The sequence below is a fragment of the Rhinolophus ferrumequinum genome, chromosome 11, assembly GCF_004115265.2.
Source record: "Rhinolophus ferrumequinum isolate MPI-CBG mRhiFer1 chromosome 11, mRhiFer1_v1.p, whole genome shotgun sequence".
Classification (NCBI taxonomy): Eukaryota; Metazoa; Chordata; class Mammalia; order Chiroptera; family Rhinolophidae; genus Rhinolophus; species Rhinolophus ferrumequinum.
Window position 1 is genome coordinate 166,765 of NC_046294.1, and position 135,980 is coordinate 302,744.

The 135,980-nt window shown below is 57.1% G+C and overlaps 8 protein-coding genes across 33 annotated transcripts in view; 4 read left to right on the top strand and 4 right to left on the bottom strand.

Annotated features, from left to right (window-relative positions):
- Positions 1–9,834, top strand: part of B4GALNT4 (beta-1,4-N-acetyl-galactosaminyltransferase 4) — an 11,463-nt gene extending 1,629 nt beyond the window's left edge. For 2 of the 4 annotated variants that reach the window (XM_033121867.1, XM_033121869.1), the window contains exons 2-20: positions 1,317–1,420; positions 1,667–1,762; positions 1,839–1,934; positions 2,021–2,111; positions 2,185–2,285; positions 2,480–2,547; positions 2,757–2,835; positions 3,973–4,039; positions 4,179–4,313; positions 4,383–4,492; positions 4,595–4,695; positions 4,769–4,863; positions 4,940–5,882; positions 7,565–7,854; positions 7,996–8,149; positions 8,259–8,331; positions 8,445–8,598; positions 8,957–9,083; positions 9,457–9,834. In XM_033121867.1, the coding sequence (XP_032977758.1) occupies positions 1,317–1,420; positions 1,667–1,762; positions 1,839–1,934; positions 2,021–2,111; positions 2,185–2,285; positions 2,480–2,547; positions 2,757–2,835; positions 3,973–4,039; positions 4,179–4,313; positions 4,383–4,492; positions 4,595–4,695; positions 4,769–4,863; positions 4,940–5,882; positions 7,565–7,854; positions 7,996–8,149; positions 8,259–8,331; positions 8,445–8,598; positions 8,957–9,083; positions 9,457–9,592 (3,020 nt within the window). In that variant the 3' untranslated portion in view covers positions 9,593–9,834. Of the gene's footprint in view, positions 1–1,316; positions 1,421–1,666; positions 1,763–1,838; positions 1,935–2,020; positions 2,112–2,184; positions 2,286–2,479; positions 2,548–2,756; positions 2,836–3,972; positions 4,040–4,178; positions 4,314–4,382; positions 4,493–4,594; positions 4,696–4,768; positions 4,864–4,939; positions 5,883–7,564; positions 7,855–7,995; positions 8,150–8,258; positions 8,332–8,444; positions 8,599–8,956; positions 9,084–9,456 lie in introns of those variants that run through there. The other 2 variants (XM_033121868.1, XR_004424496.1) reach the window with 2 other exon arrangements.
- Positions 9,835–18,105: 8,271 nt separating this feature from the next.
- Positions 18,106–27,622, top strand: PKP3 (plakophilin 3). Of its 2 annotated transcripts, XM_033118831.1 has the most exons (14): positions 18,106–18,241; positions 19,720–19,915; positions 21,929–22,008; positions 22,142–22,752; positions 22,848–22,971; positions 24,079–24,283; positions 24,630–24,804; positions 25,244–25,361; positions 25,431–25,601; positions 25,673–25,858; positions 26,328–26,481; positions 26,671–26,863; positions 26,945–27,032; positions 27,244–27,620. In XM_033118831.1, exons 1-14 carry the CDS (start codon positions 18,161–18,163, stop codon positions 27,277–27,279), a joined length of 2,418 nt encoding a protein of 805 aa, XP_032974722.1. In that variant the 5' UTR covers positions 18,106–18,160; the 3' UTR covers positions 27,280–27,620. The 2 variants fall into 2 exon arrangements, with proteins under 2 accessions (XP_032974722.1, XP_032974723.1); XM_033118832.1 differs by lacking the exon at positions 18,106–18,241 and having other exon boundaries at positions 19,539–19,915; positions 27,244–27,622.
- An 802-nt stretch (positions 27,623–28,424) lies between these two features.
- On the bottom strand, positions 28,425–35,652 carry SIGIRR (single Ig and TIR domain containing). 8 transcript variants are annotated; one of them, XM_033121314.1, is made up of 10 exons: positions 35,430–35,652; positions 32,239–32,397; positions 31,339–31,537; positions 30,752–30,885; positions 30,492–30,632; positions 29,962–30,105; positions 29,658–29,760; positions 29,441–29,591; positions 29,032–29,197; positions 28,425–28,730 (listed from the first exon to the last, which is right to left on the bottom strand). In XM_033121314.1, exons 2-10 carry the CDS (start codon positions 32,243–32,245, stop codon positions 28,567–28,569), a joined length of 1,209 nt encoding a protein of 402 aa, XP_032977205.1. In that variant the 5' UTR covers positions 32,246–32,397; positions 35,430–35,652; the 3' UTR covers positions 28,425–28,566. The 8 variants fall into 8 exon arrangements, with proteins under 8 accessions (XP_032977205.1, XP_032977206.1, XP_032977199.1 ...); XM_033121315.1 differs by having other exon boundaries at positions 29,032–29,221; positions 30,752–30,849; positions 35,430–35,648; XM_033121308.1 differs by having other exon boundaries at positions 29,032–29,221; positions 35,430–35,623.
- A 327-nt stretch (positions 35,653–35,979) lies between these two features.
- ANO9 (anoctamin 9) lies at positions 35,980–58,409 on the bottom strand. Of its 5 annotated transcripts, none has more exons than XM_033118820.1 (24): positions 58,281–58,406; positions 50,307–50,381; positions 50,081–50,200; positions 49,775–49,911; positions 48,609–48,655; positions 48,423–48,481; positions 48,269–48,342; positions 47,484–47,618; positions 47,250–47,346; positions 47,018–47,078; positions 46,838–46,920; positions 45,872–45,976; positions 45,691–45,789; positions 45,502–45,538; positions 45,130–45,241; positions 39,227–39,284; positions 39,043–39,140; positions 38,763–38,893; positions 38,500–38,652; positions 37,549–37,696; positions 36,981–37,082; positions 36,815–36,908; positions 36,563–36,711; positions 35,980–36,490 (listed from the first exon to the last, which is right to left on the bottom strand). In XM_033118820.1, exons 1-24 carry the CDS (start codon positions 58,317–58,319, stop codon positions 36,463–36,465), a joined length of 2,241 nt encoding a protein of 746 aa, XP_032974711.1. In that variant the 5' UTR covers positions 58,320–58,406; the 3' UTR covers positions 35,980–36,462. The 5 variants fall into 5 exon arrangements, 4 of the variants coding, with proteins under 4 accessions (XP_032974711.1, XP_032974708.1, XP_032974709.1 ...); XM_033118817.1 differs by having other exon boundaries at positions 45,625–45,789; positions 58,281–58,405; XM_033118818.1 differs by having other exon boundaries at positions 36,563–36,693; positions 45,625–45,789; positions 58,281–58,402.
- Positions 58,410–61,937: 3,528 nt separating this feature from the next.
- On the top strand, positions 61,938–97,193 carry PTDSS2 (phosphatidylserine synthase 2). Its single transcript, XM_033119179.1, has 12 exons — positions 61,938–62,957; positions 70,444–70,545; positions 82,493–82,575; positions 86,463–86,530; positions 93,795–93,929; positions 94,323–94,373; positions 94,804–94,917; positions 95,094–95,212; positions 95,609–95,723; positions 95,795–95,940; positions 96,026–96,211; positions 96,340–97,193. Exons 1-12 carry the CDS (start codon positions 62,800–62,802, stop codon positions 96,497–96,499), a joined length of 1,437 nt encoding a protein of 478 aa, XP_032975070.1. The 5' UTR covers positions 61,938–62,799; the 3' UTR covers positions 96,500–97,193.
- Positions 97,194–98,611: 1,418 nt separating this feature from the next.
- Positions 98,612–107,473, bottom strand: RNH1 (ribonuclease/angiogenin inhibitor 1). 5 transcript variants are annotated; one of them, XM_033119176.1, is made up of 11 exons: positions 107,086–107,225; positions 104,878–105,013; positions 103,664–103,769; positions 102,263–102,433; positions 101,952–102,122; positions 101,264–101,434; positions 101,012–101,182; positions 100,621–100,791; positions 100,194–100,364; positions 98,970–99,140; positions 98,612–98,871 (listed from the first exon to the last, which is right to left on the bottom strand). In XM_033119176.1, the coding sequence occupies exons 3-11, from the start codon at positions 103,747–103,749 to the stop codon at positions 98,784–98,786; spliced, it is 1,371 nt and encodes a 456-aa protein (XP_032975067.1). In that variant the 5' UTR covers positions 103,750–103,769; positions 104,878–105,013; positions 107,086–107,225; the 3' UTR covers positions 98,612–98,783. The 5 variants fall into 5 exon arrangements, with proteins under 5 accessions (XP_032975067.1, XP_032975068.1, XP_032975064.1 ...); XM_033119177.1 differs by lacking the exon at positions 107,086–107,225 and adding an exon at positions 105,219–105,367; XM_033119173.1 differs by lacking the exon at positions 104,878–105,013 and having other exon boundaries at positions 107,086–107,473.
- Positions 107,474–128,802: 21,329 nt separating this feature from the next.
- Positions 128,803–130,468, bottom strand: HRAS (HRas proto-oncogene, GTPase). The gene is given in 7 exon segments (XM_033119079.1): positions 128,803–129,181; positions 129,603–129,657; positions 129,744–129,898; positions 129,982–130,008; positions 130,010–130,164; positions 130,341–130,413; positions 130,415–130,468. Coding segments are annotated over 7 exon segments (624 nt in total). The 5' UTR covers positions 130,454–130,468; the 3' UTR covers positions 128,803–129,061.
- A 2,156-nt stretch (positions 130,469–132,624) lies between these two features.
- Positions 132,625–135,980, top strand: part of LRRC56 (leucine rich repeat containing 56) — a 17,837-nt gene continuing 14,481 nt past the window's right edge. For 3 of the 7 annotated variants that reach the window (XM_033121528.1, XM_033121527.1, XM_033121521.1), the window contains exons 1-4: positions 132,625–132,754; positions 133,858–133,996; positions 134,991–135,064; positions 135,533–135,708. In XM_033121528.1, the coding sequence (XP_032977419.1) occupies positions 135,544–135,708 (165 nt within the window). In that variant the 5' untranslated portion in view covers positions 132,625–132,754; positions 133,858–133,996; positions 134,991–135,064; positions 135,533–135,543. Of the gene's footprint in view, positions 132,755–133,447; positions 133,997–134,990; positions 135,073–135,532; positions 135,709–135,980 lie in introns of all 7 variants that reach the window. The other 4 variants (XM_033121525.1, XM_033121523.1, XM_033121524.1 and 1 more) reach the window with 4 other exon arrangements.

Genomic DNA, 135,980 nt, shown 5'->3' on the forward strand with positions numbered 1-135,980 from the left:
AGTCTCATATGGCACCTTCCAGGAGCGCCCCGGCTCCGGCTCTCAGCCCCCTCTCCTGGCCAGCCACCTGGACTCCCACAGGGCAGAGCAGCTGGACAGGCTGAGGCCTTCCTGTCAGATCAGGGCTGTCCTCACGGTCGCAGGAGTGAAGCAGGAGACCTTCCCGGTGTCCAGCAGCCTGTGCAGGCAGAGGTCCCCAAGGGAGACTTAGCTGGGAGGCAGGGAGCTGGTGTGGACCTTGTGCTGGCTCTGAGCCCTGCAGGACCGTCGTGGTAGCCTGGGCTGGGCGCCGCCTGTAGGAGGCTGGTGGGGGTGAGCACCAAGGCCAGGCTGTGGGGATTTGGCTGGGAGCCTCCAGGGACTCCCCTCCCAGCTGGGCAGAGGACAGTGCTTGGGGTAAGAACCCAGAAGAAGGAGCAGGGGTCTCACAGGGGGGAGACCATGGGCAGCCCCTCCCTGAGAGGAGGGCCCAGGACAGGTGTGTCACACAGGAACCCAGCTCCGGGGTCTGGATGTCGAAGCCCAGGCTTGACCCTGGGGCAGAGGGGCCTCCTGGGTGGGCTAAGATCCTGGGGAAGGGGTGTTCAGGTCCACAGCTTAAGAAGGAGGCCTGGGAAGTGGAGGGCGGAAGGGTGCGGGGGTGGTCTGCCCCCGGCTAAGGGTATTTGGGGCCACCAAGCCCAGGGGACAGTCTCCCTCAGGGGCTGCCTGGGTCTCTCAGATCCTCCAGATCTGATGTGCTCATCTCTCCCCTGTCCAGGCTGGTGCCAGGGCTCCTGTGGTCCCAGATGCCAGCCTGAGGGGCAGCAGGGGTTACATGTGCCACACCTTGGGCTGGCTTAGCCTCCCACTACGCCAGCACACAAGCTCCAGCACTAATCCTTAGCTCTCAGTTCTGGTAAGGGAGGCAGACACGAAACATTCCAGCGCCCGGGAAAATGCTGGGGGCACAGAGCAGTCTTGAGGAGCTTCCTGGAGGTGGAGCCACTGCAGAGGCTGGCCAGATGCGGATGTGTGTGCACGCATATATACTAGCATGTGCACACACGTAACTACTCCCTCACCAACCTGGGCTGGGGAAAGCCAGGTAGAGGGCTCAGACGGGGGCTCCCCTACCACAGTGGGATGTGGGAGAAGGGCCAAGTGGCTAGCCGAAGGGTGGGCACCTGGCAGCACAAGGGAGCATGAAGGAGGAGACACCACTGGCCTTCCTGCTCCACCGCAGCCATGTGGGAAGGGGGTGCCTGACCTCAGTAGCAGGACCTGTGGCCTTGGAGAGAGCATAGGCCCCGTCCCACCCCATGTGCCACCCACAGACGGTGAGAAGTTGACTGGAGTGACAGATGGCCGGGGTGTCCTGGCTGCACTGTCCACACAGAAGGCAGAGGACTCCAGCGAGAGCCATGAGGAGGAGCAGGCGGTGAGCAGGGCGGTGGGAGAGGCAGCCGTGTGCACTTTGTGAGTGGGGGCCCGGGATCAGCGGCAACAGGCACCAGCCGAAGCACAGGCAGATAGATGTCCTAGGTCGGCGTCAGGGTGGACGTGGGTGTGCTGTTTGGCTGTGCCAGGGGCTGTGTCCCAGTGTGGTGTGTGTGTGGTTGTAAGATGCCCCCTCCCTGCCCTCACATTTCTCAGCTTTCACCTTGGCATCCTTTCTCTTCTGTAGCCAGAAGGTCAGGACCCAAACATGCTGCTCTCTGGGAAGGTGGGAAGGCCTCCCCCGCTGAACCTCACCCATCAGGCGCCCCCATGGCGTGCCGAGGTGAGCCCTGCGCAGCCTGCAGTGGCTGGGGGGAGGGCCGGGCTTGTGCGGAAGATAAGGCCCCCCTCCCCTGCAGTACAAGGGCCAGGTCAACCTGCACGTGTTCGAGGACTGGTGCGGGGGCGCCGTGGGCCACCTGAGGAGGAACCTGCACTTCCCGCTGTTCCCTCACGTGAGTGCGGCGGCACGGTGGGGCTGACCCTCCAGGGTGGACAGGGCTGTGCAGTGGATATTGACGTCAGATGTTGCTGCCCGCAGACGCGTACCACCGTGAAGAAGTTGGCTGTGTCCCCCAAGTGGAAGAACTACGGACTACGCATCTTCGGCTTCATTCATCCGGCGAGAGATGGTGCGGGGTTGGGGACAGCGGGGGTGGGGCATCCTGAAGGGCCCGCCCCCTGAGCCCCTGTCCTGTGGCCTAGGAGACGTGCAGTTCTCTGTGGCTTCGGATGACAACTCTGAGTTCTGGCTGAGCCCAAACGAGAGCCCCGCGGGTGCTCAGCTGGTGGCCTTTGTGGGCAAGGTACCCCCATTCCACAGCCCTGACCCCAGTTCTGCCCTCCCACTCACCTCCATCCACACCTCCCATCTGTCTTCACTGGGCGTCCTGCGGCCGAGGTCCCCTGCCCCCTCTAGTTCTTAGGAACTAGGACTGGACGGGGCTGGTGCCCACAAGGAGAGAGGGAACCTCCCCCGCCCCTTCTGTATTGCCCCCAGACTGGCTCAGAGTGGACGGCACCTGGAGAATTCACCAAGTTCAGCTCCCAGGTGTCCAAGCCCAGACGGTAAGTGACTGGCAGTGTGTGTGCATGAGTATTTGTGTGTCAGTGTCTAGGTGACATCTTGGCCCACACACTAGCACACTGCACCCGCGCCGCCCAGCCACACCGCCATCCTAAGGGGCCGGCCCTGAGCCCCCCACCTCCTCTGGGCTCTCCATCTGGGGTTCCTGGGGCATGGCAGGGCACATCCCCCAGACTCCTTGTGTCCCCAGGCTCATGGCCTCCCGGAGATACTACTTTGAGCTGCTGCACAAGCAGGACGACCGGGGCTCAGACCACGTGGAAGTGGGCGTGAGTGCGGCCCCCCCAACCTCGCCAGCCCTGCCCTCCCCCTCTCTGACTACTCCCTGCAGGACAATGTGTGGACCCTGCCTCCCCCCCCCCTCACAGGAGCTTCTGGTCTAGTTGACAAAGCAGCTGCTCAGGGCAGGCCATGGCTGCTGGAAGCTCAGGGAGGCTTCCTGGAGGAAGTGGCCCTGGAGTAGTCTTGAGAAATGAGAGACATTCCTATGGAGGTCCAGTGGGGAGAGGATTTGGGGTGAGGGTGCAGAGGAATGGAAACACCCAGAGTCTTACAGAACTCAGAGGTATCCAGTGGCCAGAGCAGGCAGAGCCTGCAATGCCTCCTGGACAGCTGGGTTTCTCCTGAGAATGAGGCAGTTGGATTTGCATTTCGGGAAAACCCTGTGGCCGCTGTGTGGAGAGAGCCTCGGGGGAGGCGGGCGACTTTACAGGGCCCTGGGTCCCTGCACAGCGAGGTGGAAATGGAGGAAATGGCAGGGCAGACGGCTGGTGACTGGGGTGGGCCAAGGGTCCTCAACCCAGGCCTGTGGGATGTTGCACGTGTATGGTGTGTGTGGTGGGTGTCACCCAAACTCTGCTTGGTGGAGGGTCCAGGCTGGAGACCCAGGTTTGGAGTGACCTTGCAGAAGCTGGGTGGAGGGGGGTAGCTGAGGTCCCAGGATGAGCTAGGAAGGAAAGAGGGCCGGGGACAGAGTCTGCAGAGGAGACTGACAAGCAGCCACAGGAGTGGGTGGGTAAACAGGGAGGGGTTCCAGTGAGCTGAGATGGGGGCCTGGCTCTGGCCCTTGGAAGGCCAGCTGTGACTTCTAGGAGAGCAATGGCTGCAGAACCCAGGGAGCAGGTGGGGGTGGAAGCTATAACCAACGGGGAGGAAACACTCAGGATGTCAGGAAGGCCTTCAGGGGTAGATGGGGAGTCCTTACCTGTCACTAGGACCCCAGCCTTCTGGCCACCACCAGTTTCCCTGTTGCCCCCCACCTCCCACCCACCCTCCGAACTTCTGGCATCCCTGACGGGGTTTCCCCCGCTAGTACCTCACCCTCAGAGCAGGCAAGACCCACTCCTCATGTCCCAGCCATGTTCCTGCAGGACTTTGGTCCTGACCGTGCTCTCCACCCCCCTCAGTGGCGAGCCTTCCTGCCCGGCCTGAAGTTCCAGATCATAGGCTCGGCTCACCTCTCCTTGTACACAGGTGAGGAGCTGGTGCCTCTTTGGGGGAGTGGGGGAGCTCCTGATGGTGGTCTCTTTGGGACAGTCTCCAGATGTGGGTGTGGAGGGGTGAAGAGGGGTCTGGGCAGTCCTGGGGACCCCACACATCCCACTGCCCCCAGATGAGTCCGCCCTGAAGATGGACCACGTCGCCCACGTCCCGCAGTCCCCAGCCAGCCACGTGGGTGGGCGCCTGCCGCAGGAGGAGCCCAGAGCCGATATGCTGAGGCCAGACCCCCGAGACACCTTCTTCCTCAGTGAGCAGGGGCCCCGAGGGGGGCTGGGCGGGGCCATGGGCCGGCGCGCTGTGACCACCCCTCCCACAGCTCCTCGCCTGCAGCCTTCGAGTCTGGAGAATGTGCTGGAGCCTTGCGCCTACGCTCCCACCTACGTGGTCAAGGACTTTCCCATCGCAAGATACCAGGGACTGCAGTTTGTAAGTGCCACCCGCCTATAGGGTCCCTGAGACCCAGGCCCACCCGCCCCAGGGTCCCCTGAGCCTCTCCAGCCCCGCCCTGAGCTTTCTGCGCTGCCCCAGGTGTACCTGTCCTTCGTTTATCCCAATGACCACACGCGCCTCACTCACATGGAGACGGACAACAAGTGCTTCTACCGCGAGTCGCCGCTGTACCTGGAAAGGTGGGTGGGGCTGCGCCCGAGGAGAGCGGGGCGGGGCCTCTGTGATCGGGTCTCTGATGCCCCGCCCCTCCAGGTTTGGGTTCTATAAGTACATGAAAATGGACAAGGAGGAGGGGGAGGAAGATGAGCAGGTGCAGCACCGAGCCTTCCTCTTCCTCAACCCGGATGGTGAGTGGCCCCTCCACTGCCCCCCAGTCGGCGCCCACCTGGGCATGGCAGGCTTAACAGTGGGTGCTTCCCGCAGACTTCCTGGATGATGAGGACGAGGGGGAGCTGCTCGACAGTCTGGAGCCCACTCAGGCGGCCCTTGCGCAGAGCAGCACCCGACCCCTCGGCCTGACCCGGGCGGCCCCCACTGAAGCCCCTACCGAGGCTGGAACCACCCCCGCCTTGCCCACGCCTCCCAACCCCAGGCACCAACCCACCCCCAGGCGCTCCAGGGCACTGAGCTGGGCCGCCAGGGCCAGGGCCCCGCGCCCCCTGCCCCTCTTCCTGGGCCGAGCCCCGCCTCCCCGCGCGGCAGCCCGGCAGCCACCCCCAAAAGTATATGTGACACGTGTGCGGCCGGGCCTGCGGGTGTCTACCCGGGCCCTGGCACCACTCAGCCCACGTGGCCCACCCTGGTCGCCCTTCCCGGGTGTCTTCCTGCGCCAGAGACCTCTGCCTAGGGTGCAGCTGCGGGCTCCCCCACGCCCACCCCAGTCTCGAAGCCGCAGGACCGGCGGCTCCCAGGCCACAGAGCTGAGGCCCCCAGCCCGGGCGCAGGCCACCCAGGGGAGCCGGGAGGGCCAGGCACACCTGGAACTCACAGCAGCCACCGCGGACTTAAACTCGTCGTCTGAAACGGGGCCTGTGACCTCCTTCCTGAGCTTGTCTCAGGTGTCCAGGCCACAGCTGCCTGGGGAGGGGGAGGAGGAGGAGGAGGAGGAGGAGGAGGATGGGGCTCCCGGAGACGAGGCCTTGTCAGAGGACAGCGAGGAGGCAGCTGGTCCGGTGCTCAGCCGCTGGCACGAGGACTCCATCGACTGGCAGCGCACGTTCAGCGTGGGCGCAGTGGACTTCGAGCTGCTGCGCTCCGACTGGAATGACCTGCGCTGCAACGTGTCAGGGAACCTGCAGCTGCCCGAGGCTGAGGCAGTAGACGTGGTGGCTCAGTATATGGAGAGGCTAAACGCGCACCATGGCGGGTATGGGGACACATGGCAGGGGAGACCCTCAGACCTTCGCCCCGGCTGGTCTGGGAGTGGCACACCGATCCCCTAGGGAAGTCTTTCTGGGCCTCCTTAGTGTCCAGGGTCCCTGTCCAGTGTGAGGACCCTCACCTCCCACCCCAGGGATGGCTCCCCTATGCTGCACCTACAAACCCCACCCTGTCACCTCGGACCTGGACCTAAATAATGACTCTGAGCCACCCAGGCCTCTCCTCCAGATAAACACACCCAAAGGTCACGCTAAGAGCCCCTAGACCCCTCCTCCTGACAGTTCTGCTGGGTCTTCCTTGAGGGGTGTCCACCTGACTCGGGAGGGCACAGCTTCTGTCCCATTGCCCCCAGTGGTCTCCCCCAGGTCACAGGAATCCAGTCCTGTCTCCCCAAGCAGGTAGGGGGTAGAGAGTAGGGGCTCCAATTTGATTTCCAGGGAGGCACTGGGGGGGTTCAGAGTTGTGCCAGCCTTGAAGGAGGGGCAGAACCTGCACTGACAGCAGTGACAAGCAAAGGCATTGGGACACGAGGCCAGGGAGGCTGGTGGAGGACTGAGAAGGGAGGGTGGTGGCCCTGAAAGCCACACCCAGGACTCATTTTTCTTGCCTGCCATACAAGGTCTTGTGCAGGACAGGGGGTTGACTTGTTTGGGTTGAAGACAGGCATGTCGCTACCTTGGAGGGGAGTGGGTGGGAGGGGAGCCCATGGGGACCATGACTGAGGCTTGATGTGACCACGGCAGTGATGGGATGAGCTGGACTGGGAGTGGGGGGGGGATTTGATTCTAGGTGACAGAGGACAAGCCCGCCCTTGGTTCTAAGCTTCTAGAGAGCAGCTCAGCATCCCACGGGCTGAGGGGGTGTGTTCAGTGGAGTGGTCATGGCAGTGGCCCCGCCTTCCCCAAGCAGTGCAAGTGGGTGGCCCCAATACGTTAGAGTGTAGACAGATCCAGAGCATTTGGGGCAGAAAGTCCCGGACTTTTGGGGAGAGCCTGGTGGAGTCTGGACCCCTGGGAGGTTACACGGGTAAGGGTAAGGGGCACTGGGTGAAAAAGGAGGGCACGGTGCAGGAGGAAGACACCGTAGTCAAGGGCAGGGTCCTGTTTTCCCAGGATAAGGAGAAGCCTCTCAGGTTCTCAGGAGGGGCTGTGAGGGGCAGGCCAGGTGACTTCTAACCTCAGAGATCAGGACAGCCCCTGGGCCAGTGCCAAGGGAGCCACCCAGGGCCTTACAAGGAGCTGGGAGGATGGGGTCAAGCACGCCAGAGGGCCCCCCCCAGGACAAAAATCCCACAGGAAGAGGAAGTTAGCTCCTGGAGTGTGAGGAGCTGTTGAGGCTGCAGTTAGAGGCCGCCTTAAGATGCCATAATGCCAGTTCCAGACATTGGGACCTCGTCAGTGTGTAATGGGTGCCACTGAAGGGTCTGAGCGTGTCAGAAAGATGGCGGTGGACGAAGGCTGTGGCAGAAAACCTGAGAGGGCAGGAGAAGAGCACAGGGCCTGGGCTTGGGGGACGCCTCCCTGGCACGGGCATCCCTGGGAGGGGGCTGAAGTGTGGGTCTGCCTTCTGCGAACCCCTGTAGGGCTTCAGGTGCTGAGGGCAGTGCGTGGAGAACGGGGATGGGGGCATGCTCACAGCCCTAGGGACTGACTCGACCTCTCCTCCCAGGCGCTACGTGCTCTTGCGCATCGTGAATGTGGAGAAGCGCCGGGACTCCGCGCGCGGGAGCCGCTTCCTCCTGGAGCTGGAGCTACAGGAGCGCGGGGGCGGCCGCCTGCGCCTGTCGGAGTATGTCTTCCTGCGACTGCCAGGTGCTCGCACCGGGGATGCGGACGGGGATGGAGAGAGTCCTGAGCCCGTTCCTGCCGCCTCCACGCGCCCTGACGGCCGCCCGGGGCTCTGTCGGCCGCTGCGCCTGGCCTGGCGACAGGACGTGATGGTACACTTCATCGTGCCAGGTGCGCGGGAGTGCTGGGGACCCGCACCTGGTTTGGGTGGGGTGCGCCCCAGGAGGCTCCCTGGGAAGGGGAGGGAGCGCCCCTGGACGTGGTACCGCCAGGTGCGGTGGGGGTGGTCTCAGTGGCCCCACCCTCCTCCAGTGAAGAACCAGGCGCGTTGGGTGGCACAGTTCCTGGCGGACATGGCCGCGCTGCACGCCCACACGGGGGACTCTCACTTCAGCGTCATCCTCGTGGACTTCGAGAGCCAGGACATGGACGTGGAGCAGGCCCTGCGCGCCGCGCGGCTGCCCCGGTACCGGCGCCCCGCCCCACCCCCACCTGGGGGGACCTGGCTTCGCTTCCCTCCTGGGGAGCTGTGTTTTCCTGCCCCCAGGGATCCGTACCTGTTCCCTCGCCCCCAGGTACCAATACCTGAGGAGAACCGGAAATTTTGAGCGCTCCGCAGGGTTGCAAGCTGGAGTGGACGCGGTGGAGGTGCGTGGGGCAGGATGGCGCGGGAGGGTGGAGCGAGATGCTGGCTGAGGTAGGAACTCAGCTTCAGGAGGACTGGGCAGACGGCGGCTCTTTGACCTCCCCGCGACCTCCAGGATGCCAGCAGCATCGTTTTTCTCTGTGACCTGCACATCCACTTTCCGGCCAACATTCTGGATGGCATCCGCAAGCACTGCGTGGAGGGCAAGCTGGCCTTTGCACCTGTGGTCATGCGCCTGGCCTGCGGGAGCTCGCCAGGGGACCCACACGGTAGTTCCCCACGCCCACCCCCACCCCACCCCAGTAATGCCAGGAGTCCCACCAATGCCAGGGTGAAATCCAGGCTCCCCGGAACCTCTCCCAAGCCCCAAGGTAGGCCTGGGGCCCCATCAATGCCCCTATAATGCCTACCCCCCTAGAGTGCCCTGGTTTCCCCCCAGTCTCCCCAGGATCGTGCCCAGCGGCTAGGAACCTTCTCCATACCCCAGTCATGTGCAGGGCTCCTGGTTATGACTAACTTGGAAGGGTGGGCTCTGGGAGCCCCCTGATGATGGGACCTGCCCCAGACCCCTCTGAGGTCCGGGCGCCTCGCAGGACCTGGAGTCTGAGGGGCACCCTTTGCCCCCAGGTTACTGGGAGGTGAATGGCTTCGGCCTCTTTGGGATCTACAAGTCCGACTTTGAGCGCGTGGGAGGCATGAACACTGAGGAGTTCCGGGACCAGTGGGGCGGCGAGGACTGGGAGCTGCTGGACAGGTGACCACTTCCCCGCCACAGAGCCTGAGACCTGTGTCCTCTTCTTCCTCCGGGACCTGCAGGCCCCACTCCCCGAAGCCACATCCTACCCCAGGGTCCTGCTCCCAGATTCTACCGGCCCAGTGGTGGCCCTGAGTCCCCATGCTCCCGCTGCACTCCTACAGTGGTGGAAGCCCTGACACCCCTAGCTCCTGGACTGGGGTCCTGACTGCTTCCATCCCACTCTCCCCAGGGTGTTGCAGGCTCAGGGCAGTGCTGATCACCTCCCTCGCCCACCCAGGGCCCTGAGCACCCCCGCCCCCCACCCCCAGTCCTGATGAACCTCCCCAGGGTGCTACAGGCTCAGGGTAGCACTGACTCCCTCTCCACCCAGGGTTCTGCAGGCGGGGCTGGAGGTGGAGCGGCTGCGCCTAAGGAACTTCTACCACCACTACCACTCCCGGCGGGGCATGTGGGGTGCACAGCGGGGCGCTCACAGCCGGAAGGGCTCCCGCACAGAGGGACCTTGAAGAAGGGCCACCCTGCCCAGCCCCGCCTGGTCCTGTACCTGCCCCTGAGGTCCTGTACCACCCCCTCCCCAGAGAGGCAGCCTTCATAGTGGGTCAGGCCCGGGCTCTGTCCCCACACTCTGTGTGATGATTTCTGTGAAATTTTGCCGTAGCGATGACATTGTTTTCAGGATTTCCAGGAGTTCTGTCTGTTCCGTTTTTTATTCAGAATGAAATGAAATGAAATATATTTTTTAGTTTTGACTCGCCATCTGCCTGGCTTTCTTGGGAGGGCACAGATGGGTCTTGGCAATGGCCACAGCCCTGTCCCCACGGGTTGCCCTGGGCACTGTCCCTACTCCTGGTGCCCTTCCTGACTCACAGCTGCAGGTGCCACGCTGACCTCCCCCCCAACCCCCTGACCTCCCCCCCAACCCCAAGACCACTGTCCCCTCCCTGTCCTGTCCCTTTGAGCGTCTGTTGAACCCCGTAGAGGAAGGGGCTTTGCGTCCTCCTCACCACACTACCTGCACTTATGTGCCACCAGACACAGCCAGTGCAGGGCCTTCTCACCTGTGAGCAAAGAACATTGGGCCGTGTCCTCAGCCCCCTTCAGAACCAGAACTTAGGTGTCAGTCCTACCCCGACCTCCTCAGAGGGGAGGGGGCGCTTGGCACCCTAGGTGGGGAGTGTCCTACGACCAGGTCTAGTGGGGGCACATCAGTTAGATCAGAGTCGGCAGAAACAAAACCCAACTCAAACTAATTTAAACCCAAACCAGGGGCTTGGTTGACTTTTGCTCCTGTAGCTGGAAGTTCAGAGTGAGGAGGGCTCCTCAGAGAGTCTTGACCCAGAGGCTGGACGATGCTGGTGAGGACCAGCTCTGCTCTGGGGGTCACGGGAGGGAGGCTGGGACTCTGCTGGGTGCCTCCTTGTGTGAATTCCTTGTATCTGCTGTGGGATTTGTGATCTTACACTTCCGGAGGTCAGAAGTTCCTACAGTGCTGCGCTGCTTCTGGAGGCTTCAGGATGCAATCTACTGCCTTTCCAGGGGCCGCCTGGATTTCTTGGCTCATAGGCTCTTCCTCGGTCTTCAAAGCCAGCATCTTACCATTTTCATCCCCTCCTCCCCCATCTCTCTCACCGCTTCTTCTATTCTCACATCTTCCTCCTGCCTGACTCTTAGAAGGACCCCTATGATTGCCTTGGGCCCACCCAGTTACCCCAGGAGAGTCTCCCCATCTCAGTGAGCATCCTTTCCTTAATCACAGCTGCAGAGTCCCTTTTGCCATGTAAGGTGACAGTCACAGGTCCAGGACTTAGGGCATGGACATCTTTGGATGTCATTCACACTCGGTGGGGAGGCAGCATATCTGCCCAACAGCCCCAACAATCCTCTTGAAATTTACTCAAATTGTATTCTTAGTTCATACCTCACTTAGGTTCATGATCCAAGAACACAGAGCAGCAAGAAGGGTTTTGATGGACACTCCAATCCAGCCCCAAGAAGATTCTAGAGATGGCCCTGCTGGAAGGGACAAGGAAGAGGCATTCAGCTGTGGGGCTGCTGACTAGAGCAGCCAGATGTTCACAGATGCTAAGTCAGCCATGACGTGTGGGCTTCACCACAAGTCCTGCTGGTCCATAGTGGACCCATGCCCGCAGGGCACAGGAAACAGCGAACATCCACAGAAAACTAATGGGGCTAATCAATTGCAGCAAGGTAGCAGGATACAAAGTTAATATACAAAAGCACATCCTTTCTTATATGCCAGCAATGAACAAGTAGAATTGGACATTTAAAACAATACTGTTTACATCAACACTGTAAAAAATGAAATACTGAGGCATAAATCTAACAAAATCTGAGTAAGATCTATATGAGGAAAACAACAAAACTCTGATGAACGAATTAAAGAACTAAAGAAATGGAGGGATACCCCATGTTTGTCAATAGGAAGACTCAACATCGCCAGGACGTCAGTTCTTCCCAACTTGATCCACAGATTCAACACAGTCCTAATCAAAATCCCAGCACATTATTTTGTGGATGTTGACAAACATTCTGAAGTTTCAATGGAGGCAAAAGACCCGGAACAGCCCACACAATATTGAAGGAGAATAAAGTTGGAGAACTGACACTACCATTGGACTGACACAACCACTACCCAAACTCAAGGCTGATTATAAAGCTACAGAAATCGAGACAGTGTGGTATTGATGAAAGAACAGACAACTAGGTCAGTGGAACAGAAATCAGAACCCAGAAATAGACCCACATAAGTACGGTCAGCTGATCTTTGACAAAGGAGCAAAGGTAATACAATGGAGAAATCATAGTGTTTTCAACCAATGGTGCTGGGACGAGACATCCCTGTGCAAAATAAAAAGAATCTAGATGCAAATCTTACACTTTTCATATAAATTAACTCAAAAATGAATCACAGTCCTAAATATAAAACACAAAGCTATAAAAATTCTAGAAAATAACAGAAAACCTAGATGACTTTGGTTATGGCAATGACTCAAACACGAAAGATGTGATGCATGAAAGAAATAATTGATTATTTGAACTTCATAAAGTTGAAAACTTCAGCTCTGCAAAAGACAATGTCAAGAGAATGAGAAGACAAGCCACAGACTGGGAGAAAATATTTGTAAAAGACACATTTGATGAATGTTACCCAAAGTACAGAAAGAACTCTTAAAACTCAACAATAAGAAAACAAATAATCCAATGAAAAGATGGGCCAAAGACCTTACCAGGCACCTCACCAAAAAAAAAGTACAGATGGCAAACAGGTGTATGAAAAGATGCTCCATATCATAAGTCATAGGAGAAATGCAAATTAAAATGACAAGACAGGGCTGGCCCGGTGGCTGAGGTGGTTGGAGCTCCATGCTCCTAACGCCAAAGGCTGCCGGTTCAATTCCCACATGGGCCAGTGCCAGGTGGCTCAGTTGGTTGGAGTGTGGGCTGTCAACCACAAGGTTGCCGGTTGGACTCCTCTACTGCCGCAAGGGATGCTAGGCTCCGCCCCCTGCAACTAAGATTGAACATGGCACCTTGAGCTGAGCTGCCACTGAGCTCCTGGATGGCTCAGTTGATTGGAGCACGTCCTCTCAACCACAAGGTTGCCGGTTCAACCACAAGGTTGCCGGTTCGGCAAGGGACGGTGGGCAGGATGGTGGACTGGACCTGGAGCTGAGCTGTGCCCTCCACAACTAAGATTGAAAGGACAACAACTTACCTTGGAAAAAGTCCTGGAAGTACACACTGTTCCCCAATAAAGTCCTGTTCCCCTTCCCCAAAGTAAAAAATATATATATTTAAAAAAAAACACAGAAAAACGACGAGATACCACTACATACCTACTAGAACAGCCACAACCGTGAACACTGATGACACTCAGGGCCGGGAGGACGTGGAGTTGCAGGAACTCCCACCCATGGTTTGGGTCGGGGTGTGCAGACGGTGCAGCCACTTTGGAGGACAGTGTGGCGGTTTCTTGCAAAATCAAACACTCTCTTACCCTACGAACCAGCAATTGTGCTCCTTGGTATTTACCCAAAGGACTTGAAAACTTATTTCCACACACAAACCTGCACACAGATGTTTATAGCAGCTTTGTTCATAATTTCCAAGACTTGGAGGCAGCCAAGATGTCCGTCAGTAGGTGATAAATAAAGTATGGCCCATCCAGACAATGGAATACTGATCAGTGCTAAAAAGAAATGAGCTGTCAGACATGAACATACATGGAGGAACCTTCGATGCATATGACTAAGTGAAAGAGGCCAGTCCGAGAAGGCTACGCACTGTGTGATCCCACCTCTATGACATTCCGGAAAAGGCAAAACTATGGGGACGGTGAAAAGATCAGTGGCTGTCAGAGGTCGGGGGAGGGGTGAACAGACGCAGCAGAGAGGTTCTTAGGGCGGTGGGACTGCTCTGTGCCCACTAGAATGGTGGGCACATCTGTCCAAACCCCTAGAATGTACAACACCAAGACTGAGCCCTATGTCAACTCTGTACTTTGGGTGACAATAGCCTGTCAATGTAGGTTCGTCACCTGTAACAAGTGTGCCCTCTGGTGGGGGCGGTGTTAGTAGTGAGGGAGGCTGTGCATGTGGTGGTAGTGGGAGGGAAACAGTGCAATCTCTGTATTTTCCTCTTAATACTGCTGCGAACCTAAAACTGCTCTAAAAAATAAAGTCTTAAAGATCCATGATAAAAAAAAACAAAGGAAATGAACATTATCTGACAACACTTAAGGGAGGGGGGGAATAGAAGAGAAAAATAAAACCTTTACAGAAATAAAAGCCACTTTAGGATTTTCACAAATAAGAATAGCCATTGTTGAAAACCCAGTCAGGAACAGAGGACAGATTTGAGAAAAGCACACAAAACGAAATGGAAAAGAACAGAGCGAAACGTGAGTTGTGAGAAGATAGCAGATCATGGAGCACAGACAAGCTAGAAGACAAGAGAAGGAACGAAAGAAAAAAATACGTGATATAGCAGAAGAAAACTTTTCTGAAATAAATACAGACCAGAATGAATAGCTGGAAACAGCAATGACAAAACATTAGCCAAACACGTGCACAGGAAGGAAGCCACTTGCGCCAGAGGGAAAGACCACATGTGTGGTGGCAGCATGGTTCCCACTGCTCACCTGGACTAGGCCAGCTCTTTGTCCACCCTGTGGACTCAGCAAAACGTCTGCCAAGTCCTGAGGGAGAGAAAGTGCGAGCCCAAAGTTAAACCCTGATGTCATTCAAGCCAAAGACCACTGAGTCTCCAAGCCCTGGCGTCCAGGTGCTGGCCACCATGCAAGAGCTAGGGGTTCCAAAGGGTGGCAGTGCCGGCCTGGGAAGAACTCAAAGGAGTGGGAACCCATCTGAAGACAAGACTAAAGCTAAACCATGGGGAGAGGGCAAGCGGCGGTGGCCTGACCTAGCTGGGCGGACCATGGGCTCTGCCAAGACCCCATCCCACCAACCAGTACCGCCCCCCACACCACTCCTATCCACTGCTGCCACTCAAGATAAGAAATATTAATATCTCGGGCAGTCGGATGGCTGAGTTGGTTAGAGCACAAGCTCTGGACAACAAGGTTACCGGTTCAATTCCCACATGGGCCAGTGAGCTGCGCCCTTCACAACCAGATTGAGAACAATCAGCTGCCACTGAGCTCCCAGAGGGGCGGCCGCAACAAGGTTGCTGGTTTAATTCCCACATGGGATGGTGGGCTGTACCGCCTACAACTAAGGTTGAAAATGGCAACTGGACTTGGAGCTGAGCTGCGCCCTCCACTACTAGATTGAAGGACAACTACCCTACGAACCAGCAATTGTGCTCCTTGGTATTTACCCAAAGGACTTGAAAACTTATTTCCACACACAAACCTGCACACAGATGTTTATAGCAGCTTTGTTCATAATTTCCAAGACTTGGAGGCAGCTGATGGGTCCTGGAAAAACACACGGTTCCCCAACATTCCCCAGTAAAATTTATTAAAAAAAAGAAATATCAATATCTCCACACCTGGCTTGTACTGTAACTTCTGGAAACTTATTTAGCCTCACAGTGCCTCGCTTTCCCCATCTGTAAAGTGGAGATGTCAAAGCTCCACCCTCCTGGGGCCCAGAGGGTTAAGGACAGAGTATGGCAAAGTATTTAGCATATGCCTGGTTCACAGGCAGCCCTGGGTAAACGGTCCCTGGGACTCCTACTACTGTTTCTCTCAGGACCTCAGCGCAGGCATCCTGACAGAGGTCAGGCATCAGCTGTCTCTCCTCCAGTGCCAGGAACACAAAGCTGGGGACAGGGAGGCAGCTGCCTGGTCTCCGTCCTCCCTGCCCCCAACCTGGTCCAGGCCACCACCTTCCCACCAGGCTCTCTGCTTCCTTTCATTCATTCTCCCCAGGGAGGCTATCACTCTTTTGAAACACAAATCTAATTAATGGTGACGCCCCTGCTGCAAAGCCCCAAAGGAGTCCCATTGCTCCTCCCCCAAGCTCCTCCCATCGGCCCACCTAGCCTGGGTTCCAGCCACTCTATTCCATTTTGGGCCCTCCAGTGCAAAGCTGGTTCCTCTTTGGGGCTTCTGCCAGGCTCCTCCCTCTGTCTGGAGAGAAGTTAAAGGGGCTCAGAGGCTCGCGCGGGCGGCCACCATCCTGACAGGCATCAATCACTGCTTGTGGGTCGCTGAGTTCATTGTCTATGTCCCATGGGACCCCCCAGACCCGCAGCAGGAGAGCTCGGGTGAGAAGCTGCGTCTGTCTTTGTCACGCACTTTCCCCAGAGAAGCGCCTGTGCACCCACAGTGGGACTGAGGGGCAGATGGGTGTGTGTGGGGGTGTGGGGGGAGAGTGGGGATGTGGATGAAAGGTACCACCCGGCTCTCTGGGACCAGTATCCCTTCTACGTCACAGGTGCCAGGCGGGAGGTGAATGGAAGGAGGTCGTGTTTGTCCCACCCAGACTCCCCGAGGATTAGGGGCGGGGCCACCGGCGCAAATCCAGGTAGGCTCTGCTCCGTGGAGGAGGCGGGCACAGGGCTGGACTTGGCGGGAGCCCAAGACCGTCAGAAGGAGGAAGAGTCGTGAGCGTGGGCGCGGCACGAAGTGCCGACGGGCGGGGCTGGAGCTGAGAGGCCGCAAGTCCCGCGCCCCTGGGGGCCTCTTCGCCGGCGAGTTGGCCCCCACACTTGGTCCCGCAACTTGTGCGGGAGCTGCGTGGTTCTAGCTCCACTTCTGCAGGCTGTGTGGCCCCCCGGCGTCTAGTTCTCGGTGCTCCAGCGCGCTTCTGAATTTTGTTTTGAATATTATTTTGCTGTTAACATCATCGAGTTGTTTCCCCCATCTTCTGCTCCTAATAGGCCCCTCCAGGCTCCCGACCACGACAGTGTGGAGGTGCCCTCTGTGTCCCTTCCCCAGACAAGGTCCCCTAAGCCCGCTCTTTTTGTCTCTCCCCAACTTGGGCCCTGGGCCCTGAAGCTTCCCATTCCTCAGCCTCCAACTCTTTATCCCCAACCCCTCTTTCAGAGACTTTTTTTTTTTAAAGATTTTATTGGGGAAGGGGAACAGGACTTTATTGGGGAACTGTGTGTACTTCCAGGACTTTTTTCCAAGTCAAGTTGTTGTCCTTTCAGTCTTAGTTGTGGAGGGCGCAGCTCAGCTCCAGGTCCAGTTGCCCTTTTTCTAGTTGCAGGGGGCGCAGCCCACCTCAACTGGAGGAATCGAACTGGCAACTTTGTGGTTGAGAGGATGTACTCCAACCAACTGAGCCATCTGGAGTCAGCTCAGCTCAAGGTGCCATGTTCAATCTTAGTTGCAGGGGGCGCTGCCCACCATCCCTTGCGGGACTCAGGGAATTGAACAGGCAACCTTGTGGTTGAGAGCCCACTGGCCCATGTGGGAATCCAACCAGCAGCCTTTGGAGTTAGGAGAATGGAGTTCTAACCGCCTGAGCCACTGGGCTGGCCCCAGAGACATTTTTAACAGCCGCTTGGGGTGTCCCCTCCTTTGGGAGGCACTGCAGCCCATCCATTAGGCCCAGTAAGATAGAGGGGTGTAAATGCCAACCTCCCCTTCTCGGGCCTCCCTATCCCTTTGGACTCCCCAGGGCAGAGTTCAAGCTCCCCCCAATAACAGAGTCGCTCACTCACCCTCAGAGGCCCTGGGGTTCCAGATTCTCACCCAGATGGTGCTCCAAAGCCACCTGGAGGGTTAAATGCAGATTCCCAGGCCCTGCCTCACTAAGGGCCCTACCGTTTGTCTTCTAAGCTCCCAGGGTGATCCTGCTCCCTCTGCTGCAGACCTGCCTCCTCCAGGAAACCCACCAGCAAGCCTTGCTGAATCCTCCAGCCCCCTCTCCACACACTGGATCTAGGGAGAGGAGGGAGGAGCAGAAAGCCGGTGATCCTGTTGGGGGGGGTCAGTCCAGCTGTGACTCGGATTGAGAGCAGTGGGCTCAGGTCCAGGCCACGGTGCTCACACTGCCCCTGCAGCAGTCAGAGGAAGTGCGTCCTGGATCCCAGGCATTCCTGGGACACTGGGCAGGAGGTCCACCACGGGGAGGGGCCCCCCTGTCCTTGAGGACGCTCATCACAGGTTTAGGGCACCCACAGCCCTCCCTGCCGACAGGAGAGGGGAAGCTCCACAACTGGCCCTGGGGACCCTGCAGGCTACTGAAAACTGCTCCCCCAGGCCTCCTCTCCCTCCCATGGCTGCTACCTCACCAAAACACCCCCACGTGGGGCCTCCCCACAAGCCTGCTAGACCCGGGCCTGTAGCCTGTCCTCAACCATGTGCCAGGGCTGGCCACCGAGGGCCCAGGTGCACCCCAGGTGGACCCCCAGTGAAGGGCGGGTAGGTCCCAGGCCCTGGGCCAGGCGGCACCTCCAGGCTCGCTCAGCACCGCACAAACTTGTCTCCCAGGATTTTTCCACACAAAACCCGTCTCCCAGGGAAGCGACCGGTCTGATGAGCTGGGTGTTCGGGCGTTCCCACCCCGCCCTCAGGTGCCCCCACAGTTGTTTGTCCGCAGTGAGACACCTTCCTGGATGAACTCACTGTGCCTGGGATGGAGCCCAGGACCCCTCAGCAGGCAGCAGTGACCTCCAGGATGAGCTACGGGGTCCCCAGTGTCCCGACCACCAACGGGGTAGGTCTCCACCCGGGCACCACCCCCTCCAGCCCAGGCTTCACCCTGACCTCTGATTTCCACCCCTCAACCCCCTCCTCCCCACACTGACCCCACTCCTTCCTCACCCCAGGCCACCCCTCCCCCCATTCCCACCTGAGACCAGGTCCCTGCCAGGACTGACGCCAGGTTAAGGCACTTGTAATCAGGGGAAGGGGAAAGGGCTGTGGGTGTAGGACCAACCGTGGGAGAAAGGCCTGGAGGCAGGCGGTAGGGAGAGAGCAGGCTGTGAGGGTGGCCCACGGGTGACTTTCAGAAGGGAACCCAGAAGGTACACGAGTCCCCCACCCCTCCAGCCCTCCTGGGCTCACCGCTCAGCCCCACTCAGTCTACCAGGGGTCTCTCTCCTGCATCCACACCAGGCCTACCAGGCCTACCCAGGAGGCCCAGAGCATGCAGGCCCAGCTGGGGGAGGGGCTCCGGGAGACCTTCTGGGGCAAGCCTGGGCCTCTCCCTCACCCTCCACCCCCGGCTCCAGCACCCCTTAGTCCCTGCTTTCCGGACTCCTGGGCTCTCCCCCAACACCCAGCTCCTGCCTCACCAGCTCAGGAGGGGGCCCCCTCTGAGTCAAGCCCCTGGGGCAGCTCTGCCTGCCCCAGTCCCCTCACAGCCCTGGTGAGCCCTGACTCACGTGCTGGGAAGGCTTCCCACCCCCATGGCCTGGGGGGGGCAGGAGCTTGGGAGGGGTGCCAGAGAGAGCCCAGCCAGCCCTTCCAGACCTCTGCAGAGGCCACTTCCAGGGTCTTCAGGCTTGAGGTCTAAAGGGTCATACCCTAGGGGGTGAGCTTCTGGGGTCTTGCAGGCACCAAGGACCAAATCAAGGGCTCCATAGGGCCCCGTTCCACCTTAAAGCTCCCCGCTCAGCCCTTTGTCCTCAGCCCTGACCCTTAGCACTGACCCCTGACCCTTAAAGTGGCTCTTGATAAGGACCCTGCCTCAGGGATGGGCCCCTGGAGCTGCAACCCCCTAGAATCCACAGCCCCCAGAGAGGAAGAACCCTTCCCCTTCAGACTTCAGGAAGTGGCTGACTATAGGACAGTGAGGCCTGGTTAGCCCACCCCTGCTCCAAAGGGCCCGGTGTGGCCTTTACAGGCTGGGAACAAAGATGGGCCCGGACCCCTGCTGCCCTGTCCTGGGACAGACTGAAGAAAGGCAGGCCATGCGGCCTGTTCTTTCGCCCAAATTCCACCTTAAGCATGCCGTGGCCCCTCCCTCCCACCTGGCCCAGGTGTCCCCGCCCCCAGGGCTGGGCAGGCCTCAGTCACCTGGCAGCTCTAGGCTCTGGGCGAGGCCAGCCAGGAGGGGACTTCTGGGGCCGCAGGAAGAGTCAGTGAAGACAGTTCAGGCTGGAGGCAGCCGCAGCGACCCAGGCCAGGCGGCCTCAGCCCCACGCGCCTGCCGCCATGCAGGACGGTAACTTCCTGCTGTCGGCCCTGCAGCCGGAGGCTGGCGTGTGCTCCCTGGCGCTGCCCTCGGACCTGCAGCTGGACCGCCGGGGCACAGAGGGGCCGGAAGCCGAGCGTCTGCGAGCTGCCCGAGTCCAGGAGCAGGTCCGAGCCCGCCTCCTGCAGCTGGGCCAGCAGCCGAGGCACAACGGGACAGCTGAGCATGACGGGGTCTCTGGGACAGCCAGAGGTAGGCGGGTGTGGGCAGGGTGGGCGCTGGGCGGGACAGTGGGGACGGCGGTGGTGGGCAGAGGTGGCCTCAGTGGGTGTGGTGGTGCGAGGGCCAGAGGCCGCAGTGTGGATGGCTCAGGGGGTTCAGCCCTGACTCACCAAGGCCTATAGTGAGTCACCCGCCCCGCCCCGCCCCACCGGGAGTGGGAGAAGCCAGGGTGGGGCCTCCCACCACCCCACAGGGACCCCAAGGTCCTCCTGGCTGAGCCTGGCTGGGCCCACCTGTCCCCTCAGCCCTGAGCCCCCGAAATGGCGGGCACATGGCGGGCCAGCCAGGCCCATCTCTGGTGGCCAACCCGGAACATGCACACGTCCGGTCCCACATGACACAGGCTCACACACAGTCCCAGAGACAGGCAGACACACCCGTCAGTCCCAGTGAGACACAGACGCCCAGACTCCAGCGTCCCTCCCCACCCCCACGCCCCACGGGAATGAGCAGACAGGAACGTGAGGGGCGGGGTCTGGGAATCCTGGACGACAGCCACCCTCCTGCCACCCGCCTGCCCATCTGACCAGGGTCCCCTGCGGAATTGCAGGGGAGGTCCCGCTAGAGTGACCCAGATAGTGTGTGAGAACAGCGGGTGGGGGAGGGCCCCTCAGTGCCAGGCCGACTGCCCTGTGCAGGAACCCTGGCTCCACTGGTGTGTGTGGGTATATGCACGCATGTGAGTGTGTGTACTTGTGTGTGCATGAGTGTTAATGCCACTTCCTCCCTTGCCAGGCCACAGTAACAGAGATCAAGGTTAGACAGTAAGATGAACCTCCCAGGATGGTGGCTGAGACCCCAGTCCACAGTGCTTCACATTGGACTGAGGGGCAGCCAGCCTAGGGATGCCAGGGCCCCCAGCCTGGATTCCTGGGTCCTCCCTGCCGGGCCTCAGTCTTGCTGATCGCCTAGTTGGCGCCTAGGGGTCATGGGGTGGTGGATGGACAGGGAGGGGTTAATTACCACTCTGGCTACCCTGCCAATTAGGGGAGGAAGTTATAATTTGGGGTGGGGGCGTGCCGCTCAGGCTGAGCCTCAGTAGCGTCAAAGGGTTAATAGCCCCTGCCCAGAAGCCTCATTAAGCAGGGTGGGTCTGGGGCAGAGGCTGGGGGGGCCCTTCCCTTCACCCCACCCTGAGTCCTTTTAGCCGAGCTGCTCTGCCCGGCCTTCTGGGGAGATGTGAATCTTTGTCCCCACAGGAGTGGCCCCAGCAGGGACCCTGGCATCACCTGGGTGCCTACCCCACCCATCTGTCCCACTGCTTTGCCTTGGTTTGGCCTTTACCTGTTATGTACCCATTGTCTGTCCAGCCGTCCCTCTGACCAACCATAACCCACCCACCTGTCTGTCTACCCCGTATCACCCAGTTATCTGTCCACCATCCATCTGACCCTCCATCTTCCCTCCTTAACTGTCCCTTCACCCACCAGTCTGTGTGTCCCACCCTCCACCCATCCTTCCAACAACCAGGCCAGCCCACCCTCGTCTCCCTATTTCTCCACCTCTGTCCACTCACCACGGAGCTGGGCCACGCCAGTGCATTCCGTTTGTGTGTGTGGCTGGAGGGGGTGGCTGGTGTGGCTCTGCCAGGTGGGACAGGGGACTGCCCCTCAGGGCAGAGTGGTCCAGGGAGACTGTCCTCGGTGAGCAAAGGCCCCCTCCCATGTGACCACAGCACAGGATGGGCTCCCAGGCGGTCAGCGTGGCTTCCTGGGGGAGGGGGCCAGACACTGCCCTGGCAGGGAGTGGAGACCTGATGCAGGAGTCCCTGGCTCATTGCCCAGGGGCCTGGGAGGTCATCGGGGTGAGCACATGTGTCCCCTTGCATAGCTGGAGGAGCAGGGGGCTGTGGGAGAGGGACACTAGGGCTGACATCAACAGAGACAGACAAGGCAGTAGCAGGGACCAGGATCGAGAATGGCAGGCAGGAGGCCAGTGTTTGGCCATCTGGCCTGGCCAGGCTACCACTATCCCTGTCCACAGGTGCGTTCCGCGGCCAGTACCACACCCTACAGACTGGTTTCAGCTCACGCTCCCAGGGCCTGAGTGGGGACAGCACCTCGGTGAGTGACACCTGCTCCAGCCAGGAGAGTCTGGGCTCTGCGGTCACATGGGGGAGGTTTTGGGGGAGGCTGGGGGCTCCAGGATCAGGGATGACCCCGGCACCCCCTCACTCGCTTCCTGTCCTGCCCACAGACCTTCCGGCCCATCGCCAAGCCCACCTACAGCCCAGCCTCCTGGTCTTCCCGTTCAGCTGTGGACTTGAGCTGCAGTCGGAGGCTGAGCTCTGCCCACAATGGGGGCAGTGCCTTTGGGGCTGTGGGATACGGGGGAGCCCAGCCCGCCCTACCCATCCCCCCCCGGCCTGTGTCCTTCCACGAGCGCTGCGGCATAGGGAGCCGGGTGGACTATGACACCTTGTCCCTACGCTCACTGCGGCTGGGGACCGGGGGCCTGGATGACCACTGCAGTGTGCTGTCAGAGCATCTGGAGCCTGCCACCACCTACGAGCGCCAGGCCAGCTCCAGTTCTGGCCGGGCAGGGGGCCTGGACTGGCCGGAGGCCGCTGAGGGGCCGCCCATCCGCACCATCCGTGCTCCCGCCATGCGGACCCTGCAGCGGTTCCAGAGCAGCCACCGCAGCCGTGGGGGAGCTGGGGTGATGCCGGGGGGCATGCTGGAGCCCGTGACCCGAGCGCCATCCGTGCGCAGCCTCAGCCTCAGCCTGGGTGACTCTGGCCACCTGCCGGATGTGCGTGGGCTGGACAGCTACAGCGGCCACCGCACCCTGCAGAGACTCAGCAGCGGGTGAGCTTGGCCTGGCTCGGCGTGGGGGATGGGGTTCTGCCAGGGCCCTGACCCAGCTCCAGGGTCAGCCTGACCTTGGACCCCTGCCTCTGCAGCTTCGACGACATTGACCTGCCGTCAGCAGTTAAGTACCTCATGGCCTCAGACCCCAACCTGCAGGTGTTGGGAGCAGCCTACATCCAGCACAAGTGCTACAGCGACGCAATGGCCAAGAAGCAGGTGACTGCCTTGTGATACCCCTGCTGGCCACCTGATTGGCCCTCACCCCTTCCTGACCTCTGGTCCCTGACCACCCCTCCCTGATCCCCCAGCTGACAGAGCAGACCCCATCCTGCCCAGAGCCTTCTATGCCGAGGACAGGGGGCAGGGAATGGTTTGCATACATCTGTATACACCTGCACACATCTATAAATATCTGCACACCTCTGTACATACCTGCATACTTCTGCACACATCTATATATACCTCCACACACCTGCACACATCTGAATACATCTGCACACATCTATAAATACCCACACAGCTGCACACATCTGCATATATCTGCACACCTCTGCACACACCTGCACACCTGCACACATCTGTATACACCTGCACATATCTATAAATACCCACACACCTCTGCACACACCTACATATCTCTGCACACAGCTGCATACATTTGTATACACTTGCACACATTTACAGAGGGTGCCAAAAACATGTATACACATTTTAAGAAAGGAAAACTATTAAAATTGTAATACTCAATATATACCAGTAACAAAAGATGAACACAAGTCACGTTTGACTTCTGCATTTATAAGAGGTGCTCAAAGTGGTTCCCATCAGCATCCAGACACTTCGGATTACGGCGAACTACTGCTTGAGCAATGTTGACCAAAGCGTCCACTTGTATATATTTTTTTTTGTCACCTCCGGTATAGAAGTATGCAGGTGTGTGCAGAGGTGTGCAGATATATACAGATGTATGCAGGTATATATATAGAGGGTGCCAAAAACATGTATATACATTTTAAGAAAGGAAAAAGCTGTATTAAAATTACAGTGGCTGATGGTAACCACTTTGAGCACCTCTTGTAATTGCAGAAGTCAAATGTGACTTGTATTCATCTTTTGGTATCAGTATATATTGAGTATTACAATTTTAATATAGTATTTTCCTTTCTTAAAATGTGTATACCTTTTTTTGGCACCCTCTGTATATATACCTGCATACACCTGCACACATCTGTATACATTTGCACACCTGCACACACCTGTGCACAACCTGTGCACACCTGCACACTGCACACCTGTGCTCACGCCACATGCCTGTGTTGGCAGGCCCGCAGCCTCCTGGCTGTGCCCCGGCTGGTGAAGCTCTTCAACCACGCCAACCAGGAGGTGCAGCGCCACGCCACGGGCGCCATGCGTAACCTCATCTATGACAACGCGGACAACAAGCTGGCATTGGTGGAGGAGAATGGCATCTTCGAGCTGCTGCGGACACTGCGCGAACAGGATGACGAGCTTCGCAAGAACGTCACAGGTGCCAGTCCTGCCTGTCCCCTGCCATCCCCATTCCTTTGCTCTGCCTTTCTGTCCCTTTCCTCTCTGTCTCTGTGTTTGTCCCTCCCTGTGCCGTCTCTTTCCTTGATCCCCATCACGACTCTTGGGGCCGGCCTCCAGTACCTGGGGCCCACGTACCCAGGCTCCACTGCAGCCCCATGACCCTGCGGGTCACACTCTGCCTTTCCCCAGCGGGGTTCTGGGTGAGGCTCACAGTGTCAGGTGGAGCCCTGGGAGAGGTTAGGTACCTCCTCCCACCATCCCCAGAAGAGCCAGAGGGGGGTCGGTGGGCTGTCCTGACCACGGCCTCGGCCCGCCTGCCTCAGGGATCCTGTGGAACCTGTCCTCCAGCGACCACCTAAAGGACCGCCTGGCCCGAGACACGCTGGAGCAGCTCACAGACCTGGTGCTGAGTCCCCTCTCGGGGGCCGGGGGGCCACCCCTCATACAGCAGAACGCCTCTGAGGCCGAGATCTTCTACAATGCCACAGGCTTTCTCAGGTGCGCTGGGCAGCGGCCAGACCACGGCCATGGTGAATGAAAGTGCGGGTGCCAGGGACATCTGAATGACAAGGCAGAGCCAGCGAGGGGGCTGGGAGAAGTGGACAGACCAAGCAAGGCATGGGTGCTGATGCAGGAGTGGGACAAGTCGCCAGGTATTGCCTCCAGTTTGACATCGAGAGGCTCTGGGGGCTGCAGATTCAGGTTTCATTAAATTAGAGACACGGTCTGACTTTTACAACCTCCTCGGGTTGTCCATCTTCCAGGACTGGATGGAGATGGTCATGCAATGGGACCAGGGCCAGCAGTGTCCAGCAGGGACCTCAGGGGAAGCAGGGGAGGGGCACCGAAGGACCTCAGCCCTTGGGTTCCCGTCCCCGTGGGGGTGGGCTTTTCCCCGGGGTCCCTGTGGGGGTCTCTGATCTGCCTCCACCCACAGGAACCTCAGCTCGGCGTCCCAGGCCACTCGCCAAAAGATGCGCGAGTGCCACGGGCTGGTGGACGCCTTGGTCACCTACATTAACCACGCCCTTGACGTGGGCAAGTGTGAGGACAAGGTGAGGGCCGTCAGGTGCGGGAGGGGCTTGGGGGGTGCGGCCTGTTCTGACGCAGCCCTCCCTCCGCAGAGCGTGGAGAACGCAGTGTGCGTGCTGAGGAACCTGTCCTACCGCCTGTATGACGAGATGCCGCCGTCCGCCCTGCAGCGGCTGGAGGGCCGGGGCCGCAGGGATGTGGCCGGGGCGCCACCGGGCGAGGTGGTGGGCTGCTTCACGCCGCAGAGCCGGCGGCTCCGAGAGGTGGGCACCGGCCTGGGCGGCGGGAGCAGGGGCCGGCCTGACCCTGGCTGACCCTCGCACCCTCCGCCCAGCTACCCCTCACGGCCGATGCCCTCACCTTTGCGGAGGTGTCTAAGGATCCCAAAGGCATGGAGTGGCTGTGGAGCCCCCAGATCGTGGGCCTGTACAACCGCCTGCTGCAGCGCTGTGAGCTCAACCGGCACACCACGGAGGCGGCTGCCGGGGCCCTGCAGAACATCACCGCCGGCGATCGCAGGGTGAGAGGGCCACACCTGGTCACGTGCTGCGGTCACACGGGTGAATGGGGACGGGAGCCCCTGCTGCAGGAGTTTACTGTCTGTTGGGGGAGAGACAGTGGGACAAATGCAAACTCATGGATGAGCCAGCACATCAGAGGACCAGAGAGTGGTAGCCTCTGAGCTGGGCAGGAGGGACGAGAAAGGAGTGGATGCATGGGAGCAGCGAGGAGCGGAGGTCAGCGTCCCAGATGGGACAGGCCTGGGGCCCTGAGATTTCAGGTTCTGCACTGGGTTTAAGGACAGGGCCCTGGGAGGTCTGAGCTGGGGGGGAGGGTGCGCTCTGGCCAGAGTCAGGTTTGGTGAGGCTTCTGACTGGGGTGCAGAGGCAGAGAGAGGCCAGTCGTGCCCCAGTTTCCCCACTGAGGACGCACGCAGAGAGGGTGCTTTGGCACCTGACCTGTTTTCAGCAGCCCTCTCCCACTTGCAGTGGGCAGGAGTGCTCAGCCGCCTGGCTCTGGAGCAGGAGCGTATACTGAACCCTCTGTTGGACCGTGTTCGGACGGCTGACCACCACCAGCTGCGCTCACTGACCGGCCTCATCCGAAACCTGTCTCGGAATGCCAGGAACAAGGACGAGATGTGTGAGTCAGGTGTCCTGCAGCCCGGGCTCTGCCCTCTCCCCGCCAGGCGGGCTCACCCCTGGATTTGGTCTTTATTGCTGGCCAGCTGGGCTGGCTTCTGGCCAGCTGGAGCTGGGTGGACAGACAGGCAGGCATGCCAGCTCCCTGGGGCTGGGAGTGGGGCTGACACTGACCTCCTGGCCTCTGCAGCCACCAAGGTAGTGAGTCACCTGATCGAGAAGCTGCCGGGCAGTGTGGGTGAGAAGTCTGCCCCAGCTGACGTGCTGGTGAACATCATAGCTGTGCTCAACAACCTGGTGGTGGTCAGCCCCATCGCCGCCCGAGACCTGCTCTACTTCGACGGGCTCCGCAAACTGGTCTTCATCAAGAAGAAGCGGGACAGGTGAGGGCTCCCCACGGCCTGACCCCCCCCCCGCCTTCTGGCAATGCCTTCCCCTGCTGATCCCTGCCCCTGTCCCCCAAGCCCTGACAGTGAGAAGTCCTCCCGGGCGGCCTCCAGCCTCTTGGCCAATCTGTGGCAGTACAACAAGCTCCACCGAGATTTCCGCGCGGTATGTTCCGACAATCCAGGGCAGAGAGGGTCATGGGCTGGGGACCTGGGGGAAGGACATGGGGGAGGGACTCGGAAACCATGCAGAGCAGGAGACCCGGGGGGAGGGAAACTGGAACAAGGAGACCAGGGTCCACGCCAGCACCCTAGGGCGGGCGGGGTGGGAAGCAGGCTGGCCGGAGGACCCTCTCACTCAGCCCCCTCCACTGCAGAAGGGCTATCGAAAGGAGGACTTCCTGGGCCTGTAGGCGAGGCCTTCCTGGAGGAGGAGAGTACGACTCGGCCCAGCCTCAGAGGGACGGCTCAGCACCGAGCTGCTTGTCGGCCAGCCTGAAGGAGAAGGCTGATGTCCCAGGAGCAGCTCCTAGGAGCCTTGCGTACAACTTTGAAGGGCCTGGGTCACCAGGGAGAGAACATGGGATGGGGGCTTGCAGCTGGGGACTGGGCTTCTGCAGGGCAGGGAGAAGGGCAGGGCTTGAGGCTGCTCTGGTGCATGGGGTGGTGACCAGGTCACATTGGTAGAGGTGGGGCTGGCCAGGGCCAGCAGTGCCTCAGAATAGCCAGTGCTGAGAATAAAGGTGATCGTGAACACAGCAGCCACAGCCCCACATGCTTCTTTGGCTGGCCTGACCCCCGGGGACTCCACAATGTCCCCAACCACAACCACGCCTGCCCCTGGGCTCACACAGGCCTCTCTAGGTCAGGGAGGAGGAAGTGTCCATGAGGAGAGAGCTGGCCCAGAGTAGAGGAGATGGGGCACACAGTAGAGGCCTCGGTGCCACCCGAGGCACAGATGCAGCAGAGCTGGGGCCTTTGTGCACAGGACTGACCGCTCCTGAGACAGCTGTGATGTGACCCCCCTGGCCTTTGGTGCTGCTCGCTGGGCTGTGCTCATGTGACAAATGCACCCAACACCTCTTTGCCCTGCCCCCCTGGGCTGATGGTGCTCTGACCAGGGCCTGTTACACTGTCCTTCTGAGGCTTGGGATCCAGTAGATTCTGAGACCCCTCCCCCATCTCACAGAACCAGGCCACTTGGCTGTGAAGCCCCCACTGATATTTTCACAACAAAGGGCTTCTACAAAACTCAGAACCTGAAGTCTCTAAGGGGACTCACCCAAGGACCTGTCTGGATCAGTGGGGGGCTGGGGACAGCCACGACCCTTAGCAAGGACACCTAAGGAGGCTATGGCAAGAGACATGCCTGAGCTGGATCAGGATGGAGAGAAGGAGAGTTTGAGTGGACAGCCAAATTTGGTGACAAGGTGGCTGTGGGGACGAGAAGAGAGAGGGGTCAAGGGCCCTGAGATGGAAGTGAGGGAGGGGTGCCCCACCCAGGACACTGCATACCCTCTTTCTGACCCAGGAGAGGAGACTGAGGCCCAGGCAGGATCCAAAACGACTTTATTTTCTGGCACAAGGAAGGACCACTCCTCTTCCCCAAGGGTCCCAGGGCTGCAGGCAGGCTGGGCTCCAGGTCCCACTCTCAGCTGTCCCTGGCATCCTGTGGCTCTGGCACAGGTGGGGGGAGGGGGCTACATGTCGTCCTTGGACACCAGGCAGTAGAAGTCCGTGCGGGCGCTGTAGTTGCGGGAGCCAAGGTCCGAGACGTCCACCTCGCTAACCCGGCCCTCTCCGAGCGAGACCCCAGTTGCACATGGTGGAGCTGATGGCTTCCCAAAGACAGGCCCTCGGACACCTGGGGAGGGGGGACCACCAAGCTTGAAGCTGGGCTGCCCACAGCCGGCCTTCTGCTGGGCTCACTCCCTGCTCACCCTCCTGGGCGGTGACAGTTGCCGTCCTGGAGGCTCTCAGGCAGGCCTGAGGCCTAAGCGCCTCTGGGAAAGGGGTAGTGAGGGGGTCCTGGGGGGTCAAGCCCATCCACCAACAGCAGGGAGGAGTCCCAGCCACGTGGGCCCGTTTCTGGGCTCTTCCACCCTGTCAGCCCCCCTCCAGCCTGGCTGTTTTTCAGGGTCAAGGGTGGGCCCAGGTGGGCATACCCAGGTCCCCCTCGGGGTCGGGGTCGAGCTCTGGGTCCAGGGTACCACCCTCTGGAAGGCGGCCTCGCACAACCAGCATAGGGTCCTTGTCATCCTGCAGGCGGGTCTGGGGGTCCCCTTCCATCGCTTTGTACTGCACCTTCCGGGGCAGTGCCAACTGGAGCTCCTTCCAAAAATCGGAGGAAGGTGTCTAGGGGCCAGGGTGAGGCAGTCAGCGTGTGTGAACACACGGGGACCCGCGGGGATGTAAACACTAGTAGCCCCCCCTCAGCCCCCACGGTCAACTGGCCCCAAGGAGCACACCTGGCAGTGCACGTTCACTGGCTCCCGGAACCTCAAAGGAGGCCCTTTCTCAGGGTACCACGCCACAGGACCCGCCCTGCCCCAGATCCCGCACCACCCTCCACACCACGGAGCCGGGCTTCCAGCGCAGCAGGGTCACCAGGTGGCGGTGCTGACGCAGCAGGTGCAGCGCAGGGTGCGCGGGATCGCGCCGCTGGCCCTCAAAGGTGATGAAGATGGGTCTGCGCGTGAGCTCCAGCAGCCGGCACAGGCCCTCCCTGCGGGGGCGGGGCTGTCAGTGGGTGCGGCTGTCCCCCCACCCCCGAACCCCGCACGGGACCTACCGAAAGCTGTGGCTGCACCAGGCCCGGCTGAGGAAGGCGTCCGACAGCACCACGATGAGACGCCGGCAGCGGCTCAAGTTCACTAGCAGGTCTGCAGAGGGCTCTGCGGGAACCGGGCATTGGCGGGGGCGGGGCCCGACGGGGGGCGGGACAAGGAGGGCGGGGGCTGGACCCGAGACGGAGGCGGGGCCCAGAGAGGGGCCACAGGGGCGGGGCGCGAGAAGAGGTGGGGTCAGATGAGACGGGGGTTCTAGGGGCGGGGTTTGGGCCCGGGGAGGGCGGGACGGGGCGGGACACGTGGTACCTGCACGCGGCAAGAGGTCGCGGTCGTCCAGGAAGAGCTTGTAGCCCCGACGCCGCTCCAGCTGCGGCTTCAGGATGAAGTTCACGAACTTCCGATCCTCAGGGCTGTCGCTGTAGGAGACGTAGGCGTCGTAGAGCTTCCCGTCTGCGGACAGCGGCGAGTCAGCGCAGCCGTTTTCCAGGCCCGGGCCGCCACCTACAGGCGCTGTCCTCTGGGGTCCTCTGCCCTCTCCAGACGTGCGTACAGAGCCCAGGCCCGCCCCCCAGACGCACACCCCGCCTCCAGGCCACACCTAGTCCTCTCCCCAGTCTAGGACTCCAGGTGGAACCCGGTCCCAGGATACAGGCCGCCTGCCCCCTTTCTGCCGACCCTGGCTCTGTGCCCTCCTGGGTTGCATGGAGTCCGCCTTTCCTGGAATGTGTGCTCACTGGAGTTCTCCAGGGCTGATGCCTCCTTATCCCCCCACCCCCCAGGCTGAGCCTAGGGAAGGCCGGTGGCTGACACCTGTCCCATTCACCCACTGCACGCACCGTTAACCTCCACCTCCCCGTACGTGTCCTGGTACCAGAGTAGCACGTTGAGTCGACACTTCACGTAGAACAGCGCGGCCAGAAGCAGGACCAGCAGGACCAGGAGTGAGGCCAGCACTGCAGCCAAGTGGCTCACCGGGCCTGGGGACAGCTGCAACCTCAGCCACTGTACCCCCACCCAGCACCCTCCAGCCTAGAGGCGCCCCAGGCCCCTCCCCCAGGCCTCCCTGCTACCCACTAGCACAGTATACCCCCCTCACCAGCTCTCCAAAGAGTGAAGGAGAAGGAGCTGACATTCTGGACCGAGCAGGTGAAGGCCCCATAGTCCTCAGCACTGGTCAGGTTGATACCCAGGACACTGGACACAAGCACCTCTGACAAGTTGGCCTTGACCCTGGGAAGACCAGGCCCACCCTCTCACCTGGGGCCCAAGAGCATCTGTGGACGCCCCAGAGCCCCATTTGTCTGGGATTCACCCGGAGAGGCTACAGATTTGAGCTTCCTGGGCAGCCCTCTGGCCATACGCTAAGAGAAGTGGCAGAACCTGGAGTGAGTGTGGGTCTGTTTAGCGACAGTCACCCTAGCCTGGGCCCGGGTCCTGGGGGTCCTCTGGCTAGTACCTCATTCAGGCCTTAGGACTCTGCAGGCACCCATGGCCCTGGGCAGTCTACAAAGGTCCCTCTGTCCCTAAGGTCACTGACCCTCAGTCTGTGTCCAGAGTGGTACTCTGCCCAAGTCACTTCCCAGCCCTGTCCAGGTGGTTACAGACCAGGGTGTAGGTATGAAAGGACACTGGCCATTGGTACATCCAGGGTGGTCACTGGCCCTGGACAGCCCGGTCTCTTACCAGGAGGCCTCATGGAGGTCATAGTGGCTTCCATTGTTCAGCGGCAGCCCATCTTTTAGCCACTGGACTGAGGGCAGGGGACAGTGGGGCCCAGAGACCACCCAGGCTGTGCAGTTCAGGCTGGCCACACTGCCCAAGGCAGGCCCCAAGACCTGGTTTCCAGAAGGGGAGAGGAAGTCGGGGGCCCTGTCGCAGACACCTGCAGAAAGAAGACCCAGTGGGTTAGCCAGGCCCAGGATGCCGGGCTGCCACTGTCCACAGATGATCTGTGGGCCAGGGAAAACACAGGACAGCCAGGGGCATGTGTTGTGGGTGGAGACACCATGTTCTTCCCCAAGTCCCACGGAGGACAGGGTCCAGCATACGGCTGGTCGTCCACCCAGAACATGAGCTCCACGTAAGGAGCCAGTCACTGCAGCCCTCACTCAGCGCTGCCCCCTCTTCTGGAAGGCCTGCAGCGAGTGTGGATACCAGTCGTTTGGGGGACTCGGGTGCTGGGCATGCCAGCACCTTACACCTGGGATAGGAGCCAGGGGTTCCAGGATCCCTGCTGACCATGGCCAAGACTTCTCACCTCCCTGACACCCAAACTTTCTCATCTTAAAATCGGGCTGAGGAGCACTATCAGGAAGTCAGAGAAGACAGCCATCCTCTGGGAGGTCTGGTCCCCCAGCAACCCACATCTCCTTGCCCCACCCCCAGGGACCCCAGCAGCATCCACCCGCACGAGTTGGTCTGGAGGCCTTGGGCAGGAGAGGGCTCAGGGCCCATCCTAAGCATGGGGTTTGGACTGCGGGCCATGGGGGAGGGGCGAGCAGAGCCCAGGCAACATGGCAGCCTGGAGCCAGTGAGGTGCAGGTGGCACTGGGGCCCGTGCCCATCCCTCTCTGACCCATCTACCTGCCATGGTCTGTCCAGGGCCTCCTCGGGCAGGCTGGGCACGGTGCCACCCCTGGCTCCACGGGCTCCTCAGCCAAGCAGACTGGACCCCAAGGGCCAGGCAGAACTCACTCTCTGTCCTTGTGGTGGGTCAGTCAGGGTGCCAGGATGGGTCAGAGGCTGCCACCATCCCCAGGGAGCAAGTTAAACAAGAACAGGATGAGTTAACGTGTAACTTTGGCCAAAGACAGCACTGTGCACTGGCTGCCTCTCGGATGCCAGCACGGCATCACTCTGAGTACCTTACACAAGGGCTGGGAGGGGCCCTTGGCTGACCTTCACTGCCCCAGGGCTACCGTGATGGCCCAGGGTGGGACAGTGGGCCCACACCCCTGGGACCTTCATGAGGCCAGGAGGTGGCCTCTCCTGCGGCCTCCCGTGCCACCCTCCCTCTGCAGTCTGTTGCACACCAGCTCCTCTCCACACATGCCTGAACTAAGCTCCCACCTTGGCCCAGGTGCACACAGGCACACTCCCACACCTGCATCACTGGTCCACACAGCTGGCACACACAGCACATACTTGGAACAGTTCTCCAGGGGCACACAGTCACGAGCCTCTGCACACCTCCCCCACACAATGAACCGCACACCCACCCTGGCACACACACAGCCTCATGTTGTTCCTCATGCTCTCACAGGCACATACACACAATGCACACACGTGTACACATATGCCACACATGTTGCGGGTCTCCCCTCAGCCAGGCCGGACTCCGAGGACAGGCCTCAGGCCAGGAAAGGCGTTAGAGGATGAGGACACAGGCCCATAATAGCAGTGGGCCGCTGGGGGAGGGCACAAAGTCACCTGGTTCCGGCTTTTTCCTCCCTGATGGGATGTTGGTCACTGAGGTGTGCTTGGGAGCAAACTCTGCTCAGCGGGGCCCCCAGCCCAGTTCCAAGCACCAAGACTGCTCTGGACGCATCTCCAAGCACGGTGAGGACCTGGCTTTTGTTTGTGTTTTAATCTGAACCTTCCGTAGCTTCCTGGCCTTACAGTCACATCCTCTCCTAAACGTAAACCCCACCCAGGCACCCACCCCCCTCCCTGCAGGCAGGCGGGCAGTTGGTGGTTCTCGCTCCGCCTGCCCCACCAGCCCCGCCTGCCCCGCTCTTCCTGTAACTGAGTCAAGGGCTCCTTCCTCTGGGCCCGCCCCAGCCCACCAGGCACCGTGCTTCCCACGGCCAGACCTGGATTGTGAGGGGAGGTGCGGAGGGGCTGGGGCCCAGGGTAATGTGAGGGGGTCCTGGCAAGGAGACCCCCAGTCAGGGCTGTCCTGCACTGGGCAGTGTGGCCTGCTTCCTGCACACCCCAAACAATGCCACACCAGGGAACTGAGGGAGTCTCCCTGTTGTCCTCCCTAAGTGAGCAGCCCGGATGAGTGTCTGACCTCTGACCTGCTAGGGTGAAAGGGGTCCTGTGGAAACTCCTGCCAATAATGGGGCCTCGAGCAGGGCTGTTTGGCCCCCTCCCTGTCCACCTCCCATGTGTAGCCCCCAAACTTGCAGTTACAAGTGGGCTTTGTTATCATGTGGACCTTGGTTTCAGGCTGGGGTGGGAGGGCAGTGCCGCCTTTTCCAGATAAGGAAGAAGAGGGCCTCTGCTCTGAGCCAGGTGGGGATCAGCCAGCATTTCCAGTTGTCATCACCAACACCCCTCACCCCCCAGACTAACCTAGGACTCTGCGCCCAGCAACAGGTGGCTGGTATCAGTGCCCATAGAAAGCAGTCCCTGTCCCTGCCCTCCCCCCACAGGACCACCAATGGGGCCTCCTCACTGAGTCAGCTAGCTTCCCTACATCCTAATCCCACTTTGTCCCAGCACTGCCAACCCCACTATGGTCCTCAAGAACCTTGGGTGAGGGTCCCAGAACTGGAATGAGGCCTCCTGGAGACAGGCCACAGCTGGTACTAGCCCCTCCTCCTGGTTCCCTGTGACCAAAACCCACCCCCACCCCCACCCCAGGCGCAGTTACCTCCAGTGGTCAGCCACCAGCCTCGCCCAGGCGGGAACATCGCACCAGCTCTCCCCTGTCCTCCACCAACCTCGCTGACTCTCAAAGCTCCTGACATACTATGCACTGCTGTGTGCCCATCTGTGCCACCAGCTCCCAGCCACGACTGGGTGACCCTCCCTGTGCTAACGTCCACCCTCACCCTCCCTCGCCCCCAGGCCCACTCTCCAAGCGGAGCAGAAAACCCCACATCGCATCAGGCACTCCAGCGAACAGCCCTTCCGAATACAAGCCCGCCCCCTGCACCGCCCAGCACCTTCAGCCCCACACCCCGTGGTCCCTAGAAAGCCCCGCTCCTCCAGCCTCAGCCCCGCGCGGTGGGGCTGCAGCCCCGAGCCTCACAGACGGCCCCCTGCCTCGCCGTCGGCTTTGCTGTTCTGCACCCCATAGTCTCCGAGCGTTTCCCCCACATCTAGGGTGCGCAGCCCTCTGCGCCCCGGACGTCTCTCCTGAAGGAAAGAACGTGCATAAGAGGTTCCGTCGCGCTCTCCCCAGCCCACGACGCCCGCTTCTCTTTCGCCACACACCCCACATCCTGCGCTCCGCCTTCCGGGGTGGGGACCGGCCTTACTACCCCCCCGACAACCAGGCGCCGTGAGCGGATAGTCGGGGCGCGCGCGGGGGGCGGGTCGGCTGGTGCGCAGACCTCGCTTAGCAGGCCGGGGACGCGCACGGAAGGCGGGAGCGCGCACCGAGGGCGGGCACGCGCAGGTGGCGCAAGCTCCGCCTGGCGACCCGTGTGCCGTGGTCCCGAACGTTTCTCGGCCTCCCCCGCCGCCTTTGGAGGCCTCTGGTTTGGGATCCGGGCTTGGGGCGTTGGTGGGAGTCCCTTCACGCCCCGGCACTCCCCCTCTCTCTCCTGTGCAAAGGTCACAAGGAAGCCACTGCCCTCGTCGGGCGGAGCGGAGCGCGAAGGCCCATGGGGCCGGGACGCGGACCAGCTCGGGCTTCCGGGCGACGCGGGCAGCCGGCCTGACTCCGAGCCACTTCCTGCGGGACCGCGCCTGCCAAGGCCCGGAGATTCCTCCGGGCAAGGTCCTCCCCTCCCCGGGCCCCCAAGCTCCAGGCCTGGTTCGGACTCCTGGGAGTCTGCGTCCTCCACTCACCCCCGTGGATCAGCGCTGTGACTGCCACTCACCTGCTGCCAAGACCTGGGGTTCGCGCGATCGCGTGAGCGTGGCGGCTCACCTAGGCCAGGTGCGCAGTGGCGACAGCCCCAGCGGCGGCAACAGGTGCAGCCCCGCCCAGCAGCCAGGGCCGAGGGCGGACCCAAGTGTCCCGCTTTGCGCCGAAGGCTGGCCTCAAGGCTGTCCTGGGTTCAGCTCCCGGTAGCTGCCGCCGGCAGACCTGGGGGCAGAGGCCAAACCGGCCCAACCAGCCCGTAGAGTCTCCGTGCTCTGTTCACCGGGGGACTCCTTGTTGATTTCACTGTCCCCAGGGGCACCTTTTGTGGTTCTGCCCGCCACTTCCTCTCCCTCTTCCTCCAGGAAGGCTGCTTTGACTCCTGCCTCTAAACCCCACGTGCAGGGAGGGTAGGGGCTTCATAAGGCGCCCCTCACCTTTGGAAGCTCATGGAAACCCAGAAGGGGGCAAGGAGGCTACCACATCCAGACCTTTTCCCATCTGGGCCCGTTTCCCATGTAGCCCGGAAGGCAGACACAATCCACCAGAGGTCCAAAAGTTGACACAAAGAGGTTTTATTTTGTTATAAAAAGTTCTGCTGGTTGAGGGGAGTCAGAGAGGTGGGGTCAGGGGCTCCTGACCCACCAGAATCTGGGGCCCAGAAGTTGGAGGCTCAGGAAACAGCTGGTTTTCCTGTGTTGTGACGGCATAAGAAGCCCCCTTCCCCTACAGCTGTATGGTGGCAGTGGTAACCCAGAATTCAAGTCTGGGTCATACCAAGCCTGAGCCCTAACAGATGGAGCAGACTTCACACATCAGACAAGGGTGCTGCACCCAGATGCTCCAAGCATACACGGGCGCCCATGTATACAGACTTGCTAGGATCCCTCATGTACAAGGACCCATACACCCACATATATGTGGGCCTTCTTACAGCACTCCCCCCCCCATAACACACACACATGTACAGCCCTGGACAGTGGTGGGAGGTGGTGGTGGTGGTGGTTCTGAGTCTCGGCTCCTGGGCGCCCGTGACAGCTCTGGGTCCCCTAGACGGTTGTGCTCTTGGGGCTGGAGCTGGAAGTAGAAGTGGAGTTGGTGGGGGTCCCCTAGACCCAGCACCACCCCGCCCACCTCGGCCTCCCATACCACATCTTCTGGAATCTCTGGTACTTGTCCCGGAGTCTCTGGTACTTCTCCTTCAGAACAGTGTTCTTCACTTTCTGAGGGACGTCAGGCACAAACCAAGCAGCCACGAGCTTGATGCACAAGGCCACGTGCTGGGGGTGGGACAGGGGCTGAGTGGGGAAGTCAAGCAGGCTGAGGGGGGTTTTAGGGCTTGGGGGCCAGAAGAAGGGCTGGAGAGAGCGGCCCACCCCGAGGTGCCCAGTTCTGGCCTACCTCAAACAGGATGAGGAAGGCCAGCCGGATGGCCAACAGGACCCAGAACTGCTCGGAGAAGTTGTAGTCCTGAGCATTGCGGTAGTCCCGGTACCTGGGGTGGGGAAGGACTGAGGTCAGGGGTCAGGAGTTCAGAGGGCACTAATAGGGGAGGGGGGGTCCAAACCTGCACTCAGTGATGTGTTCTGAGCCCTTTATCCTGACAGAGTCATTGAAGTCCTTGGTGTAGAATACGGACAGACTGTGGTTGACGTAGCCTGTGAGGCAGCTGGTGGGGGAGAGGAGCGTGAGTCTGGGGGCGGGGGCTGAGGGGGGCGGAGAGGGGAGGGTGTGGCCCCTTCAGGCCTCGGGTGTTTCCCTGGGGCTAAGTCCTGTCTGATGGGGCCATCACGGTGGAACACAACAAAGACCCCTCCATTCCCCAAAGACGGGCCACTGGGGGAGGCTGAAGGGACTGGGGATGAAACCAGCCTTTCCTGCCAGGGGCTGAGGGGGCCATGCTGGTTGTGCCCACTTAGATAACAGCTGGTTCTGAGTCCTTAATCCCCACTGGGTTTCCTGTCAGCACTCCTGGGTCTGCAGGTCAGTGCGGGAGTGCAGGGCCACCCCAGGCAATGCTGACAGCATCAAGGCTTCTCCTGGGCTCCCCTGGGCTGGGCTGTGGTTGGGCCATTTTCCCAGGGTTCCCTGGACAGTGTGAGATTCCCCAGGGCTGTGTGGCTGCGACCCCTTACTCGACTTCAGGGTGGGCCCCCTCTCGGCATGGGCCGTATCGGTACTTGTACACCACTCGGGGGATGAACTCAGATGTGAAGGCGATGACCATCCCGTTGGCAATGACCGCCAGCACGCCGATGGTCTTCAGCACCTGCAGCCAGGTCCCTGGGCCACAGCAGTGGAGTGAGGTGGTCTGGTTCCTCAAGCCATGACCACTGGTACAGCCCACCCCACCTCCACCCATCCATCTCCCAAGGCTGGAAACCTGAACAATCCCAGGGTCTTGTCACACCTCTGCGAATGGCACCCCACTGCAGTCATGGGGCCAGGCCACTGATGAGGGGACCCGGGCCAAGGCAGACATAGCCCAGCCTCTGCTCTCCTGACCCCTTTGTCCTTGACATAGACGGGAAGGGGTTCTGGTCCCTGTCCCGCTCTTATGCCTGAACCCCTCAGCTGCCCCCAAGCCTGCTCCACCTCCTGGGTCCTCACCCCTGGGTGGAACCCTTTAACCTGGGGCCCCTCACAGGGCTCTGTCTCTGCCTATGTGCAGCACCCTATACTCTCTGTTCATCCCTGACACCTGTCCCTCCCAGTGAGGCTAGTCTGGTGACAGGCCACCTGCTCTCTGCCTGCCCCAGCTGCAGGGCCCTCCGTCCCTCAGCTCCCTGTCCTCAGAGTCCAGCTTTTCTGCCTGGGCCCCCCAAGGAGGCTGCAGGCCCTTCAGCCACATCCTGGGGTAGAAGGAAGGGCCCTGCCTCTTTCTGGGACCTGAGCCCACCCCTGGCCCCCTCTTGGTAGATGGGGGTGCTTGGGGGCAGTCTGTAGGGTGAGGAGGCTGGCCTGGCCACCACTGTTTAGAGTGATTGTTTCAAATAGACTGGTGAGGTCCCAACGCCCCTTACCACCCCTGCCCCCGGGCTGTGTGCCCCACCCTGCGCAACCATCTCATTGGACCCCAGACCAACCGATGTCCTTGGCCTTGCGTGGCACGAGGCGCCTCTGCAGCCGGACCATCTTGATGGCGTCCAGGCGGATCTGCACGAGGTTGCTGAAGAGCGCGAGCAGCGGGGCCAGCGGGAAGGCGGCCACGAAGATGGTGGTGAAGCCGTACTGCATCACTGGGGTGGGGGTCGTCACCCTGAGCTCCCAGGCCCTCTCCCTCCAGCCCCCCAGCTTCCTCCGAAGCCCCTCCCCCCCAGGCCCCGGCACCACAGCAGCGCCCACGCACTCATTTCCATGAACTCATCGAACAGGCTGAAGGGGTGGACGGGGTTCAGGTGATAGTTGTGCTTCCAGTCCCTCAGCTCCGGGTCTGAGGACTCACGGCCTGGTACTGAGCGGCACTTGTGGGCCAGCCATCTGTGAGCGATGAGAAGCAGGTGGGACAGTGAGCAGTGCTGGGGACGGAGGGGCCCCCGGAACTGCTGGCTCTGGGAGGTGGGGAGAAGGGTAGGGCGTCAGGGAGGGGTCCGAGGTTCGGGTGCCCCGGGAAGGAGGGTGGTCCTCACGGCTTCAGGTACTCTATGCAGTTGCTGAGCGTTTGTTTCAGACCCATGATGATGGCCATCTGCAGGAACAGGTCCATCATGCAGCCACTGAGATGGCACTGCGGGAGGGGCAGGGGCGGGAGGTCAGGCCTGGGAGGGAGGGCAGATCAGGGACAGGGCAGCAAAGTGTGCAGGACACACTGACCTCCTCCAGCTTCCACAAGCCCGCCAGGCGCACAGACTTCCCGGGGTGGCCGTTGATCCTGGAAGGATGGTGAGGCTGAGGGCAGCACCTTGCCTCTGACGGGGTGGGGGTGGAGCAGGACAGAAGGGGCAGTGGGGGGGGGCGTGGGGGCCTGGGGGGAGGGAAAGGAGCCTGCACTACAGGTGAGCAGAGGCTTACGCCCCACACATGCACACACAGGGGGAAGCTCAGCTGCTCACCAGCTCAGACATGCATTGTACACAAGACCTGTGAGGAGTGGCCTCAGTTTCCCCCATGGAAACTGTGCACATAGGGTTACTTTGGCTTTAAGTCACCTGCTGTCCATAACATGATAAAAATATAAACTCTATTAAGTCAAAGGCTGGGCTCATGCCCAGTGGTGAAATCCTGGACTCACTCCTGTTCTAGTTTCTGGTAGGTATTCAACAGGGTTCTAGAACAATATAAATTGGCAAAGGGAAAAGTTACTATTTTAGAAAATATGATCATGTACTCAGAAAACCAAAATATACCAACTAAAAATCTTGGATAAATCAACTAACAAGTGCTCAGAGGGAGCGGAATCGATAGTGAGGCCAGCTCACTTCCTGGGCCACTAGACCAGTGGGACACAGCAGAAGGTAGTCTGCCACACACACCAGCAAACACTGAAACCGCGACAATGAAGTTCACAAGAAATCGGTGGATCCCATGTGCAGAAAACTAGAGCTACTAAAGAACATCGACAAAAGACGTGAATATAGAAAACTTGTTCTTTGATTGGAAAAGTCAGGACTGGATGTTTGTGGGAGACAGAATGATGGGCCCCCAAAGATGACCACATGCTAATTCTTGCAGCCTGTGACTATGTTATCTAACACAGCAGATGGCGCCAAGGTTGCTACCAGCTGACCTCAAAGTGGGGAGCTTATCCTGGGTTATCCAGGTGGTCCCAGTGTGAGCACCAGGGTCCTTAAATGGGGAAGGGTGGGAGCCAGAGAAATGGCAGGATGAAAACTCAGCTGCTGCTGCTGGCTTTGAAGATGGAGGAGGAAGGGGCCAGGCGTCAAGGGATTCAGATGGCCTCTGGAAGCTGAGAAAGGCAGAACAGACATTCTCCTTGTGCCTCCAGACAGAACACAGCGAGGGCACCTTGATTTCAGCCCGGCGAGGCCCGTTTTGGCTTTCTGGTCTACCCAACCGTACGTTGTTTAAAGCCACGAAGCTGTGGTCATCTGTTACAGCAGCAACAGAAAATTAACCCAGTATCCATGTTGGTTCTCCCTAAAAAACTGTATAAGTCTACCACAATCTTAAGTTAAACCCCATAGAACTTTGATGTAGTTTGACAAAACGATTCTAAAGTTCACCTAGAATAATAAACGGGTAAATGACCATAAAAAAAACGAAAAGCAAGAAAGAAGAGTAAGGAGCAAGCACAGGTCCATCTGGCAGTAAAGCACAACACACACAAAAATAAAATTTTTAAAAAGCCCAACACAGTGAGTCCTGGTCTTTTGGGAACAACAACAAAAAAAACAGGCTTCCCTCTGCCCCTTGCAGCACAATAAATCCCTCATGAATCAAAGACTCCAATGTTTAAAATGTTGAAACCATAAACATGTAAAGGAGATCAGCTGAGTACCTTTTTAATCATGAGGAGGGAGCCTTTTGGAGCACGGCCTGAAAAACGGACACAGTAAAGGAACATACAAATCGCATGACATAAAGAAGAAGATGTGCCCCGGAATAATATGGGCTACTGGATAAGCATTCACGTTCTTTCCCCAGAGACCCACACGCAATCAGGTGGTGTGCGGGAGAACCAGACTCTGCTGCCATCTGTTCCGCTCCCTATTGACAGTGTGACCCTGAGGAGGTTTCTTCACCTCTCTGGGCCTCAGTCATCTCGTCTGTAAAAGGGGGATAAGAGACGCCCTACCCAATAGGGTTGTTGTACAGCTTAGAATCGAACATGAAGCACCTAGAATGTGTGAGTGTGCAACGAGTGTGAGTTATTACAAAGACCTATCCCATCTGCCCAGGAAAACCCAGCCCACCCTTTGTTCTTCAAGATAAATGGGGAGTGATGAATCTTCAGGTGCAAGGAAGACCGGCTGTGCAAAAGAGAAAAATCACAATGAAGAAACAGAAACCAGACCCTTTAGGGAACAAGAGATAATTAGGGAACAGAAGAGAACTTAAAAGAGGGAAAAACCATTGATATCCTCAAGAAAATACTACATCTATAAAAACAAGAAAAAGATGCTACCAAAAAATAGAGGGGGAAAAAAAGAGTTGGGGGGCCGGCCTGGTGGCTCAGGCAGTTAGAGCTCCATGCTCCTAACTCTGAAGGCTGCCGGTTCGATTCCCACATGGGCCAGTGGGCTCTCAACCACAAGGTTGCCGGTTCAACTCCTCGAGTCCTGCAAGGGATGGTGGGCTCTGCCCCCTGCAACTAAGATTGAACACAGCACCTAGAGCTGAGCTGCCACTGAGCTCCCGGATGGCTCAGTTGGTTTGAGCGCGTCTTCTCAACCACAAGGTTGCCGGTTTGACTCCCGCAAGGGATGGTGGGCTGTGACCCCTACAACTAGAAAAACGGCAACTGGACCTGGAGCTGAGCTGCGCCTGACACAACTAAGACTGAAAGGACAACAACTTGACTTGGAAAAAAGGCCTGGAAGTACACACTGTTCCCCTTCCCCAATAAAACCTTTTAAAAAAAAGACTTGGGAATTAAGGCTTTAATTGTTAAAACAACTAGAGAGGCAAAAAGACAAAGTGAAGGAAATCTGCAGATGTTGACTATAAAGACAGAGGTGGAATATGTGAGAGAAAAGGTAAGAAACTCAGAGGACAAAACAAAGAGGACCAGAAGTTCCATAAAGAGACAGCAAAGGGAAGATTTTCTTTTTTTAACTAAGAGAAAATTATAAAATAAAAAGAGAATTTAGTGCACCTCAGCAGGATGGGGTCTTTTCTTGGAAGGACAGAATAATTGACCAGCACAGTGCATGAATAAAAGACCCAGCCCTAAATTGTTCCCCAGTTTAAAGAGAAGATCTGAAACTTCTAGAAGGAAAAAAACTAGGTCGACTAGGAAGGAACAGAAATCACAGTTCCTGCACTTCTCCTCACCCCTTTGGCATGTTCAAAGACAGTGGAGCAATGCATTTAAAGTTCTAGAAGGGAATATCGTTTTGAAGCTAGATTTCTGTACCCAGTTGTGTCAGCCGTAAAAAGGAACAATCATGACATCTTTGGCCATACAAGAATTCAGAAAGTTCACATCTCAGATATTTCCTCAAGTAAATGAAAGCCAAGAGCAAGAAAGAAGGCAGCTTGGGAATCAAGTAAGTGATGGTCCAGCCCGGGAAAGCAAAAGATACAAGAGGCACAGAGGGCAGCTGACCCAGTGCAGTGAGAAAAGTAGGGGGCTCACAAGGAAGGGCCCTGGGAGGACAGAGACTCTGTACAATAGACAGGATGATAGACAGAGGCTGGTCAAGAAATATCTGCAAAGATGCCCGACTCTCACTGATAGTTTTCTTTAAGGCACCTTGAAAAACAAAATCCCTTTGCCCATCACCTTGATGGAGTGTGCAGTAGAGTGCACGGTGGGTGGCTTTGTGGGTGAGCATGGCATTTTTGGAGCTCCCTTTAGCACTCGACCTAAATTCAGTGCTCCCCGATTGTCAATTAAAATGGTTGGCTGCTGACACCACCTACCTGTCATCACCTCACAGATGAAGGGAATTGGATTGTAGGGTTGAGCCAGTGGTCATTGAGCCCTCTCACTGCACCTTCCCTAGCTGGGCTACGAGTGCACAGACAAGTATCCTTCCTCCTCCAGGCAGGAGACCAGGGATTCCCCTCCAGGGACCAACAGAGACATGCGGCTCAGATGAAAGCCACTGGCGTGTGCCTTTCTCAGTTACAGACAGGTGGCCAAGAATCGAGGACATCTAAGGAAAGTCTCTACATCAAAATCAGAGACCAATTGAAGAAAGAACAAAAGAAAGCCAGAAGGAACAGAAGCGATGCTAGCGCAGGAGAAAAAAGAGGCATCATCCTCAGGCAAGAACAGCAGGTGTGCCAGTGGCACGACCAGGCGGCCATGAGGAACCTGCAGAGATCAAAAGGTGTGCCCTGAACTTAGAACGTGAGCAGACGTAAAATGTTCCAGTGCAGGGTTGGAAAAGAGTTGAGAGAAAGCCCCCAAAGCTGGAACAAAAATGGGAGAAAAAAAGCAAAGGCAATTAGGTGGTCAATCCAGGAGATCCAATTTCCAAACAAAAAGAATTCCAGAAACGTCAGCAGAGGTTATCAAACACAAGATGCACGAAATCCCTCAGAACTGAGGGCCCGAGGCTCGAGCCCTGCGGGAGCTGCCGTTCCGGACAGACAGTGAACACAGATGTGTGTGGTGTGTCCTGGGCAGCCAGATGAGGCGGAACATGGAAGGGGACCCAGGTTGTTGCCCAGTCATGTGGAGGAGGGAGATTGGGGACGGGCTTGGGGTGCCTGCAGGACATCGGGGTGGGGGGGGGGAATGGTGAGAGGCAGCTGGAGCTATGAGCCTGGACTCCAGGGAGAGGTCTGGGCTGGAGACAGGAGCGTGCGTGCGTGTGTGTGTGTGTGTGTGTGTATGTGTGTGAGAGAGAGAGAGAGAGACGGTGCCTAGGGTCACAAGAATGGGTGCTGGGGAGGGTGTGGTGACATTTGTACTTTGGGAGAAGAGGAACAGCCAGCAGCGGGGAGGGGAACAACCAGTACCAAAGAGGGAGAAGCTGCAGGGGGAGGCCAGAAACTGGATGTGATGGTGAGAGGATTATGTGACAGAAAGTGACAGCACATTTGTGATGGTGGAGGGAAAAGCAGTGAGGTGGAGGAGGGGTGGGGATGATTGGAGCACGTTGAATGAAAAAGACCCACCCAGACTCACAGCTGAGAAATTCAGAAGCCTGGGGACTTGAGAAGAGGTGCAGTCACAACTGCAATGTCGCACGCCATGGGAGGCAGCACTGGAAGCCAGGCGGAGGGCAGGGTGTCCGCGAAGAGGCCCAGCGTGCTCAGGCCTCTGTCACGAGGGAGCGCAGCATATCTGACCCCCACTTTCCCTCCCCAGGAAGCCACTGGGAAACCTGTGGTCCTACGTGGATGGAAGGGCCATCTGTGACTTTAGGCACAGCCCCGAGGGGAAGGGACGGACACCAGGATGGCGTCCCCAAGGACAGGAAGGTCACGGCACCCTGATGTCTCTGAACAGACTGGAGGAGGTGAGATTTTTTTTTAGTTCTGGTAGAGAGTTTGGGATCCACTGGCAACATGCATGTACCTTACAAAATTTAATCAAACACACAGAACAAGTGGAGCAATGATTTTCTTCAGAAAAGATGAAAAACTGTATATTGATTGAACCAAAAAGGTTCACTTCACTAATTAGGAAAGTGAGGTCAAGTGTGTGCCCGTGTGTTATGTGGGGTGTTTACCGAGTCGTAAAAATCAAAATTGGAAATAACCCACAGGTCTACCCACTGAAGTGCTTAGTGAGTTCCAGCACATCCCACAAGAGAAAGCTCACGGGGTGGTTTTAAATGAGGCCTCCCCAGTCACGCAGACAGGGAAGAGGCCTCAAGCATGTTTTCACGTAAAAAGCGATAGTTGTTTCCAGGACAAACACTGTGTACGTGTGTGCACGTTATAGGTGTAAAAACGTCTAGTCAGACCCACAGATGGTGACGGTGTCTCCTCGGGCAAGGGACTGCAGAGTGGGTACTTAACCATGGGCTTCTTGTCCTGGGTTCCCACTTGTTCTGAGCCTGAATTATTTGAAAAATTAAAAAGAGCAGGCCTTCCCTTTTTTAGGGGGCAGAGTGGAATTGGAGGGCGGCCCTCACCTGCCCAGGATGAAGGCGATGTAGATGAGGGAGGAGAAGTGGGCAAAGAACTGCAGCGTGAAGAACTTGATGGTGAACTTGCTCTCTTGCTCCGATAAGGTCCTGGGCTTCTCTGGAATGAGACGTAGGCTGTCCCTCTCCCATCCCTAACCCCATGACAGTCCCATGCCTGGCCTGGCCCTATTCTGACAGCTCAGAGACACCTGCAACCCTCACCTGTCTCCTAGGACAAGCCCCTGCCGTCCGGTGGGAGAATTGATAGAGACAGCCCCCTGCCCCGACCCAGGCCGCAAGCGCCCCAGCCTGGACTCCTCCCTCTGCCTCCCGTGTCTCCTTGGGAGCCAGGGCGAGGCTGCGGGCCCCTGCTCTCACCAAAGTCACAAAGCTTCAGAGCCACACGCTTGTTGGCCTGTGGGAGGGGAGACCGGAGGGCTCACTTTGGGCCTCAGTGGAGACCCCCCCCCGCCGCCCCTACCCCCCGACCCCCCCACCCACCATGGTCATGATGGAGATGGTCACATAGTGCACCAGGGCCCCGGTCACCACCACAGCCGTGGTCACCTGCTCCTCCAGGAAGGGCAGGGCCGAGCTGCTGAAGAGGGCGGCAGCCAGGACGCGGTAGACCACCAGGATGTGAGCCATGCCGATCATGAAGCAGATCTGCAGAGGGGCGGTCAGGATGGAGGGGCCTCGGGGGCTGTCCCCTGCTCGTCTCCAGCCCCCCACGGACCCCCAGGAGTACCATGAACAAAGACAGGATGAGGATGATGGTGCTTCTCAGGTAGGAGTGCTCGTGCTGCTGGAGCTTGTAGTGAGGGTCATTAATGAGCTGGAGCGCCATTTCCTCCTGGGGAGGGCACCGGGAAGCCTCAGACACGGGACGCACGTTTCAAATGGGGACACACGCCTCAGACATGGTACACATGCCTCAGACACGGTACACATGCCTCTGACACAGGGACACATGCTTCAGACACAGGGACACACACCTCAGACACGGTACACATGCCTCAGACACAGGGACACACACCTCAGACACGGTACACATGCCTCAGACACAGGGACACATGCTTCAGACACAGGGACACACACCTCAGACACAGGGACACACGCTTCAGACATGGCACACATGCCTCTGACACAGGGACACATGCTTCTGGCATGGGACACATGCTTCTCACACAGGACATGCCTCATACATGGGGACACATGCCTCAGACATGGGACACATACCTCTGACACGGGAACAAACATCTCACATGGGGACACACACATGAGAAATAGGACACATGCCTCAGAAATAGGACACACACCTCACACACAGGACACATGTCTCAGATACAGAGACATGCCTCAAAGAGGGACACCTTCCCAACACAGGACACATGCCTCTGACATGGGGACACACATCTCACATGGGGACACACACCTCAGACACAAGACACAAACCTCAGACATGGGACACATGCTTCTGACACTGGACACATGCCTCAGACATGGGGACATGTCTCACATGAGGACACATGCCTCTGACACAGGGACACATGCCTCAGATACAGGACACACGTCTCACATGGGGACACATGCCACACACGGGGACACATGCCTCAGACATGGGACACACACCTCAGACACAGCAAACCAGGTGTGGCCACACAGGGCTCTGGGGAGAGACAGTCCCTGGCTGGGTCACCTGGCAGCACCTCACCTGGTCCTCATCCCACCCGTACAGGTCCCAGTGCAGCACCACTTTGGCTCGCTGCCGTTTCCAGATCTCCAGGAACACTGTGGCTGCAACAGGAGCCAGGAGGGTGTCACACGTGTCCCGGGGAGGATCTGGGGTGGCCCTGGATCTCAGGTTGGCCCCCAGCTGCCCTCAGCCACTCACCCCATAGAGCCATGAAGATTGCAAACACCACGGTGCCCTCGTTGTCGAAGAGGTGGGTGAGCTGCGGAGAGGTGGGGGCGCAGGGGCTGGGGTCGGCCTCCCTGCGCCTCACCCCCCACCCCCAGAGGTGCACCCTGCAGGGCCAGAGCCTCCCTTCCCCTCCTCTGAGGACCGGGGGGCACGGGCTTTCCCACGCGAGCGGGGCCTGGCGGGGACCTCCAGGACAGCAAACCTTGGCAAAGGTGCAGGTGTCCGAGAGGCGCTGGTACCTGCGGCTGTGGTCACCGCGAGGGCACATGAAGATGTCGTGGGCCTCACAGATCTCCTTGCTGGGGGTGCAAGGACCCAACTGGCGCGGCTCTTCCCTGCCGCCCGACCCCGCCCCCGCCCCCGCCGCCTGCCCGCTCCGCCCCAGCCCTGACCCCGCCCCCGCCCCGCCCCGCCCCGCCCCGCCCCAGCCCTCCACCTGATCTGGCTGGCGTTAAACAGGGAGAAGCCGCTCAGGAAGGTGATGAGGCCGAACAGGGCGGCAGGTACCAGCATGTAGGTGTACCAACCGAGCCAGGCAAAGTACAGGGCCACCTTCTCACCAAAGTAGCACCTATGGGCAAAGGTGCCTCATCAGGGCCACCCCACAAGGGGTGAAGTCTCTGGCCAGCGTCTGGGTGGGGGATGCCACATGTGGGGGGCAAGGAGTGTCTGTATTGATGGTTTCAGTGTATCTAAGTGGGGCACACAGACACACCTATTTGCTGGGGGCACAGGTGTGTCTGTCCATGGGTGCATAGGTATGTCTGTGGGGGGTCCAGTGTCTGTGGGCAACACGGGTGTGTACATGGGGGCACATTGTGTCTTTGGGTGCATAGGTGTGTCTGCAGGGGCACATGTGTATATGGGGGCACAGGTGTCTGGGAGCATAGGTGTGAGTGGGGGTATATTGCGTCTGTGGGTGCATAGGTGTGCTGCAGTGGTACAGTGTCTGTGGGTGAATAGGTGTGCCTGTGGGAGTACAGGTATCTGCGCACACAGGTGTGTCTGCCGTGACACAGGTGTATCTGTGGGGACACAGGTGTCTGTGGGTACATATGTGTGTGCAGGGGTACAGTGTGTCTGTGGGGGCACAGGTGTGTCTGCCCTTGGTGCATAGGTATTTCTGTGGATGATACAGTGTGTCTGCGGGGCACAGATGGGTCTCTGGGTCACACAGGTGTGTCTGTGGGCACACAGGGCATTTGTTTGGGGCAGTATTACCTGATGTCGTCAATCGGCTGCTTTTGGAACATGTTTCTCCACCGGGCCCATGTTGTCTTCAGGTCTCCCCCCCCCTAGATACAGGTGACTGATATTGAGGCTTCCTCCCTCCGCTCCCGCCCTCACGACCTCTCCCAGCAGGCCCATCCCTTACCTTGTGCAGGGGGAACTTGGCCTCAAAGACCCCTTTCTTTACCAAATCACCAAGTGTGTCTAAAAGTCACAGGAAGTCTCGGGTCAGAGGGGAGTAAGGGTGAGTGAGGACCCTGCCCCCATCTCCCCAGGTCAACGCCCCTCCTCGTGGGCCGCTACATGGGCCACCTGCCCACTCCGTCCTCACCACCAGCTGCCGTCGTGTTCTTTAGGACGAAGTTGACAATTCGGATTCTAGAACACAAGAGCTGGTTCAGGATGACCCCGTGTGACCTCAGTGGATCCCACCCCTTGTCTGGCCAGGTCCCAAGCCCCTCTCCATCCTGGAGGAGCCCACCTGCCCGACCGTCTAACCAGAGCCCAGAACCCAGGACTCATCTGGGAGCCCATCCCCAACCTCCTTAAATCCTCCCAGGGTCCTGCCACTCTGTGTCTCCAGGATGGGGCTGTCTCGGGGCCAGTCCCTCTCCTCCCAGGACCCCAGACGCCTGGCCCAACCCCCCCGCCCATCACACCTTCCACCTGGACCCCCCACACATCCAGAGCACACCCTGCACCTTATGTGCATGCATCCTCTTACACCCCTGGGGCCATTTTGCCTATTCGGAAACTGAGGTTCAGACAGGCTGAGTAACTTGCCCAAGGTCACACAGCTAGGAAGTGGCACAACCAAGCATCTGACCGCAGAGCCACACTCCTCTGGAACATCCTCCTATGAGACGTGGTCCCCTGGAGGTCCCAGGGCGCTCACCCCAGCCTGCCCCCCAGGCTCCATCAAGGTGCCTCTACGCATCGTCCTCCCCAAGACCGTCCAGCCCCCGTTTTCCCCGGAGGCCCCTCTGTGGCCTGGTGTCCAGATGCCAGGAGTGTTCATTGCCAGTCTTCACTGACAAGGTCCCAGCTGAGCTCAGAAGGGTCCGGGATGAGCTGGGCAGGTGATGGAGGAGGGATGTGGGGAGGGCAGGCAGACCAGCATGTAGGGCTGGAGGGACGGTCAGTGGCAGAAACAGGTGCTTGGAGGAGGAAGACAAGTTGGGTGTCTGGGAGGCCAGGGACAGATGTCCGGGAGGGGCATTTGGTCTGGAGTGAAGAGGTGGGGACCTGCATCCGGGTTCAGAGCCAGGATGGATGGCTGGGAGGGTCCCCCTTGGCCTCGTCAAATCCTGCACACCCTTTAAGTCTGGGAACATATCTCCATGTAACTTTCAGAACACTTGAACAGGTGAGAACTGTCATTGTCCCTTTTCACAGGTATGGAAACTGCGGCACAGAGCTGTGAGGCCACGCTTGGGAGTCTCACCTGCCTGGACCTGGCACATGGTGGGCAGGGTGCCTCCTGGCCCAGCCTCTCACCTGGTGGTGGGTGGGATAGGGGTCAGCCTCTGTGTGGGAGCTTGATCCTCAGGCTCCAAGAGAAGTGTGCAATACAAGTCGAAGATCCGACTTTCAGCTCGGATCCCACAGAATATCTTCTTCTGGTCGTTCTTCACCTGGGGCAGAGCCTCATGGGACCCTGTCCTGCACCCCGGAACCCTTCCCGCATTGTCCACAGCCACGGGCCTGGCCCCTTCACCTTGGCGCAAAGCCACAGGCCACCTTTCCAGACACCTGCCCAGGACCCACCCGGCACCCGGGAGCTCCGGCCCTCAGCTGGCCCACCTCGTACTGGAAGCCCTTTCCCTTAAGGTTCTCCAGGAACTGAAGGTAGATATTCCTGTGCTCTCTCTTGGTGTGACGGTTGACCACAAGGACGTAATCCCACGGCTCAGAGGCCTCGGTCTGCAGGAAGAAGGTGTGGATCCAGGCCGGGGCTGGACGGCCTGTGCAGGGTGTGGGAGAGTGCGAGGGACCAGCCCAGGAGGGGTCGGTCCAGGCAGAGACTCACCTTAGAAGTGTTGATCTCCATCAGCGGGAGGCTGTCATTTTCGGGTTGCACCAGGATCTGGAAGCTGTCTTCACCCTGTGGTGAGGGGCAGACAGAAGGGTGGGGCTCGTTCCTATAGGAGAGCATCCCCTGGGTCAGGTGCTCTACCTCCGAGGGGCTGAACACAAAGCTGGTGGGGAGGCAGGAAAACAAGTCAGGAATTCAAGGTGGGCTAGCTGTTCAGCGAGGGCCAGAAGGCGTGGGGCTGCACCACAAATTAGCAGCAAATCTTTGTTTGGAACTACATACAAAGAGCTCCTGAAACCTGTCAGAACAGACAGACAGCCCAATTTAACATGGGCCAAAGATGCAAACAGATTTCACAGAAGACGGGCACAGCAAGGTGAAGACACAGGAACCCCAGAAAGGTCAGGAAATGCAGGTCAGCGAGGCACGCCCTTCTACCCACTCAGGCATGGACACTTTCATGGTCTGACAGCGCCCGTGGACAGAACCTGTGTGTTGCTGTGGCACACACACACTGGCGCATGAATTTGGGCAACAAAGCTGACCATCCTACAGCCCGGCCCGGCCGTCCTGGGAGACCCGCACAGGGTGCTGACAGCAGCACATGTCACATCAAAATTGTGGAAATAACCCACTCCCATTGGTGGGTGGGGGATAAAGACACTGCTGTGCCCACATGGTGGCAGATCGTGCAGCAGGAACACAAAGGGGCCGCTGCCTCACATGGGGCATTGGGGACCAACGTGACATGGGACTGACTTTAGTAAAACTAAGTCTGATGAGAACCCGCACATGTAAGTGCTGCCAGCATGTCTGTGACAGACACACAGATGCTGACAGTGGACAGAACCTTAGAGAGGAAATGGATATTAGCATGGCCTCCGACCGAGTCTCTCCCTGAGTATCATTAGTTATGTGGTAGAAGAACGAATGTCTCGCACATTCTCATCCCTCGGGGGGTGGAGCCTAACCCTCCTTGTTGTGTGTAGGCTGCACTGAGTGATGGGTGAAGAAAGTTTGGGAGGGCAAGGAGTCACTTTCCAGAGGAGACTCCTGGCAGACACCCTACCCAGGCAACGAATGTCACGGTGATGTCACTTAGATGTCAGGGTGATGTGACAGTATGTGGTCCCCTCTCTAAAACCTATAGTCCTTCTCAGCATGAGAAGACATCAGAGGGACTTTCTCCAGACCGGAGCTGACCCACGAGGCAGATGACCAAGGACAAAGAGGGACACAGGGACTGTCCCAGATGGGAGAGGGCCAAGGAGACCTGACGACAAATGGCCCGTGGGATCCTGCACTGACTGGGGACGCTGGTGACATCGGAGTCAAGGTGGCTGTACTGGGCTCCTCAGTTTGACCAGTGGCCCAGGTGATGGGGCATTGACTTCAGGGGACACGAGACGAGGGGCACAGAGAGCCCCCGCTGTCTCTAGAACTCTTTAGGAATCCTTACCAATGTGCCGAAGCTGCCCAAGCTCTGAGGGCTGAGACAAAGTGACCCAGGGCCCCTCCGCTGGGGGAGCCAGGTGGCTGAGGGGTGGGGGACCAGGGTAGTCAGAGCAGTCACGCGGGGGAGCCCTGGGGCTGAGGTGCAAGGAGAGGATGCTGGCTTTGGAGCCGAGAGTCCAGGGAATGCCCCCAGCCAAGGTCACCTCCCTGCTCCAGCCTTGGCCATGACAGCGTTCACTCCATGGGACTCGATGCCACACACCACATATTCTGTAGCCCCAGCATAGCGCTGAGCACGCTGTGTGTGCATGGGCGAGAGGGACCCCAGCCCAAGTACCAGTTAGCAGATTCCCAGGGTGGCACAGGTACCCCGGAGGGACAGAGACCTGCAGCATCCCAGGAGGAAAGGTGTGTGGAACCCTCGGGGCCGTGTCTATCAGAGTACGCTGCCTCATGCCAACTGCTGGCAGGTTTGGGCACCGCCAACCCCATCATGGCCCCCAAGCCCCACTCCTTCCATGGCCTGTGCCAGCTCCCCCATCCCCCGCCCCGGGAGGCCCCAGCCCCTCTCCTGGCTCACAGCACTCACACCCCATCCCAGGCACCCATCCTCACCATCCTGCCCACTGCTAGGACTTTGGCCCTGTTGGTCCCCCCACCTGCTATCCTGTCCTGTCTCCAGCCACATTCCTGCCAAGTTCAAGCCCGCCTCCTCCAGAAAGCCCGACTGGACTGCCCCAGCCAGTCTGCCCTAGAGGGCTGCTAGGTAAAGTACAGGCCACCCAGTGACATTTGCATTTCAGATAAACAACAGATACCTTTTAGTACAAATATGTCCCACTTACTGTTATCGTGGAACACATTTGTCCTAAAAGAAATTATCAACGTGCAACTCAGTTTAACAGGTGTCTGTTTTTTATTTTGTTTGGCTAAAGCTGCAACCCTACTCCAACCTCCCGTCCCCACGTGCTGGCTGCAGGATGGGCCTGGGTCTGCTCCCCTCTCTCTCTGTCACAGGTGCCAGGAACGGCATCAAGTCCAAGGACAGAAGCACAGGCACCAGGGCGCCAGGCGCCACAGGCACAGGGAGACAGCCATGTCTGTGCTCCATAGTGCAGCGCAGCCCCCACCTGGGCACCGGGATTCTCACACCCCTCGGTCCGCGGGGCTCACCCTGACCCTCTGCTCTCCACTTTCCTAAAGTGACTGTTCTCCTCCTGCCCCATCTCCCTTCCCCCCACAGCACTCACCTCCTCCAGCTCGACTCCAGGCACTCCCTGCTGTCCTACTGACAGCCCACAGACACCTGCACTCAGGTGTGGCTTGGAGTACCTGAAACTTCTCCCCCGTCTTGGGCCAGAGGAGAAACCTGCCTTTCACAGACAGATTTGCAGAAAGGAGCAGGACTGAAGCACCTCTGTCTCAGGGAACAGAGTGAAGTCTCAGCTAGACAGGATGGGGGACATTTGTGTCCCCGACATCAGGTTCACGGATGGGGGCTACACACTCTGGGCACCAGGCTCTAGGGTCCCTATTGTTCTCCTTTCGGTCCTCCCAGCCCCACCATCCAGGCTCACCCTCCTCTGCACAGGGAAGACCCTCCCTCCACATGGCTGGGAAGTCCTGCTTTTTGTCCATCCCTTCCAGTTCGGTCTACAGGTCCCTATTGGGATCACCACCCAGGTTCTGACCAGGCCTGGCCTGCCAGGCCACCTGGAACACACACGTGTGACATCACTCCAGCTGCACATGGATATGTGGGGGCTGCCCCCACTATCCCTGGGGGCTCACATCACACCGCTGGGCACTCCTGACTGCTCCAAAAGCAGGGTGCAGTGTCATCATCCACAGAGGGGACATTCCTGCCTCCACCAAAGTGTCACCACTACCTCTGACCACCGACCCTGAGCAAGTCCCCACCTGGCTCTGCCTGCTCAGCTTCTGAAGCAGGGCGTCTGCCCCTCCCTCCCTCCCTGGCCCCTGTGACCCTCCATCCCTTCAGCTGTCTGTCTGTCATCTGTCAATTCATCCTTTCGTGTGTCCGTCCGTCCATCCTTCCCCAGACACTCACTGATGCAGGAGCCCGCCCGGTGTGCAGCCCTGGTGGGCAGTGTGTGGTGTGAGTGGACACAGAGGCCTGGAGGGACAGGCACCTACAGGGCAGGGAAGGTCGCCTGGGGCTTGGCCTTGTGGGGCAAGAGGTTGGCAGGAGGCGAAACGCAGGAGCAGCCTTCCTGGGAGAGGGAAACGTGTGTGGATAGGCCCTGAGGGGCAGTGTGCAATAGGTATCCAGGGACTCAGTACTCAGTACTTCCCAGGACTTGGTGCTCAGTACTCCCAGAGACTCAGAACTCAGCACCTTTAAGGCCTTGGTAGTTACTCCTCCCGGTTACTCAGTCCTCAGCACTTCAGCTTTGCACAAGCACAGAGCAAGAAGGGAGCTGCCAGGATGTGAGGCAGGGCACAGAGGACTGCTCAGGTGGTGGGAAGCTTGGATTTCAGTGGGGGACAACAGGGAGCCCTGGGAGGGATGTGAGCTAGGGCAGGGCGCGCAGGTCTGGCTGTCTGCACCTGCACCTGTCCTTCAAAGGATTGATTCTGTCACCTCAGCTGCCAGGCAATGCCTCCCCACCCACCCTGAACCAGCTCTCAGCCTCTCCTCCACCCCAGCACTGGCCGTCAGGGGAGCCTGGGGTCAGCCGAGGGGTGCCAGGACGCCAGAGCTGGCTCTGGAAGGGCTGAGGAGGCCCGGGGCAGAGGTGGAGCAGGAGGCTGCTGCCTGGCCCACACCTGGGAGGGCCCTGGGCAGCCTGTGGGAGGCTGGTTTCGCTCTCCACCTGGCATGTGTCTCCTCCCAGCCCTGTGACCTCTTCCCCCACAGAGGGGACAAAGGATGTCTTCCCAGATGTTGTCCAGCCCACCTTCCCAGGGCCCCCCACAGCCTCTGCTCTGTCCCCCAGAATCAGAATCCAGCAGCCCACAGCTGCCGGGGAAGGAGCCTCGGGAGCAGAGGGCCCAGCTGGCCTCCTGGGGCTGCCCAACCCAAGGTTGGCCCACGCTGGAGGCCATATCCCCCTCCCCTCAGATGCCAGCTACTGATCAAAGCTGCACAGTCTGGGTGTCCTCACCTAGGGGTCCAACCCTCCAAGTCCTGGCTCAGGGACGGGGCTAGACATGTCCTTCCCATCCCGGCCCCACACACTCACTGTTGTTGCCAGGCTCCCTGAGGAATTCTATCCTCTGTGGGTCCCAAGGATGACGAGTAAAGCCCCCGCTCCCCCCAAACCCTCAGTGCTCTGCTGGGCACTGCCAGCCTCCCCTCAACCTGGGCTCCAGCAATCCCACAGGCACTTTTCAGGTGAGGAGGGCGGGGCGGGCTGGAGGGGCTGCAGGTGTGGATCCAGCGCAGCGCGGGAGTCACCTGCATTCTGACGCCCCTCTGCGTCCCGGGGTCCCACGAGCAGAGGCGGTCGGTCGGTCGGTCGGTCGGTCGGGGCGCTGGCGGTACCGGAGTGTGGCTGAGGCGGCGGGGCGCGTCCTACCTAACTTCCGCGTGGGACTCACCTTCCTTCTCCTTCCCTCCCTCCCGCCCCCGTCTCCTTCTCCGCTGGTCTCTCCGCCACCCGGCAGTTGGGGAGGAGTCAGCAGACCGCGCACAGGAAGGAGGCCACGCCCCTCCGCTGGTCCCCAAGGGCCTGGGACACCTTCCTGGGGACCCCGCCCACACCTGAGGCCTTCGCCCTCACCTGCAGAGGGAAGTTCCTGTAAGACGGGGTTAGATTGACAACCCCTCCCAGGGGGAAGCAAGAGCCACGTGATGCTCTCCATGACGCCCCTCAGCTTCACTCTTCCTGACCCCAGGACACACCTTCCCAGGTTCCCTCCAGCATCCAACCCTCCTTCCACCCCCCAAAGTCCAGAGTTGATTCCCTCAGAGGAAAAACTGGGGCACGGAGGGTTAAGGATGAGACTGGTGGGTGGCAAAAAACAAAAACAGCAACAAACTGTCTTCTTCCTGTCCAACTCTGCTTTGTGGACCAACTGGTGGAGGGGGAGCTCTTGGGGTCCTGAGGACTTGGTGGCCCTGCTGGGCTGCACGGACCACTGAGGGGATGTCTCAACCACATCCTGTGCTCCCAGGGCAGTAGCTGGGAAGACCACGCTAGGGTGCTGTCCCGTGAGAGATAGCCAACTGTCCCCGCCCGGAGGTGTGTACTGCTCTGAAGCTGAGGACACAGGGCAGGAGTCAGCAGGGCAAGACACCCAGAGACACTGAACAGCATGGGGCAGCTGGGGGCCCAGAGAGCACCCACAGTATCACGGGGGGTACCCATGTCATGGGGGCAGGGAGCACCCACAGTGTCATGGGGGTACCCATGATGTAATGGGGTACAGGGAGCACCCACAGTGTCACGGGGGTACCCATGATGTAATGGGGTACAGGGAGCACCCACAGTGTCATGGGGGTACCCATGATGTAATGGGGTACAGGGAGCACCCACAGTGTCACGGGGATACCCATGATGTAATGGGGTACAGGGAGCACCCACAGTGTCACAGGGGGTACCCATGATGTAATGGGGTACAGGGAGCACCCATGGTGGGGCGTAGACCCAGGGTTGACATGTTTGTACTGGATTCCCCAGGGATAAAATGGTTCCACCCACATTTCTGCTCCGGGACCCCATGGCAGATCGTGACAGCAGCAGGGGCCAGGACGAACAGTGGGGCAGAGGGCCTGTGCGCCTCTGATGGAGGAGACTCATAGCGCATGGTGACTGGTGTGACGGCAGATCCTATGTGGTATGGCTGAGACAGGCTTGTGTACTTCTCTCTCCCATGAGTGAAGTCTGGATGGAGTGGCCAGTCCAGGACCAGTGACTAATTTGTTGCTTTACCCCATTAAACACCTGGTCCCAGCACCTGGTGCGCAATGGCTGCTCAAGCTCCAGGTATTGCTTGGATGCCCGTAGGAGGAGGAAGGAGGGGTGCTCCATCCCTCACATGGCCAGTCACATGGCCACACCGTACTGCAAGGAAGCCTGGGGAGCATGATCACTTTTCCTAAGGAGGGAGAAGGGTGCTGGGGGCACCCAGCAATCTGCCTCAGGCCCGAGGGCCTCAAATGCCACCTTTGAGTTCAGGAAACAGCCAGCGAGGGCCGTGAGCATTATTCCACATTACACACCAGCCCTTGGACTTTCCGCCTCCCCCCAGTCTCCAGCTGAACCTGCTCAGGAAATTCTGCATGTAATGCAGGTCTCGGCTCCTGCTCCCTGCATAAGAACGCAGGATATGGTGAGGCCAAAAAGGAACACCCACAGAACCATAGATAGGGGAGTCATACCATCATACTCTCGCTGGCGGCTGGGTTGGAGATACAGGAAGCAGGAGCCACACGATCCGCAATCTGCTGTCTGCTTCTCTTCCAACCAACCAACCCCCTACCGTAGCCAGGGCAGTTATATTAGTGGCTAATGGCTAATAGGTAACAGCTGATGGCCACCCAGCTACAGCGGACGGCCATCTGATTACAGCTGATGGCCATCTGATAACCAAGCCAGCATCTTTCCACATGAGGCCGAGAGCCTGGAAACTGCTCTCTGGGACTCTGTCCCCACACTGCGTCTACATTTTCATTCTTTTAGAACAATCCACCAGCAGCCTGACGCAGGCAGCAAGGATCTACACAGCTGCCCACCCTTTCAATTTCTTTACTCAGCATTCCCAATCTTATGGCCACAGAAACACTGCTTTTTGTCCTGTCTGCCTCCCCGGGGTCTGAGGGAACCTAAGTTCCAGTAGGGCACCTGTGGCCCCTTGGAGCCAGGGCAGCCTCTTCAGCCTGGGAGGAGGGGAAGGCATAGGCCTGGTCCCTCAAGGGGAATTGCTCCCCTGGAGAAGGATGGAAATAAGGGCAGCTGTCATCTAGTCCTATCTGGAGATAAAACTGGACAGTTCTTTCAGAAAGCCATTCAGCCACAGGAATCAAAAGCCTTGAAATTGTTTATACTTTGGGCCATTAACTTTTTGTAAACTGCCCTAAGGAAAAAATTCAAAATAGTGAAAAAATATATGAATATGTCCTTTGAGGCAAAAGTTGTGAACCACCTAGATTGTCAACAAAAGGCAAATGTCTGAGCAAACGTGGTCTAGTCACCTGCCAAGGAAGCAGCCACTAAAAATTATGCTTTCAAAGAGTTTCTGAGAACATAGCAAATGTTTATTTCATATGAAGTGAAAAAGCATAGGTTACAAACAGGTGCACATTTTTCATCTCAACTTAGTTAATGCATTAAAATACTGGAAGAGTAGATTTAATACTGGACATTTGCATTTGCTTCATGATGCGAACTGTGGATGGTGGAATTATGCTTTTCTCCCTTTAGTTGGCTTTTTTCAAATTTTCTACAGCAAACATACACCACTTTCATAAACCTTATTATTAAGGTTACTTATAATCATATGCAAAAATCTATTATTATCAACTTGGTTTCCCCGCATCAGCCTTACCTTTGCCTTGGTCACAAACACATCTTGTGAAGAAGCCATAGAGCTGGGCCAGCCCCTCACAGGCAGTGTGGCCTTGGCACCCCGGCTGTTGGCAGAGAACTTCGGCCGAGGCCCACGTGGGCCTCCTGCTCTTTCCTGTGGACCCTGGACCCTGCTGCCCTGCCCTTTCTCCACTCACTCCGGAGCCATGCGTACCTGGTACCTGCTGCCCCAGGTCTCAGGAGCCAGGCCCATTAGGCTTCTCCAGTGTACATCAGGCCCTTTCCACTGGGGGGCTATGGCCGACCCAAAGAGGAGTTAAGATCACACAGCCACCAGGAATGCCCAACTTCGACGCTTTGGATGTGTCACCGAGGACTCTTCTCAGAGGCAGCGGTGCCTCATGAGTTCCCTGCTGCTCCCTCCAACATCTCTGAGCCCAAAATTCTCATAGTTCCTGTCCTCTGTCTTAGGGAGCAGACAGCCCACCGGGCTGAATCAACAGCCCACCGACAGCCCAGCTGTACCAATTCCTCCATCAACCCTGAGGAAACCCCCAGGTGGAAGGTGTGCATGTGGTGGGTGGAGTTGTCTGTAATCCACTCACCTTTACAGATTTACCACACCGGTGGAAATATCAGTGGCTGTTCCCTTACAATTTCACAGCTTTCTCTCCTTTCCCTGCGAGGATATTTTTTGAAGGCATTTCTGCCAATATTTTCACTGTTTGCCACCATGAATACATCCTGCAGGCCTAAGGGAACCTTGGGATCTGAGGCCAGGCCACGCCCCTGTGAGCTTTGACCGCAGTGTGGTCGCTGGGCACCAGCTAACCTTGAGGAAGGCCAGACCTGGACACTTTTAAAGCCCTTGCCTCGCTCTGGCGCCTTGGGGCTTCTGGCGGTCATCTCCGCGGCTGAGGAAGGTCAGGGCCTTTGTACCCTTCCCCTGGGCGAGGGACCTCCCAGTCCTGCGGCGTGGGAATCCTCGCAAGTCACCCGCACTACTATGGACCATGTCCTCAAAGCACTCTGCTAACTCCTGTCACCTGCCACCCACAAACCACCGCCTTCCCAGACGCCCACGCCACTTCCCTGCGGCTGGTCTCCAAATCCTGCAGCGGACCTTACCTCGCCCCGCGTGTCCGAGGGGGAGGAGTAAGCAGGGCTGCAGCTACCAGGGTAAAGGGTAGTGGTCAGGACAGCGACTGAGCAGGGGTGAGACCCAGGATCGGGCCCCAGGTGCAAAGCTGCAGGTGGAGGGCTCTCTGTGCAGTGTGGGGGAGGGCGTTACGGGAATCAGGGGAGAGGCTCCTGGCTCTTGGGGAAGAAGGAGCTGGGAGGAGGGGGGCATGTGTGTTTGGGTGGCCGACATTCCTGTGCCTCAGGTTCTTGGTGTCTAAACCAGAGAAAAAAATAGAACCTAAGGGGATGTGAAGATCACAATAGTTAACTTTCGTAAAACGTTGGGAACTCCCCTTAGCACTGGGCCAGAGCTCCGCCGCCATTGCTAACACTGGTCTGCTAGATCCCTCCATTCCAGCCCTGCCCCACCGGGTCCCACCCAGATGTCGCTCCGCCTCAAGGCACCGCTCCGGCGGTGTTGACTGGCCCCCCCAGCCTCAGGTGCGCGGAGACCCCCGGGGGCAGGGGGGGTGTCGCGTAGGTCTACCTGCCTGACCTCTGCTCCTGGAGAGGCCGCGGTGGCCCCGCTCTGGGCACAGTTTGGGAGAAAGACCCATACCCAGGAATCAATCCTAGCAGTGCCAAGATGGCCCCGAACGTGAGCGTCACCAGTTGAGGTGGGAGAAGAGGGGCCCTGAAGGGTGGCTACAGACCCCGAGAGCAGAAAGACTCCTTGGGCCGCACCTGGCTTGCTCTGGGCACTTCTTGCTCATGGGTCCAGCATCACTTCCCAGGACAATGCTGGTCCCAGTGGGGCGGGGGGCGGCTGGATGGCTCAGTTGGTTAGAGCGGAGCTCTCAACAATAAGGTTGCCAGTTCAATTCCCACATGGAATGGTGCGCTGCAACTAAGATGGAAAACGGCGGTGGGTGCAAAATGTCAGTCTGTGCAAGGCCAGTGCCCTGGGGACTCCATGTCCTGGTTACCCCAGTGTAGTTGGGTAATGCTGATCTCTTGACTCCCTGGGGCCTTCAGGATGGAGGCCAAAGTCCAGGCCTGGCCATCCTCTCCAGCCTCACCTCCAGTCACTTGCACCTGCATTGGAGGATGGCCACAGAGAGGCTGGCTGCCCAGGCCACCCTGGCGACCCTAGGTGGATGGGGCTGGAGGCTGGGACAGGGGGTGGGCCCAAGGACCTGCGGAGGGCAGCAGCAAGCTGGGGGAAGCCCCACAGCACACCAGCACATCTCCCAGAGTCAGCGTTTCCTGGCAGCCTGTTGATCCCCAGCCTACTGGGAAGCTCCACAAAGTGGTCAGTGGCTGAGACTCAAGGTCACCTCACAGTCAGACCCCATGATTGATAGGCTGGGCTGGGTGGAAGACATATCCTGTGGCAAACATATGCTTTTACACATATATTTTAACAGCTTTCTTTTTTTTAAAAGATTTTATTTGGGGAAGGGGAACAGGATTTTATTGGGAAACAGTGTGTACTTCCAGGATTTTTTCCAAGTCAAGTTGTTGTCCTTTCAATTTTAGTTGTGGAGGGCGCAGCTCAGCTCCAGGTCCAGTTGCCTGTTGTTAGTTGCAGGGGGTGCAGCCCACCATCCCTTGTGGGAGTAGAACCGGCAACCTTGTGGTTGAGAGCCCACTGGCCCATGTGGGAACCAAACCGGCAGCCTTTGGCGTTGGGAGCATGGAGCTCCAACCGCCTGAGCCACCAGGCTGGCCCTTAACAGCTTTATTGATGTGTAATTCACATACCATTTAATTTACCCATTTAGAGTGGCAGCATTCACAGACATGTGCCGCCATCAGCACAATTTAAGAACATTTTCATCGCCCTGAAAAGAAACCCAGAACCTTTAGCAGTCACTCCCCACACCCTTCCCTAACCCCTGGTGACCACTAATCTATTTTCTGTCTCCATGGATTTGCCTCTTCTGAACATTTCATATAGATGGATCAGATAATATGTGGTCTTTTGTGACTGGCGTCTTCCACTTAGCATGTTTTCAAGGTTCACCCATGTTGTAGCATGTGTCACAACTTCACATGGCCAAATAATTTCCCATTGAATGGATACACACATTTTGTGTGTATCCATTCATCAGTCGATGGACATTACCTCCCTTCTCCCTTTTGGCTACTAGGAATAATGCTGCTGTGAAAACGAGCGAAAGAAACCTCATTTAAAGTGAGTGAGGAGGCCTGAAGGGGGAGCCCTCCACACTGCCACTCCAGGTCAACTACACAGCCAACAGGAAAACAGTCAGTTACAGACCCAACAGGAAAGGACACCTTGCATTCCCTGCAAGATGCGTCTCTACCGCCCCAGCAGGAGGAAGGAAGATTTTTCTCCTCGACCGGCGACAAGCCCTGCCAGTGGTAACTGTAGCAAGTCAGCCAATGATCAGCCATCACCACCCGTTTGAACTCTCACTTTCCTCCAATGGACTTTGATTCAAAGCCCCCCCCCCCCACAACTTCCTTTTTCTCTATAAAGTAAGGTTCCTCTCTTTTGTTTGCTGGATTTACCTATAGTTTTTGTGTATGCTTGCAATTCTCAGCTATTCCTGAATAAACCCACTTTGCTGGTAAAAATAACTGGCTGTTTGAACACTTGTGTACAAGTTTTGTATGCACGTATGTTTTCATTTCTCTTGGGTAGATAGCTAGAAGGGGAATTGCTGGTCACATGGTAACTCTGTGTAACTGTTGGAGGAGTTGCCAGACTGTTTTTTCAACGTGACTCAGGGATGCATGTTTTTGCAGGGCCGGGCTACATTAACAAATGGAGTCACCCCAATTCGGCATGTTCACACCATTCTGTCCACCCAATTTCAGGGGATTCCGCCAAAGAACTACCACCGGCCACCCTATAGGCTAGACTCTGGAGCTCCAGGTGGCATCTGGTCCATCGCTGGTGGGATAAAGGGTCGGGAAGCGCCCTAAAGGAGGACCGGCCGACTCCACCGGGAAGGCGCTCCAGAGAAGCGCTGCCGAAGTTGGGGGGCCAGGCTGGGGGCCACGCTCCGGTCAGGCAGACTGAGGAGGAGGGTCTACGGTAGCCCCTCTGTGTCTGGTGGTTTTGGAGAGACGCCACTCCACTCCGCCTGTAGGCTCCGGTTACCTAGCAACCAGGCGGCATCCTTCCCAGCAAGCACTGCATCTAACTCATAAGGTCGGAGACTACGAGGCCCAGCATGCCCCGCGGCCCAGGCGCGCGGACTACAAGTCCCACAACGCACCGCCCACCCTTTCCTCGCCGCCCCCTTCCCCTACTCTCCTGAGACCCCGCCGGCAATCGCCGCGACCCCTTCCCGGCGCTCCCAGCGCCGTACGCGGCACGTTCGCGGTGACCCGGTGTGCGTGAGGTCAAGGCGCGGGGCGGAGCGGCACAGGGCCCAGGCGCCATGCGGAGGGGCGAGCGCAGGGGCGCCGGGGGACCGCGGCCGGGGTCCCCTGTGCCCGTAGGCAAGGCGTCGCTGGAGGAGCCGCCGGACGGCGCGCCCTCGGGCCGCCGCAGCACCGAGTCCGAGGTCTACGACGACGGCACCAACACCTTCTTCTGGTGAGGGGCGGCGGTCGGCAGCGGGTCGGCAGCGGGTCGGCCGGGGTCGCGGGGGCGTGGCCAGCTTGTGCGGGGCTGGAAGGGGCTCCGGAGGGACCCCGGGACCGGCCCCGCCCTGCCCCAGCCGGACTCCCGGGTGGTCCGGCCCCGCATGTCTGACCTGTGCCGCTGAGCGAGGGGCTGGAGGGGGTGCCCGAGGGACCCCGGGGCCGGCGTTCGCGCTCGTCCGGCCCAGCCTTGGTGGTCCCCCAGCATCTCCGCTCCCCTCCCCCTTATCGTGGGAGGACTTGGCTCAGAAGTCACTTCAGACAGGCTTTTCCTGACGTCCCTGTTCAAAAGTCACCCCTGCCCTGCGTCCCGTCGTCTGCTGGAGCCCTCCACAGCGCTCGTGCTGTCTGAAGTTATCTCCTGCTCCGCCGGGACGGAGCGGTGATAACTAGCACGGACACCTTCGCCTGGGCCGGGAGTCGAGTGCATGTTTGTCGGATAAAGGTTCTTTCTCTCTCTGGTTGCCCCTTGCCATGCCAGCCTTCCACCCCTGTGCAGCTCGGTCTCAGCCAAGCCTCCAAGTCCGGCTGCCCCCCAGTCTGCCTTAATGGGGGTCGGGGAGGGACAGGCCCTCCCAAAGCCTCTGGTGGAAGACTCCGTGCTGGTGCTTCATGCTGTGTTTGGCACTCCTGATGTCCCAGGGTTCGGGAAAGCAGCCCTGGGCTGGCGGATCCCAGGTGTGGCTCCTCTGCTCCATGGCTCTGTGACCTTGGTCTAGCCCTTCACCTTCCGGAGCTTCACTTTGCTCATTTGTGGGAGAGAAAGACGCCGTTTGCTAGAAAGCATGCTTTATGGTAGGAAGGGTTTGGCTTTTCTATGCTGGATGCTCAGTGCCTGTCCAGCTGAATGACAAACAGTGCTGGCATTTGAGTCCTGTAGTAGGTACGTAGGCCCTGGAGATCAGAGAAGGAAGGTCACGTGCGTCATACAAGAGGAGTGGCACGGGGAAGCTGCCCTTCAGAGAGCCGAGCTGTGGGATTTGCCAGGAGATCTGAGCAGGGAGTGGGGAGAGCCTGGTGGGCGTCATTGCCCTTCCCGGGCAGGTGCCTTCACATGCTGAGAAACCTCATGATGCGTGTGTCTGGGGCCCAGCAGGGTCCTGCTTTGTGTTAGACTCAGGAGACATACGTGGCGATGGCAGGTGTGGGTGGGGGGCAGCCCAGTATCTGGGCAAAGCCTGCGTCTTCCCTGTGGGTGCCACCACAGGGAAGCCCTGCTTTGGGGAGATAATACTGGGAGAGAGAGAGAGGGATGGGGTGCCTCGGCAACAGGGGTGTGGTCCGAGAGCTAGTGACCCCAGCAGTGTGGGATCTTGCTGGACATGCTGCGTGTGGGGGGGGGGCTCTCCAGCCGTCCTGTTCAGGGGTCACGTGCCTTCAGATTGCGTGATGGGGGGCACTGTCCTCTCAAGCCCAGGTGGTGGCCCCTGGAGACTTAGGCCCTGGAGCACGGTGGCTAGACTTGCTTTCCTTGTGTTTGAATTCACTCAACACACTTTTGGGGCCCCTACTGGGTGCCAGGTGCTATTCTAGGGGATACAGCCAAGAGCTAGGCAGAGGGCTCAGTCCCCTGGCTGAGGGGTGCTGAGTGTCGCAGTGCTGCTGGAAGCCAGGGAGCGTACCCCTCGCCCTGTGCCGTGAGAGGCCGGTGCCCCTGTCTTTAGAAGCACAGAGCAGTGGCCCTGGACAGAGTCCCTGTCCACTGGGATGCTGGGCACTTGGGAGTGGGACCCACGGGCACCAGCTGTACCTGAGCTTCCCTGGGAGGGGGGCTGACGGGGAGCAGGAAGGCTGTCCAGGAGGGGGTGCCACAGGGTTGGCTGGATTTAGGGACCTGCTTGGTGGGTCTCCATGGGCTGGTGACAGGGCCTGTGCGTGCAGGTTCTTGCTGCATCACGGGCCTCTCCCCTCACCTGTGCAGGTGACCAGACACCTGCCTGGCGGAATTACTTTTACCTGTAGACTTAGCCACTTCCTTCTTTGCAGTCTTTCCTCCCTGACTTGCTACAACTTTAAAAGCTCTTATTTTTGTATTTTAGAGAACTGTAATAACGAATGTTACAGCAAATTATAAAGACTAAAAGTGTGTATTTGTGGAAATGACTCTGTTCCAAAATGACTCACAGGAACTTTTGCATGATTCAAAACCTTGCTTTTAAGGTTTTCCTTTTCAAAGAAGGTTGGGCTCCTTTGGGGGCCGGTGATTGTGGTGTGGCGCCTACTATGTACATGGGCTTTGAGTTTCTCTGTTTCTACTTTTCAGCTGCAGGGCACGCGCTCGAAGTCAGGGTTAGTCTGAGCCTTGCAGCCTGTGTGGGCCCCCCCAAACTGGGCCCAAGGGAGGGGACCTGAGGACCGCAGGGGTCTGACGTGGCTAGGACACTGCCGCTTCTGCTAACCATGCTTTGTCTCCCGTGGGGAACACCCAGAGTCCGCAGACGCAGAGGAGCCGTGAGAAGCTGTGCCCCGTGACGTTGTCTGAAAATTGTGTGGGAGATGCTTTGAGACCTGATGCCCTGGAGAGGGGCCGCTGACGTGCCAGTGGCCTGTAGATGGGAGGTGGGCAGGTCGCCCGGGTCAGGGACCAGGTGGGCGGTTGGTTGTATGTTCTAGGAACGCTTGTGTGCTTGGTCTTACTAGTGACTCACGGGGCGCTGCTGTCAGCATTCGTCTTACAGCAGCCGTAAGAGTATGGGGGTGTGTTCTAGACGCCCCAGGTCCTGGAAGATGCCGAATCAGTCGTCGTGGGCTAGGGGCTTGCCAGCTTCGCCCACATCTGGGAAGCATCGCTCGCCAGCTGATGCCTTCTTTGGTCAAGCGGGTCAGCGGGCCGGGAAGGTCAGTGTCACGGCCCGGCGCCCCTTGCACACGCGGGACAGGCCCTCTGGTCCTATGCAGCCAGTCTCCCGGCCGCGCCTCCGTGTTTTCTCTGACAGGTTTGGCAGGCCTGTCTTGCTGCCCACTTGGCATCAGAAGTGTGATCATTTCTAGGAGGGACTGTCAACTGGGTATTTTCCACTCATGGCAGGGAGCCAGCTTTCCTCACACCCTCGCCCTTGCTGAGTGACTGAAGTCATAGGGTTTATGGCCGCGCTTTTCCTGTGCCCGGATCACAGGACCCAGACCTTCCCTGGAGTTATCCATTAGCCATAAACCAAAGGGTGCGCTTGTCTTCCTGGCCCCAGGCGGGTGGAACCACTGCCAGTTCTGGCGAGCAGGTCTGCCTGTGCAGTGTCCCACGCTGCCCTAAGCGTCCCTCTGTTACTGCCACACGTGTAGAAGTGGGGCTGTGTGCCAGACAAGGGAACCTTTTGTTTTCACCAAACTTACAAGGTACTATTTTTCTTTTCTACACCAGACTTGCAAGTTAACACTTATACTCATTTTAAAGACGGGGGAACACAGTCTGAGAGACGAATAAAGTCGCTCAAGGTCACAAATCCCGTGAGTGGCAAAGCTGATACTGGATCCGTGGTTTTTCCGCTGTGCCATGCCTCCTCTCCAAGCAGAAAACTTAAACTTGACAGTGAAACATGGACAGAGAGCACGGGCCACAGCCAGTGCCAGGGCCTGGGAGTGACAGCCTCCCCTGGGACTCTGTCACCACCAGCTGTGTGTTAAAGTGCTTCAAGGGGCCGTTTTGTCTTAATGACAGCAGTGTGTCTACACGTGCATTTATGTCTTCTCGTGTGAGATCAGGCTGACTGTTTTCTCCTCGCCTAAGTGCTATAACAGTGGATACGTCGGAAGGTGCTCAGAGAACTATGAATGAACATCTCTGTGGGGCAGCCCAGAAAGTGTGTAGAGCGATTTAAAAATTTTTTATTAGGAAAACAACTATTTATTTACCTTTTGACCCCCCCTTACCCATTTCTCCCACCCCCTACCCCTGCCACCCCGCCTCTGGCAACCCCCAACCTGTTCTCAGTATATGAGTTTGTTGCTTGTTTTTAGGTTCCACGGAGGTGAGATCATACAGGTACTTGTCTCACTGTCGGGCTTATTTCACTCAGCATAACGCCCCCAAGGTCCATCGACATTGTGGAAAATGGCAGGATTCCACCTTTGTTACGGCTGAGTAATACTCCGTTGTAGATCTGTACCATGTCCTGGCTGCTGTGAATATGCCACAGGGAACAGAACATGGGGGTGCAGATATGTGAGTATTTTCGAGTTAGGGTTTCTGTTTGTTTTTCAGATAAATACCCAGAAGTGGAATTTCTGGGTCACAAGGTGGTTCTGTCTTTAATTTCTGTTTTCTTCCTTTCTTTTTTTTAAAACACTTTCTTTTTTTTTTTCCCTTTTCTCCCCCTATCCCCCCTCCCCGTTCGAGCCATTGTTTCTCAGTCTAGTTGTGTAGGACGCAGCTCCCTGGCCCATGCTGGTATTATGATATTATGAGTCTTGCGCTCCCCCAGCTGAGATAGTCGGTCACCGGTCGTCTGTTGGCCGCTCACAACAGCCCATGGTAGCACATAGCAGCCCGCGGCAGTTCATGCCCACCACTGGCTGCTCACGGCAGCCCAGCTCCAGGGAGAGACATTGTTCACAATCTTAACTATAGAGGGTGCAGCTCACTGGCCCATGTAGGAATCGAACCGGCGACCTCGGCATTAGGAACACGGTGCTGCAACCACCTGAGCCACCGGGCCGACCCCTGTCTTTAATCTCTTGAGGAAGCTCCATACTGTTTTCCCGTAGCGGCTGCACCAGTTTGCAGTCCCACCAGCAGTGGGTGCGAAGGTCCCCTTTCTTTCACAGCCTCACCAGCTCTTGTCATCTGTTGTCTTGATGACAGCCATCCTGACAGGTGCCAGGTGGGGTCTCTGTGGTTTGGGTTTGCGTGTCCGTGATGCTCACAGACACTGAGCAGCGTGTACGTGTTGGCCGTCTCTTCTCTGGGAAAACGTCTGTTCACATCTGCCCATGTTTTAATCTGATTGTTAGTTTTTTTTTGCTGTTGAGTTATATGGGTTCTTTATAGCTTTTGGATATTAGCCTCTTATCAGATGTACGATTTGCAGATATTTTCTCCTACTCAGTAGGCTGCCTTTGCCTTTTGTTGAGGGCTTCCTTTGTGCAGGGGAGGAGGCCTTTTGAAAGACGGATTTCATCCTAATTTAATAACAGAGATCTTACTCTCCAGTAGCACTTGATTCTAGCAGTCTGAAGCCTGTCCTGCTTCGTGCTGCCCAGGCCCTCCCTGTGGGTCCTTTACCCTCTGCCCTTTCCGGCCCCCACAGGACAGACGGGGCCCTTCTTACTCCTTCTGCTAGCCCAGGGCCAGCAGGGAGCGGCTTGTGGGACATGTGAACATGGATCTCAGGGGCAAAGGGTGGTCTTTACTCTTCAGACAGTCCTGTGTTTTGGGAGCATGGAAATATACAGGACCAGAGCTGCCTTGGGCTCCTCAGGGAGCGTGTCTTGGCTGGGCCACCTAAAGAAACTAAGGAGGGTCACTGTGTTGTGGAAAGTAATGTTAAACCAGGGGATGGAGCCGTTTTTTAGGACGCAGGACAGAAGGCTTTCCCGCGTCCTCTCAGAGTGTGTGCTGCGTGTGTGTTTCCCAGACCTGTGTGGGACGGGAGAAGCCTGAGGGAGCGTATGCAGTGGCTGGTGGCCTTGAAGTGGTGTGGACAGGTGGATCCTGGGCCCATCTGTCTCCTGGCTTCCCTGGGACCAGCTGGACCACGTCGTATTCTCACAGACACTCGTTGATGTGAGAACCCTCCAGGCAGGCACTGGGTCCCGGTACCGTCCTGTTTCCCTGGTGGACACCTCCGTCCAGGTGCTCCTGTGCTCCCAGCCCACTGTTGGTCAGCGTGTTGGGGCCCGAGCCCTGTGACCCATCCCGCCTGGTCGGAGGAGGCCGCACACAGCCCCAGGCCTGCGCTTGCTCGTGGGGTACTTCGGAAATCTGCACCCTCGGAGACGCTGCCTACTGCGTCCCAGGGCTGCTGGCTATGGAAGTTGGGCCCAGTGGCTCCCACTCCTTCCTTGTCTAGGTCTCTGGGAGGGCCTTCTCAAAGGCCTGTGGGACCGGTTGTGCTCTGGGCCTGCCTCCCAGCTTCCCAGGACCCTGCCCTCCCAGGACACTTTTCCTGGGCCCAGCCCTTGCACCCAGTGGTTGTTTCCTAACTTTTTGGAGTCTTTATTTTGAAGTCACTGTGTACTAATAGTGATTCCGGAGGGCATACAGTTCCGTGAGCTTTGGCATGTGGGTCCCTGTAACTGCCTCCCCTGACGAGGACGGGGGTTCCTCGTGTGGCTCGTCCCACACGGCAGCCTGTGCACCTTCGCTCCTGCCCAGTGAATGGCATTCCTGTGTGACAGTCTGTCTTTCAGGTGGTGCTGTAGGTCCTTGCATGTAGCTGCTGCCATGCTTGCACTGAGGTGGCCAGTCTCTGTCCCTTTCCCACCTCGTTTGCTTGTGTCCGCTTTAGCTGGCGGCTTGTTTTTATGTTATGTCCGCGGTGTCTGCAGTGACGCTCCTGGGCTTCCCCTGCCCCAGCATCACAGCTTGGCCACACCAGGTCCGCGTGGATCTGCCCAGCCTGCCCCCAGCTGTGGGCTGTGCCGGCCCTGCCCATGTCCCAGCAGCTGGGGTCACACGTGCTGTACAGAGCTCAGTGGAGGGCAGGCAGTTTCTCTGCGTGGCTTTGCCCTTTCCTCGTTCCTGGTGGGTTGGCGTCCCTCTTGCCTCCTCTTCCGTCTCTTTGGGGAACTCCTTACAACGCCGGAGCAGGCCTGCTGGCACTGGGCCCTGTCACGACTCCTCCATCCGAGAATGTGTAGATCTGGAGGGTGTTTTGCTGCATATAGACTCCTTCACACTTACTTGGAAGCATCTCGTTTACAGATGCGGACACTGAGGCTCGGAGACGTTGCGTCGTCTGTCCGAGGACCCGCCGGGCGCTGGGCCGGGCTTGTCTCAGCGTGGACTCTGCATGCCCTGCGGTCCTGGGGCCGGACGGGTGTGGGCCTTCCTCCCCCAGCACGCCCCAAAGGCCAAGCCAGAGTGGGGGGACAGAAGGCACTGGAGCCCAGCCCCTCTCAGCCGACCGCCGCCTCCGCCAGCTCTCCCGTGTAAACCGCACTTCGGGTGCATGCCTTCTCCCTTTGGGTCCTGGTGTCCCTTCTCTGCTCCCCCTTTCTTGGGCTGTGGTCCTCGCCAATCTCTCAGATGTGGTCCTTGATTGAATCGCGAGGCTGCTCATCTCAGCGTAACCTCGCCGAGTTGACTGCCTGTCCCTCTAATAGCAGATGGCAGTGCAGGGACCTGCCCTGGTGTCGTCTGAGCGCAGCAGCCTGACTCTGCCGGGAGCTCGGCGCCCTTCCCACTCAGCCAGTGACTCCCTCTGCGTTCTCTGCGTCGGAGGCCATGTGCCCGGGCAGTGACTGTGCTTCTTGTGTTCTGATGCATCTGTGTTTCATTCCAGGCGCGCGCACACCTTAACCGTGCTCTTCATCCTCACCTGTGTGCTTGGATACGTGACTCTGCTGGAAGAGACGCCTCAGGACACGGCCTATAACACCAAGAGGTAACCGGGCGCCCAGCCCAGTGGGCGGGGAGGCGTGGGCCCTCACTGTGCTCAGCCTGTTTCCCTGCTTCCCTGGGACCCTCGAGGGGACCGTCTGTCCTGTAACCTGCAGCCCACACTGTGTTTGCGCATGAGACCAGAATGTGCTGTTGGCAGCTCCAGGGACAGGGCCTAAAGAGGTGTTGTGGTCACCAGTTCTGACATGGGAGGGTCAAGCGGGGCTCCCACAGCCCCCGAGTGTCCTGCAGCGGAACTCAGTGCTGACACGGTCCACCCGCGACCGCGTCCGATCCCGCAGGGAAAGGGCTCAGTCCCACACCCCCCGCCCCAAGTCCACGTTGGCGCCTGGGCTTCGGACCGACTGCTGTAGATCGGAGGTTGCAGGAGCCTCCTTGGGTTCGATTCATTTGCTGTGGCGGCTCCCAGAACTCAGGAACCTCACTGGGTCGCTGGTTTATGGGAAGAGGCTGTAACTGAGGACGGCCATGGGCCGAGACGCCGAGGTGCGTGGGGCCAGGTGTGCGGAGGGGCCTGGAGCTTCCCTGCCCTCTCCGGGCGCCGCCCTCCCCACGCCTCCCGGTCTGCCCACCAGAGCCCTCGGAACCGCCCTTCTGGGCTTTACGGGGCTGCGGTGCGCGGGCGGGATTGATTCACTCTGGTCACTGGCGATTGGACTCAACCTCCTGGAAGTTAGGGGTGGAGGATGGGGTGGGGCCGAGAGCCCCCCTGGCGACCAGCCCCCCTCCTTTGGGGCTTTCACTTCATTCGTGTAACGGAAGACCCTTTACTGCGCATCACAGGAAATCCGACGGCTTTGGGGCCTCTGCGCCAGAAAGGGGAACAAAGACCCAGTATCTGTGTCTCGTTATGAATCAGTGTCACTCAGCCTGTGAGTTTGTGTCTGGGGACGGGTGGGTCTCTGTGACGGCCGGTGATGGTCCCCTGTCAGCGAGCATGGTTGTACACGCTGTGGATACTAATAACGCTTTTGGAAACTTTAAACCCGCTTCAGACATGAGACGACTGTCAGGCAGATGATCTCGGGTCAGGAGTGGGGAGACTGTCTTTTTATGTCAGCTCCAGACAGAGAGAGTAGGCAGGTCTTGCCCTTGGCCTGAGTCCTGTGGACTGGGGCCAGTTGCACACGTGTGGGAGGGTGATGAGCTGCTCTCAGCTCCTTGGGTCCCTGACACTGGATGGACTCGCCTCTCCTTCTCCAGGCCCACGGAGCCGCCCACTCTCCTGATCTTGGGGCCTAGGCGGCTGCCACTGTCCAGGCCCAGGCCCAGGCCCTAGCCCCACTTGCTCTGGTGGGACGGTGGTGGAGGCCAGAGGGGTCTGGAGACTGCCACCAGGGTGGGGACAGACGGAAGGAGGTGCTAGGGGCCGGGCAGTGTCGGGACCTCTGGTCAGCTTTGGTTCATGGGGCTGGGGCTTGTCAGCCCTCCTGTTGGAGCCAGCCCTTGTTTTTGTAAAAGGAGGATCTTCACATCTGCCAGGGAGTGCAGTGTGCTCTGTCCGTGTCAGCAGCCCGTTAAGATACCAGGTGGCTCCCCGTCAGGAGTGCCGTTGGCCTCCTGTCTGTGTGGGCACTGAGAGCCACCCACAGTGGTCTCGTAACCCCCCGGGCTCCTGGGCTGCGGCAGGGGCGTTTCTGGTCGGAAATGGCTGCCAGGGGGTCTGGGCTCAGGGCGCTGCTCCCTGGAGGAGCTCAGGTCTCGTCCTCGCCTGGAAGACTAGCTCCTGGCCCCACTGTCTGTAGGGTCCCCCGCCGCCACCCTCCGTCTCCCAGTCAGCATCTTCCTCTTTTCCCAGGCGGGCTGTCTCTCCCCAGGCACTGCCTGCTGCCGGCCCGCCCCTGCCCACCCTCGATCGCCCGCAGGCTTGTGGCGCATGGGAAATGGGGTCCAGGACTGGAGGAGGGAGCTCTGTGGGTGGCCCCAGGACTGCCTTCAGCAGCAGGTCTCTGTGGAAGGAGTGTGGATCTCTGGACACCGGGGGCGATGAGGCAGGGGCCCTCGTTTGCCCAGAGCACGTTTCTAAGTAGAGCTTGGTCTTATTGTAATTTGTGTAGCTGGGTGTTGTCGACTTTAAAAATAAAAGTTATCTTACAAGCAAAAGTGGGTTTATTCAGCAATAGCAAAGAATTGCAGTCCTGGACAAGCAAGCCATAGCAAAGTCACGGCAAGTCCAGCAAACCCCGACGAGCCCGATTGTAATGTGAAAGGGGGAGGCTGGGAGGGCCCTAGAAGGAAAGCCTGTCAGAGGAGAGCGACGGCCCAGGGAGCTGACGGTTTCCACGTGCACCTTTCCTTGGGCTGCAGGTGGCGGTTCCTTCCTGTGGAGGGTCCCACCGCGTGACAGCCAACCTTCTGGGAGGCCTCCTTTGTTAATTTCACAGTGTGGAGGGTCGGTGGTGTCTCCTGGGCGCCGCTGGGCAGGGAGGACTGAGAAACAGGCCTTGGTCACAGTAAGGGGCTGTCCCCAGGTGGCTGTGAAATTAGGGCAGAGATGAACAGTTCTCATGTCACCGGGCAAGAAGTGTCACAAGGAAGAAGGTGACTTCTCAGCAAGAGTGGGCCCATGCAGGGTGTCCGCGGAGTGTTCCCTGAGGGCAGGGGATTGGTTCTCATTCAGCAGATGCCTGCCCTCCGACCTGAACCCCTGAGGGGAAGGGCCGCGTGTTGCCCACATCCGACAGCAGCCGGGGACCGTGTCCCTAGCCCTTCACCCTGCACTGGCTCCTGGCCTGAGCTGTCCCTACTTGTGGGAGGCTGGGACAGTGAGCACAGAGGGCAACCGGCTGGCACAGCAGGGACCTGGGCCCTCCCTGCGGAGCCGCAGTGCACGTGCACTGCAGGAAGGTTCAGGGGCTTCCGGCCCTTCCCTTCTCTGAAGTTCTGCACTTTCGGGACCCTGGACTCCTCGTAGCTCATGTCTCTGGTCCTCGCCCACCTCAGGGGCACGGAGGAGCCGCTCCCCTGGCCCTGTGATTCTGCTGGTGGTGCCTGGGACAGGCCCCCGGCTTCTCCCTGGAAGCCTGCAGGGCCACAGTGATGCCGCCAGTCTTCGTGAGCCATCCTTGTGGGCGCGTGGGTTCAGCTGTGCTTGGTCATTCTCCCCCAAGACTCCAGCTGGACCCGCAGCCGCACACCCTCCTGTGCCCCCGCCCCCCATGTGCTGGCAGCTCCCCGTCTGCGCTGAGGCACTCCTGGGGCAGCCCCGCTCAGCCTTGCCAGAGTCTGGGAGCGGCCGCTGGGCCTGACTTATTAGTGTCTCGTCAGCGCTTTTAATGCCCTCAGGGAGGCCTCTTGCAAAGGAAATACTTTCTACAGGTTATGCTTATTTTCAAAAATTAACACTACCTTGTTAAAAATTTAGGAAATGGGTTTGTTTTCCTTCAGCTTTCAATTGCGGCTTGTGTGTCATTGTTCTTTTTATAAGTCTAACAAGTTCTGTCACTTGTTGGGGGTGTGGGGTGGCTTTAGTTTTCTTCTTAAGTCAGCTGTATCAAAGACGATTTCGTGTGACACGTATTCGGTTACAGTGCACAGCTCAGAGAGTGTCCACAATCACACCTGCCTGCCAGCACTGAGGGGACCCCACCATCTGCCCTCACACTGACCAAGGCACGCGCTGACCTGTCACCACAGGTCCTCCGGCCCTTTGTGCACTTTTGTACACAGTGGCCGTCCATCCAGCAGGTGCCCTGTGCCTCGTATCCTCACTCGGTGTGACGGCTTGTGACATCCGTGTTGTGTGTCAGTGGTCAGGCTCTCTGCCAGGCAGCGTCCCGCCATGTGGATGCAGCCCACGTCATTGATCCACGTACTGCTGGTGACACTTGGAACACCCACGTATGTGTATAAATACACGTGCATATATAAATGATACTGTTAATGAAAGACAAGCCGCAGACTGGTAAGGAATATTTGAAAGTATCTGATAAAGGACTTGTATCCAAAATTTGCAAAGAACTCTTTTTTTTTAATTTACCTTTTTAAAAAAATTTTTATTGGGGAGCAGTGTGTTTTTCCAGGGCCCATTAGCTCCAAGTCGTTGTCCTTCAATCTAGTTGTGGAGGGTGCAGCTCAGCTCCAAGTCCAGTCGCCGTTTTCAATCTTAGTTGCTGGGGGCACAGCCCACCATCCCATGCGGGAATTGAACCGGCAACCTTGTTGTTGAGACCTCGCGCTCTAACCAGCTGAGCCATCCTTCGGCCCCTCGGGCAGCTCAGCAGCAGCTTGTTGTCTTCAATCTAGTTGTGGAGGGCACAGCTCACTGGCCCATGTTGGAATCGAACTGGCGACATTGGTGTTGTGAATACTGTGCGTTAACCAATTGAGCCACCCGGCCATCCCACAAAGAACTCTTAAAGCTCAACAGTAAGAAAACAAACAACACAATTAAAAAGTAGGCAGAAGGGCTGCACAGATGCTTCATCAGAAGAGATACACAGATGGGAAATAAGCCCCTGGAAGATGCTTAGCATTTGTCAGCAGGGAGGTGCCACTTAACAGTGGGACAGCACTACACAGACGGTTAAAAACCACACAGCACCCCGTGCTTTAAAAACCACACAGCACCCCGTGCTGGGAGGATCCCACCCCCTGCTGGAGGAGCAGACGGTGCAGCCACTTTGACGAGTTTCATCCTCTCGTAGAACCAAACACACGGTCACCTGCGAACCATCAGTCATGCTCCTTCGTATTTACCCAAAGGAGCTGAAAACGTAGGTCCACCCACAGACCTGCACATGGGTGTTTACAGCAGCTTTGTTCATAACTGCTGAAACTCGGAAGTCACCAAGACGTCCTTCAGCAGGTGATGGATAAACTGTGGGACGTCCTGTGGGGAAGGAAGAAACTGTCCTCTACCTTCCTAGGTTCTTTCAGCCAATCTAATAATTTACATGAGACAGATCAGACTAACAAGAAAAACAAGCACATTTAATTACATATGCACGTTTGGGAACCCCACATCCACGCGAGGCTCAGAGACGGGGCAGGAGGGGACATAGTGAGCGAAGCACGAGGCAGACGGCATTGCGGACGATGAGAAGAGCACATGCTCGTAGTCAGATGCCGCGCTGCCCTGTGGACAGGTCGCGGAGAGCTGTGTCTGGCAAGCCTGCTGATTTAAATTCCTCAGGGAGCGGTCAGGGACGTGATCACACTCAGCCCGGAACAGCCACATGCCAGAGGGGGGAGCCTGTTCCGAAGGCCCTCAGCCCTGCCCACTAGGCTCCCCGAGAAGGGTTTCATTCCAGAAGACGGGCTGATGGCTGCTCCAGATCCGGGCCGCCAGCCCCCATCCTGAGAGCAGGTTGGCTCAGTTCCATAGCTGTGTCCCACTTCGGAGGCGGGGGTGCAGGTGGCCCTGAGGGAGGCCCCTGGTGCAAGCACCCAGGTGTTGAATAGCACGCATCTCTGCAGAAACAGAAAACCAGCCAGTGGCCGGAGCGGACTGTCACCCGGTTTCTGGGTTCTGGAGGCAGGAGTCTCAGAGGTTTCTGGAGGTGTGTCTCGAAGCTCCCTTGGGTGGCGTGGGGCGGGCAGGGGGAGTCGGCCAGCTGCTCCTGCTGTGCGGTTGGAATGGCTCTGGTGATGCCTGCAGCAGGCACGAGGACTGTCGGCAGCTGAGCTGTCAGGCGTCCCGCACTCACCTGCTGGCCTGGGAAAGGGCAGTGTTAGTTCCCAGGGATTGCAGTCAGAGGGTGGGGGAGAACAGGGTTCGAGAGCCGTAGCCAGGTGTCAGAGGGAGCGCGAAGAAGCAACGTCCACTCACTTACAGGTGGGAACAAAAGCCCCGGAGGCCGTGAGCAGCACTACACCTGTATCTACAAAGTGCGTGACTGAAACATAACATTTCTCGCTAAACCACCCCCATTTTTACCAAAGATAGCTGAGTTAGGATTAACTTGTTTGCATAGTCATTGTGGGTTCCCTGAATCTGGCCTGCTGTTTCATAGGAGCCGCCGGCGTGGTAACCCACCGTACGGGCTCGTATACCTGCTCTGCCGGGACCGCTCACAAGGAATCCTCAGCTTGGGCCTGAAAAGGCCTCTCGAGGCCAGGAAGGCCAAGGCAAGGACTTGCCTTCCGGCTTCGCCTGCAGTGCCTGCGGGTTCGAGTGAGCCCCTCTCTTCTCGGGGTCCCCAGAGTATCTCAAAGTTCCCACACCTGCCAAGAAGTGACGTTCTGTGCCCGCACGGCGAGGCTGCTGGGAACATGCAAGCGGGGTGGCGGGGTGTCTCCAAGGCTTTTGTTGGCTTCCAGAAGTCAGCCTGAGCTGTGGTTCCTGAAAGCCAGCTGCTCACATCTGAGTCCGGGCAGCACTCCAGCCAAAGCCTGGCATCTAACCAGCTTCCAATTGTGTCCTGTTACAGGAGAGCGGGTAGTAGGGAGCGTACATAGATAATAATATTGCCATGAAAATAAGGGTGCTCACGGAGAGTTTCTGAATTCTGGAGGGGTCCAATAAGGAGAGAAAGACAAATGTTTCAATTCTGCCTTCAAAGGTGTAATTTACCAAATTGCTCCAAGTCATAGCTAGCGTAAGAGAAAATTTTCCTTATATCTAGAAAACCAAAAACTAAACAACCAGCAATATTTCAAACAAAAAGTCACAAAAATTGTAATTGTGTCATCAACTCCTTTAGTCCTGTGTTAAGGTTCGTTCTGCTTGAATCCGGCTTTTCCATTCTCTTGACCTTGCCTATTGGTAGAGGGTGACGGGCGAAGATAATTGCAGGAAGTTGGCAAGGCTTTGGGTCACGGATCGGGTGGTTTGCCCGGTGGAGTGGTGCCTCCATCACTGCAGATTGTGGAAGGTGTGCCCCAAGTAGAAAGCACCTTTTCTAAGTCTCTGTGTCACTGTGAGGGCATCAGCCTTGTGGTAAGGGATGGCTTCCAGCCATCTAGAAGGCGTGCAGATGACACCAGAGCAGCCGGTAACCCACGCTGAGTGGTCGTGGAGCGAAGTGCAGCTTGAATGCAGTGGCGTGGAGCAGGGGTGCAGAGGCAGAGGAACAGCGTGTGCTAGGGAGCCCAGAAGCTGGACCGGCGTGGGTTCCAGTCGCCCGACTGGGACTTAATTTACAGCCATTGTCTACCCATCTTAGGAGAGGACTACTGCCATGTTCCAAGGGCATCCAGACGACAAAAGACTGGCACCAGGTTCGAAAAGGGAGGGACCTTTTGGCAGAAGCAGAGTGGCTTCATCCTCGCGTGCCACAATCTATAGTTTTATCGCTGACACCTTTGCAGGAAAGTAAGCGAGGGCATTTCAGATAGATGCTCGCTGTCAGTATTGAGATGATTCGCTTTTCGTATGTAATCAAAGACCCGATTAACACAGCATAACGGCAGGAAATTATTTTGATAAAACACGAAATCTTTGCTGTCTGGGCAGAAAGCTTTCCACAGTATCTTATCAGGAGCAGAGCAGTGGTACAGGAAATCTTTGTCCTTTCAGCAGATGAAAGGATATTGAGTTTTCGTGCACCTTATATGAAAGCTTGTTTTTTAAAACCCTTCATTCTGTCTTATCCAACTTGATCACACGTAGAATTCTTCCTCAAGATTTCTTTTTCATAACTTTTACAACTTTCTTCGTCCCTTTTAGTTTCTCTCTTGTTCTCATACCCATTCAGAAATAACCAAGACAGAATTTCACTTCCCTTAACAAAAACACATCTCCACACCTCATACCTTTTTTAAAGCCACAACATACCCTATTTTTCCTGTATACACAGTTGTTTTCCCTATTGTTATTTGTAGCTTTAATAACATATGCCATGTTTCCCCGAAAATAAGACCTAGCAAGACCATCAGCTCTAATGCGTCTTTTGGAGCAAAAATTAATATAAGACCCGGCCTTATTTTAATATAAGACCGGGTATAATAATATAATAGTGGGTCTTATATTAATTTTTGCTCTGAAAGATGCATTAGAGCTGATGATCCGGCTAGGTCTTATTTTCAGGGAAACATGGTATTAGAATCCTTAACCTTTAGAAACTTTAATTTCTGGTGAAAAAAGTACGAAATAAGTGTGTGAATTGTCTGGTACATCAGTATTCTTTAGATTAATTAACTTACAAATACATCCCATAATTTTCAGGAATATATGCTTTTCCATAGTATGATCTCTCAATGAGGAACAAGACATGTTTACTAAGAGGCCCAAATATTAGTTCCTCTGTGGTAAGAAGCCAAAGATAAATCTATGTTCAGTAATTAATGCGTCATTGTTTTACTTTATTTGGAAATACTCTGGATGTTCTTTGAATTTCCATCATTTAATTTAGCTAGCAAAACTTTAAAGTTTCAAAGAGATTTAGGAAACCATTTTTAAGTACACTTGAAATGTAATTATTGTGAAAGAGTTCACCTGAGAAAGCTCTATTGTACTTAACATTTATTTAATTTACTTGCTCTTAACAATTACGTTTAGGTTACTTATGAGAATTTAATCAACCTAAGTTATTTTTCTTGTTGACAAATTTTGCAACACAGGTAACGTGAACTTAGTTGACTCGTAAACCCAGATGGAGTGAATGATGGTAACTCCACAGACATGGTCTTTTAACCAAACCAAACTCACACCAGCTCCATAGTATCAAACATTTCTCAGATCATGTGATCCTGAAAAGCATTTGGGTTAGTTTCTATTACATTTTTGAGAATTTTTATGTACGAGCTTGTTTGTTTAAACCATTTAAATAGAGCTCTTTTACAAATTAGCAATGTCATCGCGGGTAGAAACCACCACACAACCACACATGAACCTACAGGCAGATGCCTTCGTTTTAAAATCACTGTCATGAGACGGGTAATACATTAACCTACTCAGATGGTTAAGGCATTTTCTAATTAATATTTGTGGGGAAGACAATTAAAATTTGCGTGTGTCCTGGCAAGGGAGTCTTGGGCCAGAGAAGCAGTTTGTGTTTTCAGAAAGACCCCAGTCTCCCATTTTTTTCCTTCAGTCTTAGGAAGCAGAGCTGATAAAGCTAGGTGGGCTGGGACTGCCCCCAGAGCTGTATTTCTGGTCTCGCAGAGATTTGTAAGATAAGGACACAGCCCAGCGTTCCCAAGGAGTTGGGTTGTAACCTACATACGTGACAGCATATAGGTTGACCTACCGGTCTAACTGCATCACCCCTAACCTTCTTTCCCTCTGGCAACATAGTTTCACTGTAGCTTAGGGAGGGGTCTTTAAGAGATTCCGGTCAGGCTGTGAGTCCTCTGCGGTCAGGCTGTGAGTCCTCTGCGTGGCTTCCTGCTCTACCAAATTTCTGATCAAGAAGTTATTGCATCCTTTCAGCTATCTCCAAAGGTTTCAGCCAGGACAAACAATGTTTCTGGTGGCCCAAAACAATCGCATGGACCCAGGAGGGAGCCGAGGGCATTGCTTTCAGAGTCACCCCTCTGATGGCCAAAAGGGGAACTGAGGGCCTGCACACCCCTGGCAGGCAGCAGCCACGGGTGAGCCGCGCAGCCGATTGAAGGACGGCACCCGTGAGGGTTTGCTTGCCTCTCACTGGGCTCAGGAGGCAATCCATTCACAGGAGCTTGCGGCCCCCCTGGGTTTTTGGAGTCTCTACCGGTGGTCCTTCCATTCGCCCTCGACCCCGCAGAGGGCCGCCTGGATGGGTAACGGCAGCCCCACAGCCTCCTCGGTATCTCTTCTCTCTGATTGTCCGTTCGGCCTTCGCAACAAAGCTGTCAATGAAGCTATTAGAAAACTTTCTTTGAAAACCTCTTACATTCCTAACTGTAGCCTCCAGTAGGACTTTATCATCGGGTTTTGGTTTTACATTGTTCACGGCCAGTGTCCCATAAAACATACAGGTAAATTGACATGACTTTTTTTTAACATACAGCCTTTTTAAACATTCCAATTTCCATACTCTTACCTAACCTTACATTTCCATATTCTTTTAACCTAATCGTAGCCATGAGTCCAGGCCACACCAGTGGGTCTTGGTACCACAGTTTGTGAGAATCTTCTGAACCCATCAGTGTCTGTTCTGTTTATCCCAGTTCTTGGTCACCATCTAGACTCCCACCCTATCCAGTGAGTGCTGTGACGCTTCCCTTTCTGTTTCCTCTTTGTTCTGCTCCTGGTGATGTTTCCTTTATTCACCTTATTTCTTAATATCCTTTACAATTTTTTCACTTTTTTGGGACAAGTCTCTTGATTCTCCCTTCAGCCTTTCCACACTCTCTTACTAATTTATCTAATATTTTTATTGGCTTCTGTAAGACCCCGAAAGAAGGAAACAGAGACAGAGTATTCAATAAGGCTTCCCCAGCTGGTTTTTGTTTGTAAGGCTCATAGTTATACTTCTTTATGTTCATTTTTTAATAATTTGGTCTCTCTAGGTACCAGTAAAACCACTACTATGGTATGAGCTCTAAAAAATTTCCAATTTAGAAGTTTTTCTAATGGAAGGATCTGTGTCTGGGCAGTGACAGTAGGATCCGTTCATCTCAACAGCAATTCAAACCAATAAGCCTTTTTATGGAAATACCTGGAAGTGACCTCCTGGGCTTGGAATACATTTGTACCGTGAACGCAGACAGTGCGGCCTCTGGGGCCCAGAGATTTACTCCCCAAAATGGAGACAGCACAGACCTTCATCACCCAGGTGGTCAGGGTGGTGGGGTGCATATGGTTTAACCGGTCTCACAAAACTGTCAGGTGCTCCAGCCACGAACCCACCAATTCGTGGCCCCGGGCCGGCATGACTGCGCTGGGATGTGTCCAGCACTAACAGGTGACGAAGGCTGAGACGACAGAGGGCCCTTATGGCTGGGACCCCTCATGACACTTTCTCCTGGAAGCTGGCACAGCTGGACAGAGCCACATTGGGAACCCCAGCTTATCCCACTGGCCACCAGGTGCACCACGGAAAGTGCACCTGGCCAATAGTGGGGGCCAGAAAGGATTAGATTCCCCAGTCACAAAGCCAAGCTCCCGGGACACAGAATAAGAAGGAAAGAAATACCTCATGGGTTTTTAGATGGGGACCCACAGCAACATTTGTCTCCGCAGACGCCCGTCTGGAAAGAGCCACTTAACTCCCCAGCCTGTGGGGCCGGCTCCAACGACAGGTTTACGGGAGCCTGTGCCTGTGTTCTGTCCCCGTGATAGCTCCTTCTTAGGACAAACGACATGCAAGACACAGACACAGGGAAAAACACACGTCTCTGGGAGGAAAGAATAAAGAAAACCCTACAGTCTCGAGGTGCAAGAAGTTAGCTGCACAAATATTTTTCCTGCCGATCTAAATTCAGAAGAGACAAAGGTCTCGCACCACTTGTAGCTCCTCCCCATCCCCGCAGACAGAGGCCAGGAGACTGACAAGGTGAGAAAGCTCGCCTGCAGCTCCTGTGACATGGCCCTGACCTCCAGCTGCAGCAGTCCAGGGAGCTGGCAGGGTCCCAGTGAGTGTCCCTGGCGGGCTCGCCAAACTGGGGGCGGGAAAATAACTTTCTTCCCGCCTTCCAAGTTCTTCTGGCTGGACTAATCAAGTTAACATGAGGCAGATTAGCAGGAGAAAACGACCAAATTTATTACATCTGTACACACGGGATTCCACAAGATGAGACCCCGTGAGGTGACTGACGTGCAGCACGTGCAGTGTCCAGTGTCCAGCCCCGGTGGAGGGGTCTTCTCCCTCGGTGGTGCTGCCCCGGGCGGTTGGAGCTGCAGTGGGAGCTGCTGAGGCCGTGGTGCTGGAGTTGGCCTGGCCAGCCCTCCCAGCTGTCGAGTCACCCAGCTCTGCCCCCGAAGCCCAACTTCCAACCGCCCTGCCCCACTGGGGTCGGGGACCGTGACCACAGTGGGCGTCCTGGGGGTCCCGCCTCCTGCCTGGGAGAAGCTGGCATGGACCTGCGCTCACGCACACTGAGGGCTGTTTGTTTTTTATTTGCAGAGGTATTGTGGCCAGTATTTTGGTTTTCTTATGTTTTGGAGTCACACAAGCTAAAGACGGGCCATTTTCCAGACCTCATCCAGGTAACTTGCCCTTTCTTTTTCCGTGTGTGCCCGCGTGGCGGTTCTGTTCTGAGCGGTCACTCTCTGTCTGTGGTGCTGGGTGTGGATGTCCTGCCCTTCCCTCTTCCTGGCCCCTTCCTGGCCGGCCCACACTGTGGTCATCTGAGGAGGGTGAGGGGTGCGTTTTGAAGTTACCTAGAAGCTCCTCCTCTTTCAGCCACTAGAGTTTTTTCTGACCCTCTCAGCCACTCTGCTCCTCCCCCGGCCCTGCAGCTGCCCCTGCCCTTCTGTCTTGGTCAGGGGCGCTCTGCAGACCCGGGCGCCCCAGGAGTGTCCGGTGGGCTCGAGCAGGTGGCTGGGCCACAGGCCGGGAGGCGTCTGCCCTGCCTACAAGTTCTCCTGCCTCTGCCCCCCACCCCTCGAAGTGACGGGAAGTTCTAACCAACCCCGGGACCTCGGCTGGCTGGCGGCTCGGACTGCCGCTCCCCCAACTCTGCCCCCCCGCCCAGCCTCACTGGAGGCAGGGCATGGGCTTCCCAAAGGGTCACAACTTAGTAACATGATTCTTTTCTGTCTCAGTAGGGGTGTGTATTTCTTGTAGAAAATTTGGAAAATACAAAAAATATTATTAAGTAAAAATAAAAACTCACAAAAAAAGAACCAGTTAAGTTTTGATGTGTTTGTATGCGTGTACACATACATAGCTTCAAAAAATTGGAATCGTATGTGTGGGTTTCTGTCATGCATTTTCCACTTCAGATCTAACACAAACGTTTCCTTATTTTTTTTATTTGACAGCTGGTTTTAATGGCTGCTTGTTTAGCCGTCATTTGAATGTACTACAGTTAATTTAACCAACTCCGTATGAGTGTATATTTAGGGGTTTCCAATTTTATGATGAATTTTCACACAGAGCTCGGTGTGTACACACTTGCTGATGCATTTAACAGAGTTCTGGGAGGAAAGTGGCGGGTACAGAGCATGAACAGGCACATGGGAGAGATTATTGAATTGCCCTCCAGAAGGGATGTGTCCGCAGGCCGCAGTGGGCGCAGTGGGTGCCCTGAGCAGCGTGGGGGCCCCTGCACGGCCTCACCGGCCACTCTGCCCTTTTAGTGCCTGTTGGGGGCATGGGTACTGGATGGCACCTGCACAGTCCCTGGCCATGGGCAGTGGTGCGCTTCCCCAGCTGCAGGGCACAGCCCATGCTGAGGGTGGGAGGGGCCGGCCCCCGAGTCCAGCGCTGCAGGACCACCTGCATCTCAGTCGTCTGCACGTCCAGGCTTTCCTCAGAAGGGTTTGGACTCCTAACCAGAGCACGGAAAAAGTGAGAAAGTAGTATAGAAACTACCAGAATCACAGTGGAAACCCAGGTGCAGTTCAGTTTGTTGAATCGATTTGGGAGGAAGAGTAAGAGCTGCTGGAAGCCCAGCCGGAGCTGGTTGTAGCTGAAGGCACCTGGTCACACCTGGTGCTGGACGCAGCTTGAGCCAGACAGACAGGGCCCTGCCGGGGCCAGACTGGCCAGCAGGCAGCTGCTTGTCCCGGCAGGTGGCCCCTCGGCTCTGTCTAGTCTGCGATGCTGGTCGTGTCTGAGCCGTCTGAGTGTTAAGCCAGGTCCCCTGTGCAGAGGGCAGCGTGACATTTCTGAGCCCTGCTCTGCCCTTCTTTCAGTTGAGTTGCTTTGTGTAAACTCCACGTTTCCTTGCCAGTCTCTGATGTAATTCACGTGGGGAGCCCGTCGGCTCCCAAGCGTCTCGTGGTTGGCAGGACATCCTCCAACTTCTCAAGATAGCTTACAGTGGAAGTGCGTCCGTGGTCAGTGCTGCACACCGAGACGAATGGCGAGGAGGATTTTCTGGCCCCACAGAGGGTGCGCAGGGGCTCTTATGCCGAAACGTGTGTTGTCCGAGAGAAAGGCATCCTCTTGATGTGCACGTCCGTCTGGCGGGATGGTGCCAGGGCCTCGAGGTGCCAAGATTTGATGTTTAGGAAGAAAATGGGGGGGGTCGCATATTGGATCTGGGAACCAGCCCCAGGAGTCGTGAAGGGAGTGGAGATCCTGGTGGTGTGAATGTGTGGGGAGGGCCTGCTGGGTACTGGAGGCGTGGGCAGGTCTGGGCCCTGGTGGGCGATGCAGGGAGAGAGTGACAGGTTCCGAGATTGCCCACCTTTCTCTCAGGGGCGGGCGCAGGGCCTGCCCCCGGCGACAGGCAGCGATGGGGGAAGAGACAGCGCTGTCTCAGGCGCGGTCTCCGAGCCCCTGGGACCAATGTGGTTGGGGCGGCCCCACTGCCAACGGGCCGGGCACTGACTGGAAGCAGCCTTGGGCGTGAGGGCGACCCGAGTTAGTTCACCACAAGCCTTTGGACCAGGGAGGACTTTCTAAGCTTCCCGCCCTCAAGCTGTTTCTCTTGAAGAATAAGTTTTTCACCTCAGCTGCTTATCCCGTGTGTAGAACTATGTTAGCAAACCTCCCTGAGAACGCACCACGTTTGTATTTCCTGCCTGTGCCAGGCTGCTTTGTCATGAAGCTCCATGGCTGTTTTCCCATCAGTACGTGAGGCATTGTTCCCTGAGGGTGCTGGGTTGACCCTCGGACTCATGGGGACACCCTGTGCCATGAGCTGCTACTGAGAGAGACACGACGTCGGGCGTTGGTACCCCCTCGCACCCCCAGCTGGCTGACCGTCCTCCGGTCTGCTTCCCTGCCTGCAGGAACATTTCCCTAGAACAACCATGGCCCAGCATTGGGTCTCCTGGTCCAGGGTCTTAGAAGTTTGTGAGCACCACCGTTTTTATTCAAGGTGAACTCGTGTTTAAAAGTAGGCTGCTGACTTTTCCTACAGACATAAGCGAAGGGAAAATGGATACCTTGGCCTTTATTAAGTAGGATTATCAAGATCCTTGGAAGGTAAACGTTATCATTTGCATATTCGAATAGTTCTAGACTTCTCCTGTTATATCTCGTCCCCCAGTGAAAAGCTGAGCTTTCCATTGGAGGGTGTGAAAGCAGGTGGTACAGAGAGGAGTCCTGGCTGATAAAGGAATTTTGAGTGATGGGTCTTTTTCCCCCAGCTTTATTGAGATGCAGTTGACACAGGACATGGTGAAAGTGTAAGGTGTACAGTGCGATGTGAGGTGCGTGAGGTGGTGAAGTGATCACCACAGGAGGGTTAGTTAACACCTCTGTCACCTAACAGTTGCAGGCTTGTTTTGTTTGGTGGTGAGTACATTCAAGAGCTACTCTCATTGACTTTCAAGCATGTAATCAGTGTTGTAATGTAGTGAGCAGAGGGACAAGTTCCTGAGTGTGCTGGTTGGAATTGAAGACAGTTTCCTATAACAAACCACCGTGACCAAATTGGGTTTAATCCCAGTAATTCAGGGCTGGTTTAACATTAGGAAATGTGGTAATGTAATTCATCACATTAATACTAAAGAAAAACATTGATCCTCTCAAATGCAGAAAAATAAAATTTCATAGTCACTCTTGATAAAAACTTAGCATACTGGAATTAAAAGATTTTCTTAACATGATAAAAGGTATCCACCAAAAACCTACTGCAAACCTATTTCACCTATTAGCATTGCTAGTAAATACAGGACAAGCGTGTTTGCTGTCACTGCTTCTGTGCCACAGTTTATGGGCCTTGTGGGCTGCTGCAGTGAGACAAGAAAAAGAAAAGATTTAAAGACTGATGGGAAGAAAAGGAAAGAGAAGGCACTCAGGGAGAAACTGTGCTCCCTTCTGAGTTAGGTCTTGCTGTATAAAGTCTCTGCTGGGGACCTAGAGGGGCCCGGAACAGGTGGCACATGTGTCTAGGAGCCACGATTCCGTGCGAGACAGACTCTGCCAGGAGCAGCCGGCCTGGGCTCCTAATGCTGTGTCCTCTGTGTCTTTGTAGCTTACTGGAGGTTTTGGCTGTGCGTCAGTGTGGTCTACGAGCTGTTTCTCATCTTCATACTCTTCCAGGTAAGTGGCTTTTCTTGGTTGGGTAAACTGGGGGAATTTAGGTGATGATGTGGCCCCCAGGTAAGTGAAAGGTGACTGAGAAGGTTTTGAACGTCAGCCCCTCCAGAGTTTGGGAGGGGACTTTCTGTGGAAAAAAGGAGAAACTTTATTCAAGTGAATGACTTGCAAAATGGGGAAACACAGCCTCTGGGGTAAACCTAAAGTGTGTCCTGGAGACAAAGGGGAGGGTGCCTTTTGTAAAGTTGCCGCCCTGGTTCCTGATTGGTCTGCCACTGTGATTGGTCAGAAGCTCCAATTGGACATGGCAGGTCTCAGCCCATTGGTCAAAAGACCATACCAGGAACTCCCTTATTAGGGTCGGCTCAGACAGCAGGAGCTTGAAGGTTCAGTCTGTATCTTTTCCCTGAAATGCGGATTGTGTGAGAGGCGGGCATCTGTCGGCAATGGCCGCTAGACTCTGGTTATGAACTTGAGCTCCATTAACCACTGGGAGTCCTTCTTGGCAGATATCTGCCTTCTTGGGGTCCACAGAAGCAAGACTGGACCAACAAAAGTGGGCAAGAGGTTGTGAGGGGACCGTCCAGGAAGATGCGTTTGTGGGAAGACTCACCTTCCAGCAGAATCTGTTGTAAGCGTGGAGCGCAGCGGGCCTGGACTCTGGTGCAGGGTGTCCGCGTGGGCCCGCCCTGATGGTCTGGCTTAGGCGAGCTGGGCAGGGCCGAGCGGGACAGACGGGTGCAGGGGTGGATGCCTGATAGGCTACCTTTGCTTTGAGTGGCAGGTGCTCCAGATCTGGGCACAGGCCACACCTGGGGAGAGAAGCGCGTCTGATCCCACGACACAGGTGCTCTGGGGGTTTGAGGTGGACCCAGGGCCAATCCTCACTGGGGTTTTTTTGGTTTTTTGTTTTGTGGTTGACCAGCTGTGGCTTGGTGTGCTTTTTCTCTCTCCTGGCACACATTCTGGGAGATGGCCAGTGGAGCTTGGAATCTTGCCTCCTTAGTAAGTGTTGGATCAGGATTTGTGGTCAGTAATGTCCATTTTAGTAATATCCCTTGTTCTGCTTAATTTAGTGAACACATGTTTCGATAGTGATCTTTAGTTTACAAAGTACTTCCCTATTTACAACCTCAGAACTGTCAGTGTGTGGCTGGTGATTTATCATCAGAGGGTAAATTTTACTTTTTTAGGGCAGGTGCATAGGTGTGTGAACTTTAATACATTTATATTTGTAAACACCAGAGTTAGGACACAGGACAGTCCCATCCCTGCAAACTCCCTCGTGTTAGCCCTTGAGAGTCGTATAACCCCTGGCAACCACTGATTTGTTCCCCTCCATCACTAGTTTTGTCTTTGAGAATCTCCTACAAACAGAACTGTACGCGACCTTTGATGCCTCTGAAATTCACCCAGTTTGTGTTGTCAACACTCCGCTACTTTTTATTGCTGAGCGGTCTTGGTGACATGGACGTGCCACAGTGTGTCCATTTGTCAGATGCTGAGTCATTTGAGTTGTTTCTAGTTTGGAGCTGTTGTGAACAGAGCTGCTGTCACCCTGCCCCGTCCGTGTGCGCCTGGGCTGCTGTCTCTGGGGCAGCTGCTGCGTCTGTGACGGCTGTGCCTGGGCCTTACGGTGCTGCCACACAGCTCCCAAAGGGCTGTGCCACGGCGTTCCCAGCAGCCCTGTGAGACCTGGGAGTCTCACGTCCTGGTCAGCACCTGGGACTGTCAGATCATTCATTTCAACCACTCTTAATGGGAGCAGCTTCTTAGCCAGTTCTGATTCGCGTTCCTCCAATGGCTGATCACGTCACCCAGCGTCTGTGTGTTTATTAGCTATGCAAACATCCCCTTGGTTAGGTCGTTGCCTTTTTAAAATATTGGCTTAGTAGTGTTCAGTTATGACAGCTTTTTATGTAGTCCGGGTACAAGGTTGTTTGTGGGATGTGTGATCTGCAAACGTTTTCTCCAAGGCTGACTGGTCCTTCGTTCATGAAGTCGTAGTCATTCGTTCTTTTCTGGCTGGCGGTTCTGATGTCATGTGTAAGATTTCTTTGTCTGACACGGCCATGTTCCTAAGATGTTCTCCTCTATTTTCTTATGAAAGTTTCATAGTTGTAGATTTTACATTTAGATCTCAATTTTGAGGGTTTTTAAAAAATACCTTGTTTTGAAATAATTCTAGATTCACAAGAAGTTGTAAAAACTTGTACAGGGAGGCCCCGTGTGCCCTTCTTCCAGTTCCCTGGTGGTTGCACGGCATATAGACAGGACAGCACTGACCCAGGAAGCTGATCTGTGCACAGTTAGCACGTGTCACCAGTTTACATGGACACGCACACGTGTAAGAGTTCTGTGCAGTTCTGTTTTCATGAGAAAATTTTTTTAATGAAAATCTTAAGCAGTACTAAATTCAGAAGCTCCACTTAGGTGCAACAAACACGGATGTGATGCGGAGCAACTCTAGTCTTTTCCATAAATTGGATAAGGTTTAAGTTTGACAGAACATCGTAATCCTTAAAGCAGCCCTCCTCCAATTTCAGTATGGTCCTCTGTATTTTCAAAGAAGCCAGGCTAGAATGAGCTATAGAGGTTTTGTTTTTAAGAGTATATTGAGTGACGGACGGCAGTTACATGAAGTGGTCAGGACAGAGGCGCACATAGCTCGGGCTCAGCACGTCACGTAGGCAGAACGCTGATGCCAGAATGAGCCCTGTGCTCCCCAGTCTCACTGAGACCACTGGCGTCTCCAGAGGGTGAACAGGTGGCTTCTCCCAGCCCAGCCTGTACATAACTTGTGAGCGCCCGATCTCTGCTAAAGCCTGTGGTGCAGCCAGCTGCCTCCAGGTACATAAACTCTCCTGCCTGAAAGGAACCACAGCTCTGTTCATGTTGGAGCAGAGGGAACGTGACACTGAAAATTTAGGTCAAAATCCTACAGAAAACTGAGTTGTGCAGGGACTTAGGTTCAGACCATTTCGAATTTGTGAGCTTTAAGGTAATAACATCTTTTCAGAGACCGCGACATATGAAGAATCCACCGACTCTGCACGTTACAAACAAGTTAAGAGCAGAAAAAGATCTTTTGACCAAAGTGGGGAGGACGGTATGCAAACATTTACAAAAAAGGTTCAGGATAAAGGAGTGTTTCCAGGGTGCTAAAGCTGCTCGTCTGCAGCCGTGACGAGGCCCCTTTGAGCTCCCAGAACCTTGCTTGCTTCTCCTTTCATTCTGGCTCATTTTTCTTCCGCTGCTTCTCCTGGGCCTGGAGACAGGCTATTTGTCAGTCTTCTTGTGGAAGCCGACTGTTCACACTCTCCCTCTGAGATTTGTTTTCTTCAGATGGTCCCCATGGTTTCAGTTTTCCTCTGTGTGGCTCACAGTTGAAGGGACAAGACAGACTTGTGTTGGGATCAGACACTGGCTCCTCTGGGAGGCCAGGGTCTGTGCTGCTTCAGCTGTCACCTTGGGAAGGGCGATAACTGGTCTTAACTGTGTATCCCAAGCACAGCCTGGCCTTTGGGGTACTTCCAGACACGGTCCCATGTGGAGGCTTTCTGGCCGGAGTCTCGGTCGGTGAGCACTTAATGCACCTTCCCTGTAGTGCTGGCGGACACCCTCACACCCATGTTAGTTGCCGAGAGAGTGGAGCTCTTGACTGACCCCTCCACACACACAGCCGTGGCCTGCAGCGCCAGGCCGGCCTTGCATATCACTGGCCGATGCAGGACATGCCACAGCGTCTTCCCTGGAGACACCCTGGAGTTACCAGCTCTCCCTTAGGACGACGGGTGGCTGCTTCAGCTCACCGCGTAGATTGTGGTGGTCAAAATGTTTCTTTTTTCTCCCAATATATGGATCAGTGGACTCCATTTCCTTAAAACGAGCCTCATGAAGTGTCTTAACGTTGGGAGCAGTGCTTGGCGGTCTGCCATGTTTTCTAGCTGTGGAAAACTCATCTGTGTGGAGAGACTGCTGTCTTCCCCAAAGCGCCTGTGGCCCCTCGTGACCAGTCAGTGCATGTCCCCGACGACACTGCTTCCTCACGTCCTGGGAAGAGACGTCCACAGCAGCCCCGAGAGCCTGGTGTTCCTGCTTTTCTTGATTCTGGACCTCAGTGGGCTCGCTGTTTGGGTGACCCTGCAGTTTGGCACAGGTGCTGGCTTCAGTTCGGCGCACACGCATCCCTTCATCTGGGGGTCGGGGTTGTTCTGTGCCTCTGCACGGCGGTGCCACCATTTTACACTCAGCCGCAGGCCCAGGGCTTGGTGTCCCCACAGCCTCGCGAGCACCTGTTACTTTTCTTTTGGATGGCAGCCGTCCTGATGGGCGAGGGGTTCTGGTTGGACGCGCTGATGGCTGCTGTGTCCAGCCGCTTCTCGTGTGCTCACTGGCCATTTGCATGACTCTTGGGAGACCAGCTTTTGTCTTGGTTTTTTATGGTCAGTATTTTATTTATTTCAAATAAAACTTGTATTTAAAAACAGGTTTATGAAATTGCAAAGTGAGTATAGCGTTCCCATAAGTCCTGTGCCCAGCTTCCCCTGGTATGGACGTCTGACATGAATGTGACTCATTTGTTACAACTAACTGACATCCACACCTCATTGCTAACTAAAATCCATACGTTTCAGATTCGCTCTCTTTCTCCTAATCCCACAGAACATTTAGTGCTCACGTCTCCAGGCCCCTCTGGGCTGGGGGAGTTACCGCAGTCCCCCTGTGGTGACCTGGATACTTCTGAGGACTGGCCGGGGGTGGGGCAAGAGTGCTGCGCCTCCAGCGGGCAGTGGGCCCAGGACGTGTGTGTCCTCCCACTTCTCCTTGTCACTGGTTTTGGTCCCGTGTGCGCTCTTGTGTTTATTTCCACGGGAGTTCAGGATTACCTTTTCCACTTCTGTAACGAGAGCAGATGGGGTGCTGGCAGGGCCATGTGGGGTCGCGTCTGGCAGGATTGTCTTCCAGTCTGTGAACACAGGACGTCTTGATGTTTGTTAATGTCTTTAGTTTCTGTCACAACATATTGTAGTTTTCAGAGTATGTGTTTGCACTCCTGAGGATTTTATTCTTTGTGATGTTCTGTAAGTAGAACTGTTTTCTTAATTCCCTTTTTGGTTTGCTCGTTACTAGTGTATAGAAACATGACTTATTTTTGAGCATCGATCGTGTGTCTTGTGATTTCACTGAACTTGTTTATTGGAATAGTTGTTGCTGCTGTTTGGTGGGTTTCTGAGTGTTTCCTGGGTCCTGGGTCACGTCATCTGTACACGCAGAGGGTTCTCCCTCTTCCTCTCCAAGCTGGCGCCTTTCCTTCTTTTTCATGCCTTGTTGTCCCAGCTGGAACTGGCGCAGTCAGCCAGAGCCGGCGAGGGTGGGCAGGCTCGAGCCCCTGCCTGCAGGGGAAGTTTTTAGTCCCTCACCGCTCAGCATGTTGTTAGCTGTGGGGTTTTGTGGGTGCCCCTCGTCCAATGGAGGAAGCTCTCCTCTGTTCCTAACTTGTTGAGTGTTTTTTACCCTGAAAGGGTGTTGGATTTTGTCGAATGCTTTGTTGGCATCAATTGGGGCAATCGTGTGGGTTTTCCTTTTATTAATATGGAGTATTTGGAACCCACTCGGCATCACTGGTGTAAATCCCACTCGGTCGTGGCGACCGACCGCTTTCTTTGCTGCTGCACAGTTCCCTGGTATTCTGCCGAGGCTCTGTGCACGTGTGTTCACTAGAGACGCTGTCTGCCGTTTCCCTGGAATGACTTGGGGTTTGGTATCAGGGTTTATTGGGGTTTGTCTGGTGCTTTTCTCGGGAGCTGGGATTGGGGTCGTGTGGTCAACGTACCCCTCAGTGTCGAAGCCACTTGAGCCCTGGCTGGGGCGTCAGGTCCCTTCCCTGGGTGCTCTCGGGAGGCAGGTCGCTCGGTACGGCCGCCTTCCTGGATGGGGGTCAGCAGCACATGGTTTGGAGTTCTGGACGCTCGTTACTGAGTTCAGTTCTTCGTTTACAGTGTGACTGATGGGTGTCTGTGCTGCACTTGGGGTTACAAACCGCCAGCTCACTGATGTCGCTGCTCACGTCACTTTGGCCGTTGGGAGCTCTCAGTTGGCTTCTGTGTGCCTCGCATGCCCCATCTTTGTGGGTTCTTGGTATTTTGCTTTGTTTTGTCTTGTATTTTGAGCACTGCCTTTTTTCTGGCACCAGAATCCGCTCCAGGCCCATTGTGGGCATTTCCTGCCAGCCCTGTGACCATCCCTTTCTCCCAGGAGCCCTGGTCCTTTATGGGACATGGTCTTAGGGCCTGAGATCTGGACGCTGCCCTGGGGTGTTGAGGCATGGAGGTCCCTCAGCTCCCTCCTCTGCCCCCGCAGGGACGTGTGTGCCCTGACGCAATGTCTGCACGGATCTATAAGCACATTCGCTCTCACGCCCTCCTTCCCCAGGCTGCGACCTTCTCCAGGGGAAGCTGTCAGCAAGGGGGCCCCTGTTGCTGGAGTGAGAGTTCATGGTCTTGACCTCTGGGGCCGTGGCTGGGTCTAGACCTGGCTCCTTGGGTCACATCGGCTCTCAGGTGCCCAGCACAGACTGCTTCTGTTTGTCCAGTTTTTTGTTTCTAAAGGTTTGAGTGTCTGAGAATCTGACCCCCTTGTGACCTGGTCGACTGACTCAGGAACGCAGCCTTTATAACCCTCAGACCCTGTGATCACCAAAACACAAGTGGGTGACTTCAGTTATTAACCCTGTCATGGTCTGAGGGTCACTTCCCAGAGACCCCAAGACAGAGATGGGGACCTCAGTCATGTGACAAGATGCAGGTCTGAGTGTTACCTGCCCGCCCAGCCTGGCACCTCCTCCCCTTTATCCCTTGGCTGTGGGGGTTGGGGGGGACAGGGTCCTGATGATGGGTGCGTGGGGCCCCCTTCCTGGTGGACAGGCAGCCCCAGCTGGTGACCAGAGGGGCCCAGAGGAGTGAGGCTGTGTCTGCTGGGGGACGTCCTCCTCCATAGGTGCCATCCCAGGAGTGTTTGGCTAGTGCTGGGGTCTGGCGTGTCTGGGAACGGCTGTCCTGACGTCGTGTGAACTGTGTCACACAGACGTGGGGAGGGGGCAGTGACACCATGGCCCTGTGGGGGTGTGGAGCGTTGCCTGGGACTCCCCCAGTCTTCTGGGACCTGCATGTTGGAAAGGTGTGCTGCACGCACGGTTGGTAGAGGTTTCTGCGCAGCACAGACCCCGCATGTGCTGCTGGCGGTGACTCCCTGGGTGCCCTTGCAGACTGTCCAGGACGGCCGCCAGTTTCTGAAGTATGTTGACCCCAGGCTGGGGGTCCCGCTGCCGGAGAGGGACTACGGGGGGAACTGCCTCATCTACGATGCAGACAATGAGACTGACCCCTTCCACAACGTCTGGGTAAGGATGGGCTCAGGAGCCCCCGCCAAGAAGGGGGTGGCCGGCCAGCGCCACCTCGCAGAAGCAGCTGAGGATTGGGGGGGTGGGTGCTACCCCTGCTGTGGGTGCTCTGGACCCTGAGGCACTGCAGACTGCATGGTGGCAGCAGGTCCCCGCTGGGCCCTGCTCTCCTTGGCCGTCAGGGTGTGTCGTGCACACATGGTCCGACAGCATGTGTACGAGACCCCAGCCTTGTCCCTCAGAGAGGCTCTGGGGCTGCCCCTGGGGCCTAGAGTTGGGTGGGAGCTGGCCCCAGCCGTGTGCATGGGGGGCGAGGGACATCACACAACCTGGTCCTGGGCAGGGCTGTCACGGGGGGGGGCGTGTGTGAGGCCTGCATCCTGTCGCCCACAGGACAAGCTGGACGGCTTTGTACCTGCACACTTTCTTGGCTGGTACCTGAAGGTAAGGTGACCTGATTGTCGGACGGGATACCCTCGTTTTTGCAGGCCCGCCCTAGGGACTGGGGCTGTTTTCCCGGCCACAGGTTGGTGGTCTGAGTGGAGTGGGCAAGTGCCTGGGGGCCAGGGCAAGACGAGCAAGCTGTTTAGAGGGTTTGTAAAACCACTGGGGCCCCTGACCTGTGCTTGACCTGGGCATGGCGGTGGCCCCAGAGGGGCCCCACGGTGCCTGCACCATTGTGCCGTCCTGCTCCTGAGTGAGCGAGCGTGCGGCCCCCACCGGCCCGCCTTCCAGTGGACTCACCTGAAAGTCTTAAATCGAGGCAGCCGGGGCAGCTGCCCACCCTGTGGGCATCACTTACCCGGGGTGGGGGGCATTGGGCTGGGGGGGGCTGACCCGCAGCGGGCATCCCCGTCGGTCCCCCGGCCTGCAGACCCTGATGATCCGCGACTGGTGGACATGCACGATCGTGAGTGTGATGTTCGAGTTCCTGGAGTACAGCCTGGAGCACCAGCTGCCCAACTTCAGCGAGTGCTGGTGGGACCACGTAGGTGCCGGCCAAGCCCCTCGGGTGGGAGCCACGCCCACTGGGTGGTCGTGGTCTCAGCGCCTCCCTTTACCCAGGCCCACTCTGTCCTTGGGGGGAGGGACATGGATGCAGGGTCCCCTCAGATGAGGCAGGACAGAGCTGGTGGTACACCGGCGCTTGCCTCCCGCCCCCAGTGGATCATGGACGTGCTCATCTGCAACGGGCTGGGCATCTACTGCGGCATGAAGACCCTCGAGTGGCTGTCCCTCAAGACGTACAAGTGGCAGGGCCTCTGGAACATTCCAACCTACAAGTACGTCTTCCTCGCCGCCCTTCTCTATGGGGCCCGGGCATCTGTGTGGGGCCTGGAGGTGGCCCCTGAGGTCCAGGCCAGGCTCCACCTGACACGTCTTTGGGCAGGAGGGTGACGGGCGAGGATTTTTCCTCCTCTAATCTCCACCTGCGATCTGACCCTGGGCTGCCCGTGGGAACCCCGCCAAGGCCCCTGGTGGCTGGAGGGCAGTCTGTCCCTTTTTGGAAGGCCGCCCTGCTCACGAAGTGGGTGCGGCTGCTCTGTCATTTCTACTTGGATTTCAAAGACAGGAACAGTCCAGGAAAAGACGTGGGTGTCACTGGGGGTGGGGCCCTCTGGGGGCCTGGGCCGGGCACGGAGCTCAGCGCCCTGGCTGAGCACCCGTCTGGCCCCCAGGGGCAAGATGAAGAGGATCGCCTTCCAGTTCACGCCCTACAGCTGGGTGCGCTTCGAGTGGAAGCCCGCCTCCAGCCTGCGCCGCTGGCTGGCCGTGTGCGGCATCATCCTGGTGGTAAGGCCGGCCGGTCTCCCGCGCGCGGCCCGCGGGGGCAGGGCCCGCGCCCACTGGTCTGTGTCCCCCAGTTTCTGTTGGCAGAGCTGAACACCTTCTACCTGAAGTTCGTGCTGTGGCTGCCCCCCGAGCACTACCTAGTCCTGCTGCGGCTGGTCTTCTTCGTGAACGTGGGCGGCGTGGCCATGCGGGAGATCTACGACTTCATGGACGACCCGTGAGTCCAGGGGCGGGGCGGGGCCAGGGGCCGGGCGGGGGCGGGGCCCGAGCTCTCTCAGCCGTGCCCTCCCCTCCCTCTGCAGGAAGCCACACAAGAAGCTGGGCCAGCAGGCCTGGCTGGTGGCCGCCATCACCGCCACGGAGCTGCTCATCGTGGTCAAGTACGACCCACACACGCTCACGCTGTCCCTGCCCTTCTACATCGCCCAGTGCTGGACGCTCGGCTCCGTGCTGGTGTTCACCTGGACCGTCTGGCGCTTCTTCCTGCGGTGAGCGCCGGGGCCCCAGAGGAGCGGCCGCACCGTGTCCCGGGGTGGGTCTGAGAGGCATCTGGGTCGGCGTGGTTCTGCTCTGGCCGTGCAGGCCTGCTGGGGGTGACACGCCCTGCTGCCCCCAGGGACATCACCCTGCGGTACAAGGAGACACGGCGGCAGAAGCAGCAGAGTGGTGGTGACAAGGGCAGCGCCGAGGGCAATACGGACGGGACCCTGCCTGGGCCGGATGTGCCCACCGGGCCAGTGGAGGCTGAGAGGGAGGGGGCGCCGGCTCTGGACTGACGCTGCCCCTCGCTGCCGCCAGGGGCCTGGGCCTGCTGTCCCTTCGTCCTGTGATTCCCGCCAGGAGCCTGCCCTCGTGGTGTTTCGTGTGCACAGCGGGGCTCTGAGGAGGGCGTGAAGGAGGCCCTGACCCGGGTTGGTGTATGTGGGGGGCATGTGTGCACGTGTACATGCGTGTGTGCATGTGTGCGTGTGTGTACACGTGGCATGTGTGCACGTATGCGTGCTTGTGTGCACGTGTGTGGCGTGTGTGTGCACGGACACATCTGTGCTCCATGCTGGCTCCTGAGACTTCTCAAGCTGGCAGGCATGGTGGGGGCTTGCCCTGGGTTCCCTGGGTCCCATTTCTGTATGGTTGGCCCACACCAAGCCCTGGTGGTCAGACGGCCTGGCTCTTTCTCCCCACTGGCCCCCCTTGGCCCCATGGCCACACGTATTAGTGACGATAACCCACGAATACCAGTGATGGTAGAGGTGGTGTGCACCGGAGCTGCAGCCGTGAGCCATTTCCTCAGGAGGCTTCCTGGAACCCAGCTAACCTGGGGGTCGTGGACAGGGCCGACGTCACCAGGGGCACCGGGTCAGGAACTCCAAGGCCTGGTGCCCTGGGTCGGGAGGAGGGAGCGTGGGGTCTCTGGCCCAAGTTGGTCATCTCCATGAGCGAACAGAACAAATAAACCGAGGATGGCCTGCAGCTCGCGTCCTTGCTGCCCCAATCTCCACCCTGCCCCATGCCCGCCTCCCCAGGGTTGTCGCCCACAGGGGCGGGAGAGTCCAGTGGGCAGGACTGGGCGGGCAGCCAGCCAGGGGGCTCGAGAGTTGCCACATTCCCGCCACCTGCTGCGTTAGTACACTTGGCAGTGGTGCATGGGAGGAGGGCGCCTGGGGGGCTGGTTCTAGTTGGGGTGGCGATGGACCCTGAAAAAGTCAACCGCAAGTGAAAAGTTCCCTGAATTCCCGAATCCCCACCCTGGCTAAGGATGCTCCCTGCTCCCTCTCACCCAGAAGAGGGTGAGCCTGGCCAGTCCTGGGATGGGGCCCAGCTCTGCCTCTTGCAGGACCCTGCCTTCAAACCTAGAGAATGTGAGCATGGGCCATGGAGTACCTGTGTGCCCCCCACTGCCAGAACCCTGGAGAGGGTGGCTGCAGACAGCGATCTCTGTCCCCAGTCAGAGTTTGTCTCCCTTGAGGCTCCGTTGCCCTACAGGCCGCCCTCACTTTGGGGGTGTCGGATCAGCTGGGCATTGCCTGTGGAGTGACCGGGCCTCAGCCTGCCCCCAGAGGCTCACTGTGTTCTCACCGCCGAGTTAGCTGTGGTCTCTAAAGGCTGCTACCCATCGGTAACGCAGGGACGCTCTCCACTATCCGGTGCCCTCAGCTCTACCCGCAGTGTGTCCCCCCACGGATGAGAGAGTGTCACAGGCTGGTGGCCGTGGTGCCTTGTTCCCTGTCACTACTCCGGATCCCCACCTCCCTCCTTCCCTGCCTCCCTCCTGTGGGTGGTGACCCACAGACAGCATGCTGCCTCCCTTGCTCCCCTTGTCTCAGGTTTGGCCCCTGGGCAGTCCGTGGGTCTCAGCACCCATGGTTTCTGGCTCAAGCTGTTCCAGGCTCACTTTGTACATTTCCTGCCCAGACTGGGGTCACCATTCCTCCAAGGACCCTTGGCTTCTTGCACTGAGGGGTCACAATTAGAGGCCATGCTCTGGGCACTTGGAAAGGCTGTGCAGCAGTGAGCTGGAAGTTCCTCTGCAAACTGCTTGTGCCCCATGGGTCCCTTGATTGTGCCAGTCAGGACAGGTCACCTGTGTCGGCAAGATGAGGCCAGCTAGATTCCAGGGTGGACCCTGCCCTCCCATCCAGAGGGCTGTGGGCTCTGCCTGCCAGGAGCACGTCTGGGTCCAGCCATTTGGAGGCTGCAGGAGCAGCTCACAGCAGGGGCCTGTAGCCCACGGGCTGTTGGCCAGCTGCTGACCGATGCTAGGCCTGGGTCCTGCCAGCCAGCTGGACCTTTAAGCAGCTAAGTCTGTGGCGGTTTTGGGCAGCAGGACTGCTCCTAAAGGCTTCACCTCCGATACGGGAGCAGGGCCCCCTAAGGAAGGACGCCGACCCTCCTATCCAAAAAGTGCTTTAATAATTAAAAAGTGTCCAAAATGTCCTCACAGATTAAAGCGATTCTCTAGTCAAAGCTAAGACAGTGGAGTGAGAGCCCTGGGAGCTGGCCGGCCCCGCCGTGGGGCAAGGTCAGGGGCCAGAGCGGGTTTCGGGAGCTGGGGGACAGGCCTCAGTAGACGATCTTCAGGCCAGGCTTGCTCTCCTCCAGGGCCCGCAGGCGGTCATCCGTGTGCTCCGACACGTAGATGTCAAACAGGCTGTGCAGAGGGCAGGCAGGGAGTGGGCTGGGGCCTCGGCCTGTGCCCCCCCCACCCCTGCCATCCCGCCAGGCCACACCGCCCACCAAGTCACTTACACCAGCTTTTCCAGGGTGCAGCTGGGCTGCTGGAGGCTCTCGGCCAGCTGCAGGACACCCGGGTCACTCATGCAGTTGTTGCTGACGTCCAGCTGGCGGAGGCTGTGGTTGGTCAGCAGGAGAGCTGCGAGGCTGCTGCAGCCGCTGTTGGTCATCTCGCAGTCCCCCAGCCTGGGTGGAGAGCAGGGCAGAGGTCGGGACAAAGGGCACACCCCCAGGCTGCCACTGACTGGCCAAGCGGCCTGGGCCACACCGTCATGCCACAGAGCCCGGAGACACATCTGCATGTGGCACACCAAGCCCTGGGGTCGGCGCTGTGCCCCACGCCTCAGCCTGAGTATGTGGGTTTCCCAGTGGCCCCAGAGGGACCGTAAAGGCGGGAGGTGCATACAGAGCTCCCTGCAGGTGGCACAGCAGTCCCATCCTGCACTGAGGGTCCCAGCCTCCTCTGGAAGAAGCTGGGCACCCAGGGGCCTTCTGGAAAGGATAGTGTTGGGTGCCAGGCGAGGACAACAGGAGGAAGGCGGCCTTCCCCATCCTTGCTTCTTCACCACCCGAGAGCCGAGCCGGGGGGGTGGGCAGAGGAGGCAGCCAGAGGCCAAGGGCAGAGCTGTGGGGCAGAGGGTGACGGGACGCGTGGAGCGCACGAAGGCTTCCGAGCTCCAAGGAGAGGCCCTGGGGACCGGCCAAAGAAAAGAGCTGGGGGACCTCGGGCTCAGCCTGCAGGGCCAGGCTCAGGGCTGCCCATCCCCACACCCCAACCTGTACTCCATCCAGGGTGACCAGGTGTCACTGGAAAGCCACCAGTGACAGGCATGGAACAGAAAATTTGTGACAAGCAGCAGAAATGCAAGCCATGGAGACAGCAAAGCCAGGCCCGGTCTGGGAGACCTAACCGTGGCTTCCTGAGGGCTCCAGGAGGAAACCACCATCAGAGGGATGACACTTCTCAGCACGACCAAGTGTCTGCTCAGATAATGAGCCAGGACCCACATCTGCAAAGAACACTGAACCCCAGAACACGCCCCAGAGAAAGCAGGTGATGCAAAGGGCCCCAATGGGTGAGGCTCAGCACAGTGGGGTCCACGTCCTCCCTCAGAGCCCGTTCTGGAAGCACTAGAGACGCAGTTAACCAAAGCAGAGGGATGCTGCAGGGACGTGCGGGAGGAGGAAGGCGCAGGACCAGTGACCGTGGGGAGGGCCTAACATGCGGAGCACGCTCACCAGAGCTCCCGCAGCGTGGTGCCCGGCTGGCTCAGGCCAGTGCACAGCTCCTGCACGCCGTCGTCCCCCAGCTTGTTGCTGCCCAGCTGCAGCTCCAGCAGACACGTGTTCCGTGCCAGCATGGTGCTGAAGTGCTGGCAGCAGGCGGCCGTGAAGCTACAGGACTTCACCCTGCGGACACGGACACAGAGGACTGCGGCCCCCGCCTCTGAGTACCCCCGGCCCCACCCTCCCAGGACACCGGCGCCTTCCCACGTTCCAGGGGCCCCCCACTTCGACAGCCCCTCTTTACTCCTGCCTTGCTCCCAAATGCAGCAGCTGACCTGGGTCCTCGGCCCCCAGCACTGTCCCACTGGGCCCCAGTCTCCCTCCTCACACAGATCCCCTCGGGCACTTTCATCCCCGGCTACTGCCGGGCTGCACTCACCACAGGGACTCCAGGCGGCAGCTGGGCTCCAGCAGGGTGTCACACAGCAGCCGGGCGCCCTCGTCCCCCATCTCGTTCCCGGCCATACTGAGCTCCTTCAGGCTTTCCTTGGTCCTGAGGACGCGGCAGAGGTGTCTGCAGCCGCTGGCTGTGATGTCACACTCCCAGAGCCTGTGGGGGGGGGGGGCACGTCACGGCAGGCCACCAAGGGCAATGCCAGTGCCATGTCAGCACAGTGGGTGACAATCATGGACACTGCCCATGCTATCCGGCCACTCAGGCCACTTGCCTGGCCACAGCCCTGGGAGGGAGCAGGGAGGGCGGGCCAGTGAAACGGCGGGTGCGGGGCTACTCGGGATCCCTGCGGCCACCTGGCCAGAGGCCCACTCACCACAGGGTCTTGAGCTGGGAGCTGGGGCTCAGCAGCCCGGGGCACAGCTCCGCGATGCCCGCGTCGCCCAACTTGTTGTTGCCCAGGTACAGCTCGCGCAGCGAGGCCTTGGAGGCCACGATGCCGCACAGGTCCTGGCAGTTGGCGGAAGTGAGGCCACAGCTCTCCAGCCTGCGGGCATAGGGGGCGCTGTGGGACGGGGAGCCCCCCCGCCCCCCGCCCCGCCCCCGCCCCCGCCGGCCCCACGCTTACTTGAGCGACTCCAGTGGGCAGGTGGAGGCCGCCAGGCCCCGGCACAGGGCCCGCACGCCGGCCTCGCCCAGCTCGTTGCTGTTCACCATCAGCTCCTTCAAGTCCCGCTTGGTCTTGAGCACCTCGGCCAGGGCCTCGCAGCTGGCGGCCGTCAGGTTGCAGTACTCCACCCTGGGGGCGGGCGGGCGGGCGGTCAGCCTCCTCCAGACCCGCCAGGCCGAGGGCACCTGTCTGGTCTCCTGTGGCTTGTGGCGGCGAGGCCCGCGGAGACCGGAGGGGCTGCTGGGCACTGACAGCACAGCAGTGCCCGGACTCTCCTGGAAACCGCCCCTGACCACCAGCGCCCCCCAAGCGCGGGAGTCTCTGGACCCAGGACCCAAACGCTGGGCCTCCCTAGTGGGCCTCCTGGCTCAGCCTCCTGACTCCATTGCTGAGTCCATCTTGTGTTCACGATGGCCAGGCTGTCCCACAGTCAAGTGCGGGGTCACAGGCCACTAGCCAGCTCCTTTCAGGGGGCCACAGCCCCAGTGTCACCAAAGAGGAACATATGTAGGTCCCTGAGAGCCCCTCCTCCAAGCTCCCTGCAGCCCATGTGTTGGGAGGGGGCTTGCCCAGGGCAGGCCCTCCCCCAAGTCCCGAGGGGCAGGTGGGCACAGGGCTTTGGGCAGGCGTGGTGGGGCATACTCACTGCAGCTTCTCGATGTGGCACTGGGGGTCCAGGAGCCCTTTGCAGAGGAGCTGCAGGCCCGCATCCCCCAGCGGGTTGTAACTGAGGTACAGCTCTCGCAGGGTGGGCAGAGAGCGCAGCACGTCAGGCAGGGTCTCGCAGCCGGCCTCCGTCAGGCAGCAGTTCTGGAGGCTGTTGGGGCAGCACATGGCGTCACTGGCTGCCATGCCCCACGTCATAGGCACGCCACTGCGCAGGGGGACCCAGGGTGGAAGGGGAGGGGTCACTGTGCTGACACTGGCTGAGGCGGGAACCCAGCGCCGGTGGCTCACCTGAGCGTCTGGATCTTGCAGGTGGGGCCGTGCAGACCCTGCAGCAGCACACGCAGGCCCCCATCCCCCAGCTCGTTGTTGCAGACATCCAGCTCGGTCAGGGCGGGATTGCCTCGGAGCGCAGAGCTCATGTCCTGGCAACGTGCCTCAGTAACGCCACAGTCAACAAGCCTGCGGACAGGACACCCAGACGGTCATGTCGGTCACTCTGCAGGTTGTGATGGCTGGGGCGCCCAACGCTCTCCACACCTGACCAGCGCCAAAGCCTTGGCCAGTCTCCAGGGAGGGACTCGGTCAGCACAGCCAGGCCTGCAAGGAGCAGCGTGGGCAGCGTGACCCAGCCAAACAGAGTCCACCCAGCTGTGTGGGAGATGGAGTCAACATGGGGTCAGGGGACAAATGAAAAATGGCAAGGAATAAAGACACTAAAACCCCCAGTCAGACAAAGGCCCAGTCAGACGAAGGCCCAGTCATGACCATTCTGGCAACACCCCCCGAGGGAGGCCAACCTCAGGAGGGACACTGAACAGAAAAGGACACAAGCAGAGTCAAGGCACATCACCCAACGTATTTACCAGTTCCAAAGGGCAAAACAGTCCTGGAGAACCGGCAGACCCCCACCTAACAGGTGGTCACGTGACAGCAGTGACCATACGGTGCCATCGTGACCATACATCCCACAACACAGTATTCCAGATAGGACACAGCATCTTTTCTATGTATTCTTGCCAAAAATATGTGACTCAGCCACAAGAAGACATCAGAGGGACTTTCTCCAGACTGGAGCTGACCCACGAGGCAGATGACCAAGGACAAAGAGGGACACAGGGACCGTCCCAGATGGGAGGGGGCCAAGGAGACCTGACGACAAATGGTCCGTGGGATCCTGCACTGACTGGGAATGCTGGTGATACCGGAGTCAAGGTGGCTGTACTGGGCTCCTCAGTTTGACCAGTGGCCCAGGTGATGGGGCACTGACTTCAGGGGACACGGGACGAGGGGCACAGAGCCCCCAAAGCATCTTCATAACTCTTCTGTGAACCTCAATCTACGTCCAAAAGTTTAAGACAAGCAGGCAGGTATCTGTTGTGAAGCCTGAGGAACTGCTGTGTGAGAACGGGCAGCGAAGGGACAAGCCACACCTGCACGCAGCCAACTGACGTGATTGCGTCCCTGAGGAAGGAGCCGAGCCAGAGACCCTGGCCGGCCACTCCGCCCACCTGGGAACAGGCTCACGTTTTTAAATGGTTGGGTAAAATACAAGAATAACCTTTCACACCATGTGACACAGAGTCTACATTGTGTGTCCACGAGCTGAGAGCTTTCAGAGCCCAGCACGCCCACTCGTGGGCCCCCAGCCCACCGGCCACCCCGCAAGGGCGTGGGCAAGGGCGTCTCTACCTGACCACCTGCTGCTGCTGCATCCGAGGCAGGAGCTCCCTCCACTGGTCGTCACTCAGCTGCTCGTAGTGGATGTCCACACTCATGATGAGAGAGGCGGGGTTTTCTAGGTGGAAGACGGGAGGGGGAGGAGTGAGCCAACCGGTCTCAGGTCTGGGAAGCCAGAGGTCCAGCAGGCGGGCTGGGAGCAGGTGAAAGGCCCTAAGCTCACCAGGGACCAGCCGGAGCCTGAATACACAGTAACCTGAGGCCCTGAAGGTGGGGTTGGGAGAAGAGCCCTGGGTGCTGAGATGCAGGGAGTTGGCTTTCATTCAGGTGCTGCAGAAAGTCCTGGAAGTGATGCGATTTGAGCTGCCCTTTAAAATGGCCCTGCCCAACAGAATGACTCAGCCCCATGTGAGGACCTGGCTCCCTGAAATCCCCGGGTTCCTGAGAACAGTGCCTCACATGTTTGTGTGCCAGCTTGGCACTGCCTGGCTTTGCTGAATGGAGCCCACAGAGGGGAGAGTGGCCCAGGCCAATGCTCCACTTCCACTCCTGAGTGACGGCCAGCAGGAAAAATTCATGTTTGCTGATCCCAGCAGATGGGCCTGCTGAAACTGAGGTGAGGGCATCTGGGACTGGCCATGTCACCCAACTGTCACACAGAGGAGTTGAGTCTACCCAATCCGTAGCCAGAGCATGTGAGCAAAAGCGTATCCGCCCCTGCTGGGAGCCCAGGGTGTGGTCACCCAAACCCTGACTCAGAATCTTCAGTCATGGACCGGCCTGCTGATTCTGAGCCCTCCTGGGCCCAGGCTTAACCAGACATTGGGGTGTCCCCCTGGTTGGGCCTTTGGGCCAGGAAGACATTTCTTAATTTCTGGGGCTCAATGATCCCTTTGAGAACCCCATGAAAACATGCAACATCGCCCAAAAGATGCCCCGGTTAAAGGCCCCTAATCTAAACCTGGACAAGCACATTTCAGGCCCACCGCCTCACTGGGAGTCAGTCCCCCAGCTGGGCTGCTTCCTAGGGTCCCAAGTCTGGGGTCCAGGAGCAGAACAACGCCCCTAATCAGTGGTTTCAAGTGTGACAACTAGCAGCTCAGCAGGACCTGCCCTGAGGGCACGAGATGGGATTAGGCCTTCACCGGGGCAGCGCCCACGGCCTATGTCCCTATGTCTTCCGGGTCACTGAGCCGCGAGCAGGGTAGCCCTGGACCGCAGGTTACCTCTGCGAGGCGCGGGGAACAGCCGGGAGCGAACGGGGGTCCGCGCGAGGCCGCCCAGGGCCGCCGCCGCCCTCCGCGCCGGCCCGAGGCTCCGCGTGTTTCCGGGTGGCCTCGGGCTGGGGTCGGCGCGGTCACTCTAGGAAGAAACGGGCCGCGCTCAGACGGCGCTCGGACAGGGTCCCCGGCGCCCGGCCGCGCCCTTCTCGGGCCCCAGAACACGCCCGCAGTGTCGCCCGAGTTCGCCCGCTCCGCCAGGGGGCGCCGCAGAAGGTCCCCCGCAACCTGGCCCGCTCGGACCCCAGGACCCTCGAACCCCGGGAACCCCAGAATCTGCAACTCACCTCGCGCCGCGCCGCCGCAAACCCGACCAGCTGCTGCGGCCTGGACTGGGGGCGGGGCCGCCGGTCGGGGCGGGGTCCCGGCGGGGCGGCGGGCACTGGCCCCGGGGAGGGCCTGTCCCAGCGGCTCTTTCCGAGACGCGCGCCGAGCCATCGCCTCTAATTAAGTGTCGCCGCATTCCGCGGAGCCCAGCGTCAAGCTCCGCGTCCACATATGATTTTCCACTTTCTGGCCCCAATGGGCCTTTCGGCTTTATCTGCCAGAACAGGCAGGGCACGGGCCAGCTCGCCAAGAGGGGCGCAGGCGCGCGGGAGGGGGCGACCCCCACCGAGACCGCGGCGCGTCTCCCTTCTTCCGCCTCCTCCCAGCACCAGGCCGGTTCCGGGGCAGAAACAAAATACCCGACACTTCTTTGCTACCAGACTGGAAGTGGGAGAGATTGACGATTGTTTGTTGTGGACGTGCTGACATGGGTGAGACTGTAATTAATTCGTCAGGCTTTTGGGAGCGCAATGTGTCTTATGTAAAACACGCACACACCCATTTCGCCGTATCAATCAAGAGACCTATTCATGCATGAACGCAGGAGACACGTTCAAAACGTCTTTTTGCAGCCTTTTGTAACCGTCCAAACCTGGAAACAATCTAAAGGTCTATAAGCAGGAAATGGTTAAATAATTTACGACACATCCATACTCTGCTAGGTAACAAAACTATACTGACACGGAACGACCTCGGAGGGTGCATTGCTTAATTTTTTAAACTTGCACATCAGGACGTATAGCATTATGCTTGAACAACTCTTGAGGTGGACACTGCCTTGGCAGGTCACCTCCGTGGGCGCCCAGAGCTGCCGCGCGTGTCTGTCAAGCGGCTGCAGTCACTTATTCAAGAGCGTCCCCTCCTGACTTGTACACTTGTTAGAACAGGGATGTTCCACGAGTCCTCATCGCTCAGGAATTCATCAATTCAACCAACGGCTACTGAACACCTACTGTGTGCCAGGCACCGTTCTTGGGCTACATCCAAGGGCAAAGCAAGGCAAAGGTCTCAGCCAGCCCTCGTGGAGCTCAAGCTCCAGAGTGACGAAGGGAACTCAAAAGTAAATTAATAGTATTTAGAATGTGGGAAGTGCAAAGGAGGGAAATAACGCATAATAAAAGGGAATCCGGAATGCCGGAGTGGCGGGGCAGGGTCAGGCAGGTCCCTCACAGCGACAGCACACTGGCTGGGACGGGCCTGGAATATCCCCCACCAACGTCGCAGTGCTCACGGCAGACCTGGCCTAATCTTCGTGGCCGCCAGGGGGCAGCACATTGCGGATGTGGGATGAGGACCCCACTGGTTGCTGGGGTCGTCGGTTCTTTGCGGGAATAAAGTAAAGTGTGACTCAACTGGGACAGTAGCTTGCTGGGCACCAACTGACAAGGGGATCAGGGTGGACCTCACGAGCGCGCTGCGGAAGACCCACCGATCGCGGACCACGCAAGCGCAGACGACGCCTCCGCGCCGGACTCCCAGCGTGCCTCGGGAGTAGGCTTGGTGGCGGGTGCGCACGCGCGGCGGCGCACTCGGGCGCTCTGACGTCCTCCGTGCGCGCCGACGTCCGCTGGGCGGCGCTGCGGCCTCAGCGTGCGCGGCCCCACCTCGCCTGTGCCGGTCCGGGTGTCCCCGGTCCCCACAATTCCCGCGCCTACCCGCCTTCGCCCCGCCTCACGAGCGCCCGTCCAGCCGTGGCAGCAGGGCCGCAGCAGCAGCTGGCGCGCGTCCGCAGGCGACCCCACCAAAGCCGGCGCTGGTAAGGGCTGGCCCCAGGCTGGCCGGCCGTCGGACGGGCGCACGGGCTGTCGGACTGCGGGAGTGACTGACCTCGAGGCGACGGCGGACTGTCACTCGCCTGTAACCAGGAGGCAGACGGCCACTTAGGACGGGGGGATGGAGCGGGCCTAGCGGGGCGAGGTCTGCCGGGTCGCCACGAGCGGTGGGGGCGTGGTCTGGTCGGCGGAGGCTGGACCTCGCGTGGGGCGGGCGCCGGCTCTGCGTAGCGAAGTGGCGGGTTTCGGCGCACCCACGTGGTGGTGGGGCGGAGTCGTGGTCCAGGCGTGGCCCTCCCCGTTTCCCACGCGGCTGCGCTGGGACTGATGGACCGACGGGCGCGTGAGGTGAGCGGGCCTTGGATATGGACGTGGTGAGGACCCGGCCTCCGGGCTCGAGCTCGCCTCTCGGGGCCTGGTCGTGGCATTAACGCGGCGGGCAGGACGTGGGTTCCGTGACTTGGAGCCAAGTCTTAGTCTAGGTCTCAAGATTTTGCACAACAGGCCTCTGCGGCGCGTCGTAGGGCTGGAGAGAAATGTACTTTGATAGACAGGTAGACAGACGTGATTTTGTAGGAAAGAGTCAATGTTATTCGTTACGGCAACATTTGTAGTCTGAGTCATGTTTCACTCCTGTAACATTGTCAGTGACTGTTGACAGTTGTCTTCCTAAATGCACTCATTCAGTATTTACTGAGTAGCGCCTTTGTGCTGGGTCGTGTTGTAGGTGCTGAGGGTTCAACATTGAGCAGAACAGCTAGAAACCCTGGAGGATACCTTCCATCCAGTACTGCATTTGCTGTATGTAAGTTTACTGGTGATGGATTCTACCCGTTTTTGTTTCTCTGAAAATTTCTTTGTGTGTCCTCTGTTTTTGAAGGACATTTTTACTGGGTATAGAATTACAGGTTTGCAGTTATTTCTGTCAGCACTCTGAGGATGTTATTCCATTGTTTTCTGACTTCCACACTTTCTGTCAGTCTTATTGTTGCTCCTTTGAAGAAGGCATGTCTTCCTGGCTGCTTTAAAGATTTTCTCTTTATTTTCAGTCAGCAGTTCTATACAGCAGTCCCCCTTTACCCAAGGTTTCACTTTCTGTGCTTTCAGTTACCTGTGACGAACCATGGTCCAAAAATATTAAATGAAAATTCCAGAAATAAGCAAGTCATGAGGTTTAAGTTGTGCGCTGTTCTAATCTCGTTCTGCCCCTCCCAGGATGTGAATCATTCCGTTTGTCTGGTGTCTCCGTGCTGTAAACACCCCCTGCCCATTAGCCACTTAGTAGCCTTCGCAGTTATAAGATCGACTGTTACAGTATCGCATTGCTTGTGTTTAACCCTTATTTTACTAATAATGGTCCAAAGCGTAAAACTAGTAATGCTGGGAATTCAGATGTGCCAAAGGAAGGCCATAAAATGCTTGCTTTAAGTGAAAAGGTGAGTACAGTATAAGCTATTTTGAGAGAGAGCAAGACCACATTCATATAACTTTTATTACAGTATATTATAATCGATCTATTTTATTACCAATTAGTTATTGGTATTCATCTCTTTCTGTATCTAATTTATAAATTAAACTTTATCATGGGTATATATGTATAGGAAAAAACAGTGTTTGTAGGGTTCAGTACTGTCTGTGACTTCAGGAGTCCACGGAGGGCCTTGGAATGGATCCCCTGCAGATAAGCGGTCCTGCTGTACTGTGCCTGGATGTATTTTTCCTTGCATTTATCCTTCTCGATGCTCATGGTGCTTTTAGAACCTGTAGGTATCTTTTTTCAGTTTTGGGAAATTTGCAGCTCTTCTTTCTTTAGATGTGTTGGATTCCCATTCTCTTTCTGCTTTTCATCTAGAACTCCAATTATAAATATGCTTGGCCTTTTTCACTGTATCCCACATGTCTCTTCTGCTCTTTACTAGATTGTATATCCTTTTGATTCTATTGCATTCTAATTTTTTTGACCTGCCTTCTAGTTCACTAATTCTCCTTTATCTAATCTGCTGTCAAACCCATTCATTGAGTCCTTAAATTTAGTTTTTCTGTTTTAGAATTTTCATTTATTTGTTTGTTTTTTATTTCCAGGTCTCCCTAAATTTGGGAATCACGTCTTTTGGCTCCTTGAGCACATTAAGTGTAGTTATTTTAAAGTCCTTGTCTGATCACTCCATTATCTGCATCCCTGTTCTCTTTCATCACATCTTACTTCCTGGCATGCCTGATTACTTTTTATGGATGCGTGTTGCACGTTTTATGTTTAGGAAATCAGAGAATTTGATGATTGGACGATGCCCTGGATGATGTTCTCTTCTTCCACAGCAGACGGCTAGGTTAGGCCACTAGCAATCATCACAGCGTCTTAATCCTGACGGGGTTGGGATCACTTAAAGTCCAGCTTCAGTTCTTACTGGGGCTGGTCTGTTTCCTGCTTACTCTTTCTCTGGGGTGTAGCTCTTCCAGGATCCAACCCATAGCCTGGGGAACCTCCAGGAGGCCCATCCTCTTCACACAGGCCTTTAAATCCACTCTTCTCTTGCAGCCCTGGGAATCTGTAGAAAGTTCTGGTCAGCTTCTCAGCCTTGCAGCTACTGTTTCCTGATTCAGCAGATGCTTCTGGTGATTCGCCTGGGGCTGACCCCTCTTCTGGGTGTTAGCCTCACAATTCCTCACTGCCTCGGTAGCAGTTCTAGTAGGCATGTGGGGTTTTGTCTTAATACTGTACCCGGCTCTTTAGTTCTCAGCAGAGGGGTGTCCTGCATCCTGTCTTCCACCATCTCAGGAAATGGGACCCTCCCTCTTTTCAGGAGTACGAAGTGCAGCCTGTAGTTGGGTTTCTACTCCAAACCCTTGGGAAGCTCAGCAATAGGTATTTCTGAGAAACAGGTATGACCCACAGTGTCTTTGCATGTGAGAGTGGCTGACATGGAGTTAGCAACTCAGAACAGAGCAGGCCCCAGGCTCTTGGGGAGGCCAGAAAGGGGAATTGATTTTCTGTTCAGTACACAGGCCTTACTGGAGCTGGTAATGACACCAATGTGTAAGAAACATCACATTGATTTCCTTTTCTAATTAAAATCAAACCTGCTCTGAGCCGCCACTTGCCTGGGTGTTGAGCGCACAGTCAGACCACTCCAGTTACAGGGTGCAGAGTGGCTGCCATGAAGGTCAGTTAGGGGGCCTCACGGAGCCCACCCATCTTCTTGGAACCCCTGCGGGTCCAGCAAGGGTGGCAGTGGGGCCGGCCGGCCTGTGAGTTGTACAGACGGCCTTTGGCTGCTGAGGCACAGGTAGGGCTCAGTTGTGAGAGAGCAGGGGCAGGGGCGAGCAGGAGGCCATCAGGGTGTCCAGTGGGGAGAGGGAAAGAGAAGTCAGTGTTCTGAAGGCACAGTGGACTGAAGGTGGTGATGGGTTGGCTGTAGGGTGAGGGGAAGGGACACTTCAGAGTGTCAGCTTCAGTAGCTGAGGGTTTCGTGGGGCTGTTTACGAGAGGGGAGGACTGAGAGAGGACCACCTTGGGGTGGGTTGGAACTGTTTTAGGCATAGTAATTTGGGGATGCCCGTGAGACACCCGGGGGTTTACCGACTGGGCTTCAAGATGACTGAGTGGCGGCCATCACAACCTGGTGTGGGTACTTAATGCTGTGGGGGGAAGGCCCAGAGCTGACCCCTGGACAACTAGGGGATCCAGCATTCACTGTCAACTAAGGGGTCGAGGACAGCTGCCAGTGGCCCAGAGAGGCCAACGGGTGGTGCCAGTTCAGCCTGAAGCCAGTGGGGTTTGGCACCCCTCACTTGTACAGGCCCCCCCAGGGCACCAAGAGGGACCTAGCAAAGGGTTCCATCATCATATGTTGTCGAGTTAAAGCCTCTTTCCACTCCTCCATTATGCTTCCTCTCTGGCCAGGAGTACAGGGTGTCTCAGATGTGGGAAATGTTCCACAGGGAGCACAGATGTGGAAAACCCGAGTTAAGCATGTGTCATCCTCATTGCATTTGTACAAATTTTTTTGCAACATTTCAATATAAATAAGAAACTACACCTTCCTACTTTGGACAAACTGTCTTTTGCCACCTTTAAGTTTGTTTTTTAAAGAACAGGGAAATATTAGATAATAAAATATGAAAAAGTAGTAGAAATGACCACTGATACCAGTAGAAATTATTGAGACATCAAGGCACAAACTATAATAGAAAATTTTTCAGATCGTACCATTCACTAAGAGGAAGAAACAAATGTTAAATACAAGAGGTGAAGAGGGTCTGGAATTGTTGGGTAATTCATTAGTGGAGACAGGAGGAGGCGATGAGCGTGTTGGGAAGAGATGTGTGTTGCTCCCGGATTTGACACTTCATACTGACGACAGTGACGAGCGAGCTGGTCACACAACCCACATGGGCCTGGGTGGCGAGCTGCTTCAGAGACGCTTGAAGAGCTTTTAAGATTTGACACTTCTTAAGCAAGTGGAACCTTGTATGTGGAGTAAATTTGATCGAGCGTTTCCCAAATTTACAGTGAATTTTAAATGTACGGGATGTGAACATTTAAGAAGAAGAAAGTTGTGAACAATAAGAAGCTGTGAACATCAATGATAAAAAACATTTTTTAATTCAGTCAACCTTTCTGTATAAATTATGAAAATGTAATCTGAAGAAATGCTCAAAGAGTATACAGTAGATAATGTAGCAGAAACACATCATAGAGGTATTTCAGACAATACAAATGTTATGTTATTTTTCTGGATTTATAGGATAAAAATCACAAAGTCTAGGAAAATAATATTTGTTGTTTATGGTATTAATCTGCCTTTTAGATATGTAAATTGTGATTCTTTTCTAAATAAATATTCATTTTGTACCTAATTTTGTATTGTTTTGCTTAGAGTCCCCCTAGCCTAGATAAGCCTCAGGCTGCTACTGTTGTGGGGTCATGGAAACTGAGCAGTAAGACTTGCGTTACGAGGATGGTAACCAGCCGTGTTGTGTGTGATGTGGACTTTGAGTATCAGTAGAGACTAGAAAGCATCTGCCCAAGTGTGGCAGTTCCTGGGGTGAGCTTTGGTTGCAGGTTGAAACTGAAACGAATGGAAGGCCCAGGGAACGTTCCTACTGCAGCCTGGAACGTGCCGGGGGCCTGGTGCACTGTCCAGCATTGTGCTGAAGACTAGCGATGCAAAGCATGAGAATAAAGAAATGAAATCCACCTCTTAAAAAAGATCCGACTACCATGATTTGCCCATGATATTGCAAATAAAATGAGTACCTATGAAGAACGTCCAAGAGAAATGACTTAGAACTAGTAAGAGAATTGAGTAAGGAGCCTGGATACAAGCTGGATGTATGAAAATCAAAGCGTCCTAGGCACCCAGTAACCAATTAGAAATATAGGAGAAAACAGATTTTATTCACAATAGCAGTGACGCTCCTACGCTGCCTAGAACCCAACCTAATAAATGTGTAGGCGATGTGAAGAAGAGTATGTTTAACTTCCCAAGAAATAAATATAAAATATACCCTATTCCCAAAGGAGATTAATCAACACTGTGAAAATACCAATTCTTCTCAAATGAGCCTGTTAATCTAGTGCAACCCAAAGGAAAATCCCATCTAGAGTTTTAAAAGGAACTTTACAGACTGATTCTGAAGTTCACCTGGAAAATAAACTGTCAGAGCCAAGTAATGTTTGAAAAAGAGAGGCAACGAAGGAGACTTGGCGGCACCTCATTAAAAACTGAGAGCGACCACAGCACGTGCTCACAGCCCTGCTGCTGTGATGGAGCCAGTGTCAGAACAGGATGTGGAACAGAGCGGGAGCTTCTGTTAGGCCTCAGTGTGTCAGGGATTTCGGTCACAAAGAAGGAAGCAGCCCAGTGGGGAGTGGGGGTGTCAGGAGGACGACAGTTGAACAGCTTGAAGGGCAAGTTCATTTGGGGAATATACTTGATGCCACACACAGAAGTAAGGAAGCAACACAAAAGAATTAGAAGGAAACAGACTACTGCTTGGTATACATTGGAGTTGGGAAGGTTTACTTAAGCAAAGCATGAGACCTGAAGCAGTAGAGGACAAAGGGACAGATTTGACTAAATAAAAATTTTAAACTATAATACAGCCAAATTAAAAATTAAAAACCCATGGCAAGTCAGATAAAAGTATTTGCAACGTATATAACAGCAAGTCACTGGTGTCCAGAATGTGCTAATTGTAACTCAATCAGGCAACACCATATGAAATAGACAATGAGTATGAAGTCACAGTGCACAAGAGAAATGTAACTGGCCAAGAGACTTTGTAAGGCTCTCGATTCTACTGGTCGTCAGAAAATGTACAGTAAAGCAACAAGAATACATTGCCTTTGGCTCATCAGTTAAAATTTTAAAGACTTATTGTTTATGGTTGGTGAGAGTTTAGGGAATTTGGTGTTACCATCCAGTGAAAATGGGAATGCCAATTTATACTAGCTCACTGGAGGACACCTTGCATATCGATCAAAATGTAGGACACCTGTGTGTTTTTATTAGCAATTCTGCTTTTGGGTGTCTGTCCTAAGGAAGTCCATAGAAGGGTGTTCATTACCTCATTGCTCGTAACAGAAGACAATTGGAAACAACGCTAATATCCAGAAGTAGGAGAACGGTCAGTGTGCCCGTGTCCAGTCCTGAGGACGGAAGGCCCTCAGATATGACAAGCAGAGAGGAATCAAGTGGGGGACTTGGTCATTAAAGGCTGCAAGGAGGAGAGAGAGGCAGGAGACACCACCCAGAGCTGAGGGGTGCCCAGCACCCAGGAGCCCACAGCCACTGCCGTTCTGAAGGAGAGGCTGGGGAGCAGGACTCCCACCCAGGCCAGGGGCACGCCATCCCCTGCAGGCAGTCCCCCAACGGAGAGCACTGCCAGAAGCAGAGCACAGCGCTTCTTCCTTCCCTCCACTCGTAGCTCCTGCTAGCACCTTCCATGGGCGGAACCTGACCAGAAATGAGTGTCTGGAGTGTACTTTGTGGGCTTCCTACCCTGGAATTCAGCAGCCAGCATAAGGTAGAGCCGAGAGCCAACAGCTGGAAGCCTAACCCAGTAAATTAAGTTCAGGTAAATCTGTCACATGGAACACTGCGCCGATGAAAAGAACAGGGTGGTCTACTTCCTACATGGGCGATGAAGAAGCCATGTCCCAGGACAGGATGTGTGTCTCGTTGTGATAGGGAACACCACGTGTGTGTACATACATGTGATTCATGCAGAGAATTAGGATCCATACTCACTGTTACGTAGATGTACAGAAAAGAGCACAGCAGACCTCAGTGGTGATTCTCAGAGGCCCGCCCGGACGTGGGGGCCACCTTTGAAGTGTTGTTTTACTCTCATTGTTTGAATATTTAACAATGACACTATATGAATTTATTACTTGTAAGTTTAAAAATACAAGTACAGTATTTTTTTTTAAGACATGAAAGATGCCAGGGATCCAGTGAATTGGCATGGGTTAACATGGGTGGGGATGTTTGAAACCAGGAGCTTTCATTTTGGAAAGGCCAACCAGATGACTCAGACTATTTCCTATTGCTCAATTTAGCATCACCTAAGATCGAAGCATTGGGGTTAACTTTGTATGTCACACATTATCCGCCTTTCCCTTTCTGCTTTTTCACTATGGAAACAAAAGGTAGAAGGAGAGAGACACTAAATATAAATATAATGTCCGCACAGATTGACATCCATGTGCTTAAAAAACTAATTCATGTTATTGTACTTGTAAATAGCAGAATTCTATGCGTATGTTAAAAAGAACAAAGCAGCTTTATATGTACTCATATGGAATAATTAAGAAATGTTAAGTGAAAAAACCAAGGTGAAGATGTGTTTATAAATTTTTTCCTGGTGTGTGTGTGCGCGCGCATGCACACACACATATACGTGTATGAAATGCTTGCTTATTTTTTAATTTAGGGAACCTATTCTCATAATTTGGGGAAAATAGACACCCACAAACAGATACTCGTACAAGAGGTGTAATCCAGAAATGAAATGGAACAGTCCACTCTTGCAGCTGTGGAAGCTATGAGGTGGAACCTGTGGCTTTTCTTTTTTCAGGTATGAAAGCTGGGCTCCCAGTGTGGTGGCTGCATCCTGCTGCAGGGCTCGCCAGCACTCACCTACCCACACACACGTGCACACATACATGTATAACTCTCCCCCCAACAGAGTAGAACACACTATTTTCAGGTGCACATGAAACATTCACCAAGATACACCAAAGCTTGGGTCATAAATCAAACATTAGCAGATGTAAAAGAATTGGAATCATATATGGCATACGACATAATGGTATTAGGTTACAAATCCCTTGCAAAAAGATAACATGAAATTCTCCAAAAACTTAGAAATTAACCAGTTCAGTTCTAAATAGTTTATAGATCATATACACATACACATATACATATAAAAAGAGGAATTCTCAGGGGAAATTAGAAAATATTTTGAACTAAACAAAATGTCAAAATTCATGGGATGCAGATAAGGCAGTACTTAGAGGGAAATATATAGCACTAAATGCCTACATTACAAATAAGATAGGTCCCAAATCAATTAAGCATCCACCTTAAGAAACTAGACAATGAAGACCAAAAAATAAACCCAAAGCAAGCAGAATGAAGGAAATAATAAAGATAAGAACAGATATCAACAAAATTAAAAACAACAGAGAAAAATCAATGAAACCAAAAGCTGGTTCTTTAAAAATATCAATGTATTGATAAGTCTCTAACAAGACAGACAAGAATAAAAGAAAGAAAACATGATTTACCAATCTCGGGAAAGAAAGGATATCACTACAGGCCATTAAAATGTGAAAAGGACAAGAAGGGAATACTACAAACAACCACACTACATCAACTTGACAACTTAGATGAAATGGACCAATTCTTCAAAAACCACAAACTTGCAAAACTCACTCAAGATGAAATAGATAATAGTCTTTACAATATGTGTGTGTTTATTTTTTTCAACAACACCAAGCAATTAACTCAGTTTTCCATGGATATGACCAGATATCCCACAAATTTGGCTCAATTCTGACATTATCGACTTGGAGACCGCATCAGATCCCGCAGCTCAAGTCTCAGTCCCACAAACTGCCCCCACTTCAGATGCCAACCCAGGTTGTCACCTCTGCTTCTGATTGACTGGCTATAAATCAGAGGTTCCCATGACCCCCTCCTCAGATTCGATTAATTTGCTAGAGTGGCTCATGAAACTCAGGAAACCAGTTTACTTACTAGATTTCCAGTTTATTATTACAAAGGATTTTAAAGCCTACGAATGAACGGCCAGGTGAAGAGATACACAGGCCAAGGTCTGGAAGGGTCCCTAACAAAGGAGCTTTAGTCCCCATGGAGTTTGGGCCCTGGGGCCTGACATGTGGATGCTTTCTTTCTAGCTCCCCAACCTGGAAGCTGTCTGAGCCCCCTCCTTTTGGTTTTTTAGGGAGGCTGCAACCCTCTAATCACGGTTGGTTCCCCTGGCAACCAATCCCCATCCTTAGGGGATTTCCAAAAGTCCCCTCATTAATATAAACCCAGGTGTGGTTGAAAGGGGCTTGTTATGAACAAGGAGACACCCATCTCACCTTCTTGGCTGTGAAGCAATTTCAGGAACTGAGGGCAAAGACCAAATACTGTAACAAAAGATGCTCCCATTGCTGTTATCACTTAGGAAATTCCCAAGTGTTTGGGGAGCTGTGGGCCACTTGTGGAGGAAAACCAAAGTATGTCTTGATTATAAGTCACAATGTCACAGTTCTATAGCCATTTTAAAAATTGAATTTGTAGTTACACGTCTAAAAAAGAAATCTCCCATCCCAGATGGTGTCAATGACAAATTCTGCAAAGCATTTAATGAAGAAGTAACACCAATTCTACTCAGTCTCTTCCCGGAAAACAGAACAAGAGGGGAACATGTCCCAACTCATTATAGGCATAGCATTACCTTGATCCCCACACCAAAGAGTACAAAAAAAAGAAAGAAAACCACAGACCAATATTCCTCAAGAACCAAATGCAAAAATCCTCAACAAAATATAATTATCAAACTCTGTAGTATAAAAAAAGTAATGCACCACAACTAAGTAGGGTTTATCCTGAGAATGCAGGGTTGGCTCATTAGTTGAAAGTCAGCCATTATAATCTATTGTGTTAATGGTCTAAAAAAGGAAAATCACACATCATATCAATCGATGCAGAAAAAGATTTGACAGAATCCAACACCCATTCATAATAAAAACTCTCAGTAAAACAGGAACTTCCTCAACCAAATAAGGGGCACTTACAAAAACCTACAGCTTACTTCACACATAATGGCAAAAGACTGCATGTTTTCCCCCTGACATTAGGAACAAGACAAAGAAATCTACTCATCCCACTGTTAGCATTATACGGGAAGTCCTTGCTACTCCAGTGAAAAAGAAAAGTACATAGACCAGAAAGCAAGAAATAAAACTATTCACAGATGGCATGATTATCTGTGTAGAAAATCCCAAGGAATCAATAAGAAAACTTGTAGAACTAATACATAAATGTGGCTATATCTCAGGATGCAAGATTGTGACAGAAAAATCATAGTTGGAAACAAGAAATGTTTAAAATACCATTTACAATAGCTCAGAAAGATTAGGTACTTAGGTATAGATCCACAGAAAACGTGCACTGGATCTGTACATAAAAACTACAAAATTCTGAAGAAAAAATGTAAAAGGCTTGAATAAATGGAGAGGTAGACCATGTTCATGGATGGAAAGACTCAACATAGTAAAGATATCAGTTCTCTTTAAATTGATGTATGGATTAATTGTAATTCCAGTCAAAATCCCAGCAGGACTTTCTGTAGATCTACACAAGCTGATTCTGAAATTTATATGCAAAGTTGGAAAAACTAGAATAGCTTAAACAATTTTGGAAAAGAAGAATAAACGTGCGAGAATCACATTACCCAATTAACAAAGTTACTCTGGAGCTGCAGTAATCAAACCAGTGTGGTTTTGGTGAAGGAGGACACATAGGAGTAGACCAATGGAACAGAATAGAGAGCCCAAAAAGGGACCCACACGAATACAGCTGATTGGTGTTTGACAGAGGTGCGGAGGCAGTTGAGAGAGAAAGAACAGTGTTACCAACAAAGAGTTTTGCAGCAACTGGACATTCCTATACAAAAAAAAAAATCAATATAAACCTCATAACTTCTGCAAAATTTAACACAAAATCGGTCATAGGTCTAAATATAAAATAGTAACAATAAAACTTTTAGATTAAAACAGAGGAGAGTCTTAGTAACCTGGAGTTAGACAGAGTTCATAGATTTGACACCAAAAGCAAAACTGATCAAAGGAAAATATGTCCCTGTTGTTAGAAGTGTCCAGCGGGGCAGTGTGCAAAGCACTTGGCAGTGTCTGATAAACATCCCACAGAAGCGTGTGTACGTGACACACATGCAGTGTGACCAGTGACGCAGGCATAGCCTTGCCTGTGGCAACAGCAATATGGGGCCTTGGGAAGGCCCTGGAGGAGACAGTGGCTGCACGCACAGCCTCACTGTGCGTTACAGACGGACACTAAGCATCGCTCATGCAGCAAGTGTCCGAGCGTGCCCTTTGGGCCACACAGGCCAGGTGGAAGCCTGCCCACCAGGGAGGTCCTGCTGAGCGGGGGAGGGAGGGTGCGGGTGGGTGGCACCCCGTGCTGTGAACCAGCAGTCGGCTTGCTGTGTGTGCCCAGGCTGCACACAGCTGGGCTCGTGCAGTTACTGCAGAGGCTGAGAGTATGTCAGGAAGGATAGCACGCCTTGTGCATGAGTTTTCTTGTAGGGTGCGTGTGCTGGTGCGTGCACAGGTGGCAGAGGCACAGTGTAAGCCACAGAAAGGAAAGGAGGAAAGGCTGTGGTTTTAGAACCAAATAAAGATCTCATTTATGTATATATGCAAAATTGTATGCATGGATGGGCGTCGTCCCCGGGTGCTGGTCCTGCACTGGGCGTCGTCCTTCAGCGCCGGGCCTGAGCTGAGAGCCATCCCCTGTCCCCGGCATGGTTCCTGTGCTCGCTTGGACTTCCGGCTCCTGTGGTTTCCTTCCCCCTCCCCTACTCATCCCCCCACCCCTACCCCTGTGGACAAGATGCCCCTTCCAGTGGGAGGTCTTGGGTCCCCCCCCTGAGGTTCTTCAGTTTCTTCTGTCCTTTAACAAGCTGTGACTGCCACGGCCAGGCTGTGGGGGTATCAGCTCTGCTCCTGATGGACCGGAGGGCAGGTTGGAGCTTGCTCTTTAGCTGCCGGGACCTCCTGGCCCTGGTTTTCCTGAAGGCTCACGTTGGGTGACGTCACTTTTCTCATGGAAGCTGTGAATTGAAAAGCCATCCTGAGCTGTGGGTCAGCACTGGCTGCTTGGTGCCCGGGCTGCTGGCTCCAGCGTTTGCTTTCTGGATGTGGTCTTGGGGGGAACAAGGCCTTGGGGAAGATGAGGCGCCCTTTCCTTCTGTTTTGCTCTTTGAGGAGATGACCGTGTGGCCAGCACCGAAAGACCAAGAGTTTGTGTGTCCAGGATGACCTCCAAACAGGATACCTGAGGGAAGCTATAGGACCTAGGATGGGGACTGGAGCACTCGGGGTGTGAGCACATGGCCTGCCACCCCCGAGGGCCATGGGGGTGCAGCCCTGACGAGCTCCCGAGAGGGCTGAAGCGGCTGCACAGGAAGGACAGGGGGGCGCGTTTGTTTGTTAATTCAGCTTTTTCTTTGAAACTTGTAGATACACCTGAAGCTGTAAGAAATAATACAGGGAGGACCCTTCACCCAGCCTCCCCGGTAACAGCCACAGCAGATGTCTGCATGTGCAGTGGAGTCTCAACCAGGATGTGGCCCCGACAAGGACATCATCATCTCCAGGGTCCCTCCTGCCACCCTCATCCTTAACCCCTGGCACCCACCAGGCCACTCTCCATCTTCATAATTTTGTCATTTCAAGAGTGGCATACCAGGTCTGACAATTAAGTTCGCGAACTTATTGCAGCGATGTTGCTAACCTTTTTTGATATCAGAGGGATTATTCATTATGAATTTGTGCCAGCTGGACAAACCGTTAACTAAGTTTACTATTTGGAAGTGCTGAAAAAACTGCATGAAATAGTTAGACCACCTCAACTTTTCGCCAACAATTCATGGCTCTTGCATCACGACAATGCACCAGCTCACACAGTACTGCCTGTGAGGGAGTTTTTGGCCAGTAAACAGATAACTGTATTGGAACATCCTCTCTACTCTCCTGATCTGGCCCCCAATGACTTCTTTCTTTACCTGAAGATAAAGGAAATATTGAAAGGAAGACATTTTGATGACATTCAGGGCATCAAGGGTAATACAACGACAGCCCTGATGACCATTCCAGAAAAAGAGTTCCAAAACTGCTTTGAAGGGTGGACTAGGCGCTGTCGTGGGTGCATAGCTTCCCAAGGGGAGTCCTTCGAAGGTGACCATCGTGATATTCAGCAATGAGGTATGTGGCACATTTTCTAGGATGAGTTCACAAACTTAATTGTCAGACCTCATATATGTAGAATTTACCACAGGGCCTGGCACACGGTGAACCCTCAACAGCAGTTTGATCTCATTGGGATCTGAGACACAGCACAAAGAACTAGGGGAGGACAGGGGAAACGATCTCATGGTCAAAGTGGGTTAGTGTCGGTGCATAGGTTCCCAAGGGGAGTACTTTGAAGGTGACCATCGTGATATTCAGCAATGACGTGTGTGGCACTTTTTCTAGGATGGGTTCACGCACTTACCTGTCAGACATACACGGAGTCTTGCAGTGTGTGGCCTCTGGGACTGGCTTCTCTGCTCAGCCCGGTTCTGTGGATGTTTTTGCTTAGCAGCCCCTCCCTCCTGCTGCTGACAAGTGTCCCCGGGGTGGGTGCACTGCGTCCCCCGCTAAAGGACATCTTGGTGGTTCCGTTAGGGGCCGCGGCAGACAGCGTGCACAGGTCTGTGTAGACCAAGTTGTCATTTCTCTGCGGTTAGTGCCCAAGCAAGCAACTGCTGGGTGGGACGGTGGCTGTTCAGCTGCTTCCTGGGGGCTACCCTTGTTCCTGTTCCCACTGGCATGGCTGACCCGCCTCGCTGCTCCGCGTCCCTGCTGTCACTGCACCTTCCTGTGTCCACTAAGAGACGGCAGTGGCCCCTCGCGGCTGGGGCAGGAGCGTGGGAGCTCATGGGCCCATCAGCTGTCTTTGATGCACTGTGCAGCCGTTTTGCCTGTTTTGTGGTTGGAATGTTGGGGTGGTGACTGTTGTGCGCCCCAAGTTCCTTCTGTGTTTTGTTGGCTGTGGGGTCTGCAAATACTGGGTCCCAGCTGCAGCCACCCTCTCACCTGCCTAATGGAGTGTCTGCCGAACAAAAGCTTTAGTTCTGACGCGGCCCATTTTGTAGGGGAGGGTGGGCATGTTGTTGTCTCCACCCGTGAACCGGGGCGTCTCCGGTCTGTGTGGGTCGTCTGTGATTCTCTTGTCAGCATTTTTTGCAATTTTCAGCATACAGTTGTGTACACATCTGGTCAAGTTTACACCTAAGTTCCTCCTTTCCTGGGCACCGACTATAAACAGTTACGTCGTAGTTCTGGCTTCCACACGTCCGTTGGTGGGTCGGCCTTACATTCCCTGAGCCCACTGAGCTCAGGTGTTCCAGGCACGCTTTTGTTGGTACCTGAAGGTTTTCTACAGACAGTCCTGTGCAAGTCGGGACACTATTCCTTCGTTCCCAGCCTGTCTGTGTTTCCTTGCTTATGGAAGTGTGGAACTCGCAGGCCTTACCCAGTGCCACTCTGGTGGGGTGGCAGTTAGGTTCTGGGGCTGCTGCTGGCTCCCCGGGTTCTGCCCACAGGGCGTGAAGGCGCCCAGGGGCCCGCCCAGCTCTTCTGAGATGGCCCCGGACGTGAACGCGCCTTTCCACAAGCACATCGTGTCCACAACTGCTATGGAACAAGTGAGGAGATTCAGGGACATTGGCCCAGGGGATGTGAGGGCCCTGGAGGAGAGAGGAGGTTGACAGCAGCAGACAAAATAAAGCTCTGGATGCGGTAGACCTGGGTCTGGAACTACGGGGAGGGGCAGGACGAGGGACTCCTGGTGTCACTGAGCCAGCTGAGCCCTAAGGGGTGGCACTGCCCTGGCCACAGAAGAACAAGGCGCAGAGGGGTGGGGAGATGGGTGGGAGGTGCTGGGGCCAGGCCCGGAGTGACACCACCCTGTGTGTGTGTCACAGGCCCAAGGGCCGTGCAGCGAGGGGCCGGGCAGCAGAGACCAGGCTGGACCAGGACACACATAGACTGAATGAGGGTCACGGGGACACCCAGTTTTGATGTTTTTAGTCAAATGTCTGCATTTTTCGCTCTTATTTTGGACAATTTCCATGATTTTCACAACACAGACGAGGATGGTGAGCCCAGGCTGGGTCAGCCAGGCCCAGCCAGTCTCCCGTGCTCTCCTCACCCTCCCCCAGTGGCAAGTGTGCGACCCCAAACTCAGGACACCTGGTGTCACCCGTGTGTAGACAACCCTTTTCACACACGACCACGACACCGTCACCACCGTGTCACTGCGGTCCCTGTGCCCCCATTCGGTGTTCACATCGCCCACCCGCCCGGCAGCTGTCTCAACAGCCTGTCCCAACCAGAAGCCTGTGAGAGCTGCATGGGTGACAGCCCTGCCTGCCGGGGACACCGTGGGAGGGTGGCAGTGCAGCTGCTGCGGGACAGCTTCCGGTGCACCCACGACGAGCCTGGCAGGTGCTCGTCAAAGCCCTGCACCTCGGAGGACAGAGGGAGCCAGGTGGAGGGGCAGTTAGGCAGCCATGGACGTGTCTCCCCTAGGTGGCCGCCCGACGTCCGTCGTTCTGCCAATGACAAGGCATCGACACTCCTCCAACAAGGGGGCCCCGTGACTGCCTTGACCCAGAGAGTCGCTGTTGACCTCTGAGGCTGGGTCCAGGGGGACTCAGCCTTCACCAGCCCTCGGAGCCCAGAGCCACCACCCCAAGTGTCCATCACTCTATGGCTGCCACCTGCGGGCGTAGTACAGACAGGAGCCCGGGGTGTGAGGACAGGCACAACTCAGCGAGGTTTCCAGAAAGGGCCAGATGGTGGGCCCTCCTGCCCAGGAGAGCAGCCTGTGGACAGTGGACGAACACGTGTGGCTGTGCTGGGCCTGCGAGCCCACGCCAAGCCGCCAGCCTCTGGCAGGGGGTGGGCACTCCTTCTGTGGTGCCTGAGAGGCTGCGGCGTGGCATGGCTGTCTGCGTGAAAGGAAAACCGAGGAACAGGCATTATCTAGATGTAAACCTTTCACTCAGCCGAAGACGCTGGACGAGGATGAGAAGGAAGCTGCAGAGGGAAGAGAACGCCTGCAAATCATTCATCTAAGAAGGACTCAGGCGGGATCAGACCCAAGAGTTCTCAAAACTTGGTAAAACAAATGCCCCAATAAAACATGGGCACAAGCTCTGACCGACTTCCACACAGAATAAATACGTGCACACACGTCATGTACGTGCATATACATAGCAAATACTCGATGAAAAGAGTTGCTATCACAACAGCGAGGGAGCAGCGCACACCAACTGGACCGGCCGCAATCCGGAGCCCCGGCGACACCGAGTGCCAGGAGGACGTGGCGCTGCGGGAACCCCCACCACGGCTGGGGGTGGGGGTGGGGGGTGGGCAGGCTCCCCACTTTGGAGGACAGGATGGTGACTTCTGGCAAAACCCAACAGTGTCACATACAATCCCAAAGCGCTCAACAGAGGTTTTCCCAACTGATCTGAAAACATCTGCACCCAGAACCTGCATGGAACGTTCCCACTGTATAGGTGATGGCTGAGAACTGGAACAGCAGCCAGCCCAGGTGCCCCTCGGCCAGGAATGGGAGACAAGTCGGTGACAATGAGGAGTGACAGTTGACCCACTCGGCACATGGACACGCTTTCATGCACTTGACTGAGTGAAGGGAGCCGGACCCGTGTAGGATTCATTCGTAGGACATTCTGGAAAAGGCAAATCAAGGTGTGGAAAGGGGCAGGGGTAGCAGGGGCTGGCGGCATGGGACCCCCAGGGGCACTCGAGGGTGCAGTGCGTGCAGACACGACATGGTGTGAAGTCCCAAAGATGGAACTCTAACGTGTGCAAACTGAAGAAAACAGTGGAAATCAAACTCATCAAACTGGCCTCCTGAGAAACTGGTGTTTCGTTGTGTAGACTTTATGCTCAAAAATGCAAAGCACTGAGGTGCCCTGTAGACGTCACTAGTCTCTGGCTGATTCCCTTTTGTTTATCCTAAAGTTTAATTATGGTTCAGAAAAAATTGAGTGACTTTTTGAAAAAATAAACTGACTCTGTGTACACAGCAGTTGCTTGGGGGCTGGTAAGTTACGTGACCTGTTTTCTTCCGAGAATGACAAGTATTGCTTCCAGTCTGATTAGCGGGGCTGTGACACAACCCACAGCTGGCCAGCCACACATGACGCCCACACAGTACGGAGGGCACCACAGGCTCCGCACGCACAGCTCAGTCTCTGTGGCACCAAGGACCAGGGCTCACCTCTGCCTCCTGCTGTTAAGGGTGCATGTGACCTGGATGTCACTGCACCACACCTGTTTTTGTCATCAGGGTTTGTCAGACAAAACGAAACCAACCAGCAGTTGTCCCCTTTCCCAGGTGGCAGCCCTGTCCCACATGCCCTCGGCCTCTTCTTATTCTGCATACAACCCCCGAGTGTCCCCATGCCCTGTGTGCTGGCCTGGGCCCTTGCGTCTTAAAGTCATGTATTTGTCACCAAACGGGACGGACAAGTTAGGACTCAAGTGCACGCTGTCACAGGGCTGCAGGGGGGTGAGCGTCTGACCTAAAGCAGACCGGAAGGGCTGGGCCCCACTCCCCTCAGACGAGGACAGCTGTGGTTCTCCGTCCGCAGTTTATGAATCAGTGCAGGGCCATCTGTAAGCATCACTGCCGCCACAGCCCACGCCGCCACAGCAGCGGTCACTTAGCAGGGACAAGGTCCCCACTAACCCCGATTCGACTCTGTAAGAGTGCAGCGGGCAGCCAGCGGTCCCCAGGAGCTGCCCGAAGGGACACCCGCTGAGGCCACACGGCCTGCACTCGGGGTGTGCTCTCCAGACCCCGCCGCCCAGCACGCCTCACTGATGGGACCCCGAGGATGACACCTGCAGAGCACAGCTGCTGTGGTGCTGGCGCCGGGGCTGGCATGGTGCGTCCCAGGTGGACCCTGGGCCCAGGGAGCATGGGCCACGCTGGAGTCTGTCCAAGAGCCCACTGAAAGCTGGGACACAGGTGTCAGGGAAGGGGGTGTCCTTCCACGGCAACTGCCAGGGCCACGATCCAGGCCACAGGCATCCTGCTGACGTTCCTGCGTGAGGATGCCACCTTCTGGGCGCTGGCCGAGCTGATGCCCGACGAGAGGCACGGGGGGTGGCCAGGGCCTGCCACAGGACATGACTCTGACCCCAGGAGAGCCTCCCTGCAGTTCCCCTGCAGTGGCGCTCACGAGGACTCCCACCCAGTCCATCGCCCATCAGCAAAGGGCACTGTCCCCCACGCCGCCCCAGCCCCATCCTCAGGACGACCTTACGTCCCACACCTGACTCACACCTGGCCGCCCCCCCAGCTGCCCTCCGGGACCACAGCCAGAGGAAGCCCGGGCAGTCGTGTGTCCCCTTCCCAGGTGCCGCAGCCTGATGGCTGCACCCCCACCACCCCGTGGCCAGCACTCTCTGCCCCTCATGTTGGGACCCCGCAACCCCTGCTGTGACTAATGTGGGGAGGGGCAGTGCCAGGGATGGGACGTCTGCCTGACCCTCAGCAGAGGGAACCCCCACGCTGGGCCTTGGTGAGGGGGCCTTCAGCCCCTGGCCCCCCAGAACCAGAGACAGTCCTGCCCTTTGGGAAGTGTGTCCCACGAGGCCTCGGGGCCATGGGCACTCAGTGGGGCCACTGCGTGGGAGGGCGCCTTGGTTCAGCAGGGGGCACCTGCCAGTGCCCAACCCCGCATGCCTGGCACAGGCTCTGATCTTGGGGGGGCCTAGAGGCTTCTTCTTTCCAGGCGCCTCACCAGCAACCCCAAGCTGCAGCAGCACCGGCTGTCCCAGGCAGAGCAATCGGGCTGCGTGGAGCCCCGGCCCCTGGGAGCAGCCTCACGGGCCCTGCAGTCGGGAGGGGTTTTCACCAGCCAGGCGGTCCTGAGCACCACCGCCCACGGTCAGGACAAGAAGCAGGCGTCCACTGGGGTTTACATCACCAGTGCTTCCTTCAGAGCTTCACTGACAGGTGAGCGTGAGGCTGCCCAGGACGGGCCCTGCCCGAGGGGCGTCTGAGGCTGAGGTGCAGGGCCGGGACCCTTCCCGAGGAAGCGGAGCCGCCTTCAAGGAGCCCCGGGGGACCGGGCTTCCGCCTGGGCTCCCAGAGGGGAGCACGAGGCCCAGCCCATGAGCCAGCGTCTGCTCCCCTGGGGCGCATTCCCACCAATGTGGCGGTCGGGCTGGCCTAGCCCTTGGAACCGACTGGACTGGAGGACACCTTTGAGCAGGAGCCACGTCCCCACCCTGGTGGCCTACCAGGTGGGGGGCTGTGGGAAGGCTGCATGCAGCTCGGGGGCACTGCTCAGACCAGGGGCAGCGGGCCGGTCCCTGCACAGGCTGCCCCTCCGCACAGGCTGCCCCACAGACCCTGTCGCTCACCGAGGCTCTGGGACGCCTACATCCTGGAGGGCAAGCGCGCACTCACTGCCATGGCACAGTCCTCGGGGCGCACAGAAGCAAGTGACCCATGTGCCAGGGTGGGGACAGTCGCCAGAGGTTGGCCCCAGCATGGGTGCAGGGCACCCTGTGAGAAGCGGGGCGTTGGGGGCCCTTTGCTGGCCGCCTCCCCTGCCATGGCACTGCCTGGGACCCTCCCGTGTGGTGCCCATCAGAACATAGCAGGACCTATGCAAGGTGACTTGAAGGGCAGGTGGGGGCCTGGGCCTCCCCAGTGGGGCCCCTCCCGGCTTGACCACACCCCCCCGCACCCAGGCACCATCTGGCATCAAGGGCCAAGCTACAGAGGATGACATGCCACCCCCCCACTCCAGGTGGGCTCCAGCACAGGGTCCCCTCCTGGGGCAGTGAATGGTGGGGAGAGTCCTCAGGTCCCCTGCGTCTCCTCTTCTGCTCTAAGATTCAGAAAATCAGGCCAGGGCTGGGGGCATCAGGGCAGACGCCAGGGGCGCTGTTCAGAGTCCGGCCAGGGCAGCCACCAGGACATGTGGGGCCCACCTAGCATTGGCCACGAGGCCTGCGGCAAAGGCTCACCCAGTCTGCTCACTTCCACTGAACCTGAATTTCCCCATGAGGTCTCTGGGCCTGGAGCGAGTGTCCCCAGCACTCAGACACTCCCCAAAGAGGACTGGCCCTCCCTGGCCAGGCTGTCCCCAAGGCTGGACAGTAGCAGCATGAGGCGGCCTTTGCAGGGCCCAAAGTTGCCCACCTCCCCTGGGAGGCCCAGAGGCTCTGCATCTAGCCTACCTGCCCTCAACACCAGGGAGCTCTGGGGACCAGCTGCAGCCAGGGCAATGGAATTCCCTCCCAAACCTGACAGTGAACCCAGAGACTGTGGGCAGGGGGCCCCAGACATCAGCTTTGAGCCACAACACTAGGTCTCTTTCCCCTTAACACCTGCTTGGGCCACCCCAGGGCCCCGGTGACAGGCCCCACGCAGCCTGCCAAAAATGGAAACTTGGGGCCCAGGACAACCCCGCTGCCACACACATCCACAGGAAACTGGATGCCAGGGTCTGCAGAGTGAAGGGTGGTCCCAAGAGTGGTGCCCCCAGACTCCTGCCAGCCAGCAGCCCATCAACTCTTCACACTGGCCTTCCAGACGAAAGCAGTCCCTTCACACAATACTAGTCCCTGAGTCAGAGGGATCTGGCCTGGCCTGGCCTGCACATGGGCCGCGGGTGGGCAGGGGCGCCATGAGCCACCCGCAAAGCCAGGAGAAGAACTGAGCCCCCTGTGGCCCTGCCAGTCCTGGATTCTGGCCTAAAGCAGGGAGAGCCCTCTCGGAGCAGTATGTGGCCACCAGTGACCTGAGGTAGCTCTGGGAGCAGCAAGTCACCCCAGCGACAAGGTGGCAGCGGCAGGCAGGCCGGCCCCATTCCCACACAGGGCAGCAGGGTTGGCCAGACTCAGGCCCTAAGCGGCCACACAGCACGGAGTGGGCAGAGGCCCAAGGCCAAGTCGAAGACACTAAAGTCTGGCTCCAAGAACCCGCCAGCTGCTGCCCCCGGCTGGGCTGGGGACACTGGTGGTGCAGCACCAACCCAACAGGCCGGGTCCCGCTCCCTGCTGGTCATCAGCTGCCTTCAAGGGTCCCCAAAGCTCAGGAATTGCAACCCACCTGGAGTTGGCAGCCTCCCAGGTGGCAGACACCAGCCCCCCCCCACCCCGTCTGGTTTCAGCGTTTCCTAAGAAAGCCCCCTCCCAGGGGACGGGATGCGCCTTGGTCTCCATTTGCCCCTCGCCAGTCAAAGGTCAGTGAAGAGTTTCTGTGGTGAAATGCAGACCAGCCGGGCTCTGCTGAAGGCGCCGGACGCCCCGGGAGGCAGAGTGCCTCGGCCGCGCCGCACAGAGCTGAGGGTGGCACTGTGCCTCCTGGGAGGCCACACGCAGCACAGCCACCCAGCCTCGGCCAGACGCCAGGGTCAAGACCATCAAATAATTTACTGCATTCAACCAGTGCCTGATGGGCCAGGACGGCTGGGAGGAGTAACAGCTGGGGCACCGGTGGCATCAGTTCACGACAGTCTGTACAAAGCGTCCTGGAGGTCTGCGTCACTCTGTCCACCAACCCCGGGCTGGCCGGGCTTCTGGCAGCACTTCCTTCCTCCCCACCCCCCAGCATCCGGCACCTCCAGGCCTGCGCCCATGGGGGCGGGCACAGGGGACGAGCGGGCACTCAGGAGAGCAGACACTTGCAGCTCATGCAGCCAGGGCCGCCCTCATCTGGTGGGCTCAGCTTGCGTAGCTTGTGCTGCCGGATCTCACGCACCAACGTGTAGAAGGCGTCCTCTACGCCCTGGGGAAAAGGGCCGGCTCAGGGGAGAGGCCCAGAGATGAAGGGACCCCACCACGGGCTCCGGCAGAGTCCCAGCCCCTTCCACGCCCGCACTCACAAGCAGGGAGCCGGGCCTGCTCACCCCGCAGCCCCAGGGCCCCCATCAGACACCTGCTCCTCAGCAGCTCCCCATAGGGCAGGGAGGCCCCAGGTCTGTGCCCACGCCCACGTGAGCTACTGCCTTGTCCCCACAGCCCACTAAGGGAACAGGGCCGATAGAGGCCCACGGGAGCTCTGGGGGCAAAGGGGCTGGGCCCCAGGGTCACCGCTCCGGCCTGGCTCAGGGCAGCTCTCTCCAGGGACCTCCACCTCCCCTGGACCTGCTGCAGCCCAGACCCCGGCCCTGGCCTCCCTCGCTGCCCTGCTGTCCCGGGAGACTTACAGCGCGAGGGGCCGCTGGGTCCCGGGGTCCCGGAGCTGGAGCCAGAGCGGCTGCCCTGTGTCGAGGGAGAGGGGCGGTGAGCACGGCTCCCTGGCGGGGCGGGCGGGGCCCTGGCTACAGGTGGGCAGGGAGCCAGCTCACCTGGCCGTCTTGGCCGAGGTCTCGATGTAGGGGATGCCGTAGCTGCGGGCCAGGTCCTGTGCCTGCCGAGACTCCACAGTGCGTGCAGCCAGGTCACACTTGTTTCCCACCAGCACCATGGGCACGTCGTCCGAGTCCTTCACCCGCTTGATCTGCTTCCCTGCAAGGAGGATGGTGTGAGCCACCGGCAGGCTGCGTCCAGGGCGCCAGAAGGACGGCCTGCGCGGGTGCTGGCAGCTCACCGGTACTGGTGGATGTCTTCAAAGGGACTTGGTGTTGTTGATGGCAAACACGCAGAGGAAACCCTCGCCGGTGCGCATGTACTGGTCCCGCATGGCGCTGTACTCCTCCTGTCCCGCCGTGTCCAGGATGTCCAGCAGACAACGTCTCCCATCGATGACCACTTGCTTCCGTAGGAGTCCTGCGCGAGGACACTGCTTAGGGACCCCCCCCCTCCTGGGACGCAGTATGGTGCACCACGAGCCCCTCCCTGCACCTCTTGTGCCCTCAGGTCCGAGGACGAGGGTCCCCCTCGTGCAACAGGCAGAAAAAGCTTGTGTCAGGATTAGGGCTGGGCGGGGAGTCAGCCCCGCTCACCCTCGATTGTGGGGTCGTACTCGTCCACGAAGTGGTTCTGGATGAGCTGGATGGTCAGGGCACTCTTCCCCACCGCCACCAGCGCCCACCACCACGAGCTTATACTCCGTCATGGCGCAGTCCAGGGACTCAGAGCGAGGCACTGTGCGGGTGTCCTGTCCCACCTGCTGAGGAGCCCCATCAGCCATGCCAGCCCACAGGGCAGGCCTCCGAGCTCTCCGGGCCAGTCTGTCAGCCTGGCCTGCCCCCTGGGCCCCAGCCTCAGGCATCAGGGTAGCAGCCGAACAAACGGCCGACCGCTCACCTGTGGCTCTGCAGCCCAGGAGTGGACAGGGGTCCTGCGTCCAGCTGCACTTAATGGGCTGTGAGAGGCAGGAAGCTGGCCCCCCAAGGGCAGGACTGACAGCTGAGAGCATCTCCCAACCACGCACCCAAATTAGAAGTTGCTGAGTAGGCAGAAAGCCCGAACTGGAGGCGCCCAGGCTGAGGTCACCAGTCCCCCTCCTAAGGGAACAGGTCCTGCCACGGTGGAGCACACAGCAGCGTGCCCAGGCAGGCCAGTGCCAACCGACGACAGGTTCCAGGCCCCACTGGGCATGTCGGTGCATTCGACAAGTATTTACTGAGTATTTACTACGGCATGCCAGGAGCTGTTCCAGGCACAGGGTGACTGGCAGGCAGAAAGACCCCGTGCCCTCCTGGGCTCACTTACGCTCCAAGGAGAAGACCCACATAAGTTAAACTAAGGGAAACCCATGGGGCCTGCAGCCATGAGAAGTTCTGAGAAAACAAGGCAGGTGAGTGAGGAGGCCCTGTGGGCCCAGGGTTCCCCTGGTAAGCACAGACTCACAGACAAGAAAAGACCCACAGGAGGTGTAGGGGCACGGAAACAGGTGGGACAGAAAAAGGGTTTGGGGCCAGGCCCCCATCCATCCGGGGTGTCTCCAATTTCTGATGTTTAATGAGGGGGTGCCCTTGTGAGCAGTGGACTTCCTACACCCCGACTCGCCTGTTGGGTGTGATGGCCGCAGGGTGCCCGAGCTCTTGGGAGGGGTCCTTGGGACTCCGGCGGTGGGAGACACCTCCTAGCGCATGGCCACGGGTGGGCCTCGGCGCAGGGGAACCCCACAGCCTTCCTGAGGGCACTTGTGGGGTCCAAGGAGGAACAGAGCCAGGGACACGGAGCTCGAAGAGCTGGCCTGCCGAGGCCGAGTGGCACACGAAAGCCGCCCTGCCGCCCCCAGCCCCCAGCCGCAGCGCCCCGCCCGCGGCTCACCTGCGCCCCCGTGCGCCGCGCGCTCGGCGAGGACAGCGACTCCCCGCCCCGGGCCGCTCGGCCCTGCCGCCCCAACTCCAGCGCCCCCCCCCACTGGCCGCGGCCGCCCCCGCCGCACTCACCGCTCACTGGAGCGACAGCCCCCCGGCCGGGTCGGGGGCGGGGGCGGGGGCCGGGGCGCGCAGCTCCTCCGGCGCATGGGCTCCGTCCGCTGCGGGTGCGGCTCCGGCTGCGGGCGGCCGGCGCGAGCGCGGGAGGCGGACACTCAGCCGGGACCGCGCACGCCCCGCCCTGCGCCCGTCCGTCAGCCCTGCGCGGCCTGCCATTGGTCGGAGGCGCAAGACCCCGCCCCAGTAACGCCCTGCCCTGCTCCAGTTGGCCGAGCGTCCCGCCCGTCAGAAGCCACGGCCAGGCGGGGCTTCCGGGGGCGGAAGGCGCTGAGGGCGGTGCCGGGCTGGGTGGCCCTCGTGGGCTGCGGCCTTGGGGGCTGTCTGAGCGGGCGCGGAAGGAGAGCGAGGGCGCTGGGATCGAGAGTTCCGGGGCGACGGCTTCTCCGGGGAGGGCCGGGGCTCTCCCAGGAACAAGCCGGACTCCCGGGAAGATAGGGACCGTAGGGGAAGCGGGCCGGTGTCCGGGTGTGGACTGGGGCGGAGTCGCCGGCTACTGGCTCGAGCCCCCTGAGTTGCTGGGGGAGCCCTGCGCCGGGCTCTTGGGCACCTCGACGGCGCGCACAGCCGCGTCCGCGACCCTGTGGCCCTCCTTGCGCCGCGCGGCGCAGTCCACCGAGGGGGCCCTGTAGCGGAAGAAACAGCCCTCAGCGAGGGCGGAGCCCGCAGGGTCAGCACTGCGGACGCCCCTGGGCTTGGTCCTGGGGAAGGCGGAGGGGCCGCCGGAGCGAGGGTCGGGCCCCAGCAGCAGGCCCGGCCGCGCCAGGAGCCTGGGACCTCCAGTGGCTGGGGGCCCGGCTGTCCTGCACCCCGTCCCCCGCAGGTAGCTCCGGAACGGCCGCCTCTTCCATCCCAGCACGCCTGGCAGCTTCGGCAGGGATCTTGGGCGGGGCACGGCGGTGCGCCCGGAGGCAGGAGCTGCAGGAGTTCGAGCGCCTGGGCTGGGCGCGGGCATCTGAGCCCGCGGAGCTGTGAGTCCGGCTCAATCTTATCTCGTACGAGGGTCTTGCTTCTCACTTGCCTAGCGCGCAGCCCCGCTGCGGGCTCCGAGGAGGGGGTCCTCTCCCGCACCCCCTCACCACCAGCCTCCCCCAACTTGGGCAAACCCTGCAGACTGCCGGCCCGCCCAGCTCCCCCCGAATCCGATGTCCAGCCCTGCAGAAGCTCACCTTGTGGCCCAGTTAACAAACGGTGCCCAACAAACCCAATCGGAAAGATGCCATAGGGGTACAAACTTAATTCTCCCCCTACCCAAAGCACAAACGTGCATACGCTTGCTGCTTTCAAGACTCAAAAAGGCAAGTTTGTAACATTTTTAAAAATTTCGAAGTAACGCATAAACACACCCTTGTCTATTTACAAGAAAGAATGCTCAACCTGCTCTGCTCAGCCAGCACCCCTTCCATCCCTCTCCCTTCCCGCGCCGACTCCGGTGCTCTTCCCCGGAGCTCACCCACTGCAGGCCTTGACCTTGGCGGGCCCCTTGGGCACCCGCACTACAGCGCCGACCCCACGTGTCGTCGCGGTGTCGGGTTGGCTGTGCCTTGCACTGTGCCGAGGCTCCGGGATTGCTCCACATGCTCGCAGACGCGAAGCAAAGGCAGACAAATGAAAGGGGGAGGTGGTGTCCCTTGTGGGCACGGACTCTCTGGCCTTCTCACCAGGTGTCCAGGTCTTCACTACCCTGGTCCTCAGGGGCGCTTCCCACGGCGCTTCCTTTTGTCGTGGCATCGGGTCACACTTGTCAGCGGAGGTAAATACCGTCCTCCGAAGGACCCTCACAGCACCTCCTGCCAGAGAAAGGTGGGCGCAATTCTCCACCACTGATCGCCTTTGCAGGGGGCTGACACTCGGAGGGTCAGTACCCCACCTCCTAGCCTGACTGCTTCTCTCTTGCGCCCCAGCACCCCTAGCAGTTGAGGAGCGCCCACGCGTGTGAGGGACTGTACCTGGGGGGGCGTCTCACGCCCCTTACCGCTGGTCTGCCATAGCAACCGTTGCTAAGGGGTGTGGCTCGGCTCCGCAGAGCCAGGGAGATTTCCGCGGCTCATAAATATTTGATTATTCAAATGAGGTCCTGCCCGCGTTGCCAGGGCGCCCAGGCCTGAAGCCCCGAGGCCGGAAGAACAATCCGAAGTCGCAGAGAGAGCCTGATAGCGGAGGGCGCCCAGGGCCGAGCCCCACAGGCCGGGGCACCGGGGCTGAGCCCTCAGGTAAGGGCCCACTGTGCCTTTGGGTCGTAGGCCTCAAGTCTCACAATCTCCCTGCGCCAGAGGGGAAACAGGCCGAGAGGCAGGAGCGAGAATTAAGCAGCAAAGCCTATGAGGGACTCAGTGATGTTCCCAGATGTCAAATTTGATCTCCTGAGGACCCTACCTACAACCCCTGGCTGTGTTCTGAGGGGCTCCCAGTCACTGGACGGGAGGAGCTCCAAACCCTGACCCTGGGGAGAGCTGCAGGCAGGGAGCAGACTTTGCGGGGAGGGGGGGCGGGGGGGGGGGTTCATGGTGGGATCTCGTGGGGAGTGGACTCTGTCCTCAGAGCCCCTCCCTGTGTGGTGAAGGATGGAGAGGTAGAGGGGACCCTGGGAGCCAGGCCAGGGCTGTGGGGAGGCCCCCAGCTGTCCAGTTTGGGGGCTTACAGAGTGGTAGGGCAGGCTGGGGACAGGTTTGGGCCAGTGCATGAATGTGAGGGGACAGTGTCTGGAGGGGAACCACAGTCTCCTGACCAGGCCCTGCTCCTTGGAGCCCAAGACTTTTGGGCTAGACTGGACAGATACTCTGGGCCCAGTCGTGGGCAGAACCTTTGACCAGTAGCTCTCAGGCGCAGAGGGGGGAAGATGGTGGGCTCAGCCCTCAGTGCTGCCCCGGGGGCCTGAGGCTGGCAAGCCTGAGGCAGGGATAGGTAGTCTTCCCGTGGGGCATGTTGGTGGGGTCCTCTAGGGAAGGCAGCAGACCCAGGACTCTTTGGAGAGGGCAGAGGGAAGTGGGGATGTGAATGAGGCCCAGGCCTTTGCACTGGAACGACCCCAGCATCACTCACCCACCTGGCCATCTTCCTTGTCACCTGGGCCAGGGCCCCTGTCAGGATGGTAGAAAGGACCTGAGAGCCATGTCCCAGGCTGCCAGCCCCTACCTCCTCTGCACCTGCTCGTTTCTGGACAGGTGACCTGGGCCAGGAACTGGCCAACCCAACTCTCTCTTGCAGCTGCCACTTGGCCCACATGCTGCACCCCTGGCCCAGATGTTTGACCCACAGTGGGAAAAGGCAGCTGACTCCAGGTGAGGAGGTCAGTGGGCACAGGGGTATGGTGGGAGGAAATGCCCACCAGCCTGGTCCTGGGACACGCCCCCTCCCCACCCCCAGGCTCAGGGACCATCAGGTGAAGGATGACCATCAGCTCAGGGTCCGAGGCTGAGGCTTGTACTGGTCAGTGGGCGGCTAAGCAAACATGACCTGAGGCCAGCACCCCCAGGCTCACCGCCCAGTGGGGCCTCAGGTGGGTGGGTGGGCCTGGCGTCTGTACCCCTCATGTGGCCCTTGAAGGATGGGCAGAAACACTGGGAGGGTGACGTGCCCAGGCAGTGGCTGTGAGCTGAGGCTGAGGTCAGAGACTGCGAGGCCCCCAGGTGGACAGAGCCTTTTCCAGGGTGGGGGGTGCTCAGGGGTTTACTGTGTGTGGAGACACGTAGGGGCTGTGGTGCTGATCGGAGAAGAGCAAAGGCTTAGCCCTCTGCCTATCCCGGCAGGTTGCATGTGAATGGACAGGGCCCAAGGGCCTCGGCCGAGCTCGGCCAGTGTCCAAGTGCGGGAGCTGAGCTGGCACGGCCGGCACAACCCCCACCCGCAGAGCAAGGACCCTGGCAGCCATGGGAGTGGCCGCAGTGAGCATCTGGTGGAGGAGTACCTGTCACCTGCCCGACTGGTGAGTGCAGGGGGACGGGGGCCTGCATCGGTGACACTCCAGGGCTGACGTGCAGCCTGTCCTCTGTCCCTGGCCCTTCTGGCCTTGTCTCTTTGATGGATGCCCTTGTCCCACTGTGTCCCCGGCACTCAGGCCATGGAAGGGACTGAGCCAGGCTAGATCCCACAAGTATTTGCTGAGCACCCATTGTGCTCAGAGGACCCTCTGTGAATGTGAGAGGGGACCCCTCGTCGAGCAGCTGACGTTCTGCTGGGAGGCGAGGTGCAAACATT

Coding starts and splice junctions, on each gene's coding strand:
- PKP3 (XM_033118831.1), top strand. CDS start 18,161: ATGGAGCCCAGGACCCCTCAGCAGGCAGCAGTGACCTCCAGGATGAGC. Junction 25,362..25,430: donor TGGGCAAGTGTGAGGACAAG/GTGAGGGCCGTC, acceptor CTCCCTCCGCAG/AGCGTGGAGAACGCAGTGTG. Junction 25,859..26,327: donor TCACCGCCGGCGATCGCAGG/GTGAGAGGGCCA, acceptor TCCCACTTGCAG/TGGGCAGGAGTGCTCAGCCG.
- SIGIRR (XM_033121308.1), bottom strand. Junction 30,633..30,751: donor CTTCACTCTTTGGAGAGCTG/GTGAGGGGGGTA, acceptor AGCTGTCCCCAG/GCCCGGTGAGCCACTTGGCT. Junction 29,592..29,657: donor TGGTGCAGCCACAGCTTTCG/GTAGGTCCCGTG, acceptor CCGCCCCCGCAG/GGAGGGCCTGTGCCGGCTGC.
- ANO9 (XM_033118817.1), bottom strand. CDS start 58,319: ATGGCTTCTTCACAAGATGTGTTTGTGACCAAGGCAAAG. Junction 45,977..46,837: donor ACGGGTGGGATGAGGACCAG/GTGAGGTGCTGC, acceptor TGCCCTCCCCAG/GAGGAAATGGCGCTCCAGCT. Junction 45,242..45,501: donor TCTGAAGCTTTGTGACTTTG/GTGAGAGCAGGG, acceptor GTCTCATTCCAG/AGAAGCCCAGGACCTTATCG.
- PTDSS2 (XM_033119179.1), top strand. CDS start 62,800: ATGCGGAGGGGCGAGCGCAGGGGCGCCGGGGGACCGCGGCCGGGGTCC. Junction 94,918..95,093: donor GCGAGTGCTGGTGGGACCAC/GTAGGTGCCGGC, acceptor TCCCGCCCCCAG/TGGATCATGGACGTGCTCAT. Junction 95,213..95,608: donor TGGAACATTCCAACCTACAA/GTACGTCTTCCT, acceptor TCTGGCCCCCAG/GGGCAAGATGAAGAGGATCG.
- RNH1 (XM_033119173.1), bottom strand. CDS start 107,458: ATGCCACGACCAGGCCCCGAGAGGCGAGCTCGAGCCCGGAGGCCGGGT. Junction 101,435..101,951: donor TGCCACATCGAGAAGCTGCA/GTGAGTATGCCC, acceptor GCCCGCCCCCAG/GGTGGAGTACTGCAACCTGA. Junction 101,183..101,263: donor TGCCCACTGGAGTCGCTCAA/GTAAGCGTGGGG, acceptor CTATGCCCGCAG/GCTGGAGAGCTGTGGCCTCA.